General features: G+C 32.5%; 15 protein-coding genes and 1 pseudogene across 25 annotated transcripts in view; 9 read left to right on the forward strand and 7 right to left on the reverse strand.

Annotated features, from left to right (window-relative positions):
• LOC25500095 (equilibrative nucleotide transporter 3) overlaps nt 1-2,942 on the forward strand; it is a 3,261-nt gene extending 319 nt beyond the window's left edge. The window contains exons 2-7 of the mRNA XM_013588421.3: nt 119-262; nt 1,185-1,290; nt 1,709-1,887; nt 2,135-2,295; nt 2,386-2,644; nt 2,731-2,942. Of these exons, the coding sequence (XP_013443875.3) occupies nt 119-262; nt 1,185-1,290; nt 1,709-1,887; nt 2,135-2,295; nt 2,386-2,644; nt 2,731-2,832 (951 nt within the window). The 3' untranslated portion in view covers nt 2,833-2,942. The remainder of the gene's footprint in view (nt 1-118; nt 263-1,184; nt 1,291-1,708; nt 1,888-2,134; nt 2,296-2,385; nt 2,645-2,730) is intronic.
• A 3,700-nt stretch (nt 2,943-6,642) lies between these two features.
• Nucleotides 6,643-15,948, forward strand: LOC25500097 (lysine--tRNA ligase, chloroplastic/mitochondrial). Of its 2 annotated transcripts, XM_013588423.3 has the most exons (14): nt 6,643-6,889; nt 7,906-8,124; nt 8,248-8,356; nt 10,482-10,590; nt 10,924-10,981; nt 11,858-11,926; nt 12,652-12,759; nt 13,199-13,291; nt 13,879-13,983; nt 14,085-14,291; nt 14,494-14,588; nt 14,905-14,995; nt 15,369-15,539; nt 15,625-15,948. In XM_013588423.3, the coding sequence occupies exons 1-14, from the start codon at nt 6,680-6,682 to the stop codon at nt 15,715-15,717; spliced, it is 1,737 nt and encodes a 578-aa protein (XP_013443877.1). In that variant the 5' UTR covers nt 6,643-6,679; the 3' UTR covers nt 15,718-15,948. The 2 variants fall into 2 exon arrangements, 1 of the variants encoding a protein (XP_013443877.1); XR_003007476.2 differs by lacking the exon at nt 15,625-15,948 and having other exon boundaries at nt 14,913-14,995; nt 15,369-15,406.
• A 640-nt stretch (nt 15,949-16,588) lies between these two features.
• Nucleotides 16,589-17,614, reverse strand: LOC25500098 (germin-like protein subfamily 3 member 4). The gene has a single exon (XM_013588425.3). The coding sequence runs from the start codon at nt 17,556-17,558 to the stop codon at nt 16,896-16,898; it is 663 nt and encodes a 220-aa protein (XP_013443879.1). The 5' UTR covers nt 17,559-17,614; the 3' UTR covers nt 16,589-16,895.
• A 2,074-nt stretch (nt 17,615-19,688) lies between these two features.
• On the forward strand, nt 19,689-26,498 carry LOC25500099 (tryptophan--tRNA ligase, cytoplasmic). Of its 2 annotated transcripts, none has more exons than XM_039828964.1 (11): nt 19,689-20,029; nt 20,250-20,369; nt 21,178-21,363; nt 22,357-22,474; nt 23,311-23,397; nt 24,091-24,183; nt 24,468-24,548; nt 24,920-24,991; nt 25,229-25,297; nt 25,394-25,504; nt 26,133-26,498. In XM_039828964.1, the coding sequence occupies exons 1-11, from the start codon at nt 19,812-19,814 to the stop codon at nt 26,136-26,138; spliced, it is 1,161 nt and encodes a 386-aa protein (XP_039684898.1). In that variant the 5' UTR covers nt 19,689-19,811; the 3' UTR covers nt 26,139-26,498. The 2 variants fall into 2 exon arrangements, with proteins under 2 accessions (XP_039684898.1, XP_013443881.1); XM_013588427.3 differs by lacking the exon at nt 26,133-26,498 and adding an exon at nt 25,727-26,003.
• A 5,244-nt stretch (nt 26,499-31,742) lies between these two features.
• LOC25500103 (2-alkenal reductase (NADP(+)-dependent)) lies at nt 31,743-33,668 on the forward strand. Its single transcript, XM_013588431.3, has 4 exons — nt 31,743-32,091; nt 32,717-32,894; nt 32,998-33,164; nt 33,438-33,668. Exons 1-4 carry the CDS (start codon nt 31,867-31,869, stop codon nt 33,552-33,554), a joined length of 687 nt encoding a protein of 228 aa, XP_013443885.2. The 5' UTR covers nt 31,743-31,866; the 3' UTR covers nt 33,555-33,668.
• Nucleotides 33,669-39,592: 5,924 nt separating this feature from the next.
• On the reverse strand, nt 39,593-45,032 carry LOC25500105 (elongator complex protein 4). Of its 2 annotated transcripts, XM_013588433.3 has the most exons (9): nt 44,899-45,032; nt 43,231-43,380; nt 42,900-43,120; nt 42,717-42,792; nt 42,454-42,610; nt 40,992-41,070; nt 40,570-40,729; nt 40,399-40,490; nt 39,593-39,992 (listed from the first exon to the last, which is right to left on the reverse strand). In XM_013588433.3, exons 2-9 carry the CDS (start codon nt 43,358-43,360, stop codon nt 39,825-39,827), a joined length of 1,083 nt encoding a protein of 360 aa, XP_013443887.1. In that variant the 5' UTR covers nt 43,361-43,380; nt 44,899-45,032; the 3' UTR covers nt 39,593-39,824. The 2 variants fall into 2 exon arrangements, with proteins under 2 accessions (XP_013443887.1, XP_024629290.1); XM_024773522.2 differs by lacking the exon at nt 44,899-45,032 and having other exon boundaries at nt 43,205-43,347.
• Nucleotides 45,033-45,068: 36 nt separating this feature from the next.
• On the forward strand, nt 45,069-54,488 carry LOC25500106 (dol-P-Man:Man(7)GlcNAc(2)-PP-Dol alpha-1,6-mannosyltransferase). Of its 2 annotated transcripts, none has more exons than XM_024773520.2 (18): nt 45,069-45,350; nt 45,442-45,487; nt 46,075-46,161; nt 46,385-46,440; nt 47,109-47,226; nt 47,563-47,621; nt 48,058-48,129; nt 49,026-49,089; nt 49,203-49,306; nt 49,790-49,861; nt 50,268-50,354; nt 50,446-50,513; nt 51,192-51,260; nt 51,336-51,418; nt 52,433-52,532; nt 53,592-53,657; nt 53,987-54,080; nt 54,170-54,488. In XM_024773520.2, exons 1-18 carry the CDS (start codon nt 45,189-45,191, stop codon nt 54,248-54,250), a joined length of 1,488 nt encoding a protein of 495 aa, XP_024629288.1. In that variant the 5' UTR covers nt 45,069-45,188; the 3' UTR covers nt 54,251-54,488. The 2 variants fall into 2 exon arrangements, with proteins under 2 accessions (XP_024629288.1, XP_013443889.1); XM_013588435.3 differs by having other exon boundaries at nt 52,436-52,532.
• Nucleotides 54,489-63,527: 9,039 nt separating this feature from the next.
• On the forward strand, nt 63,528-71,115 carry LOC25500110 (pentatricopeptide repeat-containing protein At1g02150). Of its 2 annotated transcripts, XM_039828884.1 has the most exons (3): nt 63,528-63,976; nt 65,840-66,993; nt 70,952-71,115. In XM_039828884.1, the coding sequence occupies exons 1-3, from the start codon at nt 63,587-63,589 to the stop codon at nt 70,965-70,967; spliced, it is 1,560 nt and encodes a 519-aa protein (XP_039684818.1). In that variant the 5' UTR covers nt 63,528-63,586; the 3' UTR covers nt 70,968-71,115. The 2 variants fall into 2 exon arrangements, with proteins under 2 accessions (XP_039684818.1, XP_013443893.2); XM_013588439.3 differs by lacking the exon at nt 70,952-71,115 and having other exon boundaries at nt 65,840-67,551.
• Nucleotides 71,116-74,735: 3,620 nt separating this feature from the next.
• Nucleotides 74,736-76,358, forward strand: LOC25500113 (cyclin-U4-1). The gene is made up of 2 exons (XM_013588442.3): nt 74,736-75,113; nt 75,967-76,358. Exons 1-2 carry the CDS (start codon nt 74,788-74,790, stop codon nt 76,241-76,243), a joined length of 603 nt encoding a protein of 200 aa, XP_013443896.1. The 5' UTR covers nt 74,736-74,787; the 3' UTR covers nt 76,244-76,358.
• Nucleotides 76,359-79,212: 2,854 nt separating this feature from the next.
• LOC25500115 (RNA-binding motif protein, Y chromosome, family 1 member B) lies at nt 79,213-85,648 on the reverse strand. Of its 5 annotated transcripts, none has more exons than XM_024773840.2 (12): nt 85,195-85,648; nt 83,817-84,376; nt 83,639-83,728; nt 83,280-83,519; nt 82,669-82,890; nt 82,310-82,595; nt 81,891-82,225; nt 81,659-81,768; nt 81,462-81,568; nt 81,300-81,376; nt 81,118-81,214; nt 79,213-79,480 (listed from the first exon to the last, which is right to left on the reverse strand). In XM_024773840.2, the coding sequence occupies exons 1-11, from the start codon at nt 85,472-85,474 to the stop codon at nt 81,119-81,121; spliced, it is 2,403 nt and encodes an 800-aa protein (XP_024629608.1). In that variant the 5' UTR covers nt 85,475-85,648; the 3' UTR covers nt 79,213-79,480; nt 81,118. The 5 variants fall into 5 exon arrangements, with proteins under 5 accessions (XP_024629608.1, XP_013443899.1, XP_013443898.1 ...); XM_013588445.3 differs by lacking the exon at nt 79,213-79,480 and adding an exon at nt 80,355-80,941 and having other exon boundaries at nt 83,817-84,373; XM_013588444.3 differs by lacking the exon at nt 79,213-79,480 and adding an exon at nt 80,355-80,941.
• A 1,601-nt stretch (nt 85,649-87,249) lies between these two features.
• Nucleotides 87,250-91,532, reverse strand: LOC25500116 (uncharacterized protein At1g28695). The gene is made up of 3 exons (XM_013588446.3): nt 91,361-91,532; nt 90,749-91,150; nt 87,250-87,805 (listed from the first exon to the last, which is right to left on the reverse strand). Exons 1-3 carry the CDS (start codon nt 91,514-91,516, stop codon nt 87,284-87,286), a joined length of 1,080 nt encoding a protein of 359 aa, XP_013443900.2. The 5' UTR covers nt 91,517-91,532; the 3' UTR covers nt 87,250-87,283.
• Nucleotides 91,533-92,279: 747 nt separating this feature from the next.
• LOC25500117 (uncharacterized protein At1g28695) lies at nt 92,280-95,718 on the reverse strand. Its single transcript, XM_013588447.3, has 3 exons — nt 95,547-95,718; nt 94,946-95,347; nt 92,280-93,008 (listed from the first exon to the last, which is right to left on the reverse strand). The coding sequence occupies exons 1-3, from the start codon at nt 95,700-95,702 to the stop codon at nt 92,508-92,510; spliced, it is 1,059 nt and encodes a 352-aa protein (XP_013443901.3). The 5' UTR covers nt 95,703-95,718; the 3' UTR covers nt 92,280-92,507.
• Nucleotides 95,719-96,861: 1,143 nt separating this feature from the next.
• On the reverse strand, nt 96,862-99,289 carry LOC25500118 (uncharacterized protein At1g28695). The gene is made up of 2 exons (XM_024772291.1): nt 98,912-99,289; nt 96,862-97,371 (listed from the first exon to the last, which is right to left on the reverse strand). The coding sequence occupies exons 1-2, from the start codon at nt 99,251-99,253 to the stop codon at nt 96,862-96,864; spliced, it is 852 nt and encodes a 283-aa protein (XP_024628059.1). The 5' UTR covers nt 99,254-99,289.
• A 14,960-nt stretch (nt 99,290-114,249) lies between these two features.
• On the reverse strand, nt 114,250-125,251 carry LOC25500123 (actin-related protein 4-like; annotated as a pseudogene).
• Nucleotides 125,252-129,834: 4,583 nt separating this feature from the next.
• LOC25500125 (uncharacterized) lies at nt 129,835-132,518 on the forward strand. Of its 2 annotated transcripts, XM_039828463.1 has the most exons (4): nt 129,838-130,011; nt 130,119-130,175; nt 130,381-130,747; nt 131,309-132,518. In XM_039828463.1, the coding sequence occupies exons 1-4, from the start codon at nt 129,941-129,943 to the stop codon at nt 131,312-131,314; spliced, it is 501 nt and encodes a 166-aa protein (XP_039684397.1). In that variant the 5' UTR covers nt 129,838-129,940; the 3' UTR covers nt 131,315-132,518. The 2 variants fall into 2 exon arrangements, with proteins under 2 accessions (XP_013443909.1, XP_039684397.1); XM_013588455.3 differs by lacking the exon at nt 131,309-132,518 and having other exon boundaries at nt 129,835-130,011; nt 130,381-131,013.
• An 8,766-nt stretch (nt 132,519-141,284) lies between these two features.
• On the forward strand, nt 141,285-142,444 carry LOC120577684 (uncharacterized). Its single transcript, XM_039829469.1, has 3 exons — nt 141,285-141,485; nt 141,568-141,624; nt 141,838-142,444. The coding sequence occupies exons 1-3, from the start codon at nt 141,415-141,417 to the stop codon at nt 142,385-142,387; spliced, it is 678 nt and encodes a 225-aa protein (XP_039685403.1). The 5' UTR covers nt 141,285-141,414; the 3' UTR covers nt 142,388-142,444.
• The last annotated feature ends 494 nt before the right edge of the window (nt 142,445-142,938 follow it).

The raw sequence follows: 142,938 nt of genomic DNA on the forward strand, positions 1-142,938 counted from the left end.
TTACTTTCCAAGGTGTAAAATTCATTTTGACACCTTCTATTATTCTTGAGTTTAATTGATTTTACCTTTAAAATTGATTATAACTTGAAGTAAGAATTTACAACTTTGGATATGATAGTTGGATCTAGCAACATCAGGGAGAGGGGGAATTGGAACTTTCAGCGGATTATGCACGTTTTTTGCTTGTTTTGGAATTGCACATGCTCTTGTTCAAGGGGGCGTCTCTGGAGAACTATCTTCTATGTGTCCTGAGTTCATTCAGGTTCGTCTTCCTAATGAAGTTCATGTTTTTTTCTCGTTTCTATTGTGGAAATTATTTTATATAAGGTAAGTGAAACCTCCAAAATATGGGAAATTCTATGGTACACTCACAATTTTGAGTGTACTGGTACTCTTGTTTTGCAAAATATATAAATTAACGATCACTTTAATGAAATAAAAAGGTATTTGTCAATATTTATATTTTAGAAAACATCATTTCATAAGAAAAATCATAATTTCATTGTTTATAAGGATCATACTAAAAAGATTTACATTTTGTCATAAAAAATAATCAATATTCATTGTTATGAGTAATAAAAATTCTTAAAAATTAAATTTTATTTCGTCGAAGCTTTTGGTAAATAAAATTTAATTATCTTAGTTGTCAATGATAGAAAATAATTATTTTTCTTCAAAAAAAAAACTCATTTATTATTAATTTTACGACTTGGTGTACCGATATACTCAAATTTATTGGGTCTACCATACAATTTGCCCCAAAATATTTGTCTATTTGTCAAATATATGTCATATTCTTTAACTAGCATTTCATCGTCTTCATGAGTCATGACAAATGCAAAACAAAAAGGGGGCGAGTCAATCTTGATGATCGAGTTCAAAATTTCACCCGCTGTACTTAATGAAAGGTTAACGAGTTGGTGGGCTAACCCGTTATACGAAAAAATAATTGTCAATGCATTTTTTAAACAATTTTATTGTTATAAAAAATATATTTCTGTTATTTAAAAAAAAATTGATAGCAAATAAATTTATGGTAATATATAAGCCAAAAATAGCTGGTCAAATGAGCCGGTCTGACGGGTTGGCCAATTTTGCCACCCCTTGTTGAAGAGGGGATACTAATAGTCTTCTTTTGATAATAACTGTGAACTAATATAAAGAAAAAAATTGATGTTATGCAGGCCTTTATTGGTGGTATAACTGCCTCTGGAGTTGTGGCTTGTGGTTTGAGACTTTTAACAAAATATTATTTTGAGAAATATGGCAACGGACTCCGCAAAGGGGCTTGTACGTTATTCTTTTTTTTAGTTGTGTACTCAAATTGAAATATAAGAAAAAGGATTTTAAAAGACTTGATATATTTGGCCATTCAAAATGAAATATAAACAAAAAAAATAATTTTAGAAAGTTGACTTTTTTAAATAAGCAACAATTTATTGAATGAGAATAACCAAATACATCAACTTTTTAAACTTTACTTGAAAACAACAATTTTAAAAAGTTAAACATCACTTTTTACAATTTTCAATGCAAGATTTTCATGTTAATCTCCTTAATTAGTGCTCCAGAAACACTAGTTAACATTGTCCTAATTTGTTAATCACAGTAAACCATACACCAACAATTGAGTTTTGAAATGTTTTTGATATATGAAATTTTGTTTAACTTTGCTATAAACTTTATTACTCTTAATTTTACTTTGCAGTGTTAAGCTTAGGCATCTCTACAGTCTTTGAGCTATTGAGCATTATCATGTATGCAATTTACTTTCCAAAGTTGTCCATTGTAAAATACTACCGGTTAAAGGCAACCTTAAAAGGACCAAAAACAATTACAGATGCTCTTATTGCAACCGACACTCAAAATATTGAGACAGACCAGGAAGTAATTTATTCTAACTTTAACTTATTTCAAATTTATTAATCGAGACGCATTGTCGGTGTAAATATTACTTACACTATCAACTATTCATATCTTTTAAAATATTTGACTGTAATCATGACTAACCCTAAAAGTTGATCACACATAAAATGATTATCAATGTTTAGTTGATAACATGAATTGTTTTACACCAACATTGCTTCAATATGTACTTTCAATATGCTAAAAGCTTATGGACTTTTGCATGTAGGTTGGAGTTGTTGCTAATCAACAAGAATGCTTAAGCCACAAGGAACTATTTCTTCAGAACATTGATTATGTTTTTGACGTAGTTATGATATATGTATTAACCCTATCTATAATGCCTGGATTCTTGTATGAAGATACCGGACAACACAAGCTAGGAACATGGTAAGCATTTATCAATTCCATATATTTTGATGCATTCAACTTCCAAATTGAATTTTGACAAGAAATTAAACATTTGGTGAATATGTTTAGGTATCCACTTGTTTTGATGACAATGTACAATGTTATGGATCTAATAGCATCATATATTCCCCTCATCAAATTCTTGAAATTGGAATCTAGAAAGGGTTTATTGGTTGCTACTCTTTCTAGATTCTTGTTGATCCCAGCATTTTACTTCACAGCAAAATATGGTGACCAAGGTTGGATGATCCTACTTGTATCTTACTTGGGACTAACCAATGGTTATCTCACTGTTTGTGTATACACAGTGGTACCTAAAGGTTACAAGGTTAGTGTCTTTTTTAACACTCATATTCAACATAGAGGTTCTTGTACATGACACTGATCAAAGTTGTGGTGTTTCTGGTTTTGTAGGGTCCGGAAAAAAATGCATTGGGTAATTTGCTTGCTTTGAGCCTTTTAAGTGGTATATGTGTTGGAGCTGCTCTTAGTTATTTATGGCAAATTGGAAAGTAAATCTTTAAATTATATTTCTAGGTCGAAATTTCCCTTGCTTTTGGTTTGAGTTTTTTTATACTTTAAAAACTTATAATTAATCTTCCTCTTGTTGAAAAAATCTAAATTTACATGTGAGACCTTATTTTAACGATATAAACATGCTTGCAAAAATGAAATATTAAAAAAATTTATCTTTACGTCACTTTTCTAGACGGTATTTATGGATTTTAACCGATTTAAAATGTGTTTTATGTAGTAGTCGTAGTACAACACATATTAAAAAAGTTTTGACCTTAAGAATTGATAGTATGTGTGCCATAAACCTAGCAAAGAATCCGATCGTATTGCATATTAAAGTGGTTCCACTACTTTAGAGAGCATGTAAGCAAAGGGAACTTAATATTGGTGCACCGTAAAAGGAACAAAGTAGTGATCATTGTATTTATATGTTAAATGGAGCTCATCTAAATGGAATAAAGATGAACTCAGAATAACAAGTGTATGATTTTTTCTTTTAAAAAAAATGTGTGATTTCAATTTTACACAAAAATATCTAAATTCTTCTCTCTTCAGTTTTTAAATTTTCTTTTTGAATCCAAACACGAGAGAGTGAATGTACAAGAGAATCATAAAGTGAAATTTATATTAATCCAACAATTAGTAGGCTAAATATACAAATATTTGAATTTGATGGTAAACTACTAAGAATGGATTTCATGATGATTCTTAGGATATAGACAAAATTATATCAAAAACAGCTAGAACTTGATCATAGATGTGTTTTGTAGTTGATTTACTTTATGATACTCAAATCGTCAAATTCAAACCAAAACAAAGAAGGATTATATAGAAAAGGACCGATAACAAGAAAATAAACTAAAAAAAACAATCCATGCAATAACTTTGACGAGACAATAAATCCGCACAATCAAAATCTTTATTGAGAGATCAATGAAATTCCAAACTATACATAAAGTTTGTCCATTATACATACTATTAATGGTGTAGACTATGGATAAGACACATATAATAACTATGAACTTCTGGATTTATTTTGAGAATACAATATCTTCAGTCTAGAGATCCATTTCCTAAGAGCATTGACCAACGCTGCAATTATGATGGCCCAAAGAATCCATAAAAAAAGACTACCTTCTACAAGTGGAGTTAAACTTGATAACATAATTATGAATATGATCCCAAAGATGCTGGTTTGAAAAGGGTGCATTGTCGTGATAGAAAATAGCTTTATTTGAATAAAGGTAACAAGATAGACGATCGACTGCATGAGAATATTCTGATATTTTGCCATGAAGTTTGCACCATATGATGTTGTCTTTAGGGTAGGGAAGATAACCAATACCAAGCATAGTATTGTTGAGAGCACTGCCATGTAATTTATGTACCTATTCATATTAACATATCTTAATATCATGAGATTATATATATATATATATATACATACATACATACATACATACATACATTGGTTTGTTCATGAGATTCAAAGCACAAAAGAATAGTAGAATTGTGTGAAGGGTAAATTAAAGGGATTGAATACCTTGAGGGAGATTCTTCTATCACAATCACTTCTTTCATGTCTTTTTCACAATCGCTGTAAACAAAATATACGTTCATAATTAAGATACATACGAATTGAAAATAAATAAAAGGGTTAATTAAATTTTTAGTCCTTATAAATATTCACAATTTTGCTTTTAGTCCTTACAAAATAAAATCACATTTTTTAGTCCCTATAAAATTTTTCATCAACATTTTTAGTCCCTAAAATGCTTAAGGAAAATATCACAGGGACTAAAAAGTGTGATTTTATTTATAGGGACTAAAAATAAAATTGTGAATATTTATAGGAACTAAAAACTTAATTAACCATATATAAAATTATAGGAGGAAAAAGTAAAAGGGATGGAGTACCTTGTGATTGGATCAGAGCAATTAAATTCTCCCATCAGAGGAATAATTACTTGATGATCTTCCATTTTTTTTAGAATTCTTGTTATTAAGTAGAGAGAGAGCTTTCGGTAGATAAATATTGTTCAAGGGCTAGCCTACGAGGACTTATATACTGTGTGCCGTAACAAACATATATTTTGGAGTAGTAAGTTATTATTAAGTATAGATAGATATATTGGTGAATTTTAAATCGTAACAAACTCAACAATATTTGATTCTTTTTTAATTAGGAAAAAATATTCTTCTTCAAAAATGAATTTGGAAGAAAAAAATAATTTGGTCAAGTAGTTATATTAACATAAATTCCATTGTTACTTTTTATGTATCCAAATTCACATCTTATGATGGAGTTTTTAAAGTTAGGAATGAAGATTCACACCTAATAGGTATTTTATAAGGAGTTAATTTTTATATTTATTGTCTATTTATTTGTTATAGTTTTTTTTTTTAAGGATTTGTTATAGTTTTTTATTGCATTGGATAACAACTTCACCTTTCATATTATTTTTAAGATATTATTGGAGTATTACTTCCAAATGGATAACTCACATAATACAAAACGGTGTCCAATCAATCAATTATATGCCCATGGAGTTTGGTGATCTTGAAAAAAATATTATTTAATGTTTTTATTCCACATTGATAACTTATATGATTTATAATTTAATTTATTTGTTGAGAAGGGGAAACTCAAGTGCACACTATCGGAAGCATATGTAAATCAGCTTATTGATATTATGTCTAAAAATTCAAATGTATCAATTATTTTGATATTGCAATTGGCTAAGTTTAAATTATATAGAGGTATTTTTCTTAAGAAACTATTACGTGTTTCAAATTAAAATTTATTGTGTATATTAAAAGTTGTTTGCAATTGTTTAATATTTTTTTATATTTGGACTTTTAGAAAAAAAAATGGAGTATCAAACGCACCCTATTGTAATTCAAAACTAATAATTAACGTTGTTATTCATGAAGTTCAACAACTCCAAACCATGTATTCACAAATTATTAATCAACAAAAAATTATTAATTAGGAAATCCAGTTATATTTTATTTCATGAATTCAATAACGGATACGGATTTATGCGATTCCGAAAACTTAAAAAAAGTTAATCATATTCTATGTGGTAATATTTTTTACTAAATCCAGCTAATTTTCTCTGTTTGTGCATCTATAAATTTACGAGTATTTATAATATGATTTATTCTATTCTATTCGAGTGTACCTATTAAGATATTCAACTGTTACCAATCTGTGATAAATTTTATTTGCGGATACCATACATATAATTTTTTGGTTTTCTTGAATATGTCTAACCCGGGAAACGTTGGGTAAATACACCAATACCTTCTTAAAAAAAAGGATAAATTACTTTTTTGGTCCTCTAACTATTTAATTGGTATCAGATTGGTCCTCTAACTAAAAATTGATTTATTTCGGTCCTCTAAGTTTCTCACCGTTACTACATTTAATCATTTCTGTTAGTTTTATTCAAATAAACGTTAGGGTTTGTGTTATTTGGGTCCTCTAACTTTATTTATTAATATCATTTTGATCATATGCCTTGTTAATGTATTATGTTTAAATAGTGACTGATATTATTGGTAACTGTTATGGTTCATATGTACGTGTGAAACAGGAGGTCAGATACCACATACTAAGATAATATTCTCAGTATTTCTCTTTAAAATGGCACTATTTAAAAACTTTTAATTAATATTATTTTTTTAGAAATATATATATTTAACTTTTTTATTTAAATGATAATATTTTAATTTAGAATCTTTAAAAAATGCTTTTAGCAAATTACGAAAATAACCAACCAAGTCATAATAAACAGAGACACGTAAGCTGACATTTTGATACTCGATAGATAGAAAGAAAAAAATGGTGGAGGCGCTGAAACTGTTGAACCTAACATGGAACCCATTGAAGAACAATTTCATTCACGCATTTCGTCGAACACCTCGCACGCTTCTTATCCGCGCCTCTTCTTCTTCAACCACCTCCTCCGGTCGCAACCGCCGTAATTCTCCGTCGTCCTCCACCACTTCCACCTCCGATAGGGAGTCTATTCGAGCCATGCGCTTGAAGAAGGTACCTTGCTCTGATTGAGTGTATTTAAAACTTTCGTAATGTGAAAGTGTTCGCTGAATAACTTCAATGTTGTTGATTTTGCTGTTTACGTAGTATTTTTGGTTTCAAGCTTCAAAATTTTCTTTTTGAATGAAATTACAATTGTATTTTTGCTCCTACATTTTTTGTAAAAAAACTATTCTTATTGTATTTTACTTGGAATTTTGGTTTCTTGGTTATACAGTGAAAATTAATGAGTTGGAGATAGATAGAGATAAGATATATGATAGAACATTATTGCGTTCTTTGTAAAACGTGAGTTTGCGTGTTGTAAAGGGGAAACCAAACACACACTTAGTGGCGGGACTTGATTGTTGTTGTTATGGTGGTGGTGATGTAGTAGAAATTAAGACATGTCAGCTCTTTTAGGACAAACAACTTAATTAAGCATATGAAGCACGAATATAGACACGTCTACCGGATGTGACACAAACATGTTGACACTAATAGTAATTTGAGAAAATGACATAATCCAATGTAATAACATGCGTCGGTGTCGGACACCGGATACACATTCGATCAAAAGTGTCAGTGCTACTATTAAGCACTTATGGTATAAATACTTATCATATAAGTGGTTATGTATAAGTTATTTCTATAATAAAAGAAAAAAAAATATAGTCGAACTATTTTTATTTAAGCTTTAAGCAGTTTTCATAAGCTATCCTGGAGAGCTTATGAAAATAAGTTGAAAATATCCTATGGGAAAGTTCATAGGCTCTCGCAAGTAGTCGCACAAGTGCTTATGTGAGTATATAAATTCAAATAAGTCAATCCAAATTTCAAATAGGCCCCAATTTCATTGTTTGGGACTAAGTGGAACTCTCTCTGATTATGGTTAGTTTGAACAATGTGATGAATTTTTGTTGTGTTTTTGTCAAAGGGATAAACTAATGGTCTTTATTTTGGGAAAATTGTTTTCTCACTTGAACAACAAAATTTGTAATTTTTGCCAACTCTGCTTTGTATATTTGTAGGTTGAAGAACTTAGAAGCAAGGGGCACAATCCCTATGCTTATGAGTGGAACAAAACGCACAGTGCAAATCAGTTACAAGATATATATAAAGATTTAGGAAATGGTGAAGAAACTAATAGTGAGAATGATCATGTATCTATTGCGGGAAGAATTATCGCTAGGAGAGCATTTGGAAAGCTTGCCTTTTTGACACTAAGAGACGATTCAGGGACAATTCAGGTTTCTTACTCTTTTTACTGTCTTTGTACATGCACTTTAACTTTGAAAAGATATAAATTATATTTGTTCTTTATGATAAATGTTGTTGGTAGATTCTAACGGAAGTTAATATATATGTTTCAGCTCTATTGTGAAAAGGAGAGACTTGATGATCAGTTTGAGCAGTTGAAGGCATATGTTGATATTGGTGATATACTAGGTGCAAGAGGAACAATTAAACGCACAGAAAAAGGTATTACCTAGGAATTGGTTTTTTCGGTAAATTATTTCATGCATTGCAAATGCATGCTATATCTTCAGCCCAAAAGTCTATAGTTTATACTGGATTTGCATCTGATTTTTGTGTTACCACCATGTAAAAAATTAAAGTATGGACTTGCTCTTGACCAATGATTTTTGTGAATTCCTCTGTATCTGCCTTGTTTTCGATATATATACGTAAATTAAGATAAGATACTGAAAGTTTGCTTCCGACTTGATAAATACTAACTCTAGTATCTTAGTGAAGATGAGAGTTTTGGGACTTTATAATTTCATAAATGTTTCGCTTTTTAATTAAAAGAAGATTACAATGTAAACACTAAACACGTGTTTACTCCAACTGAAAGTCTTAACTTATCTCTGGTTGGATTAATTCAAACATTGTTTATTTGAGAACTTATCTCGGTGAATAGATAAGCTGACAGTTTTCTTACTAGACTTACTTTGCTCTGTCATCTTTGTTTCCGTTGTGTTTTTACCTTTCCTTGTGTAGCGTTAGCGTCTATGTAAGTCATGCTGCAGTTACTCTTGCATATGGTTTGCATAAATTTCAAGATTTGACTTGAACTAGTTACGATAATGGAAAGTTAGTTATTGAATAGCTAAACTTTTGAAGATTGATAGCTAAACTTTTGAAGATTAATATCCTTTCTCTTCATTGACTAAATTCCCTTTGACAAATCTAGTAGATAATTCATAATTTTCCTTTGCCTTTGTTTACTTTGGTCTCCACTTTTTCGCAGTTCCTTGTATGTTGGTCTGGGTTTTTAATTGATTAGGATTCATGAATAATTGGGAATCCATGTTTATTTTTTTTGGTACAATAAGCAAGGCCAATCAGTAAAGATCCCATATCTGGAGGGTAGTTCCTCCGAAACTTCCAAGTCTCACGATATCTAGCACCATAATTGGCTCAATGATCAGCACAAACATCACATTCCTTAAAAAAAATGTTGAATTTGCATTTTCCAGGGACAACTCATAAGCTCCAAAATCTCCATGGAAACATGAGCAAACATGCAGTAGCCAATAAACTGGGTCTCTTTCAACACAGAAACCACATTAAGACTATCTGTCTCACAAAGGATAGACTTAAAACCACAGTCCCAAGCCTGGGCTTCAATTAACCTTTGAGAATCTTGTTTATCAGCGCATTATTAATTAGCTCAACAAAACGTCGTAACAATAAGGATATTATCTAACAGATACGCTGTCTAAGTTGATCTTTAGAGAATATTTTAAAGTTTATATTAGTGATGCTAGTAAATATTGTAATAATGCAAACCTAGTGATTGCTACAACCAAAGATTGGATGTAATGTACAGAGAAACAAAACAAGTCTTTTAATTTAAATTGGAATTTCTTTTCGAATGTGCATTTTCCACCCTTAAAGCCCAAATGGATCTTGTGCTAGGGGCTTGTTATAGATGCAATAAAGTCAATCATAACCTCTTGTGAAAGTTGGTTGTTGACACAATGTTTTCTTCTTTTTGTGCCTTTGGCAACTAAATAAGATTTTAAATATAGAATCTTGAAGTCATTACATTGAATAGATATGTTAAACTCTGCCAACATATATTATATACGAGGAGGAATCAAGTCACTCAGGAAGTAACTCACTTTGAGTGGAGTTACTCTGCTTAATAACTCATTACATTGAATTCACCAATCCAAGGATATACAACTCAAAAACAACCATCTTTACTGCAATATCACTTGCCTATTATTTGGGACGGGCCAGTCTAGGGAGATACCTTTTTTTAAGTAAAGGGATAATTCGTTTTATGTTAAAGTGAATAAAGTGGAATGTTCATTTCAGTTTCAAGAAATCTAGAAAACCATTCTAATGAGTGAGGACAAATTAAGTTGGAAGATTAACTGTACTCAATGTTTGACTTGTATCTTTGTGGTCTTTCAAGAATTTTAAATGTGGTCTTTATCTTATTTTTATATTCTTTTATACATGTCATTTTCCTTTCACTTTTTACACACTGTAATTTGTAATAATTCAAGAAGTGCAAAAATAGGGGGGCATCCTTTTGAAATTTTCTTTAAATCGAGCTTTACCACCTTCTCATGTTATTTATTGTCTTCAGGGGAACTTTCTGTGTGTGTGCTATCTTTTGCAATCCTTACAAAATCTTTGCTTCCACTTCCTGACAAATATCACGGTCTAACTGATATAGATATACGCTATCGCCAGAGGTAAGCTTGTACCTCAATATTGTATCTGTTTCCCTTTTACTTGTTATCATTGCTGTTATACACTATTATTAATGCATTTGGTATTTTATCAGTGATGTTTCTTTCATTAAAATTCTTTTGTACTACATAGTTCTCTTCTTCTACCTTATTCTATTTTTGTTGGAGTATATCAAATCCCATGTTCTTTCTTACTTTTTCATCTCTGGTAAATAGTTTCATCTTTCATTCTTTTTAATCTCTCTGGTAAATACTTTTTCATCTCACCCTTGGACTGAAAATTGGACAGCCCGTTTTACAAATATCTCTTCATGTTTTCTGTCTACTTGTGGTTAGGTATGTAGATATGATTGCAAATCCAGAGGTAGCTGATGTGTTCCGCAAAAGAGCCAAGGTAGTTTACTTTCTAAACTTTATCTGCTTAAGGAAATCATTGCTGCTTCTCTTAGTTATATATTAAAATTTTATGTTTTATTGTCGAATAAGACAATCTAAAATAATAGTCTAGGAATAAAACTCAATGAATAACAAGTAGGTTATTATTGCAATTCAACATATATAGGAAGTGTATTTTTCGTTAAGCCCGAAATGTCGCAGTTTCTATGTTTCTCTCTTTCACTTCGTCAAAATAAAATAAACTAGATGGTAAAAAGATGTGGCTGCAACTTAGTCTTCATATCTTTAAATGCAAGTTACCAGCCATGTCATATATCTCAACCTCAACCAGTACATGTGTGCCTGCGCTAAATCTTTGCTATTATATAATTATCCTTCAAGTTTTCAATTAGGGTGATTAAGGATGAAAGCTATAAATAATCCTTGTATTATAATTTATACTATACTATTCTTCAAATTTTTGGTTTTCAAATTATATTTGTATTAGAATGTATTTGGTCATTAATAGGTTGTAATACATTATGATTTACATCAGCATCTGCTGATATATCTCTATTATTTATCATCATGATTGCTATAAATGTTTTGGAGTGGAATTTTGGTAAAACGATTGGGTATGTGCTAATTATCTTTGGGCTTTGAGGTTGCAATAAATTATGATACACATCAGCACCTTTATCTTGTTACTGTTATGCTACTTTTTTTTTTGCTTGTATGCTGTTAATTAACGGATATATGATTTGTACATTTATTACCGTAGCCTCACATTATCTTCTTCTGCTGATATATTGTTTACAAGAGATACTTCATTTATCCATGACCAAGCATTTAGCTACTATCTGTATTATTTTTCTGATCAATTCAATTAATGTAGGTTGTATCAGAGATAAGGAGGACAATGGATTCTTTAGGTTTCGTTGAGGTTGAAACTCCAGTTTTGCAGGTTTGTGGATTTTCATTGTACCTACTCAATTTTTCTTTGCAGGAGAAGTACTTGTGGGGAATCTGCTGGTTATTTAATTGAAATATGTTATATTATTAGCTATTATTTATTATTTAATATTTGTAAAATGCTAAGTGCGTCAGTGTCTCATAAGTAATTTTGATATTTTAACAGGCTAGTTTGGTAGGCATTATATACTCTTATGATTATTCTCATATTTATGCATTGGTCTGGCTCTCTTGAAAGTCAGATTGATATAGGAGTGTTAGCATCTCAATTAAATGTCATTGTGCCACCTGTTACTATTTTTGTTAATTATATCATCATTAGTTGTGATTTTACTCAACTAACTATTTGATGATAAGAACCTTGACCAATTTGCCTCCTCTTTTTGCCTTCAGTGTTTTTGTTTGACTCCTTGGCATTACCAATTTACTACTAAACTTTTGATGGTAACTAGATGACGGTGCTTCTAAATACTTATCAAGTAGCCATTCATTTTAGAAATCTATTTCATCACCTTCTTGCCATTTTTTTAATGTTCACTCAAATGTTTCTTTCTGTTGTAATTCAGTACATTTTGTTTATGTTTAGACTATTATGTCTTCTATTTAGCAATACAATTATATGATGTTTGTTTATGTTTCTTTCTGTTGAAATTCAGTAGCATTTTGCACATGGAGGTTTTTTTTTTTCTTTCTTTCCTGATTAATTTCATTGACTAGGGAGAAGCTGGGGGAGCCGAAGCTAGACCATTCGTGACATACCACAATTCTCTTGGAAGAGACTTATATTTGAGAATTGCGACTGAATTGCACCTAAAGAGAATGCTGGTGAGATTTTTATTTTTATTTTATTTGTAAAGTCCTTGATCAGTTTACATTCAGAAAAAAGCTTACAAAAGCGTTTTTTTTTTTAATGCAAGGAAATGTTGAGGAATCAACATCTTTTTATCTTATTTAGTAAGGATTAAGGATTTAGTGCTATATTCATCACGAGTAAGGTTTAGTGTTCATCCCAAATGTAATGCAAAAGAATTAGATTAATAGTCCTAGATATTGATTCTAATTATTGATCTGTCTGTACAGTATAATAATTAGAATACATCCTTTCCTTCCAAGGAGAACTTCACTTGTTTTAGCTGTCAACTTTTTGAAAAACTTATGTCTTGATCATGGGACATCCTCTAGTAATAATTAGAGATTGTGCACATAAACAAGGTTATTGATTTAGTCTAGCTGTTAACCATTTTAAAGTTTTTCTTTATGGCAGGTGGGTGGGTTTGAAAAAGTATACGAGATTGGTCGAATATTTAGAAATGAAGGAATATCAACTCGTCATAATCCAGAATTTACAACTATAGAGGTAAATCAAAGTTTAAATTTAATAAGTGAGATTTTGAAGCTTCCATTACTTATGATTTGATGTTATTTTGGATATCACGCATGGCACAGCCATTGGAGTTGTTGCCACGTGACTGGTGGTCATGGATTTGAGTCATGTAATTAGTCTCTTGCAAATGCAAGGTAAAACTACCTACAAATATGCAATTGATTTGTAATGGGAAAGGGTTGTGAATCCCATTATGGCAAGCACTTGGCTGCCCTCTTATATGCTTTGTTGCCAATCTTCACATATCTAATCCCAAGATCAAATAAAAAACAGGGTTGTTCAAGCATCCAACATTCCAACAACCCTCGTGAAACTTTTTCAAATCCTAATGTGAATCAACAATTGTCTTTTCAAATGTTCCCTGAAAATTTAAGTTAGTTTTAGTACTTGAGACGGGCATATATAATGTTTCCCTCCCCTAACTTTTCATAGCTTAGGCTTTCAAGCTAGTTGTTTTAACAATGTTTACATGATATTTTAATTTGTATTATTTTATAGTTTGTACTTCTCACTGTATCTTGAATTATATCTGAAATGTATTCATATTAGTTAATTTTTAGATGTATGAAGCATACTCAGACTACCAAAGCATGATGAATTTAGCAGAGGAAATTGTCACTCAGTGTGCTCTTGCAGTTCACGGAAAGCTTACCGTTGATTATCAGGTAAACATTGTTCTTGCCAGCCTAAAACTTCAACAGTCTTCTCTTTAAATTTCATTTTTTAATAACAAATTTGTTGAAGCGGGTGTAATGATTCTGTACAGGGAGTTGAGATATGTTTGGAAAGGCCCTGGAGGAGGGAGACCATGCACAATCTTGTTAAAGAAATTTCCGGGATCGATTTCGATGAATTGGGAAATGATCTCGAGGTTGCAAAACAAGCTACTCTGAGTACCCTTGGAAAGAATCTTGATAACAAGGATAAAGCTTCCATTGAAGCATGCCAATCTGCCGGCCACCTACTTAACGAGGTTGATTGGCTTCACATTTTATCTTTGATATAGGCAATATTTTATTCATTTTATTTGATAAAGCTTGTTATATTTGCAATTAATCAAATTTTTGAGGTGGTGATATATATTGACATCCCTTTCTGGCAACATTTTTTACATTTGTTTTATTGTCAATTTGAACTTGCATACATTGACTAGTCTGTTTCTATTATGTATTTAGGTTTTTGAGATATATGTAGAACCAAAGCTCATCCAGCCTACATTTGTTTTAGACTACCCAATCGAGATATCTCCATTGGCTAAACCACACCGCAGGTATACACATTTTAGAAGATATTGTGTAATGTTCATTATGTTCTTTGCTGTTATTGATTTTGTTGAGTCTTTTACCCAAAGTACCATACAATTTGGATCTCTTATCAGCATTCTTTTACAACTTTCTATTCCATTTCATTGAAGTTAAAATTTTCTGTTATCAATTGGCTTTGCCCCTTGTTTTCTTCACAAAAGTCAAATTTTCTAATCAATTCATATTATTCCTGGATTTTGATCACCATTGTTCACTACTTTTTGTTGCAACATTTCCTGTTTCTAGATACTATCTTTAATCTTACACTTGATCCTCCATTAGATCCACAGGTTTGACTGAGAGGTTTGAACTTTTCATTTGTGGTCGGGAACTAGGCAATGCATTCTCCGAATTGACTGATCCTATAGATCAGGTAAGCTTCCGAACTTTTCACATTCAGGCATCTCAGCTTGTATTGGTTTAACTAACCACAAACAAAAAACGATGTGTTCGTCGTCAACTATTTCTCATCCTATACAACGTGGGAAAAAAAAAAAAAAAAAAACCTAGTAGGAGATGAATATAAGATAATTTTATGACTTCTCTGCATGTTACGATGTGGGTTTATCTTCATGTGATTGTTAGTTTAGAAGAGTTTATCTTATTCTTTTGTTGTATCTGCAATAACACCTTAACTAGATGGCATGGATAACAAAAAACAATCATTTACACATATTTAATGACTTACCAACATAGCAATAGTTTGAGGGTGAACAAAATGGTTGCATTTTTTTTTTACCTGGCAGCGAGGACGCCTAGAAAATCAAATTAGACAACATGAAAAGAAAAAAGCAGCTCTTTCCACAAATGGTGATAAAAAAGAGGGAATAGAGAATGAGGATGATTCGTACGATGTGACTCTTGACGAAGATTTCCTAACGGCTTTGGAGTATGGAATGCCTCCAGCTTCTGGAATGGTACATAATCTGTTTGCATGTCTTTGTTTGGTTAATTTTTTTCCTTCCTTTTAACTTTCATTTACTAAGATTATATTCCTTCCAGGGACTTGGGATTGACAGGCTGGTGATGCTTTTGACAAATTCTCCCAGCATTAGAGATGTAATAGCCTTCCCAGTACTCAAGGTCCAACAATAAGGACAGTTTTGTTATTTTAGCAGTTAATGTATATCAGAATAATAGAGCTCTCCATCATCATTATTTACTTTCCTTCAAAAAAATATTCATCATTATTTACTATTTCTAATGTCATTGTTTTAATTATCATTATCATTTTTAATTCATTTGAATTATTTGTATACCACATGGAATTTGATTAAGGATGAAAGTTTTTCCTTAGTTGAAAGAGCATTATGAATTCAAAGGTTATCTTGTCTTGGCTTAATTATTTTGATGGTTCCTCAAGTTATGTTATTATATTTAATTTAGTTGTATTGTATGCATGTATTATTTAATTTTTACAAGAAAAATACATGTTAGACTAGAAACTTTATATTTAATAAAATATATAACAAAAATACGAGGCTGAAAAATTAAGCGTGGTTCACGACTTCACACTTATGATTCACCATGAAAAATAGATATACACAAGGGAAATATATAACAAAAGAATTTATTCACCAATGAATTAATTTGTTTTTTGCAAATTTAATCAGCATTAGTGCAATCATAATATTATTAATTGGAAATATAAACTCCAAGCATATTAAGAAATAACATTATTCCCAAGCATTGTTGTATAAACATTGACAATGTTTTTTTTTTTTTTCTTCCTTTTCTAGTTAGCTTAATAAATAATACATAAAGTCTTGTCTAGTTGTAATTTTTAATTTAGTTGTATTGTATGCATATATTATTTAATTTTTACAAGAAAAATACATGTTACACTAGAAACTTAAAATTTGATAAAAATATATAACAAAGAAAATACTAGGCTGAAACATTAAGCGTGGTTCACGACTTCACCCTTATGATTCACCATGAAAAATAGATATACGCAAGGGAAATATATAACAAAAGAATTTATTCACAAATGAACTAATTTGTCTTTTGCAAATTTAATCAGCGTTAGTGCAATCATAATATAAACTCCAAGCATATTAAGAAATAACATTATTCCCAAGCATTGTTGTATAAACATTGACATTGTTTTTTTTTTCCTTTTCTAGTTAGCTTAATAAATAATACAGAATGTAACTTGGACCATCTCAATAACCAAACAAAATCAAAACTATATTCGTTTATTCACTGTAAGAATTGACTTGAATTAGAGAACCAATACTTAAGAAGTCAAAAGGCAGCAATATTATGAATGGCTAAGAGGTTGAACTGATAACATCACCATGAACTTGAGAAGCAGAAAGTGAGATAATTTTCTTTTTCAGCTTTTCTACAGATTCCAATGTTGTGTCAAAAGTTGTAGGAATGATAGATACTTGTCCAGGATTTTGACTATTGTACACTGAGTAGACAATAGCTTCTTCAAAACCTTGATTGAGAATGTAATGGAACAAACCTTTAGGAAAAACACAAACGTCACCAACTTTGAGAACATTTTGGAAAACTTGATTTTGTGTATCAATAAACCCAACTAGTAATACACCTTTTTTAACAAAGATCATTTCAGTAGCTCGAGGATGATAATGGAAGTTTACTAAGCCATCATTATCGATATCGATTCTTCCAATCGAGAGACCAAGAGTGTTCAGCCCTGGAAACTCAGCAGCAGTGACAAGTTTTACGGATGCGCCAAAAATGTCCATAGAACTAGCGTTACTTAATTCATTGGTTTTGAAATCTTGAGCTGTTACATTAGCTGGATTTTTGCAAGGTAGACCATTGATGAATATGGTTTGTTTATTTGGTGAAATTGATGGACATGTGTCTTGTAGGTTGTCACAATCTGCTAATGAAACTTGGATTTTGGTTAAGAGATTAAAAAAGAACACAAAGAAAATGTTGTAAACAAAGGATTTCATCTTGAATTTTCTCTACTGGGTGAGTATATTTTCTTGCACCTTATTATGATGGATTTGAATAAATTATCCACTTCAATTCATATCATATATATAGTATATAAGCGTTGTACACAATAAAGTTCTTGATGTGAGACTTTGCTAATGTGGATTGCAAGTAATGATACATAGTCTTGGAGTTCAATTCTTGATTTGAAGTATAATGTAAGAAGTGTATGCTTGAAACAAAGGAAACATTGATTCATTTGAGTTAATTTGCACCATGACCTATAGTTAAATTCCATTGTTATGTCTGAAACTTGAAGGTTTGTATGGTTAACAAGAAATCCCATGTGTGGATCATCAATGATGTTCACTATAATTAGTAGAAGCTATTTGAGGAATAATAGGGATTTGGTTATCATTTTCAATGGTCAAATTCAAGTAAGTTATGCAGTCAAATTTTAGGCTATGTATCTATTTTGGATAGGACATATTTTTTAGTTAACTATAAGTTTTAAAAATTTCAAGGTAAATTTCCTTTGTACTCATTCACTCCTCCTATTATATTGATCTAAGTAAAAGTGAAGTGCAATTAACAGTACTTTAAAAGTATTAAAAAGTTAAAGGGTATCCAGTAGAATCTTTTTTATGGCAAAGTATTATTGATAATGACAATCATGTATTATTTATACATTAGTGTATATGGACTTTGTGTACTAGGCAAACAGTAACATGACGACAGTATAACAAAAAATTGATATATGAGCAAGGCTTGACTTATATATATGCAATGAAAACGGTTTGATTTACCACAATCACAATGAAAACTTTATAGTTCATGAAAATAAGCTAAAGTTGTTCTTAAAAGTTGGAAAATTGTGTTTGGTAAAGAGGGATTTTAGTTGTTCTTAAAATTTGTATCCAAGCTATAAAAACATATCAGTTGTTGCTCGGAGCATGAAAAATAATGTTACTAATAATATATATTTTAGATATAAATTGAACATTTTTTCTTTTTATGAACAACTCTAACCTTGTTATAAAATTATTTGGAGACATTATAATTTATAATCAACTCTAACCTTCTATAAAATGGCTAAAGAAGTTATAACTTTGTGTTGTCCTCGTCCTGTAATGTTCTTCTGAGGTAAGTTTGTTTCCTTTAAAAGAAACAAATCTTATAAGAAAACAGAGTCAAGATCATCTCTATTTATTATCCATTTGTTTTTAACAAATGAAAATGATTTTAACTCCAAAAAAATATAATGCGGATCATTATAAGATTGATTTTAACAACCAATTGGGGTTAACTTAGTAAGCGGAACAAGACACGTTATGATGTCGTACCAACGTGTTAAGACATCGTGTCTGACATCTTGCTAGAACTAATGTTTTAAAAAATGCAGTCAATACATGTTTAAAACTCCAACAATTTCTACTAAAACTATGTTCATGCGTCTACTTCTCCTTAGCAATGATGTTAAATCATCCTTAATTAACTCTTTAGATTAATGAAGTGAAATCGATTCTTAATTTCTACTAAAACTATTTTCATGACGTCTACTTAAACCCGTCCTTAATTAACTTTGGGAAATGTTAACTAGTGCACCGAAAGTTAAACACTTTAAATGGTAACTTTTTCTAAAAGTTTGTGTAATAAAGTGCATTGAAAATTGAACACTTTGACATTATTAAAGAGATATTACTTAATTTAGAAAGCTTAAAGAGTGATCCGAGACACTCGTTAACAAGATCCATTAACTTTTTTGTATAACGGAAAAAACTACTACCTCCGGTCCTTAATAGAAGAAAATTTTTTTGAAAAAAAAATTCGGTCCTATTTATAAGAAAATGTCACAACTTTTAAGGTGTAAGTTATTGCTTAAATGACTTTTCTATCCCTATTTAATGTTTCTCTTTTAGATATTAGTGAGTGTATTTAATGTTTCACAATTTTTAATGAAGGTATATTTGTAAAAGTATTCAAAAAATTACATTAATCAATGAATGCATTGATTTTGATGATTTTTTGTTTTTGTTGCTTATAATAAGGTCCCGAGGGAGTAATCAACAATTTCAGGGGGATTTTGCATTTTCTCTAAATTTTTTATATATTTTTGGCTGTTTACTATATAAAGACATTAGTTTTTTGAGGAAAAAAAAAAAAAGACAACTATTGTGTAAGGTTTTAACTAAACACTTGAAAACCTACTCTGAACTTATCTATCACCAACTTCACGCGCCGGCGGCAACAATCTCCGACCACCGGAGAAAATGGAAGCATCAACTGAAACTAACAACAAATTCAGTGAAGAGGAGCAGGTGGTCACTCCATGGGAAGTTGCCGGCAACGGAGGCAAAATCGATTACGACAAACTCATCGACCGTTTCGGTTGTCAAAGAATCGATCAATCTCTCGTTCAACGCGTTGAGAAACTCACTTCTCAGCCCGCTCATGTCTTCCTCCGTCGCAACGTCTTTTTCGCTCACCGGTATCATTTCCTCTCTTTATACACTTCTGATTGAAAATCGGTATCTGACATGTGTCATTGTGACATGACACTGTCATACTTAATTACATTGAATTATGTGATTTCATGAAATTATTATTTGTATGTGCTGTGTGTTATGTTGGAGTCTGTGCTTCGTAAGTTGAATATGGAATTTTAGTTGATAATGTGAATTTTTTTGTTGTTGATTTGTGTGTTGCAGTGATTTTGCTGAGATTTTGGATGCATATGAAAAGGGAGAGAATTTTTATTTGTATACGGGACGTGGACCTTCTTCTGAAGCTTTGCATTTGGGTCATTTGATTCCATTCATGTTCACAAAGTGAGTATTTTCATAAAGAAATTTGATTCAAGTGTGTAAATTTGGTGTCACATTTATCTAATTATGAGTTCGAGAGTGTATTATTTTAGGATTAAGGGAGTGATTTGGTAAAATATCTAGTTAAGTTTAAGTTCTTATTCAATAGCAGGTTGGGTAGCTCGACTAGTTTTAGCTAAGCGTTGAAGGAGTTAAAGGATCTGGGTTCATCCCCAGTGAAGGAGAAAATGGAAACATAACAACGAATTACTAACACTTGTGTATTCCAAAAAAAGAGTTTTTATTCAATAGGGGCTCAAACCTTTTACATTTGAAATAAATAGTTAATCGAAATTTGTATATGTGTTGTGTTTTATGTAATTATTATGAGTGTGAACAACTTTATTAAGGTATAAGCTATTTCTAGTGTAGAAGTTTTCATATATTATACTTCATTTGTGTTGCCATACGATTAAGAAAGTGAAATCTAAAGTTGTTACTACTTATTATTATGTGACATTCTTTAGTGCCATTGGAACAAGACGAATCAGAGTTCAATTTGTACCACCTCAGTTATGTGTAGATCATTACTGTCTCACATTCTAGCTACATTTTTATTGTCATAAAGTGCCCCCAAGTAATCACACTATCTTGTTCATCTTTTTTTAGTGATGTAGCTATGCTTAAATGTTAGGTTAATAGAAATTAAATAACGGTGGTGCAAAATTAGATACTTAAATAAGTGGATTATGGAAATGAACCTGAGTTCAAAGTTTTGGTGATTCCTGAGGATGTTTGTTGACGACTTAATGTGGTGGTAAATGCTGTGTAGGTATTTGCAAGAGGCTTTTAAGGTTCCTCTGGTTATACAGCTCACTGATGATGAGAAGTTCTTGTGGAAAAATCTTACTATAGAGGAGAGCCGAAGACTTGCGAGGGAGAATGCAAAGGATATCATTGCTTGTGGTTTTGACGTATCAAAGACATTCATCTTTTCTGATTTCGATTATGTTGGCGGGTGAGTCACTTGTAATATAAAATATAAATGCATGTTTTCTCTTGAAGTTTCTTTTTCAAGCATGTTTGTCTATTATTTCTTGAGATTTTGTAGAATTTTGGATTATTTGTAGTTGCAGGAATTTCATAAGAACATATATCTATACACTACTTGAAAATTGATCTAATAAGAACTAATTTCACCTGCAAACTTAAGAATGTGATTTAAAATGAATTCTGAATTAGGAAATGGAAATGATTTCATGCTTTCTACACTATCACATCAGTTGATCTATTTTATGATGATTCGAAAAAGATTTGCTGATGTTGTCATATGCCTAACATAACCTTTATCATTTTCTAGGCTTAATGCAACATAGACAGTTGTTTGGATTCATGATATCTAAGTGATTATTATTTGATGGCACCTAAGAACAAAAACTATAATCAAATCCTGTGCACAATTGTATTTTTCTATGAATGTTTGTGGTTAAGCACAGACCAGAAATATTCTTCACTGTACTGTGCATTATTAACTATTTTGGGTCCCATATTTAGAAATAATGGTTGGTTGTTTAAAATTTAAATTGATTTGGGGCTTATATTCGTACACATCATGATTGAGAAAAAAATGAGTGAATTTTGAATTCAGTTGTCTCTGTTCTAAAATAAATGTTGCTGGAGAAATTTCACAATCTGATATCCTTTTTAATTTAAACACACACAGATGTTTATAACTCCCGTCATCTTAGAACAATAAAGTTCTATTAAGAGAAAAATGGAAGAACTTTGATATTGTTTCTGATGAAAATGATTTTCATTGTATAATTTTAGTTATTACACTTGTATTTATTGATTCTATTAGGCTTAACTGAACCTACATATACAGTTACAATTACAGTTGCAGTTACCTAACGGTAAACTAACTACTACAACTGTTAGGAACAGAAAAACAATAACAACACTGATTGCATCGCTAATCACTACACACTGACAGAAGAAATTCCTTTTCCAGTGCCTTCTACAGAAACATGGTACAGATTGGAAAGCGTGTGACGTATAACCAGGTTGTTGGCATTTTTGGGTTCATTGGGGAAGATCATATTGGAAAAGTTAGTTTTCCACCTGTGCAGGTATGGTCCATCTCTTCCCCGTGTAAAATGTACCTGTCATGAAATATTTCTGCTTAATTTTTAATTTACACGTTTTCTTTTGTGTGGGCTTGGACCATTAGTGTTGGCTTCCCATGTCACTTTATCTTCATTTTCACTAATACAAGATTATCATAATGCATCGTTCTAAATGTTGCGTTGAGCTGTGAGTTCTTATTGGGAAGCTCTTTCATCTGGCTGTTTGTATTGTTCTTCAGATTAAGCTGTGCAGTTGTTATTGTCAAGTGGGGACCAAATAATATTTTTGCCATATTATCACAGGATTTTGTACTAACGAATCATTTTCCCCATCAATATCTGTTGTTGCTATTGTCATCTTGACATTAAGGTATATGTAGACGAGAATATATTCTATGCTTTAGTAATAGTATGAGTCTGGATAAAATTATAAATGGGTTAGGATTCATAGACATGAGTGCAAGACTTCAATAAGTTCATGCATAATGTGAAGATGCCATTCAACAATTTAATCATGAGATATTATCAAGTTGATAATTTCTTCTAGATTTCTAGCACTTCGGTTATTGGTGAGTCAAAAATGAAATATTCAACAATTCTTATGGTCAATAAAGAATTATAAACCTCAGCTTTAGGTTTTCAGGCATCAGATGGATCTTCATCTACATACTGTGAACTTTTATGCAATCCTGGGTTTGTAAACTAGTGTTATATGTGTTTGTTTTTAACGTACATGCATTGCGTTAGTTTCTTTTTATGATCCTGTTCATTTGACAATGATACATATTTTGCGTTTGTTACTTGGAAATGGTTCCATGCGCTTTGTTTTGTTTATGCAGGCAGCTCCATCATTTCCTAGTTCATTTCCGCATCTATTTGAAGGCAAAGGGAATCTCCGTTGTTTAATTCCTTGTGCAATCGACCAGGTTTGTTTGTCTGATGTTTTTATATGAAATAGTTGATTTCATTTAAGATGGACTAGTATGACCATGGTGATATCAGGACTCAAGTTCCTATGTTTCTGTAAACTTCTTGCTTTGCTTTTGAGACATCATTATGTTCAAACACACCTGTAGATATTGAATGGAAAAAGAAAATCATAAAAATGATCTGTTTTAACTAGTGTTGTCAAATATCGGTGTTTTTGGGCTATCTGCCATGCCCAATTTTGGCCGATATGGTGGGATTTTCCTCCATAATACGATATGGTGGAGCCACAAAGTGGCCCATATGGCAGGATTTTGGCTCTCTGCCATGGACTGCCATCCGCCATCAACAACACTGCTTTTAACTTAACAGCAATTGGCATTTTCTTCTCTTAGGTATTTTATACCTTAACTATGTGTTATTAAAAGATGCGATCAAGAGCTGCTGCTAATATCTACTCAAGCGGTTCCCTATGCCCTTTGCAATGTAACCCGATGTTCATGTCATCTTTTCTTTCTAATATCTTCCATGCGGACATTGTCATGCTTTTTCTCGGCATAAAATGTGATCTTGGATGCATGTGCATTGTAAACTTTACCTGTTCTTTTGTAACTGTGTTTCTTTATGACAACTCCAGGATCCTTATTTTAGAATGACATGATTGTAACTGTGTTTCTTTATGACAACTACAGGATCCTTATTTTAGAATGACACGAGATGTTGCTCCTAAAATCGGATACAACAAGCCTGCTTTGATCGAATCATCATTTTTCCCTGCATTACAGGTATTATTATGTTGCAAAAAAATGGCAATTTATCAAATTAAGACAAACTAATATTGTTCAAGTTCGTGTATATATTTGCCGTTGCATTTGCTCTCATATATTTTGCTAATACAAACATCGGGGGTCATAGTCATTAATCTGCATTTTCATGAATCTCATTTGGGACACAATCAATATATGTAGCCTTCGAAATTTTCTCTCTGATAATAATCTCTTCCTGCATAACTGTATGTTTTGTTCTGCCTGTTTGCTCAATGCTTTTTTCGAATATAACTGGTTTGCAGGGAGAAACAGGAAAAATGTCTGCAAGTGATCCCAATTCTGCAATATATGTGACTGATTCTGCAAAAGATATAAAGAATAAGGTTTATTTCTGAGTTCGTTTTAAAGCTTTGATTTATAATGTAATGTTTACATTTAGGCATTGTAGATCTATCTGTACATTGTGATACTAATTAGCTCTAGAATCTTCATCTGTCGATGTTGTTACTACTAGTGTATATGCAAGATACAAAAGGGTTTGCTTACAATCTTCCTTGAAATGTTCAGTCTAGTTACCTAGCACTAGATCCCACTCTAGTAAATCTTGTGCTATAATAATGATGATCATAAAATCTATTAATTTGTGCTCTTCTCCCCGCTATGCTTCACACTCTTTCTGAGCAAACTCTTTCTCATTTTTTTTGCATCCACTTTGTAAGTTCATCACACACTGTATACGTGTGGCTATCTGCAGGTAAACAGATATGCATTCTCCGGCGGGCAAGATTCTATAGAAAAACATAGACAATTAGGGGCAAATCTTGAGGTAATGTAAGTTCTTATTGATTTATTTTCATGAAGAGTTCGTTGTTTCCTTGTAACAAATACGTAAACAAGAGTCAAAATGGATTAATTTGATATATGTTTTAATCTTGCAAAAACTGATATAATCCCATGCTCCATTTGTGGCCAGTCAATTCCTTTGTCTTTCTTTGGTACTTCTTAGTCTTTACATTTCGTTATAGCTCAAGATTTTAAACATTTGATGGATGACATTATTCAGGTAGATATACCTATCAAATACCTTTCTTTTTTCCTGGAAGATGATGCTGAACTTGAACACATAAAGAAGGTCATATTTCTATCCTTTTTGCTATATTATTTTTACATTTATCTAAAGAAAGACTTGTTTAATTTCTTCTCTGACAAGTTTACCATTCTCTTTTAGGAGTATGGAGCAGGACGCATGCTAACTGGTGAGGTGAAGCAACGTCTAATTCAAGTTTTGACAGAAATAGTGGAGAGACATCGGACGGCTCGAGCTAATGTGACTGAAAAGGTACCAACTTGTTCATTTGTAATTCATGTTATGTATTTCAATATTTATTTGTTGATATGAGCGCATTTCAGTGTCTGAAATTATTATCAAAACTAATTGTATGCTGGGTTGCTATTTTTCTACCTCATATCTGTAAGATTAGCAGGATTGAAGCTTTCTGTTCAGTTTATCACTTATATGCTCCAAAACTTACTTAGTCTTCATTTTCCTTATTTCTTTCAGATGGTGGATGCATTTATGGCTGTCAGGCCACTTCCCCACATGTTTGACTGAAGAAGTCACCTTAATTAACTCTTAATTAACAGTTCAGCGTGCTCTGCAAGTTTTTGATTAAAAATGATAGAGATTATTCTAATACTCATTCTTAGACTTTGAAGGATAAATGCATCATGTTTTAATCTTTCAAATTGCTCATATCTCAATTTGCAATTTGCGTATTCCAGAAAAATACCTTATCTTCATATTTCACTAGACGCTATTTTGATATTTTTGTATTTCATGTTTTCAGAGCATTACTAATGATGGTCAAATTGGGTATCTCAAACCAAATAAAAAAAATGTCTTTTTATTGAAAAGTATCAGATTTTGCCTGCTTATCAGAATTATTGAATTATAAAATTAATGGCAGATTTGAAGCAAGATTCAAAAAGGTTCATGGTGGATTTAGGTTGTGAGAGTTCTGGGTTTTTGTTGTGTTGAGTTTATGGGGAAGAAAAGGATAAAGGTGGATTTGAGTCAAGATAATGAAGAAAAGGGGATTGAAGACATGTGATTCTGGGTTAAGAATAATGGGATTGAAGAAAAATTTACATAAGTGTCATCTGATCTGAATCAGCTGGTTGGTCTATTTGCCTCAGTCAAATTTATTGCTATAGGGTCGTACAATAAAATTTATTGTTTCATTCATATGGTGGTGGTGTATATACAACCATACTATAAATTGATTTTACCATAAACACATACTAAAATAAAAATAGCAATTGGTGACATGATAGACATGTGCATTTGAAACCTATTACCAGCATGTCCTAATCGCATTTCCATTTCTCCATATACAAACTTATTCCCTACTTTATTGAAAAGTATCAGATTTTGCCTGCTTATCAGAATTATTGAATTTGAGTTCTATTGTTTTTTGGATCTAGGATGTGTTGTTAATGACGATATGTCACATCAGATTGCCTACTATTGATTGTATATGCTTTGAATGAATGTATTAAATTATGAGTTGAGGAAAATTAATGGAAGAAGAATTATTATTTTCGCCTAAAAAAATAAAATTATTGTTTAAAATTTGAAGTTGTTTGATAAATTTCACCACCATCAAACAATGTACATTGGTTTTGGTGTCCATAAACAAACAATGTGCCTGGTCTCGATTTTCTTCATTTGCTAAAAATGTACTCATGTTAACTTAAGTGGATTTGTAAATGAACTTATTATTTTATGAACAAGTCATCACAAGCTCTAATTTTTTATTTTGAAAGAATCACTAGCTCTAACTGTTAAGATGAAAGATAGTGGAGAAATTTAAAGGTAAAATTCATTGCAATTCATATAAGAAATTAGAAATACAAACACTGCCATAAACTAACTAGAAAATTGAACTAGAACTTGTGTATCCACAAGGTTTTGAAGAAGCATATCCAACGTCTAATTCAAGTTTTGACATAACTAGTGGAGAGAGAGACATCAGACGGCTCGAGCTAATGTGACTGAAAAGGTACCAATGGAATGACATTAAGCAATAAAATTCATTTATTTGTTGATATGAGCACATTTCGACCTCTATGAAATTATTATCAAAACTACTTTTATGATGGGTTGCTATTTTTCTACCTCATATCTGCAAGATTAGTAGAATTGAAGCCTTGTGTTCAGTTTATCACTTAAATGCTACAAAACTTACGTTTCTCCTTTTGTACTATGATTTTTGTGTAGACATGCTATCACGATATTTTTCCATCAATATTTATTTGTGAGTTTCAAAAACTAAGAGATCAAATGAGAATTGAATTATTGACTAACATGTGTGTTGAGAGTTAATTCAAATTTAGACAATAAGCGAGCTTGTGTGTTGTGCAAGCAACTCTTTGTTAGTTTTTCAGTTTTTTCGTTTTCTCTGTTGTATGGTAGATATGATTTTATGTGTGTATGTGAACAAAGTAGTGATCATTGTGTGAATATAAGACATGTCAACTGAATATAGAATTAACAAGTGTGTTATTTCCATTTTACACAAAAGTCTCTAAATTCATTCTCTCAAGTTTTTCAATCCAAACAAAAGAGATACAAGAGAATCATAAAGTGGGATTTCTCTTAATCCAACAATTAATAGCTTAAATATATAAATATTTGAATTTGATGTTATATTACTAAGAATGAATTACTTCATGATGATTCTTAGGATATAGCAAAATTGTATCAAAAACAGCAAAAACTTGATTATAGATGTGTTTTGTAGTTGATTTTCATTATGATACTCAAAATCGACACAAATTCAAACTAAAACGATTATTCTGCAATAGAAAAAAGATTAGAAAATAACTGACAACAAGAAAATAAACTATAAAAAACGGATCATTATAACATTGATGAGCCGCAAAATAATCTGCACATCAAATCTTTATTGAGATATAAATAAAATTCGAAACTACACATAAATATTGTAGACTATGCTTTTAATAGTGTAAAGTATGGAAATGACACAGATAATTGCTATGAATCTCTGAATTCCTTTTGAGAATACAACATCCTCAGTAGAGATGACTTTCCAGTGACGAATGAGAAGCTGTGGAAACATGATGGCCCAAAAGATCAAAAAGATGCTAGCAACAGTCCATGAGAAAATACTAACTTCTATGACTGAAACTGCACTAAATATCACAAGCATGAATAAGATCCCAAAGACGCGGTTGTCAACAGGGAAGGTTATCGCAACAGAACACAGCCCAAATTGAATAAATAAATAAAGAGGGACGAGTATGACCATGATGATATTCTCATGTTTTGCCATGAAGTTACGACTTAGTATAAGGAAGATAGCCAATATCAAGCATAGGGTTATTGTGCCCTGGGCGACGATGGAAGTTGCTTGCCTATTAACATATGTTCATGAGATTATATACATACATTGGTTTGTAAGAGTTTTTGGGTCAGTTTGGATTGACTTATTTAGCATGCCTGTGTTTTAAGCGGCAAATAAAACGTTCACCCAAACGGACCCTAAAAAAAAGCAGTGACGGTAAATTAAAGGGATTGAGTATTACATACACTGCATCAGATTCTTCCATCTCCACAAACCCTTTTATCATGCCTTTTTCACAATCGCTATAAGCAACAATGAATAAATAGATACGTACATGAGATACAGTACATGAGATATACATACATTTATGAATCGAAAAAATAAATAAAATCAAAAGCAAAAGGTTATAAATTAAAAAGGTCAGAATACCTTGTATTAATAACTGGCTTATATTCTTCCATGAGAGGAATTACTTGATCTTCCATGCCTTTTACCACCATTTTAGAGCTCATTTTAGAGCTCTCACTGTCACACAAGGGCTAACTTAGGAGGACTTTGCATTATAATGTACAGTGTGCCCTAACCCTAACAAACATCCCAAGTTTACTTCCCACAATTTTTGGAGTGCTCAGTTATTATTCATTCAATTCAATTAATTAATTAATTGCGTGTAAATTAATGTTTGGTCATAGAATGATTTGACTAAATTAAATGCATTCAATTATATTATTTAAGAAAATAACATACTCCAACGTAAATAATTATGAATTTTTGCTTATTTCCTAAAAAATTGTACACCGAAAGCATATATAAACATAATTTAGACTCGAGAGTTAAACAAGATTTTACTGATGCATTCAATGATTTATTATCACATTATTTATTAAGTTAAATACAAATGATTTATCATATCTCATTATTAACTTTCACGATAATTATTGAATTGGGACATGGGAGCGTGCTCATCCTCATTATGCTCAAATCAACACAAATTCAAACTAAAACCATTATTCTGTTAAAGAAAGAAGGAATGGAAAAGGACCAACAATGAGAATATAAACTATAAAACCCCGGATCATAATAACATTGATGAGCCACAAAATCCACACACCAAATCTTTATTGAGATAAATAAAATTCCAAACTACACATAAACATAATAGGCTATGCTTTTAATAGTGTAAACTATTGATAAGAAACAGATAACTGATATGAATTTTTGTATTCCTTTTGAGAATACAATATCTTCAGTAGAGATGAATTCCCAATTATCACGGACAAGCGGTGCAAATACTATGGCCGAAGCGATCAAAATGATGCTAGCAGCAGTCCATGAGAAAAAACCAACTTCTATGACTGAAATTGCAGTTGATAGCAAAAGTATGAATAAGATCCCAAAGATTCTGTTGTCAACAGGGGGGATTGAACTAATATAAAGCTGCCTTAATTGAATAAAGAAAACAAGAGGGACGAGTATGACCATGATGATATTCTCATATTTTGCCATAAAGTTACGACCATCTGATGATATCTTTAGCATAGGGAAGATAGCCAATAGCAAGCATAGTATTGTCGAGACCACGGCGACAATGGAAGTTTTGTTCCTACGCCATGCGGCGATGCCAGCTTTACGCCTACTCTTGGTGATGATGCCAGCATTGCGCCTACTCTTGGCGACGATGGAAGTTGTGTGCCTATGCATGTTAACGTGAGATTATATACATACATTGGTTTGTGAGAGTTTTTGGATCAGTTTGGATTGACTTTTTAATCACGATAAATAAGGCTTGTGTTATAAAGCACACAATAAACTGTCCATCCAAACAAACCCTAAAAATAGTAATAATAATAATAATATAATTGTGTGAGGGTAAATTAAAGGGATTGAGTAGTTCATTCACTGCATCAGATTCTTTCATCTCCACAAATCCATCTTTCATGCCTTTTTCACAATCACTATAAACAATGAATATATACGAATAAACGTTTATGAATTGAAAAAAAGAAAAAAAGAAAAAAAAGCAAAAGAGAATTATAAGAGGAAAAATGAAATGGGACAGAGTACCTTGTATTAGTAACTGGCTTATATTCTTCCAAGAGAGGAATTACTTCATCTTCCATTCCTTTTACCACCATTGGAGAGCTTTATTTCGGTAGATGAATATTGCTCGCAGTCACACAAGGGTTACTAACCTAACCAACCTATGAGGACTTGACATATATAATGTGTGACATAACCAACATCCCAACTTTAGTGCCCACAATTTTTGGAGTTTCCAGTTATTATTAAATGTGTGATTCCCTAAATTATGTAAGACTAAAAATTCCATAGCCCATATAAGTTTGATTCAATAATTTGAAAAAAGTAGAGTTAGAAGTAGGTAGTTAGCACTTAGCATTTTTCTCAAACTATTGTACGTATGCATGTATTTTTTTTTAGAGGAGTTCTCAAACTATTATACAACATATATATATGAGTTAATTACACAAGCTGATTGAATTATCTTTTTGTATATTTTGATACAAACAAGCAGGCTTCTGGGGTTAAAATTAGTAACATTATATACCAAGATATTCATGGAACTTCTGCAACAAAGGTTGCACTTAAATTGAATTGTAGTCCAACAAATCCATGCACTGGAATAAGCTTGGAAGATGAGATGCTTACATATGAAAACAAAAATGCTGAAGCGTTATGCAATCATGCTGGAGGAATCACATATGGTGTAGTTCAACCCAACAATTGTTTCTAAGTACAGTAAAGCGTTACTAGGACGAATTGTTCAGAAGTTATGAGTTTGATGGAAGAATTCTTGGTCATATTATACTCACCTCACAACCAAACTCTAAATTATAAGAACTTGGTTCCCATGAGAAATGGAGGGTTAATACAACAAAAAAACATTATGGTTGAAATAGATGTTTACAATTACAAAACATGGGAGTGGATCACAATCAACCTCATATAATTAACAATTATATTTTGCTTTTGCTTTGCTTCATTAATTATATGTTAATGTAATTCTTTTTCCTGATTTATATAAGTAAATTTGCACACGTGACCTATTTCAATATTTTTTTAGTGTGTTTTTTCAAAACACTTCTCTTTTATCATGACTTTTTTTGATACCAATAGAAATTTGTTAGACAAAAATGCTTAACAGTTTTATTTGATGTACATGCACTTGACTTTGAGACACACAGCGACAGTACAAACACAAAAACCACACGACTCCACCAACTCTGAAGTGAACACATTTGTGTCACAACTCCTTCTTCATTCATCACTTTTCTGTTGTAATTGTAAACTGAGTGAACTAAACCCAATTCCTAACATGGCGCAAGTGAGAAACAAGCAAGTGATTTTGAGAGACTATGTGTCTGGTTTTCCTAAGGAATCAGACATGAATGTTGTTGATAGTACAATTATTCTCAACCTTCCACAAGGTTCCAATGATGTTGTTCTGCTAAAAAATCTCTACTTATCCTGTGATCCTTACCTGAGAATTTTCATGGCCAAGGACACTATTGCAGGACTTGGTGGTCTCACCCCTGGTTCTGTATGTCATGCTCTCTCTTTCATTCCATTATTAACATTTTGTCTTGGAATTTGAAGAAATGGTTGCTTTTGAAATTTATTTTGAAATAAGGAAGTGTGGTGTTGCAAAAAATTATATTTTATTTTTTATCATAGATGTTGATAATTTTATGCAGAAACCACCACAAAATTGAGTTCTTGTCAATGAATGAACTAAGATTAAGATAAGAATTACAATTAAAGAAGAAATACACAAGAATTTTTGTGTTTCAGCTTAGAGCAAGGAACTCTAAGCTTTCATCCATACCAATCAAACTTTATTGCTAACTCACTTGTGTTGGCTTGGTGGTGTTGATTTGGGACCTTGGAGTATGCTCCTCTCAAGGTCTCCCTCTAGTACCAATTTCGTTGGGCTAGTCCATACCGAGTCTTCTTGCTCTGGCTTTAAATGATCCCCTCGCGAGTGGATGGTAGGGTTCTCTAAACAGATTACAAATGAATTGCAATAGAGTGATTCAAAGTGATCTTGAATCAACTATAAATTGTTAGCCATAAACTAAGTAACAATAATGAAGTTACAGTTACAGTTTGTTGACTGGATCAATATGTCACTTTAACGGCAGCTACTAACTGATGAGTAATTGCAGCCATTGACAGGATTAGGAGTGTCTAAAGTTGTAGAATCTGGACATCCAGATTATAAGAAAGATGATTTAGTTTGGGGAATGACTAAATGGGAAGAGTATAGTTTGGTCCCTGCAGCTCAAATACTTTTCAAAATTGAGCATACAGATGTCCCACTTTCCTACTATACTGGAATTCTCGGTATGTATTCAACAATTTCAATTTGTATCAATGTTAGTCGCGTAGTTTTCTGCCATTTCATTGTGACTCGTGACATATATGTTGTGTTTTTGTTTGACTACAGGTATGCCTGGAATGACTGCTTATGCTGGTTTCTTTGAAGTAGGCTCTCCTAAGAAAGGAGAGAATGTTTTTGTTTCAGCTGCCTCTGGTGCAGTTGGTCAACTTGTTGGCCAATTCGCTAAATTGCATGGTTGCTATGTCGTTGGAAGTGCTGGAAGTAAAGAGAAGGTATTTGTCTGATTATTGTTGTTATATATGCTTCCTGCATAAATGATGAATCAACATCAACATTTGATTATTCATTCTACGGTTTAAAGTAGTGCTATTTTGAATTAGCCTAACTTCAATAACCACTATCCAAGTCTTTGCTCACTTGTTGAGGTTAAGTAGTTAGTTTGATTATGATACAAAATACTATTTTAAATTTTGGAAACCTGTACATAATTAATTATAACCACTATCCTATAATTATACTAAATGAATATAATTACGACACACCAGGTGGATTTGTTGAAAAATAAATTTGGATATGATGAAGCCTTTAACTACAAAGAAGAACCAGACCTCAATGCAGCTTTGAAAAGGTCTGTTTTTAACATTTTTATGGTAGATTTTTAATTTAATTTGTTTATTGACAAAAAAAAGTATACTTACCTAGCATCAACACTATATATTCAAGGCGTGTCCGACACGTGTTAATATCTGACACCAACATAACAGCGTCTCTTGTGATTGCATACACTCACTTCTATTTGTTTTATAGATAGTTACCAGGTAAAATGAGACACACTAATAACCAGTAGATATCAATAAATGACGTCGTCTTAAAAAGAGGTCGTCTTAATTCTATCACTTTACTGCGTTTAAAAATGATGATTCGGTCACTTTCAATCAAATAAAACCTTTACTATTACTCCATGCATTTGAAAAGTGTCTGTCAGGGATCATATAAATCCTCTCATCTCAATCACGACTGTCACCAATGTTTGACCGAAGAAGTCGCCTTAATTAACTCATTTGCCAATGACCAACTGAATTTCATTTGTTTCTGAACTTCATATGGATTTTTGTGTGAACATATTTGTACTATAATCTTGCTTAGACATGCTACCATGATTTTTTCCCATCAATGTTTATTAGTTCAAAGTTGAAATTTAAAATGCTGAAAAAATGTTTGGCGGTTCGGTTAAGTGTGCTTAGACTTTAAAGGATAGATGCATTAATTGTCTTAATATCTGTCTCCTAAGAGTCCAAATAGCTTTTGCAAACCACCTTTCAAATTGCTCATATCTCGATTTTCAATTCGCTTCAACAAGTCGATTTAAGTTGTTTGATAGATTTCTACACCATCTATGCACATGACCCATCAAAATATACCAAATTATGCACAACAAAGTAGTGATCATTGTGTGTATATAAGAAACTAGTATTTCCACCCGTACAACGCACGGGCAAACAATCATTTTTCGTGATTTTAACATATTATTACTCTAAACATACCACCAAAATACAAATTTATAATGTGTGGTTAGAGAAAACGGATTATGTTGTCATCATAAAATTCAATATGTCATTGATTAAAATTTACTTCGATGCTATTAAAAGCAATTACATATCCTTGACAAATAACAATGAATACTCGTTTTGCCCTCTAAATAACAAAAAAAAAAAGTAGTCAATACTTTCAATAGCAATTAATCCAAAAAAAAAAAAAAGAATCCTCGTGGAAGATAGATGCATCATCTCTATTTAGCTCCAAAGTTATCTACAACAATGTCCAAAGGTTTTTGCACCATATAAATCTAAATTCAATAATTCAAATTGACAATTGAGCTTAGAATATAGACAAATTCATACCTGATAAGAGAATTTCTACAAATTAGAAAACACCTCCGGATAAACAACATTGAGAGTTGAGGTGCATGGATTGCTTCTTCATCGAAAATCAACATTTTCAACCCTTTCTTTGTGGTTACCCTAGAAACAGCTACATACAACTGCCCATGTGTGAAAACAGGTCGAGGAAGATACAATCCAACCTTAGACAATGATTGTCCTTGACTCTTGTTTATGGTCATTGCAAAGCACAATGAAATCGGAAATTGTCTTCTTGAAAATTTGAATGGAAATCCTGAATCTGTGGGAAGTAAATCCATCCTTGGGATTAGTACCTTTTGGCCAATACCCTTGGTAGTAATGATATTTTTTCCATTTTACAAGGGAGAGAGTGTGTGAGTGTATAGAATCATAAAGTAAGATTTCTCTTAATCCAACAATTAATAGCTTAAATATATAAATATTTGAATTTGATGGTAAATTACTGAGAATGAATTCTTAGGGTATAGACAAAATTATATCAAAAACAGCTAGAACTTGATTATAGATGCGTTTTGTAGTTGATTTTCTTTATAATAATCAAATAACACAAATTCAAACTAAAACCATTATTCTGTTAAAGAAAGAAGGAATGGAAAAGGACCAACAATGAGAATATAAACTATAAAAAACCCGATCATAATAACATTGATGAGCCGCAAAATCCACATACCAAAATCTTTATTGAGATAAATAAAATTCCAAACTACCCATAAACATAGTAGACTATGCTTTTAATAGTGTAAACTATTGATAAGAAACAGATAACTGATACGAATTTTTGTATTCCCTTTGAGAATACAATGTCTTCAGTAGAGATGACTTCCCAAGTATCATGGACAAGCGATGCAATTACCATGGCCGAAACGATCAAAATGATGCTAGCAGCGGTCCATGAGAAAAAACCAACTTCTACGACTGAAATTGCATTTGATAGCAAAATTATGAATAAGATCCCAAAGATTCTGTTGTCAACAGGGCTCATTGAACTAATATCCGCCAGCCTTAATTGAATAAAGAAAACAAGAGGGACGAGTATGACCATGATGATATTCTCATATTTCGCCATAAAGTTACGACCATCTGATGATATCTTTAGTACAGGGAAGATAGCCAATAGCAAACATAATATTGTTGAGACCACGGCAACAATGGAAGTTTTGTTCCTACGCCATGTGATGATGCCAGCTTTGCGCTTACTCTTGGCGACGATGGAAGTTGTGTGCCTATGCATATTAACGTGAGATTATATACATACATTGGTTTGTGAGAGTTTTTGGATCAGTTTGGATTGACTTTTTAATCACGATAAATAACGCTTGTGTTATAAAGCACACAATAAACTGTCCATCCAAACAAACCCTAAAAAAAAAAAAATAATAATAATATAATTGTGTGAGGGTAAATTAAGGGGATTGAGTAGTTCATACACTGCATCAGATTCTTTCATCTCCACAAACCCATCTTTCATGCCTTTTTCACAATCACTATAAACAATGAATATATACGAACAAACGTTTATGAATTGAAAAAAAAAATATAAAAAAAAATCAAAAGCAAAAGAGAAATATAAGAGGAAAAATGAAATGGGACAGAGTCCCTTGTATTAGTAACTGGCTTATATTCTTCCAAGAGAGGAATTACTTCATCTTCCATTCCTTTTACCACCATTTTAGAACTCACAGTCACACAAGGGTTACTAACCTAACCTAAAAGGACTTTGACTTATATACTGTGTGATATATGTAACTAACATCCCACCTTTAGTGTCCACAATTTTTGTAGTATTCATTCAATTTAATTATTTAATTAATTAGGTGTTCATTTCTCATTCATTGCCTTGTTAATTATTATTAGCTTATTCATTGCCTTGTGATTGGACTCATGGAAAAGGAAAATTCAGGTTTCATTTCCATTATGCCCTGGAAAGATCACATATTTTTGAACTAAAATTTTCTCTACAAAACATCATTATGCATTGCATTTCATCCCAAAGTATTGCTTCATCATTTTTACAAATCGATGCGTTCATCAGGTTAATAATGTTTATTGTAGATGTTGAATTGCAATCTAAAATATTGTTTCTACCTCATTGAATCAGGCTAATTATTAGCTACCACTACCACTCTTTCTGGTTTCACTCACTACTAGTACTTTTTAAACTGATAGGGTTAGGGTTTAGTTTTTTGATTTTGCAGACAATTTTGTATCAATCCAGTGTGACAGCTCAAACAATTTTCAAATCACACTTAAGCATTAAAAATTGTATACAAAAATGCAGAAAGTGAAAAATGTTAGAAACTGTAAAGAGTGCAAGGATGTTATCATAATAACTGACTATACCGAAATGGATGGATATGCAATCAAAGTTGTTACATAAATAAAGGAAAAGGGGAGAAGATTTAGGGATGTTTGTTACAACACACAGTATATTATAAGTTCTACCGAAACCTTTCTCTATACTATAGAACTAGAATTGTGAAAAGGAATGGAGGAAGATAATCAAGTAATTATTCCTCTGATGGGAGAATCCAATCGCTCTGAACCAATTAACACAAGGTAATCCATTTCCTCCTATAATTCTCTTTTTTTGTTTTTCTTTCTCTATCAATCAGTATGCATCTTATGAACCTATGTATGTTTTCGTTGTTTATAGCTGTTGTGAAAAATGTGAAAAATGCATGAAAGAAGTGATTGTGATGGAAGAATCTATTCAAAGGTACTCAATCCCTTTAATTTACCATCACACAATTCTACTATACTATTTTTGGTGCTTTTAAATTCACAAACCAATATATGTTAATATGAATGAATAGGTACATATATATCATGCTCTGGCTCTCAACAATACTATACTTGGTATTGGTTTTCTTCCCTACACTACAGACAACAACTGATGGTGCTAACTTCATGGAAAAATATCAGAATATCATCGTGGGCTCGATCTTCTTTATTGTTACCTATTTTCAACTAGAGTTATTTTCTATTGCGACAAGACACTCTTTTAAAAGCATCATCTTTGGGATCATATTCATAATTATGATACAATATTTCACTCCAGTTTTAGAACTTAGTCTTTTTTCATTCATGTATTGCATCCTTTGGGCCCTCTCAATTGGTTTGTTTGTCATTTCTCTCTGTAAATGGATCCTTTTGTTTGTCATTGCTCTCCGAGAATGGATCTCTAGAGTGAAGATACTGTATTCTCAAAGGAGAGTTTAGAATTTTATTTATCTCAATAAAATTGGTTGTGACATAAATAGTTTATTTTTTTGTTGTCTGTCCTTTTCTAATCCTTCTTTGTTTTATAAGCATTGCATTTCATCCCAACGTATTATTGCTTCATCATTTTCACAATACATCTATATTCCTTCATCATGTTAACGTTTTATTGTGCATGTTGAATTGCAATCAAAAATATTGTTTCTACCTCATTGAATGAGGCTAATTATGTAAGCAAATACAACAAATTGGTCACTTTTGGATGGAGAACATTTTTTATCACATGTAGAGTTGTTTCAACCTCTTCTCTGAAGTAATCACAGAATGGCATGCTCAAAATATCATTTCTTTCTATTGCCTCATGGTTTACTCAATGCAGAGTTCAGTCAATCTTCTTTCTAAGGCACACCTCATTGTATTTCCCTTCCATTACTCTGCACCATAACTTGCACGATGTTCCCGAACGCATCTCCCAACCCGGCACGCCTCATTTTATGCTGTGAAATGGTAATACAACCTAAAATGAGGACATAATTTTACGCCTCATTATTCTTCTTTTCATAAGGCAACCCATAAGGCAAACATAATTTTATGCCTCATTGTTCTTCTTTTCATCCATCGATTTACCACTCTTCGGTCTCAAAATAATTGACATATTTGCAACAACAAAAATATTGTCACAAAATAGCTGACATTTTCAATTTCCAATGCAACTTTTTTATTTGTTTCAATTCTCTTATAAAATTGTTCCCCCTTAAAAATTCAAGCCTAGCTCCGTCACTAGTCTGCCATACAATTTTGTGAAAATCATGCCAAGGAATGTGGAAGGTATTCAAACTTCCCATAGATGCAGAAGATCTGAGCTGATCTACAAATGCTTGGATAATAATTTGATGTATACATTATTTTTAGGTTTGTAGGCGAAATGACAAATATTATTTGAAATTCACATAATTAACCAAGAGATTTCGAGTTTAAACTAGAGTTAAGATGTTCAATCTAACAATATTGATATTATTAGTTGAGTTAGACTTAATGGACATTTATTATCATATACATTTTACAACATAATGTCTTGGTTTTACTACTTGCGTGTGTAATATTTATTTATTTTGGCTTAAAAATATTCGAGATTATTCTATTACTAGTGCACAAGTGACATCCTTAGACTTTGGAGGTGCATCCTTTCTTAATCTCTGTCCTTAGATCGCCCAAATAGCTTTTACCCACCATATGTATTCCATTGTTTTTTGTATCAGCATGTGAAGAATGATTTAGAATGTGTTGCTTCTGATTGAAAACTGAATTTGGGTGCAGTAAAATTTGCTGCGTTAGATACATGAACTTTTAATATGTATATGTATTTATCTCTAAAAAAAAATATGTATATGTATTTTATTTAATTTAAATCAAATCCATCATAAATGGCTAAGAATGTTTTGTTTAAGCAAAATGTAAAAAATGATTTTGTTATGTGAACAATATCCAGACTTATTTTACTGTCTTTCTCTGATTAGATGTGCAAACGTGCAATTCATAAGCTGAGATTGAGAAATCAATTCACAAATACTAATATAAAATTTCATTTAGGGCTTAAAACCCTTTGATTATCAAAATAACACAGAAAGAAGCAACAAAAAGAATACAAGATGGCAACATTTCATGAGCTAAGAAAAACCTTACTTAACTACGCTTGAGCTTGGCCAAAAGGCTGAGAAAGATATAGAGTGAGACTAAACTATTGCTAGGGTATTTTGGTTGACAGATATTAAAGTATTTATAAGGTACATCCTAAAAATCAAGTGACCCAGCTTTAGTTGACCCAGAACAACTACCAGATGTGTTATATGAACTCCCACTTGAACCGTCAACCGGGGCTTGATTTAGACATTCTAGAACCAAATACCTTCGTTTTTGCAATTTTATTGAGAATGTTGTGGCCTCGAGAATCACGGGAACCTGGAAAATGAAAAAACATAGTCAACAGAAGCTTGGTCAGATAGAACAAAATGAAAGAAAATGGTAGGATATTAAAAAAAAAAAAACCATTTTCTAACATATTTGTTAGGTTTGGCTAACAAAATTGTACAGGAGAAAGATATCAAATTCAAATGTACAACTTCAAAATCAATTGTGAAATAAATTCAAATTTTAGGGAAACAATGCACATAATGCTGAAAGCATATTGTGTCTAAGTGTGTGCGCGTACAAGACGAAAAAAATTGTGCATATAACCGGATAAATGGATGTAAAAGATTGTTGTATATACATGTTACATTATGTACTGGTTCATGTGCATAAGAGGAGTAAACCAAAACAATAACACCATGTAGAAATAAATTAACATGAAGCAAGAATATATAACCTGTGTATTTAACCGTGCAACTTTATGTATATTAAGCAGTCCAACCATGTCTTGGTAACCAGTGAGAAGTTTTGCCATTTCCTTGTCCTCATCTGAAACAAATATAGTCTAGAGGTGAAATTTGAGGTAATTGATAAATAAATGCATGAAATGTAGAAGTTGATTGTGAACCTGGAATTGCTCTGACAGAAAGCAAGGTGTCTGCCATATGTTGCAATCTTTTTGAACAAGATGGAGAAACAAGTGAAGGTGGAAATGTTACAACAACAACAGCATTTGAAGATCGTGCCATGCCTTTTAGGGACCTAATAAAGGAAAGCATATGCCACTCCTGCAATCACAATATGTTATATTAACACGTTTCAAATTCGAAAAATATTAAGCATTTACAGAGGAAGGAAAAACAGTTCACAATAGATGAGATCCAAGATGGATCACATGACATGATCTGCCATTAGATAAATACTTTACTATAGAGGGAATATATATCATATCAAAATAGTTTAATAGAACATAAAGTTCAACGACAAATGAGAAACTTAGTTCAGAACCATATGACCAAAAAAAAAAAAGTAAAAAGCATATTAACTCACCATGTTTGCGTATTTGCATTGTGGAGAACAGAATGATTGAATTGCAATACGGCCAGCGGAGGAAATATTGGCTTCACTTCTGCCAATACCATCCATGATGTTAGTGAATGAAATTTGAATAGAAAGGGAGTCATTTTTATCACCCCAGAGTAATCTTTATCACAACTAACAAATCAATTGGCGCAAAAAAAAAAGTTCAAAGGGAATCAGCTTAAGACTAATAGAAAAGGTCCATCTCTATTTACTTGTATATCTCGATCATGTGGCCGTATATCTACTACTAGAGCAGGCACCAGAGCTGGCAATGAAGGTAGTTCAAAGAATAAATACTGAAATCTCACCTGGCCTTTAAATTCCAGCATTTAGGAAAATGACATTGGAGGGAGTTTTCAATTTACGAATTAAAAGTTACTTTTGAAGGCCCGTCATAAAAAATGCATGCATTTTCAAAACATGCAAACAGTGACTTCACCCTAGGTGCATAAACCCAATAACATACTACCTCCATCCCAATATGTCAGACCCCTTTGGTCATTGCACAAGAATTAAGAAAAGTAGTTTTCACAATAAATTTGTCAATAAAGTACATTCACTTTCCAAAATTATCCATCAATTATTAAGAGAGGTCTTATAATTCTTTTCATTCAATTAGGGGCATTTTTGTGAAAAACTAATTCATGCATCTTGTACTTTAAAGAGGGTCTTATAAAAAGGGACAAACAAATTCTACAAGAGGGTCCTACATATAAGTACAGAGGTAGTATTTGTGATCACGAAAGTTCCCAACAACAACTGAGCCTTTACCCACTAGGTGGGGTCGTTTACATAGATCACACAATATGATAATATTCCGTCAAGTATTAAGTTCTAGAGATGTTTAGACTTATAATTTTCCTTGCTCTCCCTTTCCTCTAATAACTATTTGGCCGTCCTCCAACTCCTCTATCTGGTCAACTCTACATACTTGTGCTTCTAAAATTCTCCACAAATATCCAAACCACCTAAGACAAGTCTACAGTATTATTTTATCTAAAACAGGAGCTTGTATTCTTGGTCCTAACTTGTCTTTTGTAATCACTCATCCATAATAAACACTCGTCTATGCAGCAACACACTGGACTTTCTTGTTGCCCCTTACTTGCAACAGTCAGTTACATAAAGTATTGCATTGCAGGTCTTATAGCTTGATAAAATTTTCCTTAACATGTGCCCATAAAGATTTAAAAATTGTGTGTTTATGAAGATCATTATACACCTATGATCCAACTACCAACATTTAACTTTTTCCTTCGCTATTCTATTCAGGAAAATGTGACTCAACCAGGCGTAACAACGTAAGTATGTTGTTGAGTACCGTCAAGAGCATATTCTCCTGAAATCTTAAGCTACTAGGAGAAGACCTAGAAACCATCCTATATCTCTAAAAAGTACATTTAAAAAATAGTGCTATAGATTACCACACCTTGAGAATTGAGATAGAAATTTAGCACACTGATCTTGAAGAGAAGCAAGGTTTGGAGAATCTTGGATGCTGACACAATCTACATTCATGCCACTATAAAAATGTCTATCCAAAGGCTTCCGCAAGTCAAATTCATTGCAGTAATCATGTTGGGCACCTATGCAATGCAAGTATGATTCAACTCAATAAGATTTGAATTATTCATTCTCAATATTACAGTAATACAAGATCAAAGAATGAGGGAAAATTATGGACAAACTTACCATTATTAGAGCTGATATTTGACTGTGGATCACCAAAGTACTTCTTGTATTGCCAAGCAATTCTCAAATCCTTTTCCTGAAATCAAAAGTGTAATAATAAGCAAAAATTACACGAGCATGACAAACTTAAGACTAGTTTATATACATCAATCATCACAAAGTGCAACGAACAAGTTAAAGTACATTGGTAAGATCTTGACTTTTATCCTCTTTGGCTGGGGCTGGAGCAGGTAAAGTACCAAGAAATCCTTTAGGGTCTCTTGAAGCACTAGCATACAACAGTGGCTGTTTATGTACAAGTCCTTGAGACATCAAATTTCTCAATAGAAGCATATGATGAGGTGCTTCTGCATCTTCCATAATCATGACAAGGCTACCAAGAGAAAAACCACCACCTAAAATCTCTATTTAAAGAAACAAAGAAAAAGCATTATAATCTTCCATGAAGACACAAATAAAATAAATCAATTGCTTAATTTAATATTTACAGGAAGGAAGTGGAAGAGTTAATAACTGTCGAGATCTGGAATCCCAGACGATAGGAATGTTGTCCCATTAGGGCCGTGCTTGAGTCCTGAATTCTGAGACGTTACAGTTGATACATTGCGAGAAAAGCTACTAACTCGAGTCCTTGTTGCAGCCATTCAATATGTCACTATGAGCCCTGAAGAAGAAAAGATTATATTACTGTAAGATATAGAATGTAAATATTAAGTAATTTAGTATCATGGTCTGAACTTACAATGTAGTATATTATTAGTATGGAGTAACCTACTCAAACTTATATATTACCAAATCAGCAAAAAAAACTAATGTATTATCATTCAAATATTATCATCTTATGAAAAAGTTGATATGTATTTGACGCAATCATCATAAATCCTTTACATGAACAATATTGCTTTGCTTCTCATCCACGAACAAGAAAGTATTCTTTCTTGTTAGAGTGCACAGTTACAGAGAAAGAGAGAGACCTTGGGTGGACCAAAGGTGTAGCCGCTTGGAGCGTTGCTGGCATTGTAGTCAGGATCGAGTGCTGGTTCGTAGGATCCTACATCCCACAATACCTCAACCGTGCTTTGATTTTACGCAGGTTCGCTTTTGCTCTGTTTTCGCTGATTTTCCTCTGTTATCTCTATTTTTTTGCTTGGTTCCTCTCTTTTCCCTCTATATTTTCTGTTTTTTCTCTCTCAACTCTATGAACAACCTACCGATCCTACTTACGGACCGTGTTTCGTTCCTTCATTAGCCGTGTTACGTTCCTTCTGGTTTTTATAGCACATAACCGTGTTACTTGGGATCTTGATCCTGACTACATTGGTTGCTGGTATCGGAGTAGGAGTTAATCGGAGTATGAGTTAAGGATCAAACGAAAGAAGAAAAGTAATGGGAATAATTTGTTAACCTGCTATCCAGGAAAACCGACCGTATCTAATAACAGATATCCTACAATTCAATTCAAGTGAGTATTATTAAACTCAAAGGTTCATCAACTCGGTCATGGTAATACAGCCGAACCAATCTATATTAAAAAGAGGAGAATCCTAACAAGTGCCCTTAGGACATTGTTTAAGAAATCAAGCTGTAACTTTTGTATAGAAAATTACATAATTATTAATTTGAAAAGTGTTTGACTAGTATTTTCAATTACAGATTCTTTAACCAATACTCTTAGCACACTCATTATTAGCATGACCCTTAAAAAAAATCAATTACCTAAGTACTTATACATAATGAGATGTTCTCTGTTTATATATGTCAATGTCAGGGACAATTTGGAATTGAAAACCGCAAATTAATCTCAAATTTGTCAATGTGAAACATAAATATAGCAATTCATTTAATTAACAACCACGAGTTCAAAGAGAATCAACTGTCTTCAAAATGATTTACAAGCGCTCATAAGTATAATAGAAACAGTACAGGCATAGTGTTTTAAGTCCCTATTTGGTTAAACAACTTATTTTGCAGCTTATTGCATATAAGCACTTATGAACAAGCTATTTTCTATATCACAAGATACAATAAAGTCAAACTGTTTTCATACATTCTATAATTTTTTTTTTCTTTCATAATCTATCCTGAAGAGCTTATGAAAATAAGCTGTTTTAATAAGTTATCCCAAACAAAGTCACAAGTTCATATGGCAGTAGAAATTGATATTGAATTCGAAGTTGTTTACCTCAATTTGTTTGACTGCGAAGGTGGAAGGTGCGGTGGCGCTTACGGTGGTCCGGCGAGGGCGGTTGAAAAAGGTTTAACGTTTATGAAGACAGATTCTTCTTCTTCTTCTTCCTTCTACTGCGCGGCGAACACTCACTTGAATGCAAGGGTCCAATGGGTCTATTAAATTAAGGCCCAATAACTTTACTAAAAAGCCCATCAGGCCCATTTACTGTCTTTCTTTCTTTCTTTCTTTGTAGTGTTGGAATTCTGTCTGTCTGCATTCTCACACCGAAAACGAAAACAACAATGGCTTCTTCTTCAACATTTGTGAAAAATTACGGTTACGATTTGGTATTAGGATCAATCGCTGCATTCTATATAGTGATGATACCTTATACTAAGGTTGAAGAAAGTTTCAATGTTCAAGCAATGCACGATCTTCTTTATCATCGCTTTCACTTGCACAATGTCAGTCAATTTCTTTACTTTCTTCTTCTATTTTAATTTTCAAAATTTATTCATTCATTGATTTTACTGTGTTTTTGTTTGTTTACAACAGTATGATCATCTCGAGTTCCCTGGCGTCGTTCCTCGCACTTTCATTGGTATCATTCTCTCTAAAAACAATACCCAATAATTGTTAAGTTTAGAAATTGATGATATCAAATGACATAAAAATATATTTTTTTAGGTATATTAATTTTTTCCAATTAAGATGTCAAGGTTAAAATTGTATTTTTAAGTTGTTTTCATCTTATTTTCCTAAACTTTTCATGATAGGTTATGAAAACAGCTTATAGCTTATATGAAAGTAATTTGACTTTATTTTATCTTTTATTATAGAAATAGCTTATACATTGTATTATAAGAGCTCAATTATTAAGTTGTTTATCCAAACATGGTCATATTGTTTGATGAGAAATAACAAGTTTCTTTCTGTAGAAGTGAATAAATATGACCTCGATTAATGTGTATAGATTTAATTTGTTTGAGATTGTTAGTACTCGATTGTTTTATAACTGTTAGTGTAGCATGTTTAGTTGTTAATAATGGCAGTTGAATCATGCTAATCTTACAATTGAGTTTCACATAGGACGTGTTTCTTCAGTAGACGTTGGTGTATGTACTTGTGCAGCGAGTCTATTTTTATTATATTGAATCCATCTCTAATCTCTAATTATATTCGTTTTAGGGGCTCTGCTTGTGTCACTTGTTGCGTCTCCATTTGTGTTTATTGCAAGTTTGCTGCAATTGCCAAAGTTCTATGCTCTTCTCATAGGTAACTTCTTTCACACTTACAGTCATTGTACATTCATTTTTGTTTATTTAAAATGCTCAAATTTATCAATTGTGATATCAACATGTGTGCAGCATATTTGATTAATCTGGTTTTGTTGATAGTATGTTTTTATGTGTGTTCATATTTTGACTTTGTATCATCAGCTGTTGATGTATTGTTGATTTATTTATTCTTTTGACTAAAGCGTATTGTTCATATGCAGTTCGAATGACCCTAGGATGCATCATACTGTATACACTAAGATTCTTTCGTCAACAGGTTTGCACCTTTGGCTCCTTTTTCCTCCTTCCGAATTCCTACATCTTTATTCTCTATTCATAATCAATTTAAAAGACCTATATCGTGTAAATAAATTCAATTTTTCCATGAATCAATGTTCATAAAAATTTATGATTTTTTACCTATCTAATCTAATTAAAGTTCAGGTTTCATATGAAATGATTATTTTACTTTTGTATATCATTCTAGAACTTTTAGTGAACATTATTTCGTTTTGCTTAACTAACTGATTACCATAGTTTTTTTTTTTTTAGGGATCATAGCTAAATTGCTAAGATAAACACGATTTCATAAACATTCTAGTTCATTTATATAAACACTGTTCCATAAACATTCTAGCTAATTTGCTATGCTTGTAGAATCTTGGCTCATTTATTTAGTGCATCTTGCCTGTACTTTAGATAACGGGTTCTTTCCATGGGAATTTATACGGGATAGAGTTGCTTTCTTTAGATTTAACTTCATAGTATTTTGTTTGTGAACTATTTAGAGGGGGGAGAGAGCTGTCATGACAGAAGGATTCGTTTTATTTATTAACAAAATGTCTAAAAGAACCAATGCTAGCCATTAATACCTTATATGAAGTTTAAATATGTTATGTTGATAAAGTTGAATATGTTCCCTGAATCATGCTATAATGTGTGCAGATAAGGAATAAATTTGGGCATCAAGTAGAAGCCTTCTTTGTGATACTAATTTCCATTCAGTTTCATTTTCTGTTCTATTGTTCTCGTCCTCTTCCTAACATTCTTGCTTTGGGTATAGGTAACTACTTGCACCGATTCGGTGAATTTAGTATTTTCAATCTCACTTTATTATCCATGAATTTTGATTTGAACGTTGAATTTAATTTGTATACTGCATTAGTGTAATTGTTTTTTTGCACTGGCAATCAATCATAATCATCAGATTATTGAAAATGTTTAACTTTAACCATAATTGTTTCTAAAGTCATAAGTATGAGTGGTTGTGATTTGTCGACAGTGTAAATTATTTTACCCCGACAGTTATGAAAATTAATCTCTTAAACATTTATAAGGAATTTTTCTTATGTTCTAGTCAACATCATGGTTTAGTGCTGTCTCTTGATTTATTTTGCAGTGAATATGGCATTTGGATACTGGTTCCAGGGGCGTTTTTATACAGCTCTAAACTCTTTGGTATGTATGTCATATGGTTTTACTTCAGTTTCATGTTGGTACAGATTCTTAATTTGTCTTTATTAGCTCTTTTGTATTTTTTTTCTCACTTCAAATCATATATACATACTTTTTGCAATGCCGCTGTTATTTGATCAAATGTTTCATTTCAAAATTAGTTCCCAATTTAGTCTTTTACAGTAAAATTGCCATCTTTGATGAGAAAATATAAACTAACAATTGATGTTGGATTTCTATTTTAAAGATTAATTTTTGTGTTAGGCGTCAATGAGTTTCTCAAGTTTTGGTCTTCCTTTTACTTTTGTGGTATACTTTTTGTCGAACTTTGTTACTGTTAATGCCTAGAATAATTTCTGGAATTATTGGGTCTTTTCAATTATTAGTATGTTATGCACTGCATTTTTGAAATAATCCCTTGGCACTTTCTGATTATCAGATTTTTGCTACAACTGTGTTCAGATGTGACATGCTGTTACTTCTTGGTCCCCTTGGCCTACAACTTCTTCTGGTATGTTGCGCTTTGTGTAACCTTCTTATAATTTGTCCTTTTCTCCTTAGATGCTTGAACTGCATTACTGACAGCCCTTTAAGCTTCCATTGTGTGTAACCTTCATGTTAGATATCTTTCAATTCTGTAGTTTTCTAGTTCGGACGATATATATAAAGAAAAAAATCTGGCTGTGAATTATCGCTCCTTGCTGTTGGGTGCTTGTTCTTTTCTTATTTTCCAAATCCACTCACGATGCCTTTTTTTGCATCCTATTCTGTAATTCTTCAAACAAACAAAAACAGAGGTCAACTGTTTCTCTTTAATTTGGATGAGAAATGTTGTACTTCTGTCAACTGAAGCCAGCATTTCCTGGTACTAGAACATAGTTGGTTCTTCACGAATTTATTCAGTATCAGCTCTGGACTTCTAATGTCAAACATCTTGAGAATGTAATTGATATTTCCCAGCATAATTCAAATTGAGCCTGTTTTGACTTTCTTTTCTTGATAGTTTTAATGTTAAGATATCCAATGTGTGTTATTTTTTATTGAAATCTTGTGAATTTCTATTTCTCTGTCATTTTCCCGTGGCTTTTACTATTATAGGATGATTGGGCAAAGTGTTTGAACTTTGAATTGTTCAATTAAGGTCACCGCAGAATCCTAGTTTACTATATATTGTAAAATTTCAACACAAAATGCCATTGCTTTAATAACATTTAGTATGATAGTTTATTGTTGGAGAAGAGTGTGTATTGTGTTTAGGATTTGCTGTTAAGTGTTCTTTTTGATGAATTTTCTTACCCTCATTTTATGGTCTTGCACTTTTGGTCAAATAACTAAAAATTGAAAAAATAATTCTTTACCCTCATTTTCAAGCTTTGTGCCTGATAATATTTATCTCTTGAAGGGAAGACAAAAAAAATTTCAGTATGGGGTGCTCTAAAATACTGCACTGGGATGGCCTTCTTCTGCGTAGGTTGGTGACATGTTTTTCCAATTAATCTTTAAATAAAACCAAAATTTATGCTTAACAGCAGTGTTTTTATTAAAATTTGATTCTGACATTGAGGTGCCCTACATGCATTACAGGTATAACCATATTGATTGACTCAATTATGTGGAAAAGGTTATTGTGGCCTGAATTTGAAGTCTTTTGGTTTAACTCTGTATTGAACAAGAGTTCTGAATGGGGAGTATCCTTCAGAGATTATATTCAACAACTGCTTGCTGTAGAATATGAAAATACATGCTACATATTTTATGAACAGTTGGGTGATATTTTTTTTCTGCTTTTTCTCCACTTTAGAGGTTGACACCTGTACCTAAAATCTGACATGTGCATGATCGGAGGAGTAAGAAAGAAAACGAAAATGGGGGGTATCTGAGTTGTGTAGTTAGTTACTGGTTTAGGTGGGGGCGTATAAGGGGGAATATAGTTATGCTTTTGCTAAATCTCTGCAACAGTGAGGATTTAAAATGCATTGGGATTAGGGTTTGGCGGGTCAGTGGTTACTCCTTGTAGTGAATTTCCTCTCTGTTTTGCCTGTGGGTGAGGCATGTGGATTTCTTTTTATCATTATAAAAAATATGCATGTTATATGTTGCTTTTGATAATACTTCCCATTTGTATTTGATAAATTATAAACTATTATGTTCCTTCACAATATTTTTGTTAGACACATGCTTTTCACTGGTACTTCACTTCCGCGCTCCCTCGTGCACTGCTTGCTGCATATCCCCTTTCCCTGGTAAGTCACTGTTTTCAAGATATTGTTCTTAACAGTCAACATGTTGCTAGTTATGTAAATGTTTAATTTATATGGTGGCTCATTCTACTTCCAGTGAACTGATTAATACGACATCTTTTGTGCATTCTTCCCAACCCCAAACTTAAAGTTTAATATTTTTCCTGTATTTATGTTTAAACTATGAATTAATGTGGTGAATAAAGTTTCATTAAGTTCAATATTTTCTGACTCCTACATAGTTCAATATTTTCTCTATATTATGATGAAATTGATGTACTATGTTTGAGCAATGAATTATTTTTGTTGGAATTATAATTTCATTATGTTTAGTATTTTCATTAATGCGGAAAGGAGAAAGAAGAAAGCATGTTTCATTTCCTGACTTGACAAGATGTGTGCTTTGCAGTTTGGTTTCTTGGTTGACAGAAGGGTACGATCATTTGCTTTCCCTGCTCTTGCCTTCATTTTGCTGTATTCTAAGCTTCCCCATAAGGTACAACAATTAGACTATGAGATTCGTCGCTTAATTTGAGTCTGTTATCAAACTAGCAGTTGCACTAACATTATTTTGATGGATATTGCAGGAGCTTCGTTTTATTCTAAGTTCAGTTCCAATATTCAACTTGTCAGCTTCGGTTGCATGTAATAGAATGTAAGGTCTCTATGCTTATCTATGTTTCATAAACATATCTGGCCCGTAGAAAGCATAATAGTTATCTAAGCTTTTTCTTGTCTTACATGTGGTTTTTAGTTGCAATGTTTATGCTCAGTTATGAAATAGACATGGCAAATTGTTAATTTTAGTTTTATATGGGCCGATAAAAGTTAATTGGGTTCTCTCTGCATTTTCTGAAATTATTTCATCTTGTTTGTAGACATGTCAATTAATGGAAGAACAAGTCAGTTTGTAATTCAAATATAAATGAATTTTCATTCCATTTTTTGAATAATTGTATTCTGCATTGTTAATCTCTGAGAGATGTAGCTCAGGTAACTATAGTACCTTCAGTCAGTTACAAACTATAACTGACTCTGACTGACCTGCAGTAACACACTAACTGACACTCTATGCATATATAGTGGTCCTATACAGCATTCACAGTGCTTCTACACAGTAGTATGCTATACCGGATATACAAAGTTTAATCCATACAATACAAATCATATAGTCTAACAATGATGATTGAGTTGAACTGTATTTGTAATCTTAATAGAGGTTTTAAAATGATGTGCCCTTTCTGAAGAATTAACTTGATTGTTTTCTTTTTTTCCTATCTTTTTCTGTAGTAAGTTACTAACCTTCATTAGTGTGTGTCCTGAAATGTTTCAGTTACAATAATAGGAAAAAGATGATCTGGAACTTGCTTTTCCTCATTATGTTGGGGTTACTTCTAATGAGGTTGGTTCACTAGTCATTTTGTTTCATTGGCGAAATATCCTTCTTTCGTGTGCTTATTTATTATCTTTCTTGTAGTCTTGGAGTAACCATCACAACTTTTACAGCATCATACTGGAACTATCCTAGTGGTCATGCCTTAAAAAAATTACATGGGATTGGTGAGTTGAGTCCATGAGTTGTACAATGTCTATGCATTTCCTGCAAAACATTTAGCTAGAATTTTCCTTTAAAAAGTACTGATCTTTTTTTTTTTTCCCATTAATTTTGTAAAAATATCAAAGTTTCACCATCTTTTTCTTCATCAGCAGTGGAAAATTCTGTCAAGTTGTTGATTTTGTTGTACCTGGTGAATCATTTGTTGGATTAGAAAATATTTTTAAATATGGCCCACTGAGTGTGATATTTTGATCGGGATTTGTTGTTCTGTGGAAAAAGATATTGTCATGGGTGCTATTTTGGATAATTGAGTTTCAGGTGTTTTATTGAGACCCGTTCTCTGACTAGCATTCTGTTAGTAACAACCCCAATTAGGAAAGTAAATAAATGGAAAGATAAGACTATTGTTAATTCTTTTGTTAAATTTAGTAATAAGGAGAGAATATTTGTTAAATAAGATATCATTAAATATACCAACAAGGAGAGAATATGTCAAGAACGGAAATATTAGAAGTAGATATTGTTAAATACAGTAATTAGAAGAGAATAATACTCTAATGTAATTATTAGTAGAATATTGGAACTTCTTTGTAGTTGAAAATTGAAATACATGTTTATTAGCATGTGCTTCTGTTTTCTTTATCTCTCGACATAAACAATGGATCAATTGGGAAAAGATTAAGGATTTGTTTACGATCACTATGTTACAAGGAAGATTTTTCTGTAGCCTTTCATTGATGCATTTGCTTTTCTCGCTTGCAATTTGTTTCTTCAGAAATACAAGACAAATGAGCAGAGTCATTGAGTCCCAAAACAACTCCAACCCAGAAAAATTCCTCATTTAAATTATGAAAATGGAAATTTCTAGAAAATAAATGTCATCTTGACTGCTAAAGTAAATAAATTATGGATAGGAGTGTAATGCACAAGTTTCTTGTTTTTGTCTTTTTCATATTAACACTTTATTAATTTTTGCCAAGTGTTCTTATTTATTTATTTATTTATTTATTTTGTAGCAGGTTTTCATAGTGATACAAATGAGCAATGGGTTCACATTGATACATTTTCTGCCATGAATGGAATATCTCGATTTTGTGAAAGTGATTTCCCATGGAGGTATATTTTACTTCTTTCTTTTATACATGCTTATGAATTATGATGCAGCTTGTTAACTCTTGCAAGGGTCCAAACAATGTTTGACTATAATAAGCATTCTAGGCTTTTGACTTTAGTAACTAAACAACGTTGCAGTTCTATGTATTCACTGTCCTACTAGGAATGAGGTCCAGTTTATTTATGTTCTGAGATTATGTTTTCAAAATCATCTTCAAGAATCAAGATCACTCTCACTTCTTTCCCCATATAATAAATTGATGTCAAGAAAAATGTCATTTAACTACTTTGACACACTTTGTCTCTGCATAGTGTATCATGGACACTCATGCTTTTAGGTTCTCCTCTCTTCCTGGATAAAAGAGTATTCATATTCTTATATTTTTTTACATTTCAAACTGTATTCTGGTATCAACACAGTTAATCCTCCTGTTGGGGAGGCAGGTTGTGGAGACCTTAATCAACATGCTGAAGTCTTCTAGAGTTCATATTAATGTAGTTGGCTGACTTTTCAGCCTTCTAGAGTGTAACAAAGAACTGGAGCTATTTTGATTTATGAATATGTTTCCAACCAATAATATAAAACAATAAAACTTGATCCATTTGCTTATCATGTTTCAGTTCATTGGTTAGCTCCTTGCCACTAGTTGAACTGTGCATCATTCTGGTTTTAGGGTTTAAATACGTTTCTAAATATCTATTTGTCAATGCCTTCTATACCAATTGTTAACTGGCAATTCTGATCCTGCATTTGAATGCCTTTAAGTGGGCCTCCTTTTTCCATTAAACTCTCGTGAGGACTGTGAAGATTGTTGTTTTCATATGCTGTCTACATGATTTATGACACCTATACGGAAAACTTGTGAAGAAACTAAATAAAGCAATGAATAAATATGAATGTTAAGAAATCATTTTAGGGGGAAGACTTAAGTGTGTAAGGAAATATCAGTATATTTCTCATCATTTCTTTCTTGATTTTGTTTGCAACAATCTTAGAAAGTTACTTTCCAGTTTCCACTATATTCTGATACTAAGTCAGATCTCCATTTTTCTTTACTACAGGTATTCTAAAGAAGAAGAAATTAGCTTGCAAGAATTTGAGCAGAGAAATTTTACGTTCCTGATAAAGTGAGTTATCCATTAATTGGAATATGAGTTGTGATATTTCTACTTTGCTTGACTGGCATATAAATTGTATGACATGTACTTTCTTTATGATTAGAGATCCTGCATACAGTTGATAGAAATTGTCTATATTGTTAAATGAGCAATTTTATACAATAAAGTTGGTTAAGTTTGTATGTCAAATCCACTTGAAGAGTATGATGAAATATGACTGATAATGATTGTGTGATATATGAACCCTTTTGAAGTGGTATTTTGTATATGATTTCACATTTAAGTGCGTTGACTTAAGAATTTTTCATAAATCTAATCTTCTTCTTGGTCTTTAACAGTGAACATCCTGTGATCAATGGATTCAAGTGTCTATTTACTGAACATGGTTTCTCAAGAATGCGCATTAAATTTGGCTTCCCACCAATCTTACTGGTAAGTAGTGGCTGCAATTGACGATCAGTCTAAACAATTAATGCTTTCGACCCTTCAAAATCATTTATCCGTGTTTCTACCCTTTGCAGGTTAAAGATCCCAAAGTATATGTCCATGGAAATTTAGAAAACATGGTTGTTGTCAACCAACTTTGGCCTGGCTATCCATAATCTTTGGTTTGGCTTGATGAAGTGGGACAACAAAGTTCTGTGAAGTTGAAATCACCACAAGGATAACCTGTATTGTTATTGTATTCTGTACTGTAGGGAGTATCTTGTTTGTCTTTAATCTACTTAAACATGCACTTGTTCCTGGCTCACCAAATCTAACAAAGAGCACTAACAAGGAACCAAAAAACTTTAGAACGTATCATCAATTATATTTTTAACAAATATTTTTTTTTATAAATTTTTTACTTAAATATACTTTTAGTCCCTCTCATCGAGGTTGCTATTATTTCAGTTTTTTATACACAAAACCCTGGTCTAATTTTTAAATTAATATAGCTGGGATTTGTTGATGAATTTGAAATATTAAATCATTTTAAAGTTTAAAAGTTAATTCAAAAAACTGATAAAATTTTAAAGAAAAAAAGCGTATTGTGAAATTAGGTTAAAAGAGTAAGAAAATAGGAAGAAAAAAAAAATTAAAGTTGAATTTTATATTTCAATTAGTGAGATTTAAGAGGAAAAAAATTAATCTATTTTAAAGATTTTTAAATAAGAAAATAATTTATACTTTCACACATTTATGCATCAAAATTACGACAATGATATCAATGTCATTTGTTTCTAAAACAACTAGAGTAGTGTAATATCACCATTGAGCGTTTTTAACACTAGATATGTTCTTCTGTATCATTCTTTTTTTTTTTCTCTCCTTCTTATAGATGTATAATTTACATGCTCGTATACACTTGATAATGCACACACTCTCCTCTTCAAGACCTCCAACTTGGTAAAGCATTTCCTGTAAATATTAACCACGCCGCCCATGCCGCCATCAAAGGTGAACAACGTATGTGCACAAAACAACCCCCGTACACCCAAAACAATCTTCTACACTATGAATGTTGTAATAATGATACAAAGACAAAGAGTGAGGTAGAGAGTTTGATTAATGCACTAAAATATTTTGAGGTTTTGCTTGGTATGGTTGTTCGGTATGATACTTTGTTTGTTGTTAATAATTGAACCCTGGACCAAATTTTTGTGGGACCTAAGTATGTATCACTTGTGTCATAATATGTTGGTTACTCGCATAAATTATATGCAACATGTTATTGAATTTGTTACTTCATATACTACTAGTATATTGATAGAAAATTAATTTTGAACGTGAAGGCAGAGAATTAAACCGAAAAGAACTTGTGGAAAGAGGGAAGAAGACTAAACTAAAATCAATTATTCCAAAAGTTTTGAAAATCAATAAGAGTGGAAAAAAGAAAGACTAAGAAATACCTAAACCATCAAACTCAAATGACTATGAAAATAAAGAGGCACGACATTGTTCATCTCACATTGAAGCTAGAAAGTATTAACAAACTGAAGGTGTGGAATTCAAGCATTGCTTGATGTGAACGGACTTGTGTAACTTGTGAAGGAAGGCACTGGTTAATGAACTTTAGTTAAAGTCAAATCAATTAGACAGGCATATCCATGTTTGATAGAACAATCTTTGATTGAACATCACTTTCCTCTAGCTGAAATCTGAATTTGCAAGACCTATTTCATCAGGGAATAGAGGGCTGAGACCAACAAAAAATTCTTACACTATTCAAGACATAGAGCTGAAGAAGATTCTTGTGTTTTCATGTGACTGCAACTTTATAAGACATGTTGGACCAACTGAGAATGTTATTTTGGTACATGATAAAGAAGTAAACACGAAAAGAAAAAGAAAAAAAACATTATCTTACTAATTATTACAATGACTAGCACTAATGGTATCGCCACCTTAAAACTGTGTATGTTTGTCCTCTATCAGTTGCATATTCAAGATTCATCCTTGAAAAGATCCAGCAAAGAATTTTGTCCACAACTTGCCAATACCTTACCCTCCATTGCTTCCAAGACATGATAGGAACGATGATGATTCCTAGTCCGAAAATAAATCCTAATTCCACACTTAGAAAATTCCAGTCAACTGAACAAGCTAGCCCTCTACATGTTGGTTGTGGATCCAAGTCTTGCCTCTTACCATCTGGTTTTTCAGTCAATGGAGGTCCATATAGCCCATCATTTCCTTCAAATGAAGAAGCCGGAAATGACTGAAGTTGAGTACCTGTTGGAATCATCCCTACCAAATGATTGAAAGAGAGGTTCAAATAAGAAAGAAATGACATGCATACAATCTGCACAGGAATTTTACCGAACAAAGAGTTATTTGAGAGGTCTAAGGACTCTAACTGTTTCAGGTTCCCAATAGTCGATGGGATTTCACCGGAGAAAGCATTGTTTGAAAAGTTGAGAACATGGAGTGCTTTCAGATCCATTAGATCCTCTGGTATCAATCCTTCAAAGTGATTGGATGAGAAATCAATGGTTGTGAATTGTCAGAATTTTTACTAACTCCATGTTTTGACCTTTACTCATAACTGTCACATTATCCTGATAATACAATCCACTGCTATCAAGGTGGATAAAGTCTAGGTCAACATTATCATCGTCATGCTTCATCCTTTTCAAGGTTCTGAAATATTTTTCTGGTAGCTTACCACTAAAATTGTTGAAAGCAATATCCACAATTTGAATCATTTGCCATGGATTTTTTGCTTTTGAACATACCAAGGTACCATGAAATTTGTTGTTTCGTAGTACTAGGACACTAAGTGTCGGTATGTTCTTCAGAAAGCATGGAAATCACCAACAATCTGATTTGTTCCAATGTCTAGTACCTGTAATTTGGAGCAGTGAGCAAGAGACTTGGGAACTGGCCCATGTAATAGATTTCCATGCAGGTTCAAAGTCTGTAAAGCACAAGAAGTCGGAAACTTATCTAGGATTGGTCCTTAGAGATTGTTCCCCTTCAAATCTAATACCATAAGGGTCTTGGTCATTTTCATTAAACATGAAGGAATTGATCCAGAAATATTGTTGAAGGAAAGATCAAGCACATTAAGATTTGAAGCATCACATAAAAATTTAGGGATACTTCCATGCAAATTATTGTGTGAAAGGGAGAGAAAAAATGTTTGAGATCGATAATTACCAGTGTCTTGTGGGATAATAGAACTAAATTTGTTCATTGAGTAATCCAAATAGGTAGCATATTCTAGAAAAACAGGTATCTGCCCTTGTAGTTGGTTGTTATGAAGATCAACCTAGTCTAAAAAGATGGAAGTTAGATTTTGTAGAGGTCCTTCCAATTCTGTGAGAAAATTGTGTGAAATATTAAGTTCCTGAATACTTTCTAGTTTCCAAATCCAATTAGGAAGTGCTCCTTGAATTTGGTTCTCTGAAAGGTCTAGAAAGGTCACTAGGAAAAGTTTTCAAGTTACAGGAAGCCAATTTTAGCTCGCTGATTTGTGGAAAGGATGAAGGTTCAACATTAATTGCATTCCAATTAACAAATAAGTTGTTGTGTGAAATGTCAAGGGAAGTTAAATTTTTCAGCTCCAAAAACTTATCCAGGTGAAGTGATCCATTGATCTTGTTAAAGGAAAGATCGAGGAAATGGATCGATTTTAGTTGGAAGATAAATATTGGAAAAGGCCCTGATAGATCATTGTAACTCAAATCAAGAGAGTTTAATATAGAGGAAGACACATTTATGAATTCATCAAGTTTAATAAACTTGTTGAATGCAAGCAAAATCTTCTCTATTGATGGGAGTGTAAAAAGGGATGAAGGAATGACACCACGTAAATTGTTTTGAGAAAGGTCTAGGTATGTAAGGTGTGTGAGGTTGGACATTGAATTGGGAAGTGTTCCATTAAATTGACAGTAAGGAAGATCCAATTCAGATAAGTACCTCAATTTGCCAATAGAGTTTGGTAATTCTCCTGATAAACTTGTGTAACTAACTCTAATTCTACGAAGAGATTCACTAAGTGAGTAGTTTGGAAATGAACCATGAAGATCGTTGTTGTAATATAAGTCGATAAATGACAGTGCTGCAATCTGAAAGATCTTTTGCGGAAATGTTCCGATCAATCCACAATATTCAAGACTAAGTGTAACACCCCGTTTTTCCAACATAAAAATTTCGCATAAATAATCAGAGTTTTTCAACATAAACGGAATGTCACATTCTTTTCTTAAAATCATAAACTGAATAAATAACTATTTATCCTTTAAAATTCAAATACAAGATCTTTAATACTTCGCAGCGGAATTTATTTCAATAACTAAAACAGACTTTGGCACGAAGGCCTCTTCATAAATGTCTCATAAAAATCTAATCTAAAAACATAGTCATAAATCTTCAAAAACAATACGTAAGGAATAGAAAAGCAATAACAAAGTTCTCATCCCGTTACGTATCAGAGCACCTAAGACACACGAGAAGGAAAGTTCACACGACATCAACTATTCTTGGTTACCTGTTAGTTACCCATGGTGGGCAAACAGAAGGGGTGAGATTTCACAAATAATAATATTAAGCATATAATTCATCAATTACATTTAACAACATAAGTATCATCAATCATATTTAACAACTCATAGACAACATCATGTAATCATCATAATATTCATCATAGATAATAATATATCATAATTCACTTCTTTAATAGTTCATATAAAGAATCACAGCTTTAAACAATTTCATGATTTAACAACTTAACAACTCGACAACTTGATAACTTGACAACTTGACAACTTAACCTCTTGACTATGCAACTTAATCTTCTAATCATGCATGTGGTACCAATCTTTGAGCGTAAATAGGCTCCTAGGGCATCAAGCCCTCAACTTTATTTGAGTGTAAAAAGGCTCCCAGGGCATCAAGCCCCCAACAATGAAATGCTAATGCATGGACTCGACCTCTTAATATCTTAAAAAATCGACAACCTCTTGTATAATCCAATAATTTGGAACTTCATCATCTTAATCAACTTAGACCGACTCATGCAGCTTAGTTAAATAACAACAGCAACACAATAGTATACAAAAACAACAAGACATAATAATATCAAATGCAAGTCAACAACGTCTCAATTATTCACATATACATTCATATGCTAATTCATCAAATAATAATCAACATCTTAAAACATCATATATAACAACATCAAATAATAATCAACATCTTAAAACATCATATATACATATAACACTTTATCAATCATGGACAATATCGTATTCACAACATATACATTCATATACTAATTCATCAATCATATTCAATTATTCACTGTGACCTACGTGCAGTAATTTGACTATAACTCAAGTTCTATAAATTCTTTTGAAGTCAAACCAACGACATTAGAAAGCTAACATTTATACCTACAACTTTCATGTTTACACCTAAGACCAATTCTGTACCAATCAATACCAGTTTTCATTTCAAATTCGGACAAAGTTGTGCTGAAATTCATAAAAATTCACTAAGACCTCCTTGGAGTATTTTCATCATAACTCCTAAACCAAAAATCATTTTTACGCCAAACCAAAGCCATTGGAAAGCTAACAAAATTATCTACAACTTTCATTTTTACACCAAAACCCAGTTCAAAACGAAAACGTGTGAAAAAGACGCAAGAACATGAAACAGAAGATGCTGTCATCGTGCAGCTCTCGGGAAAAACCAATTTTTCACCCAAAAATCCCAATTTTGACTTCCCAATGCCCAAATTTGATCCCAAAGTTTGTCTAAACATTTATATACATCAAAAGAGACTCAAAACCATATAAAACTTGACCCAAAACATTATTTTAGAAAATCATCAATTAACCACTTTTAACCTTAATTCCCAAATTCTCAAAAACTAAAACCTACAACATGTTAAATCCAATTTTCAGAATCAATGACTTAAGATTATTGAATGTTAGTCCCACCCTTACCTTATAGATGAAAATCGCAGCACTCCTAGGTCTTCTCCCTCCTCTCGGCTTTTTCTTCATTTTCTCCAAAATTGATCCTACGTTATGTTTTTTCTAAATTAGGTTTCTCCTATTTATAACCCTTTTTCTATTTTATCTTATTTCTCTTTCTCCCCCAAAACTCTCTAAAATCTCATAACAAACTCTCAACTCAATCTTATTTCTATTTTCAAATCTTAATCTATTAAATAACAACATAAGCCACTTAATAAATCACATAATCAAATAAATATATTTTAAACTCTTCTTAATAAATTTTAGACTCAATTAAATAATTAAATAAATCTAATAATTCAAAGAGGGCGTTACACTAAGGATGGTCAGGTTTTTAAAATTGGTAAATGTTTCTGGAATTGGCGATGAAAGATTGTTCTTATCAAGAATAATGATGGTTAGGTTCTCTAGTTTTGAAAGGGAGGAATCAACGGGTCCTGATAGACTACAATTGCTCATGCTCAACACTTGCAGCTCACGCAGCGGCAACAAGGCATTGCTCCATTCATGTCCTTTTTATAGTTACATAATCTAAATACAGTTGCCGAATCTTGGTTAGATTTTGGAATTTTTTTTGTAGATTTAGGCTGTTCATTGTCAACTGCATCCCTATCGAATAATCAGTGACAGAGAAATCAAGAGTAACCAAATTTGTAAGTTGTGAAATCTCTATAGGAATCTCCCCTACAAAGCTAGCATGTGACAAATTCAAATAATTCAACATCACCAATTTGTTGAATCCTGATGGGATGAGAGAATTGAATCTGTTTTCAGCTAAGTTGAGTCTCTCGAGATGTTGGAGACTAAAAAGACTACTTGAATTGTTAAATCCACCAGTGATTGATTCTTCACTAAGGTCAAGGTCAATAACATGTCCCTCATTGTCACAAGTAACACCACTCCAATTGCAGCAAGTAGTGTTTTTATTCCATAATTTTAGTTTGGTGGAAAATTCATGATCAAATGTGAGATTGTTTTTTAACTGGAGCAACAATGAGTGTTGATCCTCAAGACATTTGGAAGTAGTAGCAGAGAAGAAAGGAAAACAATGAAACTAAGGTAATTTTCATTGTTGTTTAATTACTCTTAGTGTGTATAGAACTGATAAGACATAGTGACAAATGATGGTTTTATAAAGCTGCAGAAACAAGAGAAGTTTCTTTGAAAAAGACTCATAAAGTTGCAATGGGAACTAAACATTGCATCATTTTAAAGTAAATCTCTTTTGGCCAATTTTTCTTTTGTCCTGAGTTCTCATAATCGGCTCTCATGTTTTCAAGTGTGAAAACCTTATTTTCTTTGGAAAAATTTGATTACTAAAGTGAAAACAATGACCCTACAATGTGTTATGGAAAACTTTTTAGAAGTTCCATTAGGTTATATTGATTAATATGATGACTTGACTTCCAAGTCTTCCATTTGGTGGATTAATTATTCATTAGTGTGTGCCAACTATTGAAAAAATATGTTATCCTTATAATAATTGGTATTTTTTTTTTAAATAATAACTGCAAACATATATGTGTACATTTGCATGCTTAGCAAAATGCTTCATTTATTTTTTGAATTTGTCCATATTTGCCACGAAGTTGAAAGGTTCAACACATATCTTCTAGATATAAAAGTTATTGTTTTCTATGGTAGTTTAAACATCAAGGTTCACAAAGATTTGCTCAACATCAACAACATTGTTGTTGGAACACCTAGGAGGATTTTCAACAACATCAACAAGCTGGGGTTAGAGCTATTAATGTTAACTGTCAAACTACTTTTATGACCATTTGTTGGTTCCTATGGACTTGGCGCAACAAAGTTATCTTTGAAGATAATTTTCAACGGCCAAATAATCCTAATTTGACAATCTATAATTTCATAAGAGGAATAAATAGTTGTTGTACTCAATCATTTCATCAAAAAATTGAACCACATAAGACTATCTACATTGGTTGGAAGAGACCATTCGATGGCTAAATAAAGCTAAACAATGATTGTACTTGCAAAGGACATGGAGAGATCGCAGGATGTTGTGGGTCCCTTCCCCCCGAAAACTAAAAGGTTAATGCAAAAAAATACATCTTTAATTATTAAAAAAAAATAGAATATTTTCTTGGACCAACCAAAATATTTCGGATTTGACGACCTAGTAATGCTTTAGAATGAGATAAATGTAAAGGTGAACTATGCAATTTGGTTGAATGGTGGCATTTAAGGTAGGAAGGGGAAAGAGTTTCCTATCATAGGAAAGTTGATTTTAACCATTAAATTAAATCAAGTACATACTATTATCATACACTCTCAACACTATATTTTTTATACAATCTTCCTCCAGCTAGGTCCCACTGCTTCTTCCCTCTCTCCGCTACAATCTTCTCCCTCATGCTTTCTTTCCATGGTCTTCGACCTGCAAGCTATCAACCACATTCATCATCAACATTTTTTTTTTAAAACAACCACATTCATCATCAACATTTTTTTTTATTTCTACAACAAAAAAAAACCCAACAAATTTGGGCTATCAACAAATTTCAGATCTAAGTTTTTTAAACCAGCAATTATTATGGGAAAGTTGTTTTAACATTATTGAGTTGAAATGGGTGAAGTTACAAGCATAAGAAATTTCCAAGAGCAATCTCGTTCAAGAGCCATTGCAATTTGAAGTTCATTGAAAACTTTCATGGTACCGAAACAAACATAAACAATGGATTTGGGCACCTTTGTTTGAAGCTATAAAGATTGTTTTTTCTAACTTTTTTTAAATTACAACTCATGAAATTGTTTTTAATAATTGGTTCCATAAAAAAAACATGCTTCTTAATTGCAACACGTGAATTATTGGTTTGAATCTTTAATTTTAAATTTTTGGGTATTTTTTTAAAAACAACATGGTGAAGATGAAAATGGATTGTAGTTTCATGGTGGATGAGATGCTAGTGTTGATGGTTCATGGTCTCTGATGTGGCTGGTGGTGGTGGGTGAGTGGAGGGTATGGAGGAGAGAGAAGGATGGTGAGGTGAGTGAGTGAGGTTGGAGACAGATCGAGAAAAAATATAGTGTATGTAGACCATAGTAAACTTAGTATTCCTATTTGATCCAATGGTCCAAATCAACTTTCCTATGGTGGAAAACTCTTTCCCCTTCCCATCCTAAATGCCACCTGGTTGAATATCTACCAATGGTTCAATCATTTCATGTCATGGCACATTTTCATATTCATTTATTTTAAAACAAAATTAAATGTGCATATTGATGAACCAAAGTGAACTGGACTGCAATAATGGGTCTGGTTTGGTTGAAAACCGGTTATTTCCAATTCGGCTCAGTTAGCAGTTCGGTTTAAGTGGACCAGTTTTGAGATAGTGAATCTGCATCCAAGGTGGACCCTATCATATCTATCTCTCAAATCCAAACATCATTATTATTATCTTCAACAAACAAACATTGTGACACACACACCCACACACTCAGAAAATGATGATTACTATTACGCCTCTTCAAATTCAATCTTCTTTACAAAACCAAAACGTTTCTCTTTCACTTTCTTATTCTCATACTCTTTCCCCCTTCAAACAAAGGGTCAATGTCTTTTACACTGACAGTGGAATTGGAGGTGGAGCAAGAGTTTCTGTCACTTGTTCAATCTCAAAGATTCACAATTATGGTACACTTGATTATGAGAGAAAACCCAATTTGAAATGGAATGCTATATACAAGAGGATTTCAATGATGGAGAATCCTGAATTGGGTTCTGCTTCTGTGTTGAATCAATGGGAGAATGAAGGCAGGAATCTCACCAAATGGGAACTTTGTAGAGTTGTTAAAGAGTTGAGAAAGTACAGAAGACATGACAGAGCTCTTCAGGTAAACTAACATTACCTTTAATTGGTATATACATATACTGTTAGTGTAAAGTAAGGTTTTTACACCATCACTTAATTATAAGAGATTAATTTTTAAGTGTAATTTTTTGTACAGTGTTGACTTATCAGAATCATTTGTATGTGTGACTTTATAAATAGTTATGGTGAAAGTAAAACAATTTCATTATGATTGGTTGCCGGTGTAAAAAACTTTTACTCTGATAGTGTATGTGTATATGAATTAAATCCTAGTTATAGTTGTATCATAAAAAATGTTTGATAGTGTAAAAAGTTTTACAGCAAAGTTAAACTCAAAAAAATGTAGATACATGTATAAGGAAATGAAATTCACTATAAACAATAAAATCAAATTGGCTAAAAAGTTAAAAATATAGGGATGATGCCATGTTAGCCTCCCTGTAGATATGAACTATGCACACCTCCCAATCTCTATCGTACCAAAGACGCCACTGTTGGACCATTCTATAATACAGATGGTGATCATCATAGTGTTATCCGACCCCACTTAGTGGGATAAGACTTGGTTGTTATTGTTGTTGATCGTCATAGTGGTCAGACTAAAACTGAACAACAATTCTTGAGTCACACTCCACCAGAACTTGACAAAAACCATGCTCCCAACTCCCAAGCAGCCTCCAGTGCAGAGACCAGTCCCCACATTTCAGCCATAAGAGTGTTAGACGATCCTAGATTACGAACAAAACCACCCAATCAGTGTCCACAATTATCTCAAAAACCCCCAGCACATTGCAGCCCTGCCACTATCCAGCACAGGCCGACTAACCAACATATCAGCCATTATGAAATGCAATTTTCTGTTATAAAGAAAGCATGTGTCCTAAAGAGCAATACGCTAGTTATAAAATGCTGACATATATTATTACCTTTCACCTTATTGAAAACCTGGAACACCAGAAACCTACACTTCCCTGAGCAATGGTGTCCAATGACATATCCCTTATATCAGTAATAAACAATAGTAATAAGAGAAAATCAATCTTCAAATAGGGCCATAAAAATGGATAATAAGAAGAATAATATCATATGGATTAACTCGGGCGGCAAGAGATTACCTGTGCTCTGCTTTTTCCAGAGCCAAAAGCCCCTGCCATATCATAACAGATTTAGATTTTAGGCATTTTAAAACGTTTTTGGTACCGAAAAACGTAAAACAACACTAAGCGTACAGGGAGAAAGGCTGGTTACATGTCCTGCCCTATAAATTACAGCCAAACTGTAAAGTTGAATAAGAAGCATATAAAAAACCATAAACACAAGTTTCAATTATCAGAGGAAATGATAGACATAAAATCGTTGAGCGGAATTTATAGTTCACCTAGTGAAACTTGGTCATGTATGAAATCCAAGAAACATAGTGAATGAAATACATAACGGACGGACACCTCAAACCGATATAGATTTTTTAATTCAAAAGTTAAGTCCTCCATGTTCTCACCAACGTTAAAATATTATGGGGCCGGCTAAACTTTTGACGTGGTAAATGACTCATTTGTGTATTGTTGTGCATTCATAATGCAGCCCTGAATATATTGAAAATTTCCTAAACTGTTGGTAAAAAAAAAAAAAAAAAAAAATTAACTGTAGCACCATTCTTATACTATCCACTTATCAATTCCAGATTTGCAAACTGTCAGTAAAGTTTAAGAATCTAGAAGTCCATTTCCCCTATGATTCTATTAAACGGAATGCTTCCTTTAGAATGTATGAAAGTATGACGTCACTCATTGTTTCTGACTAAGTATACTTCCTTGTCTCAAATAATGTCTTAATATCAGCCACAAACGATTTTATGAAAGTAATGACTAATGAACATGTTTTGCAGGTATATGATTGGATGAACAATAGACCAGAGAGGTTTAGAATATCTGCAAGTGATGTTGCGATTCAGTTAGATCTAATCGCAAGAGTTCACGGAGTTTCTAGTGCAGAAAGTTTTTTTCTGAACCTAACCAATGATTTAAAAGACAAGAGAACATATGGTGCCCTCTTGAATGCATATGTTCATTCTAGATCAAGAGAAAAGGCAGAATCTTTACTCGAAGTAATGAGGAGTAAAAGGTACTTAACACATTCACTACCGTTTAATTTAATGATGACTCTGTCCATGAACCTTAAGGATTATGATAAAGTCGATATGTTGGTTTCAGAAATGAAAGAAAAGAACATACAGCTAGATATATATACATATAATATCTGGTTGTCCTCTTGTGGATCTCAAGGATCAATAGAGAAGATGGAACAAGTTTTTGAACAGATGTTAAAGGATCCTACCATTATTCCTAATTGGAGTACATTTAGTACAATGGCTGCAATGTATATTAAGATGGAACTGTTTGAAAAAGCACAAGAGTGCTTAAAAAAGGCCGAGGGTAGAATACTAGGTCGAGATAAAGTACCTTTTCATTATCTCCTGAGTTTGTATGGAAGTGTTGGAAACAAGGACGAAGTTTACCGCGTGTGGAATAACTATAAATCAATGTTTCCAAGTATACCTAATTTGGGATACCATGCTGTTATTTCTTCTTTCGTAAGAATGGACGATATTGAGCGGGCAGAAAAGCTTTACGAGGAATGGGTTTCTGTAAGGCCGTCTGATGATTCTAGAATAGGAAACCTTCTCATAAGCTGGTATCTTAAGAAAGGTAAATCAGATAAAGTTTTTAGTTTCTTTAAGCATATGAGTGAAGGTGGTGGATGTCCAAATTCGACTACATGGGAGCTTCTTTCTGAGGGTCATATTGCTGAAAAGAGGGTTTCTGAGGCGCTTTCGTGCTTGGAAAAAGCTTTTATGACAAGTGATTCAAAGAGTTGGAAACCCAAGCCAATAAAATTGGCTGCATTCCTTAAGCTTTGTCAAGACGAAGACGACATGGAGAGCGCCGAGGTTTTAATTGAGTTGTTGAGGAAGTCAGGATACCATAACGATGAAGCATATGCCGCAATCATTAGCAAAGATGAACCGTCAAACAGGACTGAAAGAATTGATGATGTTGACAGTGAAAACATGGATGATGATGACTCTCAAGTGTTGTTCAGCCAAGTAGATAGTAGCTTTTGATGCCTATGTAGCACCTACACTTCAAATTGAAGGTGTGTGTGGTGTCTAACATGTGTCGGTGTCCAACATTGACATTACACCAACACATGTTATTACATTCAATCACTTTCGCTTGTTTACATTATTATCAGTCTCTACACGTCAGTGTCAATATCGAGTCTGTCCTCGATGTGTGTGTGTGTGTATGGGTGTTTCATAGTTTGATATTTCAAATTTTGTTTTGACTTGTGGAAAATGAGTTGATAGAACATAGGGGGAAATATTGTAATATTCTTTTTCTCAAGCTTTTATGGCTTATCACAACAGTTATGTACGGCTAGGTTCTTATGCTAGGTTAGGACATGGACTGATGTTTTGCTCTAATAGGAATTGACTCTTCTGATGCATGTGATATGAGGCCATCCTTGTGTATGTTTTCTATGACTTGTGTCTTTAAATTTGGACTGAAGTAGTGTTACATGGATGATAGTTTGGAATTCTTTTGGTGCATATATCTAGGTGTGTGTTACTTCCTTGGCTTCTTTTCCTGTGTCCTCACCATTGTTGCAATGTCTCCTTTGGTGCATCCAAACTGTAAAAACTTTATCTGAATGGAAGGTTTACTAGTGTGGGAAGTTGATGCAAGTGAGGAGTTATCATTTTTTTTTTTTGGGGTACAAATCATCAATTTTTCCTTCTTTTATCATATAAAAAATGGAATAGTACAATTCAAAGGTTTACATTCTAAATACATAAATGATAGTTATATGCCTGAAAAGCTCGACATCGACAACACCTGATTTATATGGTCGACCCAATTTGTTTCGAGGCCTAAAGCAAATTCTACTAAAATAATTCAAAGTTAAATTTTAATATTAATTCAAGTACAAATCTAATAAAATAAGATAAACTATTTTTTTCTGAAAAAAAAACAGAGAAACTAATTCTAAATTGAGATATATAACATCAGAATTAAGAACTGAAATCTTTATATATTGTAGCCAACTATTGATGGTATTCATCTTGGTTAAATCATAACAATTATTATTTTTTAATGATAAATGTTTGTAATTAATTGTTAGATTGAAATATAGTCGTTATTCAACTCTATGCCCATAACAAGTGTCTTGGTGAAGATGAGAAAAGGGGCATGTTGTTGAGATGAAAATGTTCCCATTACATCTTTACCAAAAACAATTTTAAATAATTTTCACCGTTTACTTGACATCGGACGGTCGAAATCGACACATTTATTTACAAGGAGTCCAAATACATGTCATTGTTACTGACACCTTATTAAGACATGAAAGACACAAACGGGGTATAACACTCCACCCCACATTTACTTATTAACTAATTGAAGCTTCTTTTCCTAAAAAAAAATCAATTGGAGCGTTTTATTCGGCTCCATCGCCGAGTTCTTCGTCTTCGTCTTCATCGTCCTGGAGTTATTCGGTTCCATCGCCGCCGAGTCCAGAGTTTTCTTACTCTGCTTCTCCGTTTAGCGGTGGGGTTTACGTTGAGCCTGCCGTTGGTGTTAGAGTTGGTGCTGGATTTGATGCATCTGATGCTGATGCTGATGCTGATGCTGGTTTCAATTTAATATTTCTCATCTTAGCGGGTTTTTATGTTTTTAGCTATGGTTTGTAGTATTCTTTCTTATCGTGATCGGGGGCGGAGCTGCATTGGTGTTCTCAATTTTTCAAATTTCTACTAATTATTCCATGTTTTTAAATTTTACCACTGCACCAAATAGAATAGTACACTATTATTTCGAACTTGGTTTTGGCAAGATCATAGCACTATTTCTTTGCCCCCAAAGCAAGAGCCAAAAACATGTCATAACTTGGGAGTACCGTCCCATTTTAACTTAGTCATCGGCTCATTTCACACTTATTAAGGAAAAATGTATATGTGAAAGAGTGAGAAAAATGATTTTGAGTGCCCTTATCAATTATTGATGCATTCTTCTTTATCATAAATGCAAAGTAGAATATATTATTAGAAGTAGTGAAAGTAATATTAATTAGTGTTATAATTAAAAAAAGTAATTAATATTGTTTAGAAAAGTGAAATGGGTCAATTTTTTCTAGGACAATATTTTTTTGCAAAAGGCTCAGTTATTACAGGACGGAGGGAGTAGTTAGTATATATTCTAAAAGTTTTTAACGCTTTAGAGTATATATTGCATGCTTTTATTTTTTATTTTTTAAGAATATATTTTTCTTTTGCTGTTGAATGTATTTTCCTTTTCTTTTAATGGAAAAGTTGAATAATTTTGTAGACGATAGATATGAGTACAAATGATACTAAACTCACTTGGTGTGAAACAAACCAAAATAAACAATTGTCTATATATTCGTATAATCTAAAAGATTGACAAACCACCCCTAAAAAAGATATTGAAATCCCTTTTTTTTATGTATGAACCATTGCTAAGAGTTATTTTTACTTGAATCTATCACCTTCTCAATTTGGGAAATACATAGGAGGAATTGAAGTCGTTATAATGCTCCACACTGTTGCGTGTCAAATTAGAAGCATCCCCTTAGCTTTTTTCTTTTGACTAAGATAGAAGCAACAACTTTCTAGTTCTAGCAAGAAAAAAAGGTCCCCCGACAAGACCATATACATATACACTCATAATTATGGAGAATCAATGTTTCATGCGCTTATAAAAAATAGCTATTTGATTTGGTAATAAGTGACAATATACACTCATTGCTTTTGCGTTTTGAAGTTTAACAAGTACGGTTTTTCATGTTGTATTTTGTTTTTACGCAAGCAAAATCAAGGCATTTCATTAATTAAAATTTGGGTTATACAGACGGAAACATAATAAAAAATAGTGTGAGGAGAATACGATAGGGATGCCTGGAAAAAACAACCCTATAAGTGTGTTATGGCATATATATACCATTAGACTATGTTTACTTTTCAGTCAATATTGCATACAACGATGGCTTAAATTTTGAATTACTTATGAGTTATATAAATTATAATGTAGTTGACTATGTGAAAGTCTTTCTGAATCTGTTGCAGAGACCTCATTAGCTTTGCTTAGGCATCCGGATTACTGTATCTCGGTGTACTCTTCTTCTGTAATAGATGACGTCTTGTGACACATCATCTCCACATAAATAAATGTTCTAGATTTTTGCTGAAGGAGAACATAAACTTCCTAGCATCAATGGAAAAAGTGTTCCAATTAGACTGGTGACGACAAAAGCACCATAGCCACCATAGAAGAGCATGACCTCACATAGTCAACGCAACCACCGTCATCTTAGCCACCTCTGATTTTCCTGTTGCCCTAAAATAACTCTCAGTGCAGAGGATCCGCCAATAGGCATATTCTTTTCGGTCGAAAAGTGAAAGTTTCATTATTAACCTTATTTAGTGGGGATGAGATCAAGAATGAAATCAATAAATAATACGACCCAATTCGAATAGGAATCGCACTTCATAAATTATGAAAGAAAACTAGAGATAAAAAAAAAATTGATTATTTTTCTTCATTCTAATCACCAATGGTACACTATTTATATAAGTTGATGATACTCATGACCGTAACAACTACAAAATGGCAATTATAGTTATACTAGAATTTCTAAATAACTTGTTACTAGTAAAAGATAAAGCATAATTAAACTAATCTCCTAAACTTAGGTATAAAATTAACAACATACTAATATTTGTTGCATGGAATATATATTAGTGGTTGTTAATAAAATTGAGAGATTTTTTTTAAGTAGTTTAGTGGCTATAATTTCATCTTTTAAGGTAAATAAATTGAAAATTCCGAAATTTCATCTCACGAGGACAAAATTTGATAGATTTAGTTTTGTTGTATTTGTCTCTATATGATTTAATGATTATAAAGGTATAAGTGAAATGTGACCATCTCAATTAAGTCATAACAATTATTATTTTTTAATGATAAATGTCAGTAGTTAGTTTTTTTTACGAAGTAGGAAGTATTAGTAGTTAGTTGTTAGATTAAAATATAGTCTTTGTTCGAGTTTAAACTCACGACATTCAACTCCTTATTCATTAGTTCAAATCAATTAAACTGCTCAACTCTTTGATCATAACAAGCGTCTTGGTTAAGATGAGAAAAGGGGCATCTTGTTGAGATAAGAATGTTCCCATTATATCTTTACCATAAACATTTTTAAATAATTTTCACTGTTTACTTGACATCGAACGGTCGAGATCGACACATTTATTTACAAGGATTCCAAATACATGTCACTGCTCTAACACCTTATCAAAACATGAAAGGCACAAAACCTAGCCACATCCAATCGATTTTAGAATTACAAAACCAAAATATCATATTAATACTTTACGGTGTTATTTTATTGAAAAGATTTCTTAGCAATTTTAGAATACATGATATGTTAACTTTTCTCCAACATATAACTTTGCTAGTGGTTATAGAATCTTGTTCTCTATCAGACACAGTAATGGTATGCATTATTTGTTCTTTGGAAATTGTTGGTTGGTTCATGTGTGTACATCCATATATAATATTCCATACTTGTCCATTATCAAGATAACCATAATACGAATACGGTTGATATCTGTGACTCAACTAAATTGGTATAGTAGCTTACTATCTTAAAGGTACAAACGAAAGATATCACCTAATATTACCTTTATCCCTACATAGAAGTTCCATTTTAAAGAAGAAAAAAAAATTGTTCTTAAATATAAGAATCATTTCAAATTAATAGATGTATTTTTTCCTCAAATATATCAATGGTTAATACTAATATAACTTGATTGATAATAAGAATAAGAGAGATGATAAGATAAGTAATCATGTCATATCTTAATATGTGGTGAGTTAACTTGAAAGTCAAGCGTGTCTCCTTATCTTAACATCTAGTGTAAATTTTATCCTAGTATAGGATGAGTTACGACCAGCCTATAAGATAAAGTATTGTTTTCAACATTTACCGGTGAACAAATAATTTTTTAAAATATTCCTTCAAAAAAAATTAAAATAAAAAACAAAAGTAGTAATATTTTATCGATGAAACTAGTTGCATAAAATAAGAGTGTTACACGTTCGAATATGCAATCTAATACATCAAATGTCTCTGCAATCTTTTTACTATCTTAGTTGCACTTACATAACATTCTTGACCATCTTATCTTATTCTTTTATGTTCCATCATGACCATCAACCGGGCCATTAGTATCTTGGGAAATAAGTCAAAATTGAACACAAGGATGCAAAAAGAGTATTTTCGAACTATAGACACAAAATGGACAAATTAACTTATACATGTGTGGAAATTGCAAAAGTAACTTATAAAATAAGTAACATAGAAGTAGATATCAAAGAGAAAAAAAAGTAATATAGAAGTAATTGATAAAAGATTACATTTAAATAGCTTTAAATCAAAAATATTTGTACAAGAGATTATTTGCTTTTCTTCATCAGCAAGCATCTAATTTCAAGCAATGGTTACTTTTTCCCTGCATGTTAAGTAGCATTGTTGAGTGGAAGAAATACCAAATGAGACAACAAAGTTGACAATGTTTATCACAAATCTTTATAGTATTTTGCTTTCCTAGCACGTTAGATTAGATCCACAAAAGGGGTGTCATGTTGCAAAAGCTTCATTTCTTCTATTTTTTTTTGTAAAGCCAATACTTCCAAGTATTCCAACTTGAATTATGCATCTTATTGTGGCAAAATACATCTCATGCTAGCTGTTATTTCTTAGTACTAAGTTGCTTCCTTGTGTGCTAGCATGTTGAAAAAATAGTGAAATATTCAATAATTATTAGGTATATATGTGAATAAATAAAAACAATAATTTGGTGATTTACAAAGATGCTAATATATGGACCATTTATCTTTTAACTTTTCAGATGTGGAATATATAAATCTAATAAAAGGTTGAGGCCTTCCAAAATCTTAATTTAGATTAATTAGTGGCTTTACACTACTATTATAGTATGTATATTTATTCAAACACTGAAATTGATTTGGGTCACATGAACCAATCTTGAAGACAAAGCACTAGTTACCTGTCTAAGAGAGCATTGAAGGAAGTAGGAACAAAAGCAGGCTCCAATGTTGTGGACCAACACAGCAAATCCATGTCATGTCACCCACTTGTACTAGTAGAATCAAAACACATGCAAAGTCCTTCAAAATTGTGGGACCCTTTACCCTATACTATACACTCACAAATTCCTCACATGTAATCACATGAAGAGTGTGAATATCACCATAAGAAAAACCGCAAATTATTTTTCACAAGAAAGGGACACTAATTAATCAAACAATAAACGCACCATGCTTCCCTCTATTTCATTACAAGTTTTGAAATTAAAGAAGAATTCAAAATCATTACCCAATTCAAATTACATAAACTTTTGTTGAAAAAGACCCAAACCACCACTAATATGCCAACTTGTAATTCATAATTTAAATCACTAGGGCCATTTGGATAAAGAAAAGTACCCACGTTTGTTAACCCCCTCTAATAATATGCAACTTAATGAGAGAGATTAAGAGGTGTAGAGGTCTGCTTATTTTAAAAATTCTTGATACATTATTCAATTTTAAAAATTATCTACTATTCAATTGCTAAATGACATTGATAGGTAGAGATCTAAGTTCATATTTAAGTGTGTGAGTTTATCCGTTAGACTAATTGACAAAAACATTACTTTTAGTTTTAAATTTTAAATATATTATATTAGAATAGGGTTGAGTAAATCAACTGGTTTAGGAGGTTTTAGGATTAAACCCAAACGAAAATAAACCTAATCGAACAACTAATAACTAACATTTGTTATTATACTCCTCTGGTCTCATATATAAGAAAATATTCTCTTTTTAAATTCGTTGAATAATTAACGTATTTGTTTTATTATATAGATTAGATATACATTAAATATGGAAATGTCATAAAAGATTAGATATACATTAATTTTTCAATTAACCTAAGAATTTTTTTTTATATTGTCCTTTTTTTTTTTTTTTCTTTCTATTTCCTTATTTTATCTAAACTATTAAAGACGTAAAATATCAGCAGAAATATATGATTACATAGCTGGATTTTTTTGACGCAGATTGCACAGCTGGATATATGAATCTTGATGATGTAATATAAATATAAATAATTAAAATCAAATTTTAGCAAATCCATTTTATTTAATCGTTTAGGAGAACCGGGTTTGATCGTTGAAAATAATTTTGTTCAGGTTTTATTTACTTTCTGTTAAACTTTAAACTATCGGTTCTTTATCGATGAATGGAGGGTTAACACAAATTATTTAAATGCAATTTTTTTTTTTTGAGTTATCATGGTATTGGTGCGAAGTTTCCACTGCCACATAACTCTAATTAATCTTTGTCGGAGAATTTGTGGGACACACAAGGTGAATTATCCCCTTCAATTGAATTTTTACAATAAGCAAGAGACACATCGAACCCCTAACTACCACATGCTTAAAAAACTCAAATCCGTTACCACTTGGATCAGTCCATTGTTGTTAGTATTTAAATTTAATTTTAAGGTCATGATTAAGTACTCTAACCTCAAATGGTTTTATCTTAACAAAAAATCTCCTTGATCTCATCTCACTATAATCTACCATTATCTCTCTCTCTCTCTACCTATATTTATTTATTTATATTATATATAACACCTATCCCACATCAAAATTTCAAAACTTGTTGAAGCAAAACTTTGTCACTATCCATGGCAGAGTTAGAGAGTCCAATGATGCCAAAACTCATAAATTTTCTCTCTTCACTTCTTGAAAGAGTTGCTGAATCAAATGATGAAACACAAAACCATCATAAGATCTCTATTTTTCATGGTTTGTCAAGACCAAACATCTCAATTCAAAGCTATCTTGAGAGAATTTTCAAGTATGCAAATTGTAGTTCTTCATGCTTCATTGTTGCTTATGTCTACCTTGATCGTTTCACTCAAACTCAACCTTCTTTGCCTATCAACTCCTTCAATGTTCATCGCTTGTTGATTACTAGTGTTATGGTTGCTGCTAAATTCATGGATGATGTGTAAGTTTTTTTAGTCTTTTTTTTATTGCATACATTCTGAAACTTTGGTGATCATTGATGATTTTTTTGTGTTACCCTTTTCTTTGAATTTTTGGTCTTTGGAATTCTATGTAGTTTAATATTGTCCTCTGTTTTTGGTTGCTCTGTTTTTCCTCTGTTTTTTTATATATGTGATTGTGATCCAAAAATATTTTGATCTGAATTTGAAGTGTTACACTTCAAGCATTATAGAAGAGGACAAATCTTTTCCTTTCTTCTATTATTCTGATGTGAAGTTTCATCAACAATGTCTATAGTAATAATTTTAATGATTGTATAATGTAAAAAAGTTTTACACTCAAATGTGATAAAATTTGGATGACAAATTTGTTTAGATTTTACAGTTAAATTTTGGCCAAATGCATTGTATGGTATGTAAGTTTAACGTTTCTACCACGTTGATCCTTTAATATTATATTCTTTTTAAACCTTCGATTTTCAGAGAAATAGAACCTCCATAATCTAGGGTTCGATCGAAAATTAAGTAAAGTTTAATTATTAATTGTTATTCTGAACGATTTATCATTCAGCGTAGCTCAATAACAATTTTAGTTCGATCAATGGTATTTTTAGACTTTATAACTTTAAAAAGAATATAACCTTTCTTGTGAATAATACTATGTCCAGGCTGGCTTTCCAATAAACATACAATCAATCCACCCATGTGAGTTTGCTAGCTAACTAGTACAAATGTACAACACAACCAATTGTTATTATAAATAAATATAATAAAATATTATAATAATAAATGTCAAATTTTGTTTTTGCATGACCTAATGTTGTTTTTCCTTTGTCTATGATTTATAATCTTCAGGTGCTACAATAATGCTTATTATGCAAAAGTTGGAGGAATCACCAAAACGGAGATGAATTTTCTTGAGTTGGATTTCTTGTTTGGTTTAGGTTTCAATTTAAATGTAACACCAGTCACATTTCAAGCCTATTGTGTTCATCTCCAAAGAGAAATGCTACAAATGCAACCTCTAGTTTTTGAAGATTCTACACTAAGTTTAGCAAAATCACTAAAGGCTCATTTATGCTTGAATGAAGATGAATCTTCCCATCAAAATCAACAACAGCTAGCTGTTTGATTTATGCATTTTCTCAATGCATGTAGTAGATTGATTGGTTGACTAGTTGTGTAAATGTAGTGAATCTCTTACTTATTGGCAATTTTAAAGTACTTTTCCTTATGGGTTCCTTTCATACTCTTTTTTGTTCTCATATTCATTTGGCTTATTCTCTACTTTTGAGTTTGGTATTATTTTGATGAATTGGATAAATTTTCTAGAAAAATAAATGTTCTAAAAAAAGAATACGAGTTTGATTCTTAGAGTCGCTTATTTGAAAGATAATTCAACATTGTTTATAAAAATTAGATATTTTGTTGGCGACTTGCGAATTAGTCTCGTAGCATATTTATAGGACCTAAATTGTGGGAATATCTTAAGGCGTCTACCGGAATCAAAGACGTTAACTATGGTAGAGTAGAATAATTTTCTAGAAAAAAGGACTTTTTAAAGCTAGTACTATTATTATTCTTACTGTAATAATTATTATGGTCGAGACATCAAAATCTCTATAGTTCATGATTTGATATATGATATTATTTTTCTTGGTAAAAATATATTTAACCCTATCTTTTAAAAAATTAGTTACACTGTCGGTGTATGTTTATTTTACTCTATTTAGAAAATGTGGAGAAGGCTATAATAAAGACATCCTTTGGATCCAATAAAGCAATCATATATGATATATAGAAGAAGCATTTTGTCACTTAAAGTAAGATTCTTGAGTACATTATTGATTTTTTATGGTTGATACTTCTCGTCCAAGTCTAGATTCTAGCTACATTTGCATTTGTATTGAATAACAACGAAAAAGACTGATTTAGCTATTTCGTACAAAGTTAATAGTTGTGCCCACATCCAGTTTGGCATTGCATATATAAAAGAGAAATGAAATAAAGAATGTACTCTTGATTGAACTACTATTTTTATGTGGTCAATGTTATTGCATTTATGGACATTTTTGTGATAATTGACAGTTGTATTGTATTGTGTCGATTATACTTGAGATGTGAACAATGAACATGTGCAATAATGGACTACACGATCGAGTTGTTGGAGTGGAAGAAGTGGTATCAATGTAATACAAGATCATATTATTAGTATGACACTAATATGATTTTACATTGCAACTATATTTAATATTGTTTGTAGAGAAATGTTAACGAGTATTCTGGGACACTCTTTAAGAGTCTAAAGTAGTAATTTTTTATGAAAATTTGCGTATTTAATGCATTGAAAATTGAACTGTTTGAATTTTTTTAAAGAATAATTTCCTAATTTAGAATGTTTAAAGAGTGTTCCGGAGTCATTGTTTGTATTATGTAACTATATTGAGAGTGGAGTTGAACTCTCAACCTCCTTACCATCTCACTTCTATTAAATCAACCTTATATTACATATTACTATTACTTACGATAATGATGCTGCATAATGCTCCTCTCAAAAAAAAAAAAATTGATTTTGCATAATGCTGCATGCTATTTACTTCTTTTTTCCTCTCGATTTTTACCATTTTGATTTCTTAACTATTGACCTTTTAGAAATTTAAGACTCAAGTCCGTAAGTGTAGCTTAATTGATAGTTATCAGAGATATTATGTTCAGGGACTAAGGTGTGAAATTTATTTAAGACTTGATATTTATGAATAAGTAGGGTGTCCGAGGTTTAAACTTTGACTATTGCATATATCAATAAAGTGTTACTGTCAATTGAGTTATGCTCACGACGACAATTTAAGACTCGGTTAATACTACACATGTAGCAAAATATCGCGAAATATATCAATCTGATGACGATTAAAATTGTTTTTTTAAGGAAACGATTAAAATTGTTTTTTGTAAGGATTAAAATTGTTTTGTTAAGCTCATTATTCATGGTATATGATTAATTTATATTTCCCATCACAGAAATAATTAGAGCTATTTTGAGGAAAAATAATTAAAGTAGATAAAACTTTGAAAGAGGAAAAAAAAAATCCTATAAAATAGACAATAAATTTTTTAAGAAATTGTTTTCATTTAGGAAATGTATTTATTCAATTATACCATTATTTGTTTGATGGATTACTACTGACTAATCACAAACGATGCACAGCTTTTTTTTTTTTTTTTTTTTAGATTAGATGCACAGCTGTTTTAGTACAAACAAATTAGGAAAATGCTAGATATCAAGAATGATTTTATAAGAAAAATTCAAGAATGACATGGCACAATAATCACCTTTAGATTTCAGTCTCATTTATTAATCCATTCATTATAACCTTATCAATAATTTTGGAATTTTGGTTTTATAATATCGACTGCATCTTGTCTCAAAATCTAACGTTAGTTTGCATTTCCCAACTCAGGTCAATATTAATACAATTCCAATTTTACGTATAACTAGGATTAGGAATAAGTTAGATAAAATTTCCTATGAGTTATCCCCATGAGCTTAGCTCAGTTGGCAGGGATATTGATATTATATGCAGGAGCCGGGGTTCGAACCCCAGACACCCCACTTCTTCACAATTAATTGTGCGAACTCTAACCAGTAGGCTACTTGACAAAAAAAAAAAAATAGTTATTCAAAAAAAAATAGATGAAAAGTTGTAAAAAAAACCAACAAATAAATTAAGTTTTTAGTTGGATACAGTTAATTCTGGTGACACTAATATCTAAATGATTTTTATCATCGAAACCATTTTTTATATTTCATTTCCCCATTAGTTACTACGAAGTAAAAGAACAATAAGGTTTTACCTTTTTTTGTCAAATAAATAAGGTTTTATCTTTCCACCAATATATAAATTAAATTAAATTCACCGTGCTTAAAAATTAACTATACCAAACTACTACGCTATAATTCTTTGTTATAATTGATTCTACATCCAGTTAAACCGCACTTGATAACGTGAAAACGAGTAAATTTCAAACGCACGAGGGAGTAGAAGTCGATTAAAGGTGCAATTGAACGGGGTTTGAACTCATCAGCAAACAAACACAAGACAATTATACACTGGAATAAGAGCAACACGTACCACGTAAATGTTTACATTGTCATGCATGAAACAATCATCTTAACATCGATGATAGCAAATTGAAAGAAAACAGAAATAAACTTAGAGTAAACAACATTCATATGCATATAGGAATGTTACCTCACAAGACCTAAACTAGAGTGAACATTTATATCCACATACGTATCTTACCTAACACGAACTAAAACTATAGATCTAACATTCATATCCATAACAAGAGCTTGATGAGAGCTTAGATCCTGCAGTACAGCAAAGCAAACAGAACAGAGTGGAAACTACAACTTAACAAGTCAGTCCGTAATAACCCACACCCAGTGAATATTTAATTAAATTATTAAATGCAGATTTAAAGATGCAGAAATACTTAAGTTATGCATAGGAAAAATCATGTGAAAATGTCAAAACTCTACATTGCTCAGAAACAGGGTGTTGTTAGAAAGAGAAAACATCTCAGATATCTTAATGAGCAACATCTTAAAGGAATCTTCCTCCTTCAAGATAGATGTATACTACATGAATACACCATTTATGGTAGGTTACTTGATGCTCAAGACAACCAACAATGTGGTTTGGGAGTTTGGAAAGGGTACTTGATACTCAAAACAACCAACGACGTGGTTCGGGAGTTGGAAACTACCCTCTTGAATGTAATAAGAAAATAATAATTAGATCCATTTGTGATTTCTTTGTCAATGTGACCGATTTATGTTGGTTCATGTTTGCCCCGAGCTTTTCTAAATCAAGCAGGGTGGGGTGGGGGGTAAAACCAGGTGCATGAAGTATATTCAATCCTTTTCTGCTACTTTATTTTCATATTCACTTGAGTGATTCATTGTCCCACTACAATGAAGAAGCAAATGGTTCTTGTGGATGTCAGTAAATATATTAATGCTTCTTTAGCATTATCTTGCATACAAATAAATACTATGCGAAATCGGGAAACTATGCAGGTGACTAGATGGTAAAGATATTAATGCTTCTTTAGCATTATCTTGCAGTCCCCCTCAGGACAAAAACTCAATGTAACAAATCATTCCGGCAGCAAATATTATCAGTTCATTGTGCTTTTTACTTTCTTAGGATGAATACCACAAATCCTACAACACCAACACATCCCAAAAAAATCATCTTTTGACTTTTATTAATTCCTGAAGTAGTATTCTTATTACTACTAGTTAAACATAGTACTGATTAGTTCACTTCTGTCCTGACTGCAGCACTGTAAAAACAAATAATCCAAAGTAACTAAACATCTCTTTAAAGACTTAAAATAGAGAACCAACTTTTTGATACATTCAGCAGATAAAAAATCCATTAATCCTTAACCAAACAAGTAGCATCTCTAGCCTTGGTCTCTGTCCAAATGAAAGGGTATTGGAGCAGTGACAAGTCTTTAACATTATCCACCCACAAATGGTATCATAAATCAAGGTTTGATTACACATCACTGCTAAATATTTCTTTTTCCATCACTCACTAACTTGAGTCCATACAGCACAAATTCAATAACTGATAATACATCCCACCCAGAGAAGACCCGAGAAGAGATAGCTTGAATTGACATGACCTAATTTTTGCGACAAGTTCCCAAATATAATGCTATAAATAGCATCGTTCTTTTGTCTCCAAATTGTAAGCTTCATAACATCCATAAGCTTCAAAGGCCGTCATCCTATTGCAGCCAATTTATTATGTTGGATCTGTTCATAGACAAATTCACTGGTGACCACAATGTGCAACCTTCGCCAGCCCTTGCGAAAAGATAAGAGATGCCATTTCGAGTATAGCAAAATCTCTAGAAAAATACATCCACTTATACTGAATGCGTCCTAATGTAATACACAAAGCACAATGTCAAAGTTATCAGCTTACTTACCTCAATAATAAGATCCTGAACCACCGCTTCCCATGTAACTGCTACCGCCACCCGCACCCCTGCCAGAATACATAGATGAATATGAGCTGCCGCCAACCTACATCACAGGAACAATACATGAGAATATAACAAAAACACGGTCCGACTCCTCGAAATTGGTTGAGAAAGGACAGGAAGATTACATCATTTCCACGAGAAACGTAATCACCGCCATAACTTGATGAGTACATGCCTCCAACATCACTACCGCCATAAGAGCCTGATTGGAAAAAACATAATAAAAGTAAGTATAGAAAGCTCTGATGCTGAAAATAACAGATCAGAGTATATGCAACTTAGTTCACCTCCACCATAACTCATGCCCTGCCGACTGCTATACACCCCATGTGAATCTTGACCAGAAATAGAACTTCGGCTGCCACTACCATATCCAAGACTAGATCTTCCAACTCTACAAATCAAAATGCAAGAATTAATTAGAGGACAAAAATAGGATTAGGGTGGAAGAATTGCAAAATCGTCAATTTTAGATTAAACCAACCTATCACCATAAGCATCACCATACTGTGAAGCACTGCCACCATAGTCATACTCCAATCGAGCTCTTGATTGGCGAGCACCAGTATCGGCGTATCTTGGGGGAACATCATCCTGGTTAGACATAAAAAACAGAGAATTTAATTTACTATATTATGTTAATTAATGTATAACAAAAATGAGACCATAAACAATGCAGGATACAGTTAAAAGAAAATTGCAGGAATAATACTAACCACGGCAGCGTAAGAACGTTTTGAGCCAGATAGAGAATCATAATCACGAGGGCGTCCCTCGCGATAACTTGGATGGGAAGGGGGTGGAGGAGGAGGTGGCCTCTCATACCTTTGGCTGTAACCATCATCCACATAACCTCTCCTAGGTGCAGCACGAGCTGTACTTCTAGGGGGATCAGAGTAGTCAGATCCACGAGGTGGATAATCCCTATAAGTTGGGCGTCTTTCAGAGGTCATCCTTGATCCATAATCTACAGCAACTCTACTTCTTGGAGGTGGTAGATCATCACGCCGACCATAATCTCTCTTCACGCTGCTTTTTGAATATGCAGCATCTAGAAGACAATATGGTTGAATATATTAATCCTAAGAAATAATAAATGAAAGTCTGACTGAAAATTAAATTGTACACTACATACCAGCTGGTCTTCTATCATAAGATCTAGCTGGAGGAGGTAGTGGCCTACTTCTAACTGGTATAGACATGACAGGGCGTCTATCTCTAGCACTAATAGACCTGATTGGCGGAGCACGACTTCCAATTCCTCTTACCCCACGCGACGAGAAACTACGAGGAGCAGGTCGGCTGCTCCAAGAAGGCCTTGACATTATTGCAGATCCGCGACTCGGGCGATAGTCCCCACGACCAACATGTTTTCCACGGCCTCTCTGAAGTGGCCTTGATAACCTAGCCCTCACTTTGGCCTGAAAGAAGATGAAAGCATTATAAACTGCCATGTTTCACTGTGCAGATATTGCTTTAAAATGGCGTACAAACCTTTTTGTCGCCTTCACCCAATTCTGTACCAGTAATGCTGTCAGCACATCTTATAGCAGCATCGTGTGAGCCAAAGGTAACAAATCCATAGTCCTTTCTACGAGCAGCTGGCATGTTCCTTGCAAGCTCAATCTTTTCAACCTCACCATATTTCTTGAGAAGATTCCGGACATAATCTTCATCCCATGAAGGAGGAAGTGCATCAATAAATACAGTTTTAACCTAAATTTTGACAAACTTGATCAGTAAAATGAGGAATAAATACATCTACACCGATGTGTCATGCTGACAACCCTTAAAAGTAAATTCATAATAATACGTTAAATTCAGCATTTAACAATCAACCACAAAAGTAACAATTTAATAATATGTTAAAATTGATGTTACAGTCGCATCACGAATGTAAAAACTGGAAAATTGTGGGAAAATAGAGCCCACGTGATTACAATTTAAAACTATATATCAAGCAAATAAATAAGATAAATATAATTAAATATAGACAACCAACAAATATAACCACTGATGGTACTCATGATAAGAAAACCATTCTACACATGTTCCGCTTAAAAAACCTTAAAAAAAAACCAAGGAATTTCTATTCAGAAAAATACCTGTGACATAATTTCATCACCCGGGTCAATAAAAGAATCTGCAAATGAAACCTTTGCAGGCTTATCAACTCCAAACGTAACATCCCTCTTCTGCAGTCTCTTAAAGGCATCCATTGCATCTGAGCGGGAGGAAAATTCCAAGAATGCAAATCCACGGTTTGTTCCTTTATCATTAGAATCTTCTACCAAAGTTATATCCTCAACATTTGTAACTCCATAATGCTTCAGCTTCTCCTTTAACTGGCACCAGAAGTTCCATTAAGCCATAAATTCAGCAGAGTTCAGGATAAAATAACTACAAACACAATCCATCAATTGAATGAAGGTGCAAAAAATAGGACTAAAACAACTAGACTTACAGCTTCCTTTGTCCATGTTTTGCATATGTTTCCCAAATAGAGGGTATCACTGTCCTGACTCGGAGTAACACCACATTGTTTTCCATTAATCTGAAATTGCAGCGATGAAAACAAGTGATTGAATGCAATAAAAGTTTTAACTTTAAGCCTACTCTATTAATGAGAAGTCAAAGATTACCACTGGGTTTTTAAGCTCTGCTACAGCTCGTTTTGCTTGTTCCACATTTTCAAACCGCAAGAATGCAAATCCCTTGTTCTTTTTTGTCTGAGGATTCATCATCAGCCTGACCTCAGTCACAACCCCAACTTCACTGAAAACCTTCCTCAGATCATCTTCAGTAGCATCCTTGTCTAGGCCCCCAACAAATACTTCAAATTCTTTCCGCTTTCGCCTCTCCTTCACAACTTCACGATGTTCCTCTTCATCCACATCAGCCATCTCCGCACGCTCACGGTCATGCTCCTCATCAGCATGCTCGTCATCCTCTTCTCCCTCAATTTCATCATGACCATCTTCGACTTCTTCCTCACCTGAATCACCTTCTTCAACAACATTTTCTTCAGGTTCTTCCTCAACTTCATCTCCCACCTCATGTCCCTCTTCCTGTTCAATTTCCTTCTCATCATAGTCAACCCCACCATACTCCTCAGGTTCATACTCAGGATCATTATCCTCCAAATCTAGACGCTCGTCTCTCTCATATTCATCTATAGACTCCTTAACCTCCTCTTCATCTTCTGTAAAAAAATAATACAGGTTTCAATTGGTCCCAGTCAAAACAGACTTAACTTTCAAACATCTTTTCAATATTTGTTAAATTAGTATTTTCCATATTCAATCATTGCACAATGAATGTACATCAATGTTATCAATGGTGGAAAGCCTAAAATCCTTTTTTTGCTATGTCCGTCAAAAAAACACCACGGCGGTTGTCAAAGAAACTACCACCGAAATCTGCCACAGCCAATATTTGACAACATCGATCCACATGATTTCCCATTTAAAACCACTTCATGATTGATATCACCAAACATAACACAAACACACAACTGAACCGAAAAATAATTGATACAAAAACAAATTGAAGAATAAACAGCTATATATTCTTCAAAGCCTATGCAACCTATTCAAATTGCAACAAGCGTAATAAAAGAAGCGATATAACCTTACAAAAAGGATTTCTAGCTATAACTTTCCTTCATGAATGAAGAATTGTAGATCTATCAAAAAACTATGCTTTCAAAAACAATATAATGAATCATACCTTTTCGTACAACAAAACAATATAAACTATCACATAACAATAACTACGCCCCAAATATCACAATTACCATATTCAAACCCTTAAAATTTCAAAAACCCCAATAATCCATAAACAATTTAAACAACCCCAAATAAAAAAAAAAATCAATAATTCAATTAAAAAATCTCATGTTACGCCATAATTTCAATAATTCAATTAAAAAAATCGTAATTTTCACCGTAATTTCATAAATTCAATTAAAAAAGTTAACTTTTCGATGTAACTTCAATAATTAAAATAAAAAAATCTTACTTTTCGCAGAATTAGCATCTTCTACAGCCTCAGGAGCAATTTGATTCATATCAATAGCTTTATCTTCAACAACAGGATTATCTTCTTCCACCACAGGCTTTTCCTCGACAACAAGATTCTCTTCAACCTTGATCTCTTCCTCAATCACCGTCTTCTCTTCAACAAGTTCAGATTGCTGCTGTTGTTGATTCTGCGCAGATTTCGCAGTTCCTCTCGATAATCTGCCACCCCTCTTTGAACCACTACCCGCTGAACCTCTCTTTGGCGTCTTTGGAGGCATTGTTAATGGAATGAATAGAAACCCTAAATTTCTTTGTGGATCGGAAAATTTGATTGAAATCGATTTTGAAAGTGAAACCCTAAATTTTTGAGATAGAATTGGGAATCGAATAACGTAGAATAAGAAAAACGCAAAACCCTTGTGTGAATAATAAAACAGAATTAAATAAAATTCTTGTTTATTAGGCACGGGTTTCGTCCGTGACTATATATAGGTTTCTAATTTCCAATTTTCCTAAAAAAGAAATATATATACATTTCTAAAATATTTATATATGAATTTAATTAAATAAAAAAATTGTAGTATTCACCCTAACCTTACAAATATTATGTATTATACTTATCAATTGAGCTAAGACTGAATTTAATTAATACACACTGATGAACAAATATTTTACTTGTTCAAAAAATATATAATGTACAAATATTTTACATTGACCTAAGAGTATATTGTCACATCAATTAATAGATATATGACACATAAATTATCATATTCATTCATTAATGAATAAAACACTTAGATTTATGTGTCTTGATAAGAAAAAGATTTATGTACAATGTTTTTTTTAAAAAAAAAAAAACTTTATAATGTGGATGCAAAGAAATTAAACTCTTTATTTCTTAAAGAAAAACTTAATTTGAAAATAGTCTTAAGTTAAAAACTTTAAAATATATCAATCAACTTAGACTTTATTTTGTCTACATTGATTCAAAAGTACCTTTTAAAACGAGTGTACTTTAATAAAAAAAATTATTTCAAATGAATGTCACTTTTATTTTTCAATACAATATTAATTTTCTCTTTTCAATTGTATCTTCACTTAGTACTATACTATACACTAATCTCAAAACATTACTTTTACTTTAGTGAAAAACAATTCAATATTTTATAATGATAATTTAGTAAAATGACAATTCTCTTTCTTATAATCATTGCATTTCTTAATACGTGTTTAAAAAATTTCAACGAAATTCATTTTGAGATGGATGGAGTAATAAGTTACTTGAAAGGGGTGAGTTTCTCATAATGAAATCGTAAAACTTTTCATTTTGCATTTCCTCTACATTTTATATTAATATGAGTTATAAACATGTGTCTCTATGAACATAGCTCGATCAATAGCTCGATCAATAAACTCTTATATACAGGTGTCGAAGTTCAAATAATGAATATCACATTTATTTACATTAAGCACTGAAATTCTGATCACTAAACTGCTTAAAAAAATAAATAAAAGAGTACGCAAGATAGTTAAACCTGGATGCTAATTACACAATTGTCAATACTTTTATTTTAATTGGATAAATGCACCAATCTTAAAAACAATTCCTCTATTAATTTATCAACCTCTTGTATTTTTTTTAACAAGCAAAAATGAATTATATTAATAACAACTTAGAGTCCTTACTAGCACAAGGTATATGAGAAAGAACCTCTGAAATTTACGGTTTGAACGAAACCAAAAACAATAAAACCAGAAAATTTAGTCAATGTCCATACAAACAAAAGACTTCAATCACCATATATAAGAGTTTAAATCAAAAATAACATTATAAACTTTCAACCATTAAAATAAATTTAACTTGACTTTTTGGTATTGAAGTTTCACAGGCTTAAATGTCTCATTTTCTTTAATCAAATTATTTTAGATAAAGTACAAAAATGGAAATACATATGTAAATTATATCATAATTCAACTAACTAACAACTATATATATATATATATATATATATATATATATATATATATATATATATATATATATATATATATATATATATATATATATATATGTGTGTGTGTAATCATCAACCTAGTGACGTTCTATTAGGCCTTCCCCAAGAAACCCAACACCACTCATGACTTGTCCAATTGATATTCACATTAGAGTTAGCCTCTAACCTCCTAAATTGCTTCCAATCACGAAGGGTTGCCTTCAAATCGGCCACCTTCGCAGTGATGCTTCGACAACAGTTGGCATGAATGATCGTTACTGCCCTAACATCTTTACTGTCTTGGCAAAATCCACTAAAATAAAGGGTATCCAAGAATCTAACCTTGAGCCCTAAATGTCCAAATATACCAGCTTCAATGAGGTCAATAAGCACATCTTGCTCCTTTTTACCTGTGGAATTGTCTTTCTTTCCATACCATGTTTCAAACAAGGATATGGTCTTTTTATTTGACCTCACAAAGAAAAATCCAGTATTGATCAAATGTTTTTCTGACCAAGGATCACCAAGGTATACGTCTGTGCTTATTTGAAGGTCTTCTGTCTCATTCTTGCTCAACCTTTCAAATGGATTTCTTAACCACATTACATCAGTGTCCTATAGTGGGAATAAATTAGTAATATTAGAAAATGGAATGACACAATTAAAATATTTTAATTGAAAAAGAATGCAATTACAACTTGTATATATTTTAGGCAAAAATACTATTGTGTGGTCTTTTTTTTTAAAAAAAAAATTCATTTATTGTTTCCCCTTGCTTTGCTTCAATCCTTTAACTTTTAAAACATGAGTTTGTAATCTTGCACATGTTAAAGTAATTAATTTTTTTTTTTATTAAAAAGCTACATATTTAATACAAAATGCACAAGTTTCAAGACAAATTACTATTTTAAACTTCTTTATATATACTCCCTTCGTCCCAAATTGTATGACGTTTTGGACATTTACACATATTAAGAAATGCAATTAATATTGTGTGGAAAATAGATATTATGAGTTGTTTTACAAAATTGTCCATAATATATAATATGGGAAAGATAAATGAAAGAATTGAAAGAAGATAGAGTAATAAATAGTTAAAGTTATAATAGGAAAAGTAACATTAATGTTGCATTGGTATTGTAAAGCGGCATATAATTTGGGACAAATTTTTCCTCCTAAAACGACATATAATTTAGGACGGAGGGAGTATAAATTTGCACATGATAGAAAAATCTCCAAAACATACAATATTTTCCCTTTTTCCATTTTCCTTTTAAAAAGTTAATACAATGTTGATGTATAGTTACAATCTTTAAGTAGCATGGCCAATTAACCAGACCTTCATTCAAAGTATCATATTTTTTAATTCAATATTATTAAAAAAAACTAACAAAATTATTGTTCTTCAAACCTAGAATTTGGGTTTCTTCGAACAAAAATCTTTGTCATTTATTAAGGTTCATGAAGAAACTTAGAAATCTTAAAATGGAAACATGTTGGTTCATGATGGAAGTCTGGGGGACCGTCCACATCGAGGCTAGAATAACCCCACATGTAAGAGAGATACCACACTTTTACCCAAAACCTTAAGGTTATGGGTTTAAGGGTCCTCTTACTTATAAGGTGTTCAACCTTTACTCTTTTATCCGATGTGGGATATATAACTCATACTTGTACACAATCAAAATTGTTACCTATATCAATATCATGATCTAATTGGATCATATTATTCATGGTCTAGTTGAACAAAATATTAAGGGGTGTATTCCAGCGTATGAGTTCTTGTTAAGATTTGAATCCGCACTTACACTAATTTTCAAGCGCCTATCATAGTTTGTTTGTGTAAACATCATGTGATACGTCATGTTACGAGTAACACTAACAACACACTTTTTAACACATATTTTTTATTGGTTAAAATTCACATACATCTCACCAAATTTATATGAGATATTTAGTGGAATCCATGTGAATGTTTATCGAGATGATTTCTTTCGCAAAATTTGCCATTTTCCTTCAAAAATATACACAAATTTCAAAAGTTCACGCTAAAAATCATCTTTTCACTACTTCTTCTATAGAAATCTTTCACTATACATCACAATCACACGATCCAATACATGCTCCATCACTCATATACATACACGTACCCAAGACAATTTGCACATATACAAATGAAAAAGTCAACTAATTAAAAGAAGAGAATGAATTAAGGGTCCTCTAATTAAGGATTAACAATGTGTTTCATGTTTCACGACACATTGACAAATCATCATTTTATAAGTTTCTACAACATGTGCACATATCCGTGATGTATTGCACGTTTTCTATTTTACGTTACATGCATGCATGCATGTGTTTCCAAATGAAAAATGCGACTAGCTAGACTAGATCTTTCACGGACACCACTTGTGTACCATTAAGGTACCAATGTTATATAACATTGATCAATAAGAGTGTACCACATACCAATGTTACTTTATAAATGTTTTATTTGATATATATTTTTTAAAATGTGTACCATATGTCACACCTTAATTGGTTAATGTTATATCAATGCCACATGTCATACCAATGTTACTTTCACAGTTCCCCCAATTTGCACACAACCTACGAGTGAAGTTTGACAAGTTCACAATTTTTAACTAATTTTTCTTTTAGAAGTTTGCCATTTTCTTGAAGCAACTCAAAAGTCTCACTTTCTAAACTCACATTTTGAGGAATTCAAACTTGCCCTATAAATTTATCATCTTTTGTTTTTTTTAATCCTTCTTCTATACAATTCCATATGTGTAGTCTTTAACAATGAGAATCAAATTTGCAAACCAAAAATATGTGAGCGACTATTATTTGAAGATAAATTTTAAAGAAACTAAAACTAAAAAGGATATATATTTAAAGGGATCAAAATATAATAATCCTAAGAAAATGAATTTTTGACTCATGTAAATAATGTTTTAGAAAATAAAATTGATTTTTGATTAACCTTTCTAATGTAATTTGGGTTTTGAAAATTAAAATCATAAATATATACAATATAAACTTGATGCATCAATATGTAGAGTTCGGTTTGACAAGCACAATAAGTTACTGTATAACTGATATTTTATAGCTTGTAAATTCATATGACCAAAAAATATACTTGTTTGATACGTTAGCATTATTTCTCATGGACTCATAACTTTTATTTTTTTATTTTTTTATGAGTAGTTACTTCAAGTAGCTCATTGCTTCAATTCACTCAATCTACACATGTTATCTTAATTGAAAAAAAATTAAATATTAATTAGACATATTTTTTTATGTCATTTTGTATTTATAACTTATCATTCAACCATTAATTTTATTGAACATTACAAATTACACCAACTAACTTATACGTTATTAGTTATTTGCTCGTCTATTATTTGGTTTTTGTTTTTACCAAATAGTCTTAGATTATAATTATAATAAGTGTGATGGTTTCCGTAATTTTTTTTTTGTTTTTTTGCATGTACTTCAAATGAAAAAGAGACACTAACATAAAACAAGGAGGAAGCAAAAATAAAGAAAACGTACCGTGAAAATTAAGTTATATCCACGTTTTAGAACTTCCAAGAGGAAAGAAGTCCTTCTCCACATCATCTTGATGAATTCTTGAGACATGTATATTTTCTCACCTCCAAAATCAACACCATATGTTTCCAATCTATAGCAATTCAACCTCAAAAATTGGCATCGATCGTAAGCCGTTTGATCAACGGCTACGATGAGAAGGTTATCAATCAAAGATCTTGTTCCTTCTCCAAGCCAAAAGCTGCTTAAAAATAGATCAAACATGGTAACGGCATCACCCATTACATCTTGTTCTACGTAAGCTTTGTTTACTATAGCAATTATCACCGTTTTGTTATTTCCCATTGAAGCTTTGGCCAAAGCTTTGTCAAGTCCATCACCATATGCTTCATTAATATTGGAGCTCTGCAATAATAATAAAGAAAAACAAATTTTTGACAATTTCAAGCAAGTTGTTAGAATTTGACTATAACTCAATCTTATAAAACTGATTCGTAAGACGAAGATTGTCCCCACAAAATTAAATACATTTTCAAGTCTTATCTTATCTTGCGTTGGACTTAATTAACCATATAAAATCAACTTGTAAGATGAAAATTGTCGATTTGAACGTACCATGTTTGATTGCTGCTGGCAGAGTGGTCCATTGTGAGATAGAAGTAATTGGGTGGAGAAAGATGGGAATGACCAATGGTAAAGGAAAATAAAACTAACAAAGAGTAATGCTACCATTGCAAAACTCCCAAGTGTTTGCCTAAGACTATCCATCATTAATTCTATATTTACCTCTATGTTTAGGATATTGAACAAATTAAATCAAGATTGGGAGCTATGTATATATAGTAGTGCATCCTTTCTTGACGGGTCAAAGGTTTGGCCGTGGATAAGACAAATATTTTTTTTTTGGTTACGGAGAAAACAAATAAAGTAAGTTAACTAATCTATATCATATCATTAAATGCCTTGGTTTAAATAAATAGTATTTTGGAGTTGATAATAACTTAATAAGTACCTCAAAAAAAAAAAAAGTGTTAGGCATTAGGGTCGATATTAATCAGTCCCTCTAGCTCATATTATAAGAAGATAAGTTTAAAAACATTAAAACCAATAGATTTTGCTGCCCTCATTAAAAGTTGCAAGACAATTTCGGTGGGTTTGTTTGTTTTCTTAAAAAAATTACAAGACATTAAGAGTTAGTTTGTTGGCCAAAATAAGAGAGATATGATACAATAAGTTATCAATTATTTATATCATATCTTAATCCAATATTAGAATTGAGACAATATAAAATGACATGTTTATCATGATTTTTATCATGCCTGATGTCTCTCTAATTGAAATTAAAGTAAACCATTATTTCGTGTCTTGAGTTGTAAGATCCCAAATATACCAAATATCAAATTGTCCAAGTGAGTTTTATAGAATGGTTTAATTTTTCTACCATTGAAGCAAAATATGCCTAAGTTGCATAAGTGTGTAACATTGCAAGAGCCACTAAATAAGGCTTATGGTATCCCAAATATACCAAATATCATGACATTGGAACAAAGTGCTTCAATAATGCCAACCATAATGGTCCATTTGATGTTTTAGCTCATCGATAACTAAACTATCTTGAAATGTAAATTTAACCTATTTGCCTCACAAGCTCAAATGCCTATTTTAGATTAGAATACATAAAATAGAAATGCATATGTAAATATCATTATTCAACTAATAAACAATTATTAGTTGATGATTGACACATAGTTCTGTTAGGTCATCACCAAGACCTCAAACACCATTGGTGACTTGTCCAATTGATATTTATCGTAGAGTTAACCTCTAAGTCTAACCTCCTAAATTGCTTCCAATCATGAAGGACTGCCTTTAAATCAGCCACCTTTGCAGCTATGCTTCGACAACAATTGGCATGAACAGTGGTCACTTCCCTAAAGTCTTTACTATCTTGACAAAATCCACTAAAATAGAGAGTATCCAAGAACCTAACATTTAGTCCCAAATGTCCAATTATACCACCTCCAATGAGGTCAAGAAGCACATCTTGCTCCTTTTTTCCTGTGGAATTATCTTTCATTCCATTCCATATTTCAAACAAAGATATGGTCTTGTTATTCGACCTCGCAAAGTAAAATCCAGTATTTATTTGATGTTTTTCTGACCAAGGATCATTAAGGTATGAGTCTGTGCTGATTTGAAGATCTTCAGTCTCATTCTTGCTCAATTTTTTAAATGGATTTCTTAACCACATTACATCAGTGTCCTGCATGCATGCAGATTGCAGATTGAATGTGTGGTAATGAATTAGGAATATTAGAAAATGGAATGATGCAAGTAAAAATATATAAAATAAAATGAAAATTCAATTACGAGTGAGAGTAAATAATGGTTGTGTACTTTTGGCAAAAACACTAATGCAATATTTTATTTTATTTTTTATAAATAAATTAGCGTTCTTGAAATCTTAGAATTTGGTTTCTTCAAACATACAAATATTTGTCGTTGATTAAGGTCACAATTTTAAAAAATAAATACATAATAATATCCCATGATTTTCATCATTTGAATTTAAATAGAATTCAACCTCATCAACTAACCATCTGTAAAAAAGTAAAAATAAAAAGAACTCATCAACTAACCACCACAATTGACTTTCCTATTTTTTTCTTTAGAATAGCAAAATTTATTAATAACTAAGAGTGAAGTACAAGTATTAGCTTTCCAAATTTGGGCCTAACTCTCTTAAAAACTTCTCATGTATTTCAAAATGCAAACAGAGAACTCAACCACCTATAGCAACGTAATTTTGCTGTTCACACTTCATAAAAGGCTGAAAAGTAAAAGACTGAAATGCCCCGGCGGCAGTTAACTATCGAGGTTCCTTCAGCAGTTAACTGTCGATGCTCTTATAAGAACAGAACATACATTTGTTAAAAAAAAAAGAATAGAACATAAGAATTTCTAAAACTCCATTGGTTTTTTTTTTATTGAATTGTTAGATTATTTGGAATTTTTTTGACATATTTAGGTTTTGATTGATTTATTATATGTTGTTTAGAATATAATTGATTGAATTGTGTTAGAAATTGTTAGAAATTGTTAGGAATTTGTGGTAGAATTTTTTATCCGATGTTTGCATCGCGTAGAAATGTATGTCTCATAAACAAGGTGATGTTGCTCAATTAAAAAAAGAGGGTGAGTAGAAGAGAGCTTATGCCTGAATTTTGTATCTGGATCGCATCGGTGGTTAACTGCCGATGGATCCCAAGGCAGTTAACTACCATTGGTTCTTTACGCATCGGCAGTTAACTGCCGCTGGGATATTTCGGTCTTCTTGCGGTGTTTTTTCAACCCTAACACATGTGTGTCAGCAACAAATTTCATAGCAACAGCTGCAAAGGACCTTATTATCTAAAAATATTGAATTGAATTACGTGTTTTCCTATTTGCACTTATTTGAACCCCTTGTATTTGGAAAGATTAATCGTACAATATTTCTTCTTTGGTACATTCGTCAGAAATCTTAATTACTTCAACAAAATTTTAACATGAGAGGGGTGACACATATCACATGCTAAGGTACCCACCCAATATTTTGATTATTTTGAATCACTAGGAAATTATTCTAACTCGAATGCTCACTTAAATGCGAAGTTTTTTCCTCACTCAATTCGACTATGGTTTAATTGTTAATCTACACATAAGTATATCTAATTATGCTGAAGAGGCAAATATATTTCTTAATTAATTGATTATATTATATATTATATATATATATTCTTAGCTAAAACATATATAAATTATACTTGTCATGAATAATCTTTTGTTGCCTATGCATCTCTAGACTTACCTCAGCTGATCGATTAATCTAACAATCTAGATATAATACTTTCAACCACCAAGATAAATATTTTCAACCAATAGATTAATACACACAGACACTAATTTAGGCAATCCAAGTTTGTGTGTCGTGTCATGGAGTAAATATTTTTCATAAACAACTTTTTCACTATGGAGCATTAAAAACTAACAAGTAGTATTTGTAATTATGGCTAAGAATTAGAAATACACACACTTCATAAAATTCATGCATTTTTTCTTTCAAAAAAATAAAATGTAAGTGAAAAATTTAAATTACCATATAAAATTACAATGTCACAACAAAATTGTCTCATCCAAATTCACACTAAAGAAACTTACCGTAAAAATGAAGTTGTAGCCATGTTTTAGAACTTCCAGGAGGAAAGAAGTCCTTCTCCACATCATATTGATGAAATCTTGAGACATGTAGATTTTTTCACCTTCAAAATCAACACCATCTGTCTCCAATTTATAGCAATTCAACCTCAAAAATTGACATCGATCGTAGGCCGTTTGATCAACGGCTACAATAAGAAGATTATCAATCAAAGATCTTGTTCCTTCTCCAAGCCAAAAACTGCTTAAAAATAGATCAAACATAGTGATGGTATCACCATTTACATCTTGTTCTACATAAGCCTTATTTACCATAGCAATTATCACCGTTTTGTTATTTCTGATTGAAGCTTTGGCTAAAGCTTTGTCAAGACCATCTCCATATGATTCATTAACATAGGTGCTCTACATTAATAATAATAATAAAAAAAAAACAAATTATTGAAAATTTCAATCAAGCCATGGAGAAAATTAAACAATTAAACTTCATATGCAAAAATATAATATATCAACAAAAAATAATGATATATAGCTATACTTAATATGATCGATCATTATATATAAATTAAGGAAAAAAAATGTAATATTGGTGATTTGAAAGTACCATGTTTGATTGCTGCTGGCAGAGTGGTTCATTGTGAGATAGAAGTAATTGGGTGGAGAAAGATGAGAAAGACCAATGGTAAAGGAAAATAAAACCAATAAAGAGTAATGCTACCATTGCAAAACTCCCAAGGGTTTGCCTAAGATTATCCATCATTATTTTTTTCTTTACCTCTATGTTAGGATATTGTACAAATTAAATCAAGATTGAGGCTATGTATATATATATAGTAGTGCATGCTTTCTTGAGGAGTCAAAGGTTTGGCAGTGTATAGTTATAGCAAAGAAGAGAAAATTATTTTTCTTACGGCGTCGTTGCAGCGGAATGAAATAATCTAATCTAGATTATTTAGAGTTGATAATAGGCATTGTTATGTAAGTTTTTTTTTTGTTTGTTTTGAATAAGCTAAATTAGCACACTAAAATTAAAATCAGAAATAATCAAATTTAAGACTTTGAGGAAGAACAGTCTTCAAGGATCCAAATCATCATCGTCAGAACAATCTAAGCGGGTTTATGTAAGTATAACTTAGATGCTAACCGTAAAGATATTTGATACGTTGATGTTCAAATTTTGATTGCAATCTCCCACTTCACATTTCTAATCAACACATAATACATGTGAATTTTGTTACTGGACTGTTACGAACGTTATAGTATGCATGGTTAGGTCTATGGTCAATATTAATACCAATTATTATTAAAAGAAAACGGAAAACATATCAAAACTAATGAAAATATTTATTGTTATAACGTTTGAATATTATTTTTTTTAAATATACCCTCAATGAAAATTATGAGACATTAAATATCAACTAATAATTTTTTAAAAGAATAATGCATATTAGTCTCTATGAACTTAGTTCGATTAGGAGGGACGTTGTATTATATATGTAGGGACATAGTTTAGTTACAATTAATTGCACCTAATTCCAACATAAAGATAATTTAGTTACTCATAGTCATTGTAGCTTTTCATAAGAGATGATGGAGAGATGCATTTGCATCCACTTGATGAAGAATGAAGATCCAAGAAATCAAACGTGTTTCTATTTATATTTTTGAATATATTGTCAAATCTTTAAGCCATTTATATGCCTGCCAAGAAATTTCACTTTTATTCACTACAAATTAAATTCAGGTTTCCTCAAGTAGATTGTAAACCACCATATAAAATCAAACGTTTATCTTAGATATGGTACACAAAATGGATATGCATATGTAAATATCATTGACAAAAAAAAAAACTATATATATGTGATGAGTGATGAGTGATGACTAAACCATTGTTATATTACCTCTAAAAAAATCCATTATTATATTAGGTCATTATCCCAAGACTCTAAACACCACTCGTGAGTGTTCCAATAGACATTTACAGTAGAATTAACCCCTAACCTCCTAAATCTTTTCCAATCACGAAGGGTTTTCTTTAAATCAGCCACCTTGGCAGTGATGCTCCTACAACAATTGGCATGGACAGTGGTTACAGCCCTAAAATCTTTACTATCTTGGCAAAATCCACTAAAATAGAGGGTATCCAAGAACCTTGCCTTGATTCCCAAATCTCGAAATATACCACCTTTAATGAGGTCCTCAAGCACATCTTGCTCCTTTTTTTCTGTGAAATTATCTTTCATTCCATACCATGTCTCAAACAAAGATATGGTCTTGTTGTTTGATCTCACAAAGAAAAATCCAGTATTGACTCGATTTTTTTCTGACCAAGGATCACCAAAGTATTCGTCTGTGCTGATTTGAAAGTCTTCGGTCTCATCGTTGCTCAACTTTTCAAATGGATTTCTTAACCACATTACATCAGTGTCCTACAAAATTGAATCTGTGATGATGAATTAGGAATATTTGAAAATGGAATTATGCAAGTAAAATTATATAAACTCAAAAAGAAATTATTAGTGAGAGTAAATATTGATGTAGTCTCATAAGTCCTAGCTCAACTGGCAAAAATACCGAAATTGTTAGGCCGGACTTCATGATCGGGGTTCGAACCTCCATACCTCCACTTTACGTGTGTGAGTTACGATGGCTTTGCCATCTCTTCTATTTACCAAAAAAAATATATTGATGTATATCTTAGGCAAACACACTCTCGTGGTAAACTTAAATGATAAAGTTTTAGCAAACTTAAAGAGTTTTAGCAAACTTAAAAAGTTTTAGCAAATTAAACTTAAAAGATTAAAAATAATTTTAAGTAATGATGTAGCCTTTTCCAGCTAGTGGTGCACTCTCTAGGCTCACGACTACAACACTGTTTCACCCTAGTCGAAGTTGTCCATGAAGTCGACGTTGCTGCTGTATTCATTGTTTGTTCCATAGTTTTGTTCATGCTCATACTAGATTATATATGTAGTTGATGTGTTGTTGCGACTAGTTGTTTCTGGTGGCCTTCACGATGAAAGGGATCTAGGTTCGTTGTGAGTCGTTTCTCAAAACCCTCTTGGGGCTGTTGTAAGTAGTCGTTAGTGGGTTGTTCTTCCATCTAACTACTTTTTTACTTTAAAAGAAAATATTGATCTGATGTTGCAAGTTTGATATGGGTTTTCTCTAGTTATGCTTCGTCGTACTGAAGATGGGTTTGTCATGGAAGATGTCGGCGCCACTGTGTGTTGGTGGTGGTTGGTTTCTTGCCTTTTATCTCTAGTTCTTTCCATATGTTGAGATCTACAATTTTCAAGGTTTTTGGGGTTCCGGCGTTCTGCCACCACACTAGTGGTTTCGTGGTTGTTAAGATCCCATCATCGATGTGTTGTTTTGTTTTCGTCTTGGATCAAATGTCTTAAATCTAGCTCATTGCGGTTTTGGTTAGTTAGACTTAAAAAGGTTGTTAAGCTTGCTTTGGTTTATAAATCACCCGAAGTCGTTGGTTCGTGAATATGTCCATAGTTTGAATGAAGGTATAATTAGAAGAAAATGTTTTAAAAAAAATTGAGTACTCCCTTTAAATATAGGTATATAATATATATATAATATTATCAAAATATAGAGACTAAATTATTAAATATTAATTAAAATTATTCAAATAATCATCTAAATGAAAAATCAAAACGATATTTTTTTGAAAGATATGGTGACCGATTTTCCGTATTTGAAAAAATTATAAGGACCAATTTGATATTCAATGTTATAGAGTATGCATGAAATTTTAGATTCTTTGTTTTTAGGTGGTATTTGAAATTTCGTAAAATTAGCTTTGACAAACACTTCATAAAATCTATTAATTTCAAAGATTCACCAAATTTACCGATAAAACAATAGAATTTAAATTGAAAATTTTGATTTTTTTTTCTATAAAATTAAATAATCTCAAAGAAAAGTCTTGCAAACTCATTATCTAAATAAACTTACCGTAAAAATGAAGTTGTAGCCACGTTTTAGAATTTCCAAAAGGAAAAAAGTCCTTGTCCACATCATATTGATGAAATCTTGAGACATGTAAAGTTTTTCACCTCCAAAATCAACACCATCTGTCTCCAATTTATAACAATTCAACTTCAAAAATTGGCATCGATCGTAGGCCGTTTGATCAACGGCTACGATGAGAATATTATCAACCAAAGATCTTGTTCCTTCTCCAAGCCAAAAGCTGTTTAAAAATAGATCAAACATGGTGGTGGGATCACCCTTTACATCTTGTTCTACATAAGCTTTATTTACTACAGCAATAATTAATGTTTTGTTATTTCCCATTGAAGCTTTGGACAAAGCTGTTCCAAGAACATCTCGATATGTCTGCATTAATAATAAAGAAAAACAAATTATTGAATATTTTAATCAAGTCATAAAAAACAATTAAGTAATTCTTACATGAACAAACCAATTAAACTTCAAAATAAACTCAAGTAATAATATTAAAAATGTGGGCCAAATTCATGGAATACGTACATGGTTTTGAAGAAGAAGAAAAATAAACAAAAAATAGAAGATTTTTTTTTAACCATATAGGTGATTTGAACGTACCATGATTGATTGCTGGTGGTAGATTCGTTCATTGCGTGATAGAAGTAATTGGGAAGAAAAAGATGTGAAGAAACAATGGTAAAGGGAAATAAAACCACCAAAGAGCAATGCTAGCAATGCTACCATTGCAAAATACCCAATAGTTTTACTAGGATTACCCATCATTAATAATTTTTTCTCTACCTCTATGTTAGGATATTGCATTGTCGTTCATTGTGGGTTAGAAGTAATTGGGAGGAGAAAGATGAGAAGGAATGGTAAAGGAAAATAAAACCAACAAGGAGTAAAATGCTACCATTGCAAAAAAACCCAATTGTTTTCCTAGGGTTATCGATCATTAATGTGTTCTCTACCTCTATGTTAGGATATTGTACAAATTAAATCTACTGAGATCTTTCTATATTCTAAAATCTTCCTAAATATTTATAATCATTAATCTATTTATGATATATCTATATTATATATGCATTAGTACCATGTACAACTAGGAATTATTTTCTCTAAAAAAAAAATAAACTACAAATAGTTTTTCCCTAAAATAAAAAAATAAAAATTATGAATAATTTTAAATTTTTGGTGTTAACCGTCTGATTCTTAAGGGATGAACCCTAATAATTTAAAATTTAACCACGAGGCAAGAAAGTTGGAATTTCTCCCTAACAATTTGTCCTTGGATGAATAATTTTAAATTGACTGCTCTAAAGTAAAATCCTCCACTCTCAGCAATTTATTGCCACGAGACAAGACTATAAACACACAAACATTTACTTTCTTTATGATTTACTAGCGAAAAGACGGACACTCAATTGCCTGTCTTTCCGTTATTTTTATTGACACGAACAGTATAATAAAAAAAAATCTAAATTCATTTGTTTTAATGATACCAACAACATTCTTTATATAAAAAAGGCTAAAATATGGTTTTAGTCCCTGCAAATATGCCTCGTTTTGGTTTTAGTCTCTGGCAAAAAAAAAATTTGTTTTTGGTCCCTGCAAAATTTTTTGTTTTTGAAAATAGTCCCTGACCCCACTTTTGTGATGATTTGCATATGTGGCACATTATAACTGAACCAATTTTGTAGTTTTTGGTCCCTGCAAAAATTTTTGTTTTTAAAAAAGGTCCCTGCAAAATTATTTGTTTTTGAAAATAGTCCCTGGAGGGACTATTTTCAAAAACAAAAAAATTTACAGGGACCAAAAACAATTATTTTTTTACCAGGGACTAAAACCAAAACGAGCCATATTTGCAGGGACTAAAACCATATTTTAGCCTATAAAAAATGTTGTTTAAGGGTATAATTGGGATAATGAAAAAGTAAGTATATATAAACTCTAGTTTGTTACACTTTCTAAATGATAAAGGAAAAAACTGGTCATATATATACTCATATCATATCATGTTTGTTACATTTTTTTTAATATTTAAATTTTTTCTTATTTATTTATTACATGTATTATTTGTATTGAAAATTGAAGGCATTTTTAAAAAAAAAAAGTCAACCCAAAAAAGTTGAAAGTGATTCTTTTCTTTATATATAATATAAATATAAATGATCAAATGAACTAAATAATCAACATCAACATAACTACAAACAAAACACATTTCAGTTGTTATTGGAAAGAGCTAACTTTTGTCCTTAAGGGCACTTGCGAAATTGTGCATTTAACAGATTTAGGTGACAATTTTGTGGAGAAAAATCTGATTGTCATGAGATTGTTGTTAGTTTTCACAGTTATCACTTTTCTCATCATTAGAAAACCCGCCTATTCCTATAGTTAAAATCGTTGCTATGATTGTCATGCCTTGTGTGTCGTGTGTTTCATCGGTACTTATCATATCAAAGATAACTGCTATAATTGTTTTTATCATTTGGATTATTGTTTACTTGATTGCTCGCGCTGCAATGACTATTCATCAGCAACCTGCAACATATGTTAGTGATCGTGAAACGTTTAAGTTTGTCACTGACATCATATTTATGCACTCATTTTGTTTGTTGGTCTGAAGATAACAGATTATCGTGACAACTTAGTGGAGAAACATCTCTTTACTATGCTTAGATTTTCGTTAATTATTCTAGTTATCACTTTTCTCATCGTTATCATTCCAAGCCTATTACAAAACCCACCTGTGCTGTTTGTGTGCTTTTGGTGGCTCTGTTGTCTACACTCACTGCTGTAATTGTTTTCATGGTTTGGAGTATTGGTATATTCACTGTTGTTGTGCAGAGGTGGGATGATTTGGTTCATCAGATGAAAGCTCTATTGCCCTGCAGACATCTGCAGTCGTAATTGTAGTTGCAATGTGATTGTAGAGACCTCTATTGCCCTTGATGCTCGATTTTACAATTTAAAACCTACATTAGATTTGCAGCATATTAACATTCTATAATTCAGAAATGTTTATTAACAAAAATATTGAAATTAAGTTTCATTCTAATTTTTAATGTATCTCCATGGAAGGTCCATCAACTGAGGTCAGACCACAAGCAACAAATTTTGACATATATTTTCCTTCAGATGAGATATTGAGCCCTCTAACAAATTGAAGCAACTCATATCACACGATCATTACCTCAATAGAGTTCTTGAAGTTTTCAATCATTTCAAGAGATACTTGACATTCCCTACCAAGAGAAGTCTTTAAAGAAATTGATGCTAATTGAGTACATAAAAGGAAATAACTCATGAAATCAAGGAAAACCATTGGCATGTTCCTCCTATCCCTCAAATCATATATGGTAAAAGGACTTTGATAGGGTAGATTTTTCTCTTTAAAGACTTTATTTTTAGTGGAAGTTTTCAAAAATGAACTTGATAGGGTTTTCAATATTAGAACCATATGGCTTGAATTCACTTCAATTTTAATTTAAGTACCTTAGACTTGAAAAAAAGAATTGGGTTTTGAAAGAAAAAAGGCCCAAATTTTTTTGTCCAAAATAAACAAAAAAAATGTTTTTTTAATATAAACTCGATCGAGTTTACCCGAGTTTATCATGATTAACATGTGTTAACTTAGCCAAACTTGTCCAACATTCCGATTTCACCAAAAATCGAGTTTACCTCCGAGTTAACACGTTTTTGCCACTTAAAAACGTAAAATTGGACAAATTTACGATTTAACACTCGATTTGTGGAACATGAAAATGATGCTAAAAAACTTTTCTCAAGTAACCCAAGTTTTTTCTATTGTATTTTGTCCCATTAAGTTTCTTAACTTTCATTTTAATTCCTTAAGTTACAAAGTAATACACTTTGACCTTTCTATCACTTTTCCATTTGAGTCCCTAAAATGTTTTCTACACGACATTACATTTGAGTCGAATAATGTACTCCAATCCTAGAATGAAAATCCTACGTGTTTCGTGCTCTTTTTCCACATAATTGTGTTTAGGCCTTGGAACAAGCTAGAATATTCATGTTGGAGCACCATGACTATAACATATGCCATATTTAAATAGAATAAGTGAGCGGTTGTATTTGACCTCTATACCCAAACGCAGGGACGGCCCTAGGCATAGGTCGGGGGTACGACGGCCTAGGGCCCTAATTTTTTTTACGATAGGGGGCCCTTTTCTCATATTATGCCTAAAGCATGTAACACTCTAGGAACGACCCTGCACAAACAACATAAATATGGTGTTGAAATGTTGTTTTTTCAACTCGTCAGAGGTCGGAGACCAGTATGGAGATACCCGAAGCGAAGCCTATCAAGCTCAAACGAAAAAGCAACAACCTTCCCAGTCTCATTGTCACACTGGTTTAAGGGAAGCACACACCCCTTTAAGTGAAGCACAAACACCCCTTTCATGCATGATGGGTAGAAGGATCTAGAGAGGGTGTCCTTTGTGCATGCTGAGTCACCATTCTTTTCCGATAATTTTGAGAACATTCCCATGAGCTAGGCTGTTTGTACTAGGTACGTTCCTATACTTAGGGAGTACACTATACTCCCAAAATGACCATTATTATAGTCATACCCTGAAGTCAAGAAATAAAAAATAAAAAACCTAATTACGTCTACTGAAATATGAAGATAATCTTATTTTTTGGAAAGAAAAAAGAATATTAAGAAAATCTTGAATGAGTGATTTGACATAGAATAATTTGAACAAAGAAATCGACTTGTTGGAGTGAATTGGAAATTGAGATATGAGCAAATTGAAAGGTATATATGGTCGATCATACGAGACATATTAAAACATTGGTGCATTTATCCTTCAAAGTCTAAGCATGTCATTGTGCATTAGTAATAGAATAATCTCTAACATTTTTAATTCAAAAATAAAAAATTGTTACATGCGCAAGCCGTAAAACCAAGACACTGCATTGTAATATGTATATATTAAATGTTCATAGATTCCAACTCAACTCAGCAATTTCAATATTATTGAACCAAATATTTTTATTTGAGTTCGAATCCAAAACCTCATAGTAGTATGAGGTTCAACCCTTGTCTTCCCCATTTTTGTGAAGAAAATAGGAAAAAAGGTGTTAGAGCGATCAATTATTGCAAATATGTTAGCAATATACTCCTTTTTTAGTATATTGAGAATCAGGAACAAATAAGGCTATAGTTGGTAAGAATAGCAAACCTAAGAATACAATTATAATAAAAGATCCAATGACATATTAACTAACAACTACACTCAAAAACAAATTTAGATTCATTGTAGCTCAAAGATGATTATAAGCCAATAATTTATATGCATCTATGTAATGAGCTAAACGGACCCAATTCAAAGAGTGATCCAAGGGAGTAACAAATAAGCACACTATGAGAGGTCCACACAAGTTTTTAACAAAATTATTCGACTTTTTTGGACACTCATGGCTTTTGTTTATTTTGAGATAACATGTTTTGGTGACAACTTTGTATTGTTGTTAGTTTTCACTGTTATTACTTTTCTCATCGTTATTCTCACTACCATCTTACAATGCCCACATGTTGGTCTACTGAAATACTCCATCCGTCTTTATATTTAAGCACTTTTATTATAGGCAAATGGTGCTTACATACAAGGACGAAGGGAATATGTGATTATCTTGGTCATTGCATGTGCTATATGTGTTTTGTTCACACTTGTGTTACCACCTGTTACTTACCGTTGTATTTGTTTTTATCATTTGGGTTATTGCTCTCTCCGCAATGGCTATATTAAGCAAAATTAGTGAGATCAAGAAGACATTAAAAGAGATAAGAATAAATTATTTTCCTATACATATGACATAAAACAGTAGAATAAACAGTGTTCATATATTTTTGGCTATAATACATTGCTTTTTCTTACTCATCCGTTCATTTTGAAGTGTTTTTTTAGAAAATTAACACCGAATTAGGGAGGTGTATTTTTGCAAATTTTCTTCTTATTATACCTTCATTTTAATCTACAAATAACTTCCTATTTTTTTCCACACATTTTATCTTTTCAATAAATTTAATATGTTATCTTTCTTTCGTAACAAACAATTGTCAGATGTAACCAAAAAATAAACAAACAATTGTCGGTTATTAACTTTTTCTCCAACTAATTCTATTGTTTTGCGCTCTCTCCATAACAAACAATTGTAAATTATTTAAATATTGTGCAGATCTTTTTAATTATTTTAGATCAATATAAAAATTATTCCAACTTCACATTAATCAAAATTTTGTTTCAATTTGAAGAAAACAAGAAACAAGCTTTGATTAAAAAAAAAACTTTAGGTTTTCAAATAGATAGCATTAATCAGTTTTATTGAAAAAAATAAGAGTAATTGACAAAATGTATAATTGACAAATCGTACCCTTAAAATACCAAAAGACAGTTAAATTGGAATAAAAAAATTCACCTAAAAATACATTTAAAAAGGAATGGATATGGAGTATTATTTAATAGCAAATTGACCATGAAAACTAATAAATTAGTGATATTAGAAAGGATAATTAAGGTGATTATCAGTTTTATAAAGGTTATCCCTCAAAAAAATAAATTAAAAGAGATAATTATGAAAGTGCTAGAATACCATTTTTATAAATTGTTATATTGTTTTTTTTGAAGGAAAAAAAAAAAATTGTTATTAAGTAGATTGAGATATTTGGTGTTGCTGATAACTATGTGGAGAAAAATCTGATTGTTATGAGATTGTTGTTAGTTTTCACAGTTATCACTTTTCTCATCATTATTCTCACTAAACATCTTAGAATCTCCACCTCTTGATCTAGGGGAATATTTCCAAATTTTTATGCTTGCATGTATATGTGTTTTATTGATAGTTATCATATCACCTATTACTGCTTTAATTGTTTCTATCATTTGGATTATTGCTCTCTCTCCAATGGCTATATTTAAGCATGAACCTCCAACTTGTGTGAGTGGTCTCAAAAGGTTTAAACTTATCACTGGCATTATATTTATGCTCTTCTATGCACTCATCCTTTTTGTTGCTGGGGAGACAACAAATTTCTTTGGTGACAAAGTGGAGAAATATCCCTTTGCTATGAGTTCTGTGTTAGTTCTTATAGTTATCAAGTGTCTCATATTAGTAATTTCAGTCGTATTAGAAGACCCACCTCTTTGTCTTGTGCAAACTATGGTTTTGATGGTCATCTCATGTGTTAGTTCTTGGATGGTTGGGATATTCATAGTTGTTGTGCAAAGGTGGGAGAATTTGGTTCAACAGATGAAAGATATAAGGAATGTTGTGGCAAACAAGTTTTTTAGCCAATCAAGTTATGCTTCTTCAAGACCTTGAAGATATTCAAGTTTTAGTTTTCTAGTTTATGGCAGCAGTAATAGGATTATGTCTTTATATTAATTTCTAATTTCTTATATCAAATACAGTGAGTTTTACCTTTCAATATTTCTTTACTATCTTTCATCTTTGATATTAACAATTAGAGCTTGTGATGGCTTTATTTTTAGTGGTAATGTGACAAGTGCTAACGGATTCACTTAATTTAAATTTTTTAATTATAAAACTTGATTAGATTTAGTAGCGGAATTGGTTGATGCAAAGGGAAATTGGAATAATCAAATTCTAGATTGGCTGCCTAATGATATCAGAAAGAAGATTGACTCAATTCTGCCACCATGGTTGATAGCATAGTCACATAATTCGTAATTTGGGCTGCTACACGGTACCAGTATAGATACGGGTTTGTGGTATGCGACATGAGAAGAATTTGGTATGCCAGGGGGTATATAGCTAATGTACTCGTCGATTCATAGTACTAGTACTATCTAATTAAGTATACTAAGCTATCTAGACATTGCAAAAAAGTAGAAGAATTATATTAACCCGTTGCAAAAAAGTAGTATCACTTTTAGCTGGTTAGCCCGAAGGTCTTGACTCTAATGAAAATATTAATGTTAAGTGTGATAATAAATATTGTTTAAGAAATTTATTTAATTACTGATAGCCAATGGTGAGCTGAAGATAAAGTGTCTAAAATACCTCCGAATGAACTTGAGATCATTGAAGAATTGGACTTGAATTTTAATTTTGCTCAAGACTTGATGCTGAGCTTGATATGAGGATCAAACTATGAATCTATTCCTTTTAAGTGAGTGGTTGGGGATCATTAACAAAAAAACTTTCTAAGGGAATCAATGTTGGGGATCATTGAAGCTTGGACTTGAATTTTAGTTTTGCTCAAGACTTGATGATGAGCTTGATATGAATTAATTCATTCCTAAGTGAATGTGGTTGGAAAATGCTGACAACAAATCAATTAACATAAATTAAGAACATTAAACACTAGATATTCATTCCAAATGTTAAAACTAACTGTTTAAATAAGTAGTTAGTAAATGTTTGAGTCCATGTCCATCCTCTTAATAATTTCTGCTAATATGGACTCAGCATTTTCCTAGATAGAACAAAATCCCAAGGCAAGCCAACGATTAAAATTTCAACAAGTAATAAGAATCATTCACTTTGATTTCAATAGAGTCTTCTTCCCAAATAGAGTAAGTTCTGTCATATACAACAAATGCACTTGATAAATCATGACAGTGAAAGATTATGACTACTAGAGCTTGATAAATTGAGAGTTGATGGAATGGGGAGAAAGAAAACAATGAGATAGAATCTACGATAAATTCATTCGAAACATTTTAGACCTATCTTAGGTGGTTCAAGGTTATATCCATATCCACGTCGAGTACAAACAGGTCGCAAACATAGTGCAACATGTACTTTATTTACTTGTCTCTCAAATTTATTTTAGTTTAAGGTAGCACTCTAAATTTGCTTGAACCATTGGAATAATGTTCTAAAGTTATTATGATTCTCAATTTTATAATTTAAAACCTACATCAGAATTGCAGCATATTAACATTCTCTAACTCAGAAATGTTTATTCTATAGATATAGAGTAGGCCTAACAAAAAATATTGAAATTAAGTTTCATTCTAATTTTTAATGTATCTCCATGGAAGGTCCATCAACTGAGGTCAGGCCACAAGCAACAAATTTTGACGTATATTTTCCTTCAGATGAGATATTGAGCCCTAACAAATTGAATGAACTCAGATCAAATTCTTAAAAATGTATTCAAGTTTTAATTGAACATTTTAAATTAAGTGAATCTGAGACTAAATTTACAACAAAAAAAAGTTAATAACCGATCTTCTAACTGATAATAATAAAATTCAATTACCAAAGTTGTTGTCTTAAGAAGTTCAAATCAGAGAGAACTCAAAATTGAAGGTAAATAAAGGGGGGATAGGGGAAATGGTACTGAAATATCTCACTTGCCACCACCCAATGTTGGGAATTACCCAGGGTCTTCAATAGATGGGGCTGAGACATTGCCATATGCATTTCCACCATAACCTCCTCCCTTTGAACTACCACGGCCGCCACGTCCACCTGGGTTGTAGTACTTCTCTCCTTCAGCAGGCTTCAGAAACTCGTTAATGCTCAGGGCCTAACAATATCAAGTCCAATAAATGAAAACATATTAGTTATGCGAAAAGATGTATATGATCAAAGAAAATAAAGACATTGTTGCATAATCAATAACAAAAGCAAAACGACTGAATAAAGACAACGATGCCATAATCACTAACGAAAGCAAAAAGACTGCACCGTGGATTTGACTTAAAACAAATTAGAGAAAAGTACAAGAGTTTCGACAAGTAACATAAAGTCCAACTCCATAGTGAAAAATCAAGGAAATGGTAAATTGGTATTTCATGAAAACGTATATAAACAGACAATGCATCAGATTGTAATCTACCGATTAAGAAATAAAATGAGGCATGTATTATAAACACTTTAATTTGAAACAAATCAATTCAAAAGTTGGAAAATGGTTGAACTTCACTAGAACAACCAAAACAGCAACCATTGCAAGAAAGTAGGAGCGCTGATATCAACGAGGAGGATAACGACAGAACATATACGTCAAGGACAACAGTGTAGATAACTATGATCCTTGTACAGGATATACAAAGTTAAAAGATCAGTTTTAGTGTTCTTCAACCAACGGAATGGATGTTTTTCCTCACAATTTTATCATCTCATATATCCACTGTTATAGGTTTGTAACATATTTCAAACACTTAAAATCGCAAATGAAAGCAGTAATATAACATATTATAGGAATCAGATAATTTTGATTATTGAGCAGAAGAAATTGAAGCTCATGGAAGTAAAAGAAGCAATGGAAGATTAAAAATATCATAGTTCATACCTTCCTTGCCTCCTTCTCAATAGCATCTTTGTGTCTGCCCTTGTCAGATCCCTGAGGAGAAAATTGAAAATTGGAAAATGTAAATACATTTATGGAAAATATCACTAAAAAAAACTTGGAACTGCATATACAAAATTACAAGTTCAGTTCAGCAGAATGACAAACAATAGCATATACAATATTACAAGTTTCAAATATAAAACAAAATACTCAGAAAGCATAAAAATAAGAATAATAAATACAACCTCAGTCCCAACTTTTAAACAAAACTTAAAAAGTGATCCAATAAAGGACAAAATCATCAAGATTCACTTAACAGACAACCGAAGCTGAATTTGATTTTGAATGATTTATCATTCAATCACAAGACGAATCATCCGTTTATTTCGTGATCATGAGATGCAGAAAATTAGTAGCAGTTGCAGTTTCAAGACAATTGGAGAAAACATTAATTGAGTCGGTCATTCACCTTATCCTCAGGCTCCTTTTCTTTAGCTTCGGTAGCAGGAGTTTCCTTATTTCCATCAGCTGCTGCTGCATCTTCCTCGCCATCAGGCTTCTCCTCAGCAACATTCTTTTCAGTTTCATTCGCCACTTCGTCAGTCACCCAACGCAATATTAACAATAAACGCAAGATATAAACAACCACTACAAATAAAAAGAAAAATAATCTACAAAAGAAAGCATATGATAGGAATTTTTCCCGTTAGGGCCATGCTTGAGTCTCGGATTCTGAGATGTTACAGTTGACATATTACGAGAAAAGCTACTAACTCGAGTCTTTGTTGCATCCATTCAATAATGTCCGAGAAAAGCTACATTACAGTTGACACATTAGGAGAAAAGCTCAAATTCATATTGTTAGTGAAAGAAATATTGGCTTCATATTGCAGAGGAAATGTTGGATTCATTTCTATCGATGCGAACCAGAATGCTAATGAAAGAAAATTTGAATAGAAAGGATTCAAAGGAAGCTATTTATATGTAAAACTAATACATCACCACCAGAGTAGTCTTTGTCACAACTCAATTGATGTAAAACAAGAAATTCATATGGGATTAGCTTAGACTTGTAGAAAAGGTCCATCTCTAATGATTAAATTCTCATTTTTGCAACAATTGTTGGCTCTTGCCTGGCCAACAGTCAGTCACATACAGTATTGCATAGCAGGCCTTATAGTTTTGATAAATTTTTATTTTTACTTACGATGTGCCAATTGGCCATTAACATTAACAAAAACGTGAATAGAAATATTGTGTAAAGGCATCTGATGGCAATGTAGAACTGATTTAAATCGTAAGTGCATTTACTCTAAACTCAACTTATATACCCTTGGTTAAATAAATATGTAAACAAGGGTCAAAATGGATTAATTTGATATATATGTTTTAATCTGATAACAACGCGTTATGGTGCAGAGTAATGGAAGGGAAATACAATAGAGCCAATACGGAAGCAGAAGCAGAATCATTGTGGAAGACGTTGGTCCGAGTGTGGCCTAACTATGTTCAATTTGATCATAGATCCATTGGTAATGGTAGAGATAGATTAGCTTGCGCATCATAGTTGGATTGAGATGGATGGCAAAATATCTTGAGAGAATCCCGCGGGTCTGCAGCATATGACAGTAGCAGAATTGGAACAATCTAATGCTAGATTGGCTGCCTAATGATGTTAGCTAGAGGTGCCTGAAAGAGTTATAAGTTTTGTGTGGATTGTCCTTCATGGAAAGTTAACGACTAATGAAAGGAAGAGTAAGATTCATTTGAGCATCCCGTTCTGTGATTACTTCAGAGAAGAGGTCGAAACAAACTCTATTTGTGCCAATAGATTGTAATTGTACACATAAATGTCATGCCACACAGTATAAGTCTGAGACATGATTTTTTTTCATAGTAATCTCATTGAGTGGATTCATTTGAATGTAAAATGTATTATATAAAATGGAAGAGTAATATGCAGTGGAAAGAATATTGGCTTGCCATCATCTTTGGAATTGGAGGAACAAAGAGAATTATCAAGAAAAAAAAATTCAGACCCCATTGCACTTGGGTGGAAGTGTCACGCAGACTTGAGGATTATTATATGGCACAGGCGGCAGGTTCCATAATTAGCTACAGACATAGGCAGCCTATTCGAATTGATTGGGATCCGCCTAAATCGGGCAGGTTTAAATTAAACACCGATATAGCAGAGTCCCTGTTGCCGTGGGATGTGGAGGACTATTTCGTGGTACCGATGGACAATGGCTCGGTTGTTATTCCGAAGGTCTTGACTCTGATGAAAATATTAATGTCAAGTATGATGATAAATGTTGTTTAAGATTTACTGGAGTAGGTTATTTAATCACTGGAAGCTGGTGGTGAGTTGAAGATGCTGTCTAAGTTTGAATTTGGAAGAGTATAATAGTGTCTAAAATGCCTCTAAATGAACTTAGGATCATTGAAGAATTGGACTTGGATTTTAATTTTGCTCAAGACTTGATGATGAGCTTGATATGAATTAATTCATTCCAAGTGAATGTGGTTGGAAAATGCTGACAACAAATCAATTAACATAAATTAAGAACATTAAACACAAGATACTGATTCCAAATGTTAAAACTAAATGTTTAAATAAGTAGTTAGTAAATGTTTGAGTTCATGTCCATCCTCTGAATAATTTCTACTAATATGGACTCTCAGCATTTTCCTAGATAGAACCAAATCCCAAGGCAAGCCAACGATTAAAATTTCAAACACAAGTAAAAGATTATGACTACTAGAGCTTGATAAATTGAGAGTTAATGGAATGGGGAGAAAGAAAAACTTAGTTCTTTACCATGACAGACTTTTTTTTTCATATCAATCATCATCATGAGTTATAAAACAAAATTAAAAGACAAAATTAATAAAATTAAAAGAAAGGATAAACCTTTTTTCATCATTACAACCATAAACATAAAATTAAAAACTAATTCAATAAGCTAGATAAGCTAGCTTATTGATTTTAGGTAAACATGATGAAATTAAAAACTAATTCAATAAGCTAGATAAGCTAGCTTATTGATTTTAGGTAAACATAAAATTAAAAACTAATTCAATAAGCTAGAAAAGCTAGCTTATTGATTTTAGGTAAACATTAAACTAAATCAAATCTAAAATTAGCAGCAGGTTATCCTCATCCTCCTCTCTCTCTCTCAGAAATCACACAACAATATCACACAGCATTTGAATTTCTTTGGATTAGCGGCTCCTCCTCCTCCTCCACCACCTCAAGTTTCTGACCAATGCAGTAGCAAAACCAGTTATTGTGGTTACAGTACTGGTAACAACCACCACAACAGTAACCACAACAGTAACAGATGACAGCTATTATCCCCCAAAACAGATAACTTATCCCAGTAACATGCATAAGGAACTTAAGCTGATCGCAAAAATCCTTCCTTTTGAAGATGATGATTAACACAATGAAAGAAACCCAGAATATTATAGCATATTTTGTATAATCATCTTTGAAATAATGAACAAAGACTATAGAAATGTAAAAGTTGATGCCCAATAGAACAAGGCATTCAATCAGAGAACCATTCCTAGGTCTCTGAACAATGGTTGAAAACAGAGAGAAAACAAAGAGGAGATGAAAAGCAGTCATAAAGGAATAAAACAATTTTCTGACATCTTCATGGTTAATGAAATAGTGATGGATTGGTCCTTCAACATTTGTGAAAAGAAAACTAGAAATGAGAAGAAGTAGTTGGATTGAATAACTAACCACTGTTGCAAGCCTCTGTCTATCATTGACAGAGGGATGCTCAGGTTGTGTTGGTGGTGCTTCTTCATCAGCCATGGAGGATTGGATGATTCAATGAAGGAATGAAGAAGAGAAAAATTTGAGAAAAACAGAGCACGGCAATGAAAAGTTTCGTTGTTATTTAAAGTGGTTGGGAAAATGAAATGAAATAACCCTAAGATTAATCTAAAGGGTGTAATTGAAACAAAGAAAATCTTCAATTTTGTCTCTATTTGGTCAATTCAATTGATGAGAATAATGATGAATTTGTCCTTTTTTTATCTCCATCCCACCTCTCCATTTTTACAGGGAGTGTGTGTGTTTGTTCATGTCCTTCTTTTGTCTTCTATTTGCAATTGCAATTCACTCACAACCTCCCAATTTGTTTTTATCTGTCCAACAAATAGAGAGATGAAAATTGGTGGTTTGTTTAATTGCTTTAGTCTTAAGTTCTTCTACATAATATATATTTTTATAATTAAGTTAGATTTTTAATGTCTTATTAGTCCAAAATTTTGAGAACTAGTAAAAAAAATTAATCAAAGCATTTCATATTTGGCAAGATTGGTAATTTAACTTGGGAAAGTGATGAAGTTTGTATCAAATGGGAATGGCTCAAATGTGACGTGGAAGCCGGTATTTTTTTAGAAATCTGGTGTTACATTTTGGGTTAGTGTGTTAGAAATAGTGATGGTGAGATTTCAATAGAGTTCATTAAGTCATAGTTTAGAGGTGTCTCGGTTTAGTTTCTATAGTATTATGCTTTTACGTTCAAAGTTTGAGGTCAAGCTTATTAAAGCCAAATAATTGCTCACCATTTTATTGATACCATTTAATTAATGTTATGATTTAAGTTTGCTTTTCTTAAAAAAGAAAAATATTATATACGTGAAAAATATTTTTTGATTAGCAAATGAACAAAATTGAGAACAGGCATATTGTGTTATAGTAGTTTATAGACTCCAAAAATGTATATGATTAGATGTGTATAAATTTATCAAACAACTGAATTTAAAATAACTTATTTCCTCCCTTTAACTCCATTCCAATAAAATTGTTTAGAAAGTTACGTAATATTTCTACGCAGAGTTATTCTGTCACGTATTATTTATTAACCATAATCACTATTTAATAATATAATTTATTTCGCTTATGGTAGTTTAAAACTATGTTTATATATAGAATACTACACACACGACGTGAGACTTGTATAACCATCCCTAGTCAAGGATATGTCACAACCAACACAAACAAACACAAATAACAATACACTGCATAGAAAAGTATGTAATTTTTACGATAAATTATTTATCAAATACAACTAACTGCTCGGATAATTATATCCAAATATTCTCATGCAAGTTTACATTAAATTTACAAAAGGGAAACCCAATTTGATAAATAATACACTATTACAGACTCCGAGCACAAACCGCTGCATAACTAATAGATTGTGATCCATTCAATACAGTTAGGCAGAGATCCAATCCAATGGGAATAAACAGCATTAACAGCAAAAGATAAAATCATCGGTAGACAGTGGCGGGATACTCATACCAATCACAGCTCAAGGACACTTCCTTTGGATATATGAAGCTCCATGCTCTTCATACCTATTAGAAATAGGTTAAAACAATTTAGTATTTAAAGTTATCTGTTATGAAAGAAGAAGAAAGTTTGAAGCTTAATTTCATAATCACACTCTTCTCATGACACGGGGAGGGGGCATATTTTCGGACAAGGTTATTACTCGGATTTGGAGAACCACATCTGTAGAAAGGAACCAAGAGAAGCTTATTAGTAACATTATACCTCTAGCAAGTCTTTCTCAAGGCGTTCCTTCAGTTTTTGCATTGAAGCCGTGCCACCAGTAAGCTGAAAGTTAAATGCAATCAACTTTAAACGCACAGGTAAAAGATTCTGTACAATATGCTTCCATCATACTATTAAGTACAACAAGGCAAAACCTATCAAACAGATAACTTGGCCTATATATGTACATCATATGGTTTCAGCAAATATTTGTTGGTTGAATTTATGGGTATAGGTCAGTTGACTACAAAATAAACCTCAAAGCATTCCAACCACGATAAAAAAAATGAGTTTCAATGCACGAGATATCAGAAAACTAAATAATTTTGCTTGTTATTCTATCCTCAAAATATCTCCAAATTTTCAATAAAAAAGGATGGCCTGCTGCATGAGGCTCCTAAAAAGCTCCTATCAAAATAGTTATGGGATGGGTTATAAGTGTGCAGACTAGCCATGCTTGCACTTTAATTTGAGGCATCAAAAGCGTTTGTGACTCCGTGCTAATTTTAATTAAGCTCTACATAGAAACTGGGCAGAGTATATGTACAGAAAGGAACAGAGATTAAAGGAAACAAAAAATAACATTACCAGTATGCTACTAAATAATTCTCTTCGAATGTCTACGTCACACTCATTAATGCTTTTGATAACCTGCAAATATTCAAAGGAATGTAAAAAAATCAGCAACAGACCCCAAACAAAAACAATAATATCACTATAATCGAAGCTTTTCCGATAGGTGAGGTCAGCTAAATGAATCAAACGATGCCGTAATGTCTAAAGGCAGACCATATAAATGCAAGTCCTCCCAATGGCTGGCCAATACCATATCCTTCTATCCTAGCTATTGAATTGTGCTCTATCATTTGAGATACATAAAACAACAGCAGCCAAAGCCTTTTCCCACTATCTGGGTCTTGAGATACTTTAAACAAACACGTGCAATTATCTTACCATTTGAGGCAGCCCACGAACTGATAGAGCAATTTCTGCAAAGCTCTCCATGCCTGGAATTGCTGCAATTTACATCGACACAACATAAGAGAAAAATAATGGGGATATTGATTGTGAAATAATATACAGAACTGCAGGAAAAAAAAGATAGAAGCACAATGAAAACCAAACGAACCGTGAGAAAATTTAGCAAGGGCAGGGGGAAGGTTGTAGAGAGATGCTTTGAAGAAGCTACACTTTTTTTAATATAGTACATACAAAATGAAAAGAATCGCACATATAGACCTTTGCTAGGCATGATGATAATTAGATTATATTTTACAAAATAATCATTTTCAAACTTTTTCCTTTTATCAGGGACTGAACCAATACTTGCATCTTGGTTTATTGAAAAGTGTTAGCTATCTAGACACTAATCTGACTTAAAAAGGCAAATATATAGATGTCAGGTTTTTCTATATGGAAATATACTATGCTTTATTCAATTGCTATCATGAAATTCAAAACTGAAGACATGTTTTGATTCACAATTAGGGGAAAAGGCCTTTCAGTTCATGATTCAAATCTCAATTTGACAACCATGGTCCTTCCAAATCCATTTTTTTTTTTTTGGTTGGCTTCCAAATCCAATCTGATCTTATGCGATTGTGCTAGATAAACCCAAAAAATTTGGATTGGCCAGTGTGCTTAACAAATCCCATCCCATAAAAAATATTGGCTTCATATTGAGCGCAAAAAAAGGCTCCAATTAAGTAAGCAAGCAAGGGTGAATCTACCATTAATTAAATTTAAATAAACCGTGATCTTAATCCAATATAATCTAAAATTATTTTATTACATTTACAACACAAACAAACATGCTTTTTTTTTATTCATTCCTATGATATCAAATATTGAAGTATCACCACTCCATTGCCCTGGTCTATACTTTGCTCCTGAATTTTCTTTCTACTTTTCAATTTCATGCCACATGTTGAAGTGATATTTGTCTGTTTTGTTTTAGGGTCCATTTGGTTGGAGAGGAATGGCAAGTTAGTTACGGAGATGGGGAGGAAACACGTGAGTGGGGGTAATGGAGTGTGTGAGAAGGGAAAGGGAGGCAGTCGGTCTTTTATGGTTAGTTTTTTTGCTTTAAGCTAGGACAGAGATTACTATAATGCATTTTTTCCTTATTTTCAATCAATGGTACATATTTTCTATTTCATCTTGATTTCGAATCAATAATTGCATTTCTTTTTTCTATTTTCAATTAATTTCTACTTCCACAACACTTTTGGAAACTGAGTAATGTTGCAAGAGAATGGGAAAAACAATGAGGGGATGCAAAAAAATTATTAAATTTGTCATTTTAATTATTAGCACCTATCTTCATTAAGGTGTGTACCCTCGGGGCACCTTTTACTTTGAACTCCCTTGCCTGAAGTTTAAAATACTAAAAAGAAAATGCACCGTAAATCTTTAATGTCAGATGAAGAGATAAATTAATTGCATCTTTTAATGCAGGTCACATACCTGAGCCAGGGATGGATTGAAAAGAACATCTGGAATCTTAAATCTGTCAGCTCCAATTTCAATTGTCCTGTGGTATAAAAAAAAATGTCATGATAACCTCAGAGATTATGGATAAACAAGAAGCAATAATTAGGCTATGAGATATGCATGATAGGAAATACCCCTCTCCCCCCCCCCCCCCCCCCCCCCCCCAATTTCTATGAGCAAGAATAAGTGGATCTTACTGGCCATCAGGAAGCTCGTACGACGTCGTTGGGATGTTTGAATATGCACTCTCTGCCAAAAAAAAGGGATGTCATATAAATTCTATTGGAGTTGAAAAGGGAAGAGCATCTTCTAGACTTCTAGAGCTATCTGAAAAATATTTATGTATATGTTTATCATTAAATCAGATCACTGAAAAAGGAACCAACCACAAAGCACATAGACCAAGTAAAAACAAACCACATCATAAGGATGACAAATCAAGTTATCTTGTTAGACAGTCTCAAAAAAAAAAGTTTTCAAAAGAACAAGCAGAGGACTAACAAGATTCGAAACATTAAATGAGATGAGAACAGGTATACAAACCATCATGAGTATCTGGAGCACGGCACACACATTCCTTGATATCACTAGCAATCACCCTTTGTCACAAGGAAACAGTTACTAGACATACAAAACAAGACATTTAATGAGACAGATCAGATCATGAACAATGACAGACCTGGGAGTAGAACTTGTAGTTTTCAGATGTATTAGGAAAATCCAAGTCTACAGTCTGTCAGATTCAGAAATTATTAAAAAGAAAACATACATCATTGATGCAGTTAATTGCAGTTAAAACCAAAATCATATTCAAAGATTTTTCACAATGAATAAGTGAACAATGTGAATTTTTCTTACTGTCATTAGCCTCGAAAGTTCAAGAGCTTTTTTAATTCGATATAAAGGTAATAACAGACATGGGCTTACAGACGTATCTATAATAACAATATATAAAGGGGATACAAGTTTTTTTGGCTGGATTTTAACCATTGGTCAAAATTACACAAACTCACCATTAATTTTAGGGAATTAAATTACAAACAGAAAGCTATATTGTTGGTGTTTATTGAAAAAGATAAGAATTTATATCATATTTGTTTTATTGTCGGTGTCATTGGAAAAAATAAAGCATAGTTTTTTACAATTTGAAAGTCAAAAACATCTACACCTATAATTTTAATCGAAATTTAAAAATAAATTAAAAACAAACCACTTATTATTATAATTTACACGCATTAGCGAAATAAATTAGAAAAGTGGGCAGACAGGCATGGGAGAGCCTGTCTGATCGCTGGCATATATAAGAGCATGCATGATTTTGGGTTGGCTTTTTATCTTTAAATTATACCCTTCATTTAAACTATCTAATTACAATTTTATCTTTCGTATAATATTATTTGAATCTATAAGTAAAAAGATCAGTTAAATCCCATTATAATAGGAAGAAGTGCACTACAATAGGAACAATATAAGTAAAATCTTTATTTGATTATGGTATATTCCAAAAAAATTATAACCAAATATGATAAAACTAAGCATGCAGTTAAGCGCAATTGAAAAGTGGAAAGACGGGCACTGCACTTAGTGCCCCGTCTTGACGCTAGTTTAAAATAAAAATTTATACAAATAGCTAACACCATTATCTCTTAAATACCTTTAATTTTAAAAAATGGATCTTCTTACCATAAATTTGCAGAAACATTTTGAATAGGTCCTACTTACTATTCAGCTCAAGTCACATTGTAGCAGTGTAGTGGCACATGCAAATGTTATCATATCTGATTCATAAACTAATCAAGATATAAGAAATTTCAAGTGGAACACTCAGTTTATGAAATGTGTTGGAGGCACATATACATAATATACAGGAGATGGAATCCCATACTCCAGATATTTTTGGGGGGTGGGGAAGCATCCGTACACTGATGAATGCATGGAAGTAAAAGAAAAAAAAACTGTTACTAGTTACTACTAGGTCATCAACATGAAAACACATAATACTTGAAACTCTCCAGGGTGTATTTCCTTTCTCCTAAAGGAATACTGAGGTTTCATTTGTAAAGGAAAAAAAAAAGGAAATCTCAGGCAGATTAAATCGCAACACCTTTACCACTGATATATATAATAGCTAGAGTTTGTAACCCACCGCAATACCCTTGCTTTCCAAGCTTTTCATCAAGCAATCTGTAAGAAATTCTCCTCCAATTGGAGACGCCACCACAGCCTTGTGTTGCAAAAATTGTAGAAAATATGATCAGACAGAAAGGTTCAGTATTAGCCGAATCTCATATATCAATTCCAAGCTAGAATGAGATCTTGACTTATTAATCATATAGAGCAGAATGGAAGAAAATATGAATACGCAGAGCACACGTAACGAAGTATTATTGTTTATACGTAGGCAATAATTAGTGCGTTACATATACATGGACACCCTTACATCAATTTTTCATTATTATCTGTATTCCTTTTTTGCAACAATCAAAGCCTTCATATTTAACTAAGTCTAAAACAACAATCAAAGCCTTCCCACCTAGGTGGGTCAGCTACATGGATCAAATAACTCTATGCAATATCCTATCATGAGTCATATTTAAAGATAGACCATTTAACCCCAAATATTTCTTAATAATTTGATGTTGGTCTTCCTTTACATGTCCAAACCACCTAGGATGAGATTCTACAATAGAAGCTACCCCTACTTTTTCCAATCATATCATTCCTTATTCTATCTTGTCTTGTGTGATCACTTATCTGACATGGCATTCTTATCTTTGCAATACTGGTCTAATTTTATTGTTGAGTTTTTCTGCCTTGCATTTAATTACATACAGCATAGCAAGTCTTACAACTGCAAGGTGAAATTTTCTTGTAAGTGGGCATGGATGTTACTTTTATATCACAAATCACACCTAAAGCATTTTTCTATTTCATCCACCATGCATGAATCCTATGGTTGACATTTGCCGCTATCTCTCGCCATTTTTATGATAGACCCGAGACACTTAAACCATGAGACTCGTGGTATTTTCTCCAATTTTCACTTATAAGGTATTCTTTTTTTTTTTTTTTTTGTGACTTGTGCTAATAAAAAGACTCAACTTAAATCCCTCTCATTTAAAGCAAAAAGGTCTCCCTCAGAGTTTACTTTAGGCCCCACTCACTCTTGGGCCAGCCCTGCTTGCACTTAATATACTGTATTTTACTTCGACTTAAACAACAATATGCTTTCTAAGGAATGTCTCCTTATCTCAAGCTTTTCATTTATTCCTTCTCCCCACTCTGAAGAGAACCTATTGTATGCCTTGTCCACTATCTATATGATAAAAGACATGTAAATAGTAATTACAAGATTGGAAGAATTCACAACCAAGTTATTTTTCAAGAAATTGGATAACAAACTAAATAGAGTTTCATCAAATGAAAATCTAATTCAAGTAAACTATGTGACAGGTGAATATTATTTGATTCATAAATAATAAATACCTTCTGAAGAACATAGCCATCATGTACCGGTGCAACTGTAGTTGATCCTCCACCACTGAGCAATGGAATAATACAAAAACCTCTCATCAGCAACACTTCCAGCATTATTTTGCAGCATAAAAATAGACTTACTATATTTAACTTTCAAACGGAGATGGCTCCCCTATTTCAATGTTGTAAATTGAATTTCTGTTTGTTTTTATTTTAATTTGGTCCCATAATATACCTTGTTAAAATTAGAGGGTATGTGTTCAACTTTCATCACTATAACGACACCCACTATGATGCTCAACAGACTAGGATTACTTTATAATAATCGAACAGGAAAAGGAAAATAAACATATATGGACATGTTAACACAAGAACGGCAATGAAACTTTCAGACTTTTATTTTGCAACTAGAAGTGCACTGTTCACTCATTTATTTAAGAATGCATGTTTCAAAGAAAGTAAAAGCCTCTTTATCATCACTGTAAAAAAATTATATTCCAGAACTGTAATCAAAATTTATTGTGCCATTCTTGGAGAGGTAGACATGAATAACTAAGCTGGAGAGGTTTTGGAAAGGTACACATGTTATTTTCTTTTCTTCCCTGCATTTTCTATGTAATTCCAGTCTCTCAGTCGAGAGCAACTTTTGATTGCAAGGGGCTTAATATCCATTATTTCTAACTAACTCTCATATCAAGTGTGTATCATTCAACTACTATATTTAGTAAGAGTGGGGCATGGTGAAACAAGACGACCATATCAATAATCATCCATATACAGTATATTAAGAAGTTGCCGATTGAAATGCACAAATGATTAAAAATATCACTAATCATATTACCAAATTAAAAAGGATAAAAACTAGTAGCTAACAAATAACTTAATGATCTCTTACCAATCAACAACTAATGATGTAGCACGCCCTGATGCAAAAGAAGTCAAAACCTATATGACAAACAAGTACAATTTCAATAGTTTTTCATTCTCACTGGATAACATATTACTTTAGTTAGAGATATAGGTTAGTGCAGGACTGTTCACTTACAGCATTTTTTGCCAAAAATAATGCAGGTGCTTTGTACTTCTCAAACATAAGCTCTGCTGCCCTGCAAGAATCACAACAACTGAATTATACATGTTGATGTTTTAAACAGAGCTCCATTAAACCTAGATGATAAATTACAGCCAGAACACCTTTCTCTCTGTTGTTGAGCATTAGAAGAAGGCTCTGCAAGGAGCATGGGATGCTCTCACGTTGTGTTATGCTCTGTATTGGATACCAGAGAACAGAGTTCCCTTCTGCTTCACTACTGTCTGTGTGTGCATGAATTCCCTCTGTTTTTGCACTTTTTCTATGTTTTGGATATTAGAGAACAGAGTTCTCTTTTTCGCTACTGTCTGTGTGTCTGAGTAGCTGCGTACAAACTCCCTCTATCACACTGCTCTGTTTTGGATACAAGAGACTTGAGTGACTTATGAATTATGACTTTAGGATTTGCTTAATTAGAGTTCTTTAGTTGTTTGTTGCAATTTTATCAAATTTGTATGGCTTTATTTTATGAATCTTATGGTCCTAAAGTTGAGTTCTATCAACTATTTTGGGTGTGATTTGTAGTTTTTTATTTATGTTGTTTTATATGCACATATGTGAATCTACCTAAACCAGTGTTATCGAATGTCAATTAAGGTGGTGCCATGGCGAATTTTTGTCTCGCCAATATGGTGGGTTTTTCCGCCATACCCTCCGTCATAAAGGTGCCATAAAGCAGACGAAATGGTGGAATTTTGCCTCGCCACCACAAATTGCCATCTGCTATAGACAACACTGACATGCACGCACGAGTTTGTGAAATTGGTAGGATCTCAACTCTGACTACCTTGCTCATCACTGTTCACTGTTATATTTATCTTTGCAATTGTTGACACTTTGTTGTGCATCATTCACAATCCATATAGAGCACCGCTAGTGTTATAACTATCTAGTATTATTTTCTGTTGAGTCTGATAGCAACTTAATGATCATAGATTACACCTGAAAGTATTTATTTTGTCCAATCAGCTTAATTTCTATGTGGGTTAGGTAGTCAGGAACGAGTCCCAGCATGTAGGATCGCACGATCTTACGTGCCACAGCACCTCGAACGTGCTTCGATCCTACTTACGAACCGTGTTTTCTCTGTTTTGCTCTGTTTCCTCTGTTTTCTCTGTTTTTTGCCGTCTTTCCTCTGTTTCCTCTGTTTTATTGCTTGGTTCCTCTGTTTTTCCTCTAATATCTCTGTTTTTATGCTTGGTTCCCCTGTTTTCCCTCTATTTTCCCTATACATTTCTCTCAATTCTATCAACAACCTATCGATCCTACTTACGAACCGTGTTACGTTCCTCGTGTTTACGTTCTTTCACCGGCCGACCGATCCTACGTAGGAACTCGTTCCTGACTACATACTTAGTCCCCACCACCACCTCTCAATCTCCACACATTTTGTAAGACTAATAAAAAATATCTAAAATGTACAAACTTGTGGTATGAAGTGATCCCTAATTTTTTCCTCCAAAACAAAGCTGCCTAAGAACTTTAAATAAGGCCAATCACATGTCATAAAATAAGAACAGTATAAAAAGGAAAAACACATTCTTACAACACAGATCATTGAGAGGAGAGATTAGATCATCAGTATAAACCTGAAGGCATGATCCTAAATGCTGTCAACAATATCCCAGTCAGCAACAATTCCATCCTTTAATGGAGACACCACCTGACATCATAAAATAAAAAGATAATTGCACCTATTAACTATAAAAATATGAAATCTATGAATCAAAGACTAATCAAGAAGAACGTTACAAAAGGGTTACCTCCATAAAATCTCTACGGTAGCCCAAGGACTGAGATCCTACATACAATTTTCTCTTTCCCTTGGCTTTATCCCCATCAACATTTCTAATATTGTTCTTTGATTCCCCGGAGCCAGAGTCTTTTCAGCATCATCTGATTCATCAACATCCATTTGATCAATCGCTCCAACAACCTAAGTTCACATGAATCAAGACAAAACTCAGCGTCATCACATTAATATATTCATCCTCAGATGAGTTAACCATCCATGAATTTTGAAGATTTTAATCTGACAAACTATAAATAAACTATCCATTACACCTAATTACATTATCAAGCAATACAAACATGTGACAACCAAACATTGCCAGTGCCGACTTCATCACTAACATCAGCAGCAACAAAAAGAACAACAAAATAATAATGCTGAAAACAACTAATCCCAGTGAAACAGGAAACAAAACAATAAAAGTTAAATAAATACACACACACACACAACAACAACCACCAAGCCATATCCCACTAAGTGGGGTCCGTTACATGGATCAAACGATGTAGTAATGTTCTACCATATATCATGTTGCTATCCAACTCATTAATCTCTAGATCTTTCTAGTAGTTTCTTATAGTTTTTCTAGGCCTCCCTCTACCCTCCATCTGATCTACTCTCCGTACTACAGAGTCCATGGGTCATGGGTCTTCTCTCTACATGCTCAAACTACCTAAGCCTAGTTTCCCCCATCTTTTCTACAATAAGATAAGTGTTACCCTTACCCTTACCCTTACCCTTACCCTCCCTCCCTCTCGCTCCCTCTCTCTCCCTCCCTCCCTCCCTCCCTCCCTCTCTCTCTCTCTCTCTCAACTCTCCTATGCTTAATTCACTTTCGTGTTGGTTCTTGACAGCCCAACACTTGGTTTCATACTACATCACCGATCTTACAAATTTGGGATGAAATTTTTGAGTTAATCATCCATAATTTTAAATATATTAATCTATCAAACCATAAATCATATATGAACCTAACTACAATATCAAGCAGTACTAACTTGTGACCACGTAAATTCATTAACATTAACAATTAACTAAAATGAACGGCAAAACAATAAAGCTGAAAGCAGATAATAATAACAATGAAACATGAAATTCAAAACAAAATTCAAAAAGAAGAAAAAAAACAGAAAAATGAAAAGTGTAATGAAAGCACTTACAGAAGGAAACACAGCTTTGGGAGCATCTTCACCGGCATAAACAGCTTTGCAAGTATGTGAACCCAAATCAATTACTATAGCTGAAACTTCATTTGAAAATTCAACAAAATGAACAATGTTAAGAACTATCAGAACAATAAGAGTAATAGGAAGAAAACATAACTTGTTATTGCACTCACCACCGCCGTACATGGTTGCAACGACACTGTAAACTCAACAGCGCAATTAGGGTTTAGAAAAAATTTATGAATTTTAGGGTTATTGAAAATTGTTGCGTTATAGTTTAAGGGGGAGAGAGAGAGAGAGAGAGAGAGAGAGAGAGAGAGAGGAACTCCGATGAGGAACTTCGCCGATGCGGAAGCTTCCGGCGAAGGATGATGAGACGGAGAGCGCGCGTAATTTGAAGAAGGAAGAAGAAAATTGCTTTTCTGACTTCAATATCTCCTATTAACACGTAGAAAATTCGAAATTGCCCAAAGTGGTAGTTGGTCAAACCGGCAGCGGTTAACTACCGCTAACCTCAACGATAATTAACTATCACTGCGATCTGTATCTTACAAACACAGAAACCTTCGGTTTTTTCATTAGAGCTGACCTCAGCGGTAATTAACTACAACTGCGATTTGTATCTTAAGAACACAGTTACAATAACACATTCAAACCTACTCAAATATAACCGAAAATCACCCAAACTTCAATTTGCTCCAAAATCATCCAAATTTCATCAATAATTCACAAGTAAGTTATTTTCTTCCTATTTACATGCAATGTAGATTGTTTAGGGTATTAGTTTTCATAATTTTAGCAAAACTTTAGTGTTTATGTTAGGTTTTTGAAATTGCAAATTATGATAGAATTTGATGTTATAAAGTATAGTTCTTGCTCGCATTGTTGTTTAGAATAGTTTTACCCTAGGGAGGTTTGTTTTATTGTGGTTTTTCTGTTCCGCATATTTAGTTTTACCCCATTGTAAATGTATGAATAATTATATTAATAAAATGAGATTTTCTGCATTATTTTTGTTTGTATATATGTGTTTTTATTTGCATTTATTTTATGAATTTACCATCTAAATAATATAAAGTAAAATGTGTGAAATTCTGGTAGAAGAGTTTTCCGGATTATATAATTCGGAAATTTCTAGGAAATTAAGTATCTGTATTATATAATTCGAAAAGTTTTTTTTAATTTTACTAGACGCGTGAGAATTTAAGAGGATGAGAAAAGTAGTAGTCAAAATATTAAGAATCCTAATGTTATGACGCTCTAAAATTCGGAGGACTGAATAGAGGATTTACTCTAAAAAAAATAAGTGTTATGGAAACTTGAAAGTGCTCATTCACCTCACTAGGAAAAAAATAAGGAGGATGTTAACCAATGTCCCGGGGCATTGATTAAGCAGTCAAAAGAGGTAAGATTTTATTAAAAAGTGGTGTCATAATTAGTTGGTCAAAAGTAACACTTTATATTTAAAAGACAATTTTTCTACTTTTGGATTCCTTAATAATATAATTGAAGAGTATTGCTAAATGGTGCGAAGGTTGTTTTCGCACATAACGCACGCGCAGTTAGTTTAACGCACAAATTCATCACATAAGGCTATTTTTTATATAAAAATAAAAAAAAAATGTAAACAATGGTCAAAATATAATTAATATTCATAAAGACTCTTTTATGGGAACCATCTCTATGCAAGGCAATTTTTTTCTACCAGTACCAGCTGCCACCCACATATAGACTTTTTTCAACCTGTTTGTTTGTCAGTCACCGTCGCTGCCGTCGATCACCGTCATTGATGCCACTAAACTGCATTAGGGATATGTCTTTGCAACAATCATTCATCTGTAAACTGTGGCTTTCGGCTTTCCATCACCCATTGTTACAACCAACACAGTCAGTGTTTGTTTCCAATGGTGTGCAACTTTCCCGTGGGTGCGACTCTAAAATGGTGTTTCCAATAGTGAAGAGGTGAAATTTTCTCGGTGAATAATTAGCTGGTGGCAAAAATAGCACAGTTTAGCACCTATGATTTCACGTTGACATTTTCAAGGATTAAGTTTGTCATTTTGGATGAAATAGTGATTGAGATAGAAGGGTATCAGACGGTCATTAATAGTACAACTCATTCGCGTGGATGGTGCGAAAAGTAATTCGCACGCTTCAGCATTTTCCATTAATTAATAAGCCAGAAAAAATAAAAATAAAAATAAAAAAAAGAGAGAGATAGGATGGCGCCATATGAGATGGAGCTATCCTGAAGGATACATGGTGCCATCTTAGATGGAGCTATGTAAGGAAAAATTGCAAAGTAGGGTATATGGAATATTTATTTTGAAAGTAGGGCACATTGGATAATATTTTTGGAAAGTAGGGCCTGCCAAAAAAAAATTCACGCCAGATATTAGCATGGAGATTCAAACCCAAACAAAAAAAAAACTATCTTGTCTAGTTTTAAAACATGTGACCTAAATAAGGCATAGAACAGGTACAATCATCACCGTGATAAAAAGCTAACACACACACACACACTGATTTGCTATATAGTCAATTGTGTGCCTGCTTCTAGTTCTACAACTAACAAGGTCTAAAGTTGATCATGATCATGAGTTAGACAGATGCATATTTTCTTTTAGGGTTAATAGTGTTTTTCACCCCTGTAATATAGGTCATTTCTGATTTTCGCCCCTATAAAATTTTCGGTTTTAATTGCATCCTTGTAAAACTTTTTTTTTTCGGAAAACACCCCTCTCACATCCAACTCAGCAAATTCGCTTACGTGGCGCTGATTTGGCATTTTTTTCATTTTTTATTTATTTTTAATTGGCCATGTGTAAAAAATATATCCACATCAGATTTTATTTTTAAAATATTTAAAAAAATAAAAAAATCCAAAAAAAACATAAAAATATTCAGTTTTTTTTGCCAAAAATTTAAAAAATCGAAAATTAATTTTTAAAAAATTCAAAAAAAATATTAAGATTTTTTCTGAAATATAAAAAAGCAAAAAAATAGTCATATTTGTTTCCAAAAAATTTTAAAAAAAATAGATTTTATTTTTCAAAAATTAGAAAAAAAATCAGAAAATATAATCATATTTTTTTAAAATTAAAAGATTTTAAAAAATTCTGGAATTTAATTTTCAAAATTACAAAAGAGGTCAGATTTTAAAAAAAAAAATCTGAATTTTTTTTTTAAAATCTGTATACAAATATAGAAAAAATTCAGATTTTTTATCCGAAAATTTTATTCCACAATTTTAATAAAATATTGGGAAAAAATCATTTCATTCCACAAATATAAGATTTATGATTTCTACCTCCTCTAAGGAAAAGTTTAATTCTAGGAAAAATGAAATTTCCACGACTTTTTTAAAACCCTCTAAATTTGTATTCAGATTTTTAAAAATTATATTTTTTTCCAGAATGTTTTTAAAAAATCTGACCTTTTTTTTAATTTTGAAAATTAAATTCCAGAATTTTCTAAAATCTTTTAATCGAAAAAAATCTTAATAGTTTTTTTTCTAATTTTTAAAATTTTTGAAAAAAAAAAAGACTATTTTTCTGTTTTTTTTATATTTCGGAAAAAATCTTAATATTTTTTCTGAATTTTTAAAAAATTATTTTTCGATTTTTAAAATTTTTGAAAAAAAAATGAATATTTTTATGATTTTTTGGATTTTTTTATTTTTTAAATATTTTAAAAATAAAATCTGATGTGGATATATTTTTTACACATGTCCAATTAAAAAAAATAAAAAATGAAAAAAAATGTCAAATCAGCGCCACGTAAGCGAATTTGCTGAGTTGGATGGGGGAGGGGTGTTTTCCGGAAAAAAAAAAGTTTTACAAGGATGCAATTTAAACCGAAAACCAGAAATAGCCTATATTACAGGGGTGAAAAACACTATTAACCCTTTATTTTATTATTACTAAACCGTGTTGGACATCTGCCACATTAGCTTAGTGGCTGAGCCTTTACTAAACTGTGTTGGTTATTTTATATTTTATAAAATTGTCAAAATAAGTTTTCACTAATGAGTGGATTTGTTTCATAGTTGGTTTCAGAATTAAAATCTATTAGATTGTGAAATGTTGTGGGAGATAATGTTCAAAAGAGACACTGAAGGTGTTGGACACTAGAAATTGTTGTTCACCAAAATGTTTACCACTCCAATTTCAATTAATTAGAATATAAATAAAATGGTGTTTTAGTAAATTATAAGTGGGTGCAACTTGCTAACTTGTATCTCAGGGTGTGTTTGTTTCAAGTTATAATTGTTGATTCCCGGGAATAAAATGATAGGAATGTATATGTCTATGTTTGTTACAAGTTTACTAAATTTTATTCCCGGGTATAAAATGTTCCTGGGAATAGAAAAAATTTCTCAAGGAAAAGGGTGGGAATAAAGTTTCCATGGAGATGGGAATAAATTCATACATAATTTACCTATTATAATCCCTAATTTTATGGTTCCTAGGAATATTATAAAACTAACCAACCATATTTTTCCTAAATTCCTTGGAATAAAATTCCCATCTTTTATATTCCAAGGAATGTTATTCCTAAGAATAAATTTGGTAAACTTGAAATTAGGTGGGTGTAAGTTAGCAGCCCCCATTTATATGTCTGATTTTTTCCTTTATTACTTACTTTTTTTATTATCCCAATTATACCCTTAAATAACTTTTTCTATAATAAAGATTGTTGTTGGTGTCATTAAAAAAATTAGATTATATTTTTTTTGTTATATTGTTGATGTAATTGAAATAGATAATCATTGTTAGTTTGAATTGTTATAACTTGAAAGCAATAAACATTTATATTTTTAGTTTTAATCAAAATCAAAATTTCATAAAAAAAAAACACGGTTCAACGTAAGTGAGAGTGACAGTCTTTTTGCTAATAATAATAATAATAATAATAAAAAATCATCAAATTGGGTTAACAAGGCAATGAATAACGCAATTAATCGAATTGAATGAATAATAATAACTGGAAACTCCAAAAATTGTGGGCACTAAAGTTGGGATGTTTGTTAAGTCACACATTATATTATATATATGTCAAGTCTTCATAGGTTAGGTTAGTAACCCTTGTGTGACTGCGAGCAATATTTATCTACCGAAATAAAGCTCTCCAATGGTGGTAAAAGGAATGGAAGATGAAGTAATTCCTCTCTTGGAAGAATATAAGCCAGTTACTAATACAAGGTACTCTGTCCCATTTCATTTTTCCTCTTATAATTCTCTTTTGCTTTTGATTTTTTTTTTTTTTTTCAATTCATAAACGTTTGTTCGTATATATTCATTGTTTATAGTGATTGTGAAAAAGGCATGAAAGATGGGTTTGTGGAGATGAAAGAATCTGATGCAGTGTATGAACTACTCAATCCCTTTAATTTACCCTCACACAATTATATTATTATTATTTTTATTTTTTTTAGGGTTTGTTTGGATGGACAGTTTATTGTGTGCTTTATAACACAAGCATTATTTATCGTGATTAATAAGTCAATCCAAACTGATCCAAAAAGTCTCACAAACCAATGTATGTATATAATCTCATGTTAATATGCATAGGCACACAACTTCCATCGTCGCCAAGAGTAGGCTCAAAGATCTGTTAATATGCCGTAGGAACAAAACTTCCATTGTCGCCGTGGTCTCGACAATACTATGCTTGCTATTGGCTATCTTCCCTGTACTAAAGATATCATCAGATGGTCGTAACTTTATGGCGAAATATGAGAATATCATCATGGTCATACTCGTCCCTCTTGTTTTCTTTATTCAATTAAGGCTGGCGGATATTAGTTCAATGAGCCCTGTTGACAACAGAATCTTTGGGATCTTATTCATAATTTTGCTATCAAATGCAATTTCAGTCGTAGAAGTTGGTTTTTTCTCATGGACCGCTGCTAGCATCATTTTGATCGTTTCGGCCATGGTAATTGCATCGCTTGTCCATGATACTTGGGAAGTCATCTCTACTGAAGACATTGTATTCTCAAAGGGAATACAAAAATTCGTATCAGTTATCTGTTTCTTATCAATAGTTTACACTATTAAAAGCATAGTCTACTATGTTTATGTGTAGTTTGGAATTTTATTTATCTCAATAAAGATTTTGGTATGTGGATTTTGCGGCTCATCAATGTTATTATGATAGGGTTTTTTTATAGTTTATATTCTCATTGTTGGTCCTTTTCCATTCTTCTTTCTTTAACAGAATAATGGTTTTAGTTTGAATTTGTGTCTATAATCAAGTTCTAGCTGTTTTTGATATAATTTTGTCTATACCCTAAGAATTCATTCTCAGTAATTTACCATCAAATTCAAATATTTATATATTTAAGCTATTAATTGTTGGATTAAGAGAAATCTTACTTTATGATTCTATACACTCACACACTCTCTCCCTTGTAAAATGGAAATCACACACTTGTTGTTCTATATTCATTTAACATGTCTTATATACACACAATGATCACTACTTTGTTGTGCATAGGAGTGATGACTCGATAATTTGGTATATTTTGATGGGTCATGTGCATAGATGGTGTAGAAATCTATCAAACAACTTAAATCGACTTGTTGAAGCGAATTGAAAATCGAGATATGAGCAATTTGAAAGGTGGTTTAGTTGGAGAAGGGAGTTTTTCGTCTGGGAGGATGCACTTCTTGAGGATCTGATGGAGGATTTGAATGGTTTTGGTTTTGTGGAAGAGGAGGATCATTGGAAGTGGAGGTTGGAGGAGGACGGAGCTTTCTCGGTCAAATCAATGTATTCAAAATTGGAAACAAGGATGGTGACAGTAGCGAATTCTCAAGGTGTTGAGAGGAGGGTGTTTTTGCAAATTTGGATGAGTAAGGTCCCTTCTAAGGTGGTGGTTTTTTCTTGGAAACTTCTCCACGATAGAATTCCTACAAAGACCAACCTTGCAATTAGAAATGCTCTTCCTGCAGATAGCTCTCAGGTTTGTGTTTTGTGTAATAGCACGGCTGAAGACTCTAAACATCTGTTTTTGCATTGCGAAGGGACATCTGTTATCTGGCGCAAGCTTATGGACTGGCTGGACTTTAATTTTTTAATCCCCCCAAATCTGTTTATTATGTGGGAATGTTGGATTGGAGCTGTTGTCAATAAAAAGATTCGGAAGGGTGTGAGGCTTATTTGGCATGCCACCATTTGGAACATTTGGAAAGCAAGGAATGACATTGTGTTCAATAATGCGACTTTAGACCTTGAAGCTCTCTTGGAATCAATTAAGGTATTGTCGTGGAGGTGGTGTTTGGGTAGATTGAGCTTGCCAGCTTGTTTGTTTTACGAATGGAATTGGAATCCGAAGAATTGTCTGTTGCGTTGAGGCTGTGTCAAGGGGTTGGCGGGGGAGTTTTGTGTGGTTTTGTTGCAGTCTGCGTGCTACTGTGTTGTTTTTTGTGTTCTGTTGGCAGGTTGCAGCGCGCTTCTGTTATGCTGCAACTGTCTGCGTTTTTTAGGTTGCTTGGTTTAGGCTCTTCAGCTATCTGTTTTGCTGTTAGGGGCTGTCTGAGTTTTGTTCCTGCCTTTTGTTTGGCTTCGGAACTTAGGAGGTTTTTTATCGAGTTTAGGGGGTGGCAGTCTGTCGCCTTTTGTAATTGTGCCTATTTGTACTCTTTTTCCTCCGTGCGGGTGAAGTGCTCCTTGCGCTAACTAGCCTAATAAATTTGCTGATTCAAAAAAAAAAAAAAGGTGGTTTGCAAAAGCTATTTGGACTCTTAGGAGACAGAGATTAAGACAATGCATCTATCCTTTAAAGTCTAAGCACACTTAACCGAACCGCCAAACATTTTTTCAGCATTTTAAATTTCAACTTTGAACTAATAAACATTGATGGGAAAAAATCATGGTAGCATGTCTAAGCAAGATTATAGTACAAATATGTTCACACAAAAATCCATATGAAGTTCAGAAACAAATGAAATTCAGTTGGTCATTGGCAAATGAGTTAATTAAGGCGACTTCTTCGGTCAAACATTGGTGACAGTCGTGATTGAGATGAGAGGATTTATATGATCCCTGGCAGACACTTTTCAAATGCATGGAGTAATAGTAAAGGTTTTATTTGATTGAAAGTGACCAAATCATCATTTTTTAACGGAGTAAAGTGATAGAATTAAGGAAAAGGAACATGTGACTTGGAGAGGGAATGTGCATGGAATATTATTTAAAACAAATAATTGAGACGACCTCTTTTTAAGACGACATCATTTATTTTAACTATTATAATTAATTAATGGGTTAATAGTGTTTTTTTTATTTTGAAAATTAAATTCCAGAATTTTTTAAAATATTTTTAATTTTTAAAAAAATCTGATTATATTTTCTGATTTTTTCTAATTTTTGAAAAAAAATCTAATTTTTTTGGAAACAAATATGACTATTTTTTTGTTTTTTTATATTTCGGAAATAATCTTAATTTTTTTTTTGAATTTTTTAAAAATTAATTTTCGATTTTTTAAATTTTTGGAAAAAAAGCTGAATATTTTTTTGGATTTTTTTATTTTTTAAAAATAAAATCTGATGTGGATATATTTTTGACACGTGGCCAATTTAAAAAAAAAAATGAAAAAAAAATGCCAAATCAGCGCCACATAAGCGAATTTGCTTAGTTGGATGGGGGAGGGGTGTTTTCTGGAAGAAAAAAAAGTTTTACAAGGATGCAATTCAAATCGAAAATTTTATAGGGGCGAAAACCGGAAATGACTTATATTACAGGAGGGAAAAGCACTATTAACCCTGAATTAATTTATTATGTATTTGAGACGACATCTTTTTAAACTAATCAATGAAAGGATACTTTCTTTAATCCATGTATAAATACAGGTTGGTAGCTGAGCATAAGAAATCAGATTCGCTTCATGCAGGTTCAAGCAGTGCGGCTTCAAGGGAAGGTAGTATAGTACACCTCGCTTAGCTTATATTATTGCATATATTTTTTTTTTACATTTTCCTCCCTTCATACTTCAAGCAACTAACTTATGTTTTCAACTTTGTTTTGGTGATTAATGCATGTCAATTTGAAACAGGAAAAATAATGAAGTGTTTAAAGATTTGGCAGAAATCTTTTATAAAATGTTCACCACTTTAGCAGCCATGGTTGTACTGAAGTGCACAAATGATGGGGAGAAGTTACTAGCAAAAAACTATACTTTATTTTCAGCAAGTGTCTACATCATTATGGCATACTTCTTAGTTTGTCTGCTCCAAATGATTCTGTTAGTATTTTCCAAATCTCACTCTTACTCTTGTTGGGGTATGCTTTGTCCTTTTTAGCCTTGACACTGATTTCACTGAACATTGCTGTGATTACTCTTGTCTTATGGCTCTTTATTTTTGTACTTGTTTTCATTTACAATAACTACTATCAACAAGAACTCATCAAAACAGTTTCAGAAAAAATCAGCCAGCCAGTTTTTTGAGAGGTACATCAACATTCCACCACAAGGTAAAGGTCGATTGCCGGTGTATAACTCCGGCCAAGAAGGCAAGAAGAATGTAATTGCGTTCATTTTCCTGCCTGTCATTGAATTATTTTTTATTTGACTGTCATTGTCCTGTATGCAAAGTCAATGATAGTTATATCAAATGTGGGAGACTTGGATAACTATCAAGCATATTAATACCACAAAATCAGAAGTATTATACCCAAAAACATCTTTAAGAAGTTACTAAATTGGGATTTATAAACAATCAACTCAAATATTACAAGCTAATATCAAGTCATTTCAAGGTACTTTGGCATACATATGAAAAGAGTCACATTCACAAGAGTAATAACAATGAGGTAAGGTGGGCATGATAGTAATGCCCCATCGAGTGAAAACTCATACCCTATAGGTGTCCGAAATTGGATCCTCTCAATCGCCATATGCGGTATATATTAGTCTGTGGACATGTGATTGGATGTTATTGGGTAGGATACTACTTCTCACTTTGTGGTAACAATGCGTAGTTACCAACTCTCCTATGTTTATGCAAATTGGATTGGATAAAAAGAATGAGAAATATTGTTTATAGCAATACACAAAAAAGAAATAAAGAATACAATATAGTATAAAGGAGTTTAAAAACCATCATTTAGAGCCACTAATAGAGGTTAACAACCATGCAGGAGAGGAAGCACAACTCCGCAATGAGCAAGAATACGGTTTTGCTGCGCGGAAGAAGCACTGCCGTGCACAGTTATGAAAACTCGGCCACATACATTGGTTGTGGGTGCTAGAATGTTTATGCAAGTCAATCTATATGTTTAGTTGAAAACTATAATTCAGGCCAATCCACTTGCAAATAACCTGTTGCCCAAGCAGAACAATCCAACTTAGGCCTAAGCCTTCCCAAATCACCTAATTCAAAGGAGATTTCTAAAATTTCAAACATGTTTCAGAAAGTGTAGTTCCAGACAATATATTTTGTTCGGAGTGTACTTTTGAATGACTCAAAATTCACATTTTTTCCGAGCGAATCAATAATAACCAACAATATTGTGCAACTCGTGCAAATGTACATGTATCATTTACAATTTAATACATAAAGATGTTGACACTCAAGATAAAAATGAACCTTCCTAGTCAAATTTGTTTCTCAAAAGCGTCGAAGATTTCTTATCTTTAATAAGAATTTGAGTAAAGGCTAATGATGGTTCAAGGTACTTTCTTTGACAGCCAACAATTTGTCCAGTTATGGTACCAAAAGTCGGTAACTCTACACCGCAATTAGGAGCGAAAACTTCAACGAAATCGTCTTCGGGAGGTTTAGAGTTGACAATATTCATCCAAAATTAATGCTTGATCTGTTCTATTCTTGTTCAAAATGTCGACAATTTCCCTTGCAGGGTTTCTTGTAAAACACAGAGAACACACAACCAGCTGATATCAGAGATATATTATAGTAAATATGCATATACACATAAATGAAGATACTACTCTTGTTCAGTTTCCTTGAACTTCATATTGATTATTCACTTCTCAAGTTAGTAGGATTCAAAATTGAACATGAAAGATTATTTTTCAATGTAAAATTGGAAAAAATAGACTGATGTGTTCCTTGAAAACGTAAAGCATTAGCATAAGTGCTTATGTATAAGTTATTTCTATAACGAAAGATAAACTCAAATTGTTTTAATATAAGCTACAAGTTGTTTTCATAAGCTATCCTGTGAAGAGCATATAGAAATAAGTTGGAAAACAACTTATGGATATATCATAAGTTGTTTTTGTGAGCTCTCTCAAACAATCTCACAAGTGTTTATGCCATTAGATAAGATCAAATAAATCAATCCAAATGCAAATCCAAACATGCTTAGAACCACAATCATTAGAGATGGAGGGAACACTGTTTAGAAACTAGAGATTGATCATAAATATGCACTTCGCCACTAGAAATTTTCAGAACCAAGTTCAAACACACACACACATCTTGCATTAAAATTTTTAATTAAATATTTTTTGAAGTGTTCTGTAGATCAACAAAAGCTTTGCAGTATCATTCTCTATTAAAAAAAAAAAAAAAATCATGTTTTCAATCTTCACTTTCTTCTAAACACATAAACAATGACAAAGCCTGCCCTTTGATGACATTAAGCATCATGAATACTTGCACTCTACTCATATTTTCCACCAGTTGTATTGCACAAAAAATGTAAATGCTAAGAACCAAATCATCTGTCTAAATTTGAATTCATAAAGATAAACAATGAAATACTAATAAACAAAATTTACTTGCTGGTCTTTTTCAGGAACAAAAGAAAGTCGTCTCTAGAACAACCGAAAGAAACGTGCCACTTCATAGGAAATGACCTACCAGATTAAATTACTATGTCCTTCATCTTCTAGGGGATATAACTTTTGCAAATACACAAAGTAGCACATATTGGCAATATAATACTATTTCTAGAGACATCAAAATAGATAAGGTACCAAGAAAGTAGATGATGATGTTCATAATTACCATGTACGTAGATGATAGGTTGTAGTCAATAGTATGTCATATTGCAGTTATGGTTTCAGTTTCACTTATGACCTACCCTACTTACTGATTTTAATAACATTGAAAAGAATTTTGTTGCGTTGGATTAATAGACTCTAAATGTCTGTATATACTTCAAATACTTGGTAATTTGGTCATAAAATGGCAAATCATAATAAATGCAGCTTATCAAGGAAACCAATGTTGAACTTAACCAACATACTTGCATGAATCTATTGAGTGGAAGTGAGATGGGATCTCAGATGTAGGAGTTTTTAGGTTGAAGTCAGTACGGGTAGGTCCTAGGTTATAAGTTGTAAATTTGAAATTTGCTGGGAACTTAAAACAAGGACTACACTAGTGGATTTCCTTCCTGGCTTGGTAGCCCCCAAAGTAGGTGTGTTTGTCGCCGAACTGGGTTAACAAACCTCCTGTGCTTTTTACTTTCTGTCATTTACTTTTATCTTGTTTGTTTGTTATTGTTAGCACGATGTTTAAACATTAATCTCAACATCCGTTTTGTGTCTGGTGTTGAAACATCGTATAAAGCATTTGAAATCTAACGCGCTAGAATTTCACAAACATTGGGAAGCTGGAACAATTCCCCGTTCCTAGAAGGGTCACTACCTGAGCCAATACAAGCATGTTTTCTCTTGCTCGCCTGAGTCAACCTCTTCCTTTTCAGAGGGACCTCGTCCTCCTCAATATGATTCTCCATCACCCTCACAGGGAACCAAGCATCCGCTGTGCGCTCTCTCTAAGCATCCCTCTTTCGGTCACTGGATACCTTCTGGTTCGACTTAAGGAGAAGGGAACAAATGTTTGATATATTCGACATTTTTCCTGCAAAAACAAAGTTTGTATAAACGTGTCAACAAAGGAAAAAAGGTTTAAAGAGGCAATGCAACATTAAGGCAAATTAACGAAGTCATCTACAGAGTATCTCCATCGGACTAAGAGAAAGCACTAAGCTCTGAGTATCGATCACATGAGGAACAATAACCGGATTCCTGCATGAATTCATGGATTTAATCATGGTCTATTTTCTCTCGGCTTGACAAACGAGCGTATTTACATTTGAAGATCCTGGGTTTGTACTCAAAGTGGTCAGGGTACCAGAAAAAATGGAAACGAGGAATGCGGGTAGAGGCCACACCTCCTTTAGTGTGCGGCCTCTCCACCATCTTCAACACATTGCTAAAAGAAAACTCAGTTCGTGGTCGCACAAGAAAGAATCGCTCTTTAAAGATGTATGCCTCCCTTTCGAAGGCATCAACACCTCTTGTTCTGACAAAGAGAGACCCACTTGCGCCCACCATTTTTCTCAGTTCCACGTCAAACTGAAAAGATGCTAAAAAAAGTCTTTGGAAGGGGAAACACGCAGGTATTGATACACTAAGTCAAAATCTTTGATGAAGGGATAAGAGTTCGGGTGCAACTGCGAAGGACATAGTTCAAACCACTAGAACAAACTGATTTGAAAGAGCGAGAAGAGGATCCTAAACCCCATCTCCTTGAAAACCACCTCGTACATAGGAATACGGTATGCGGAATACTTCGAGCAAATCCGATCCGAGGTGCTCGGGAAACTTCCCAGTCTTCTTACCTTCCAACAGAAAGATGCGGAATTTCCGCTACACCATCCGACGAGAACAAGGATATCGCATCCAAGGGCTCTTTTCCCACCCAGGAAATGTCATGCAAGACGACCTCGTTCCTATTAGGGTTACCTGTCATGAACCAAACCTGAAAGGAAAGCATAGAAAGGGTAAATCTAAACGATCAAACTCACATTTCCCTTACCTGTCAGACTTGTCACGGCTAAAAGAAACCCTCAAACGAGAAGAACGGAGGATGATCACCGTAAATCAATCACCACATGATGGAAACAAATCAAAACCCTAAAAAGGATGATACTTGTCACTAGTGGTTCCTCCTCTGGCATACAACATCTAAACAAACTCTAAGTCTTAAAACTCCTCGTACACAGTGGAAGCCACCAAAACAATGGTGGAAACCATCGTAACGGAGTAACCCTAAGTCATTCATGCAAGATTACAATTTTTAAACAACAAAAACTACAATGATCATACCATAAAAATAGAAGGAGAGTGCAGAAGTTAACGAACCTGTGTTGTAGATGAGAGACTGGACTTTAAGATGGAAGGTTGAAGGTCCAAAATGCATTAAAACACTTGGGTTGCTAAGAATGCGAAATGATAAAGTGTTTCCAAACATATGTTTGAAACTATTTATATTTCCCTCACAACCTTTCAGAAAACAGCGAGCAAGATCCGGTGCAGTCCTTCACATGCAACCCTTCATTAGTAAAGTGAAGCAACGATCCAGATCACACCCATCCATACATTCAACGGTTCTGATCAAATACACCTGACTCCAAATCGTCAGGATCAAATCAACGGTTACGATGACGCCTCAGGAATGTAAACTGAGACACCCTCAAGGTGCTAGGTACTCAAGTACCATCATAGCCTTTACACGTGGCATTAAGAAACCAAAGGTCATGTCCCCTCAGTCTCATCCTCGAGATATAAGCATTAATCAATGAATGACAAATGACCAACTCCCTGACGAGGGAATCTTTTTCACTTCTGCACTACATGGGCGAACATAGGGAACACATGATTACCAAACAATGATTCCTACATAGGGTCGCGAACACATGCAAAGGGTTAGCGAGCACAAATCATCTGCACAATGTTGTTAACCCTAATGACAACACGATAACCAAAGTGTTAAAATCTGAGATACGCTCGCCTACTCTGACCAATCAATTCGCTTTTGGTAGAATTTGTGCGGCATTCCTTAGAAAACCATCTAGTTTCCCTACGGGCATGTCGTCCAAATAATCATACCAAACCAGCCTACTCAAGGTCTTAACGAGCATACTCTTATGAACGACACCGTCAACACAAATTGATATAATCGCCGATGTGATAGGTTTTGAGATGACTCTAAATCACTTGTCTATCTGGCCCGCTCTTTACAAAGCCTACATGGAATCTCATGGCGAGCAAACACTGTTCCATCATCAGAATACCAGAAGGCTTCAACACTAATAACGAGCACATCCATGCAATATCCACTTTATCAGGATATGCTTCAAAATACCACACAAGGCCTCAGCGATCAGTTCCCCCACTCAGTCTTAAGTCGTCCCTCTTTGTCAAGAGCCACAACTTGGGGGGCTACTCATCTAGACTGGTCAATGACCTAGGCCCAATAACAAATCAAGCCCAAATGCTACATTTGGCAATTTACTCGCAACCCACCCCCTCCCCGCGGGGGAGGATGGTGCTCAGAGCAACTGAGACCAGTTCAAACGAACTGTAACGTCTCTTTCCCACGTTCCCACGAATATCTCACATGCGGTTACACTTTCCTCAATTTCGTAACTGTCGGACACACGTGTGCCATTACAATGACTCTACATTCACCCACCTCTATAAATATGAGGCTTCTCACAGCCTCCAAGGTAGAATCTCTTTCACCACTCAACCACCATTCCGAACCTCCAGAAATACCCTCAATTTTCAAGACAAATAACACATGCAACAAATAAATAAAAATAAATTTTAATATTAAAACAAATGTAACAAACACAATATGAATATATATATATATATATATATATATATATATATATATATATATATATATAAGGCTGCTAACTTACACCCACTTAAAAACACTAAGGTGCAAGTTAGCAAGCTACACCCACTAAAATTATTAAGGTGCAAGTTAGTAACCTTCACTAATTTACACCCACTTTCATCATTCCAAATATTGTTTCCTTAAAAGTTTGTCTTTATTACATGTTTTGTACCTTAAGCATGTCATTGTCTTTTTTGTTTCTTTTTTTAAGGATCTTTTTTAAGCTAGTTACAAAATTGTCCTTCTATTTAAAATTAATTAGAATATAAACAAAATGGTGTTTTAGTAAATTATAAGTGGGTGCAGCTTGCTAACTTGCACCTTAGTGTTTTTAGGTGGGTGTAAGTTAGCAGCCCCCATATATATATGTATGTTTTTTCCTTTATCTTTTACAAAGTGAAACAAACTAGATGAATATATTTATACTTCCTTTTTTATTTTGCCAATTATATCCTTAAATAACTTTTTCTATAATAAAGATTGTTGTTGGCGTCATTAAAAAAATTAGATTATATTTTTTTTGTTATATTGTTGATGTCATTGAAATAAATAACCATTGTTAGTTTGAATTGTTATAACTTGAAAGCAATAAACATTTATATTTTTAGTTTTAATTAAAATCAAAATTCATAAAAAAAAAAAAAACACGGTTCAACGTGAGTGAGAGTGACAGTCTTTTTGATAATAATAATAATAATAATAATAATAATAATAATAAAAATCATCAAATTGGGTTAACAAGGCAATGAATAACGCAATTAATTGAATTGAATGAATAATAATAACTGGAAACTCCAAAAATTGTGGGCACTAAAGTTGGGATGTTTGTTAAGTCACACATTATATTATATATATGTCAAGTCTTCATAGGTTAGGTTAGTAACCCTTGTGTGACTGCGAGCAATATTTATCTACCGAAATAAAGCTCTCCAATGGTGGTAAAAGGAATGGAAGATGAAGTAATTCCTCTCTTGGAAGAATATAAGCCAGTTACTAATACAAGGTACTCTTATAATTCTCTTTTGCTTTTGATTATTTTTTTTTCAATTCATAAACGTTTATTCGTATATATTCATTGTTTATAGTGATTGTGAAAAAGGCATGAAAGATGGGTTTGTGGAGATGAAAGAATCTGATGCAGTGTATGAACTACTCAATCCCTTTAATTTACCCTCACACAATTATATTATTATTATTATTACTATTTTTAGGGTTTATTTGGATGGACAGTTTATTGTGTGCTTTATAACACAAGCATTATTTATCGTGATTAATAAGTCAATCCAAACTGATCCAAAAAGTCTCACAAACCAATGAATGTATGTAATCTCATGAACATATGTTAATATGCATAGGCACACAACTTCCATCGTCGCCAAGAGTAGGCGCAAAGCAGGCATCGTCACCAAGAGTAGGCGCAAAGCTGCCATCATCGCATGGCGTAGGAACAAAACTTCCATTGTCGCGGTGGTCTCGACAATACTATGCTTGCTATTGGCTATCTTCCCTATACTAAAGATATCATCAGATGGTCGTAACTTTATGGCAAAATATGAGAATATCATCATGGTCATACTCGTCCCTCTTGTTTTCTTTATTCAATTAAGGCAGCTTTATATTAGTTCAATCCCCCCTGTTGACAACAGAATCTTTGGGATCTTATTCATACTTTTGCTATCAACTGCAATTTCAGTCATAGAAGTTGGTTTTTTCTCATGGACTGCTGCTAGCATCATTTTGATCGCTTCAGCCATAGTATTTGCACCGCTTGTCCGTGATAATTGGGAATTCATCTCTACTGAAGATATTGTATTCTCAAAAGGAATACAAAAATTCATATCAGTTATCTGTTTCTTATCAATAGTTTACACTATTAAAAGCATAGCCTATTATGTTTATGTGTAGTTTGGAATTTTATTTATCTCAATAAAGATTTGGTGTGTGGATTTTGTTGCTCATTAATGTTATTATGATCCAGTGTTTTATAGTTTATATTCTCATTGTTGGTCCTTTTCCATTCCTTCTTTCTTTAACAGAATAATGGTTTTTGTTTGAATTTGTGTTGATTTGAGTATTATAAAGAAAATCAACTACAAAACGCATCTATAATTGTTGGATTAAGAGAAATCCCACTTTATGATTCTCTTGAATCTCTTTTGTTTGGATTGAAAAAAAAAATTGAAAAATGTAGGAGAGAAGAATTTAGAGACTTTTGTGTAAAATGGAAATACGTACTTGTTATTCTATAACCACTTGACATGTCTTATATGCACACAATGATCACTACTTCGCTCACATACACACAGAAAATCATATCTACCATAAAACACAATAACTGAAAACTAACAAACAGTTGCTTGCACAACACACAAGGTCACTTTTGGAATAAATTTGAATTAATCAACTCTCAACACACCATGTTAGTCAATAGTTCAATTCTCATTTGATCTCTTAGT

This window comes from Medicago truncatula, chromosome 8 (genome assembly GCF_003473485.1).
Source record: "Medicago truncatula cultivar Jemalong A17 chromosome 8, MtrunA17r5.0-ANR, whole genome shotgun sequence".
Classification (NCBI taxonomy): Eukaryota; Viridiplantae; Streptophyta; class Magnoliopsida; order Fabales; family Fabaceae; genus Medicago; species Medicago truncatula.

Excerpts from the sequence above, each read along its gene's own strand:
- LOC25500117 (XM_013588447.3), bottom strand. The coding sequence starts at position 95,702 with ATGATGGATAATCTTAGGCAAACCCTTGGGAGTTTTGCAATGGTAGCA. Across the intron at positions 95,348-95,546 it reads GCCAGCAGCAATCAAACATG|AGCACCTATGTTAATGAATC; the intron begins GTACTTTCAAAT and ends TTATTAATGTAG. Across the intron at positions 93,009-94,945 it reads GCTACAACTTCATTTTTACG|GACACTGATGTAATGTGGTT; the intron begins GTAAGTTTCTTT and ends GCATGCATGCAG.
- LOC25500099 (XM_013588427.3), top strand. The coding sequence starts at position 19,812 with ATGGAAGCATCAACTGAAACTAACAACAAATTCAGTGAAGAGGAGCAG. Across the intron at positions 21,364-22,356 it reads GATTTCGATTATGTTGGCGG|TGCCTTCTACAGAAACATGG; the intron begins GTGAGTCACTTG and ends TTCCTTTTCCAG. Across the intron at positions 24,992-25,228 it reads AATTAGGGGCAAATCTTGAG|GTAGATATACCTATCAAATA; the intron begins GTAATGTAAGTT and ends GACATTATTCAG.
- LOC25500125 (XM_013588455.3), top strand. The coding sequence starts at position 129,941 with ATGGTGGTAAAAGGAATGGAAGATGAAGTAATTCCTCTCTTGGAAGAA. Across the intron at positions 130,012-130,118 it reads AAGCCAGTTACTAATACAAG|TGATTGTGAAAAAGGCATGA; the intron begins GTACTCTGTCCC and ends CATTGTTTATAG. Across the intron at positions 130,176-130,380 it reads ATGAAAGAATCTGATGCAGT|GCACACAACTTCCATCGTCG; the intron begins GTATGAACTACT and ends TAATATGCATAG.
- LOC25500106 (XM_024773520.2), top strand. The coding sequence starts at position 45,189 with ATGGCTTCTTCTTCAACATTTGTGAAAAATTACGGTTACGATTTGGTA. Across the intron at positions 45,351-45,441 it reads ATCGCTTTCACTTGCACAAT|TATGATCATCTCGAGTTCCC; the intron begins GTCAGTCAATTT and ends TGTTTACAACAG. Across the intron at positions 49,307-49,789 it reads ACAAGAGTTCTGAATGGGGA|ACACATGCTTTTCACTGGTA; the intron begins GTATCCTTCAGA and ends TATTTTTGTTAG.
- LOC25500113 (XM_013588442.3), top strand. The coding sequence starts at position 74,788 with ATGGCAGAGTTAGAGAGTCCAATGATGCCAAAACTCATAAATTTTCTC. Across the intron at positions 75,114-75,966 it reads GCTAAATTCATGGATGATGT|GTGCTACAATAATGCTTATT; the intron begins GTAAGTTTTTTT and ends TATAATCTTCAG.
- LOC25500103 (XM_013588431.3), top strand. The coding sequence starts at position 31,867 with ATGGCGCAAGTGAGAAACAAGCAAGTGATTTTGAGAGACTATGTGTCT. Across the intron at positions 32,092-32,716 it reads GTGGTCTCACCCCTGGTTCT|CCATTGACAGGATTAGGAGT; the intron begins GTATGTCATGCT and ends GAGTAATTGCAG. Across the intron at positions 33,165-33,437 it reads GTGCTGGAAGTAAAGAGAAG|GTGGATTTGTTGAAAAATAA; the intron begins GTATTTGTCTGA and ends ACGACACACCAG.
- LOC120577684 (XM_039829469.1), top strand. The coding sequence starts at position 141,415 with ATGGTGGTAAAAGGAATGGAAGATGAAGTAATTCCTCTCTTGGAAGAA. Across the intron at positions 141,486-141,567 it reads AAGCCAGTTACTAATACAAG|TGATTGTGAAAAAGGCATGA; the intron begins GTACTCTTATAA and ends CATTGTTTATAG. Across the intron at positions 141,625-141,837 it reads ATGAAAGAATCTGATGCAGT|GCACACAACTTCCATCGTCG; the intron begins GTATGAACTACT and ends TAATATGCATAG.
- LOC25500116 (XM_013588446.3), bottom strand. The coding sequence starts at position 91,516 with ATGATGGATAGTCTTAGGCAAACACTTGGGAGTTTTGCAATGGTAGCA. Across the intron at positions 91,151-91,360 it reads GCCAGCAGCAATCAAACATG|AGCTCCAATATTAATGAAGC; the intron begins GTACGTTCAAAT and ends TTATTATTGCAG. Across the intron at positions 87,806-90,748 it reads GATATAACTTAATTTTCACG|GACACTGATGTAATGTGGTT; the intron begins GTACGTTTTCTT and ends TTCCCACTATAG.
- LOC25500105 (XM_013588433.3), bottom strand. The coding sequence starts at position 43,360 with ATGGCTGCAACAAGGACTCGAGTTAGTAGCTTTTCTCGCAATGTATCA. Across the intron at positions 42,793-42,899 it reads AAAGTCAAGATCTTACCAAT|GAAAAGGATTTGAGAATTGC; the intron begins GTACTTTAACTT and ends TTTTGATTTCAG. Across the intron at positions 41,071-42,453 it reads TTTCTATCTCAATTCTCAAG|AAGTGAAGCCAATATTTCCT; the intron begins GTGTGGTAATCT and ends TGGTATTGGCAG.
- LOC25500097 (XM_013588423.3), top strand. The coding sequence starts at position 6,680 with ATGGTGGAGGCGCTGAAACTGTTGAACCTAACATGGAACCCATTGAAG. Across the intron at positions 10,982-11,857 it reads TGTTCCGCAAAAGAGCCAAG|GTTGTATCAGAGATAAGGAG; the intron begins GTAGTTTACTTT and ends CAATTAATGTAG. Across the intron at positions 13,984-14,084 it reads AGCTTACCGTTGATTATCAG|GGAGTTGAGATATGTTTGGA; the intron begins GTAAACATTGTT and ends GATTCTGTACAG.
- LOC25500115 (XM_024773840.2), bottom strand. The coding sequence starts at position 85,474 with ATGCCTCCAAAGACGCCAAAGAGAGGTTCAGCGGGTAGTGGTTCAAAG. Across the intron at positions 82,226-82,309 it reads TTATGATAGAAGACCAGCTG|ATGCTGCATATTCAAAAAGC; the intron begins GTATGTAGTGTA and ends ATTGTCTTCTAG. Across the intron at positions 81,377-81,461 it reads GGGCATGAGTTATGGTGGAG|GCTCTTATGGCGGTAGTGAT; the intron begins GTGAACTAAGTT and ends TTTTCCAATCAG.
- LOC25500118 (XM_024772291.1), bottom strand. The coding sequence starts at position 99,253 with ATGGGAAATAACAAAACATTAATTATTGCTGTAGTAAATAAAGCTTAT. Across the intron at positions 97,372-98,911 it reads GCTACAACTTCATTTTTACG|GACACTGATGTAATGTGGTT; the intron begins GTAAGTTTATTT and ends TCAATTTTGTAG.
- LOC25500098 (XM_013588425.3), bottom strand. The coding sequence starts at position 17,558 with ATGAAATCCTTTGTTTACAACATTTTCTTTGTGTTCTTTTTTAATCTC.
- LOC25500110 (XM_013588439.3), top strand. The coding sequence starts at position 63,587 with ATGATGATTACTATTACGCCTCTTCAAATTCAATCTTCTTTACAAAAC. Across the intron at positions 63,977-65,839 it reads GACATGACAGAGCTCTTCAG|GTATATGATTGGATGAACAA; the intron begins GTAAACTAACAT and ends CATGTTTTGCAG.